Raw genomic sequence first — 144,179 nt, forward strand, 5'->3', positions numbered from 1 at the left:
TCAGCCCTCTAAACCTTTCTGATTCAGTTTAGACAAAGACCGCTTATGTGGCAACAGAAACAGACGCTGGGGAGATGTTTAAAACCTGACATACAAATGAATCATTCATACCAGCAGTCCCTATATATACATGGATACGTACAGGATATAATGCAATGTGTGGCATTACCAGCAGTGTAAACAGTGTATGTGTCCAGATGTTTCATCACTGCAGGAACTAGTTTAGTTCTGGCTCTTCATGATATATGTTGCTTTTGTCAGTAGTATTCTATACAGTATACTAACTTTTTTTCCTATTTTTGCTGTTGTTAAATAGATACTGTGGAGAAAGAGAACAGGAGAATGATATGCAGTAACGCACAAAGGCAGTGAGGCAAATATATGCCCTCTAGCTATAATATGCTCAGTTGTCCCGAATGTAGGCAATTTGCGAAGTTGCATGTATTGATAACTGCAACTATTAAAATGATAAAACTAATTATTATGTAAGGGAGAGAAGCATGCTGTGACTGATTACTTTATTAATAGATCACGTGTATGTTTAAATACAAATTTTTCATGGTAGCAAGTATTCATAGCACTGAACATGTGAGGGATCAGTTTTCAAGTATTGATCAAACTAACTGCAGTAGCAATACTCAGAAATAACGATATTTTGTGGATCAGTTCAGCCAGGCTTGCTGCAGATTATTTTCCTTTTTCATAATTTTGGCCTATCCTTTGTATTGATGTACCTATTGTATTTATCTTTTAATTTTTTTGTTAGGCTAACATTAAATTAAAAAAGTAAAATTGAAATGACAGGTGACATCAGGGCATTTTAAGTATCTCAGCGGTTACAGGAAAAAAAATCCCTTTATTTACATTATTAGTGCTATATATTTATCACTTTTTGAGAGGAATTTCATGAAGTGATACTAATACACCATTTTTCGCACAATGTTACATGTATTTGATATAGACCGTATTATTAAGTCTGTTCTTAGGACTATCTTGAATCGTGCACAACATTCTCTCAAAACCAGCTTAGATTTCAGTGTCAGTGATAATAAATTTGAATCACAAACTTGCTATGTCCTCACAAATTTAATATAAACAATACAACTCTATAATCACTGAATTTAATGCCTCACTTTGTTTTTGCTTAGTAGGAGTTAATGAGAAATAGAAATACAATATTATTGAAATAATTTTAATCACTCGGCATTTTATTACTTTGACTAACTCCAGAAAGAAACTATCTCAAGGCAAATACAACACATATTCATTAATTAAGTCCATAGTATTTTATTTTTCTACTTAGAAACTTTAAAGGCCGTTTTAAGGCTGATACTGAAGGCTGGATTCAGTTTACTTGTGTGTACTGTGAACTATGTAAATGATAAATAAGCATTTATGCTAAAATACGACTAATGCTTTGTGGAATAAGCACTTAGAGAGGATAATACAACTCTTTTGACTACAAGGGCAAAATGAACCACAGCCAGAAAGCAGCAATTAGACTCACTCTGAAGCTCAACATGGAGGCACATATGGCACCAAGTATCATGATTATAAGAGAATCTGTCCTCTGGCTCCACACACAAACTCTAAATATAGCCTCAGTATTTGGGTTTCCACAAGAAATGTTTCTAAATACTGAACCAGGTTCTCTGAATTCTGCGATCTGATTCGAGCTCACTGTCCTGAAGGAGCCCAGACGAATTGGGCTACTCTTCAATTGGATCCCATTAGGCAGAACATAAGACGGTGATTGGATGAGGCTTTGGGATGACATGTTCTCCTTGATTAGCTAATTCCAATCTCAATAACCGTCCAAATCCTGTTAGAGTGGGCAGGGTTAAAGCTGCTCCTCTGTCGAGGAACGCTGTTCACACAGAGAACGATCCTTTGCCCCTGATGACCTACAATTCACTCATCGGCGAAAACTCATTGGACGACGTAAAGCAGCTTGTAAATACCTGGAAATAAAAGCTGAAATGCTAATCTCTTGTCTTATATTCAGCATTTGATGTCAAACCAAAATGTTTTCAGTCTACAGCTAAAAGAAAAAAAGAAATATTTTTGGAGGGGAGTGTATGTCAGAAGATGATAAGAAAATAAACCGGATGTGCTTGAAAAATCTGGAAAAAGGTCATACATGTTTTCTGTTGCTGGCTATAGGCAGTTGTGTTAGTTAGAAAATGCTCTGAATAGTCTCAAATCTTTAATAGTTGAACTTAATGTGTCTATATTAGAAATATCTATAAATTTCAAATCAAAAATCTGTTATGCTGTTACAACTAAAATGCTGTATTTTCAAAAAAATGTAAATATGAGTTTTGGGCCTCAAAAACCCACGATCAGTTCGTCCATAGAGGTACTAAAAGAGGGGTGAGTAAATGACACAGTGCCTTCAGGCTGATCCTGTTACACAAATGTGAAGCAATACTTTGAACTGTTTGTGTGTTTCTGCAGGGGTGGAAGCAACAGCAGCTTCAGAATATTCACCAAACCAGTTGTGGATGCGAATAAGAGCAGGATACAACAATCTGTAAGTACGTTGTGATCACAAGTATCTTTTCCTATAGCGGACATTGTCTGCTTCTGCTTATTGTTCATCAGTTGCATGCTGTAATTTGAGTATTATTTTTAATTTTAGTAATTTAATGTCTGTGCCATGTGTTTGTTCAAGACTGCAATTTTTAGATGTAAAAATGGACGAGTCTATGGCTTGCTCATTATTTGAATACCTGTTTCATTCAGCTGATAACACGCCCTGTAATGATGCTGCTGAATATTAGAGGTTAAAACCTGAACTGATCACTGATTTGTCGGTTTATGGGTGACAGGAAGCACTGCCCTGTGAGTGACTTTTTTCAGACATAATTAACGTCATCTAAGTAACTGCAGTTTGATTCTATGGAGGATTAAAAATGACTTAAATATATAAAAATGTGAAAATATGCATTATTAATTTCATCAGTGAAACTATTTTTAATGAAAAAGGCCATTATTAAATTAATATATTTTATTATTAATGATTTATTTGGGTTCAATCAACTTTTAATGGTAATTCTGTGTATTTCATTTATTTATTTTTCAATTTTTGTACCTGTGATAATTGCGGCTTTGAGCAAGATGAGGACATCCCATCATGTTAACATATGATTAAAAAAATACATAAAAAATTGTAGACATACAAAAAAGCAAATCTACACGTACATAACCAAACACAAATATATAGAAATAATAAAAGTTGATGTATGTCAAAGTAGAAAAAATTCACAGATAATTGTCATTTTTGCTTACCAAATCATTTTGGGTTTTTTTAGTTAAACTATCATTTTTTTGTCCTCTGTGCATGTTTAAGTGTACATAGTGCAGTCAAAACACAATAGTCGATAAAAAAAACAAATGGGAAAGTGAACTTGGAATCGTGTTGTCAGAAGAAGAATGGTACAATGTGTGTAGGGTGCAACACTCAACCACTATGTCTAGGTCCTGGCGGGTGTTCAGTTGGAAAAACATCCTTAGATTCTTCATAACTCCGAAGACAAAAGGGAAATTGGTGCCAGAACAAAACATATGTTGGAGGTTATGTGGGCAGGAGAGGGCAGACCATACACACATATTCTGGAAGTGCCCAAAGTTGAAGGTATACTGGGAAGGAGTGTGGAGAGTTTTAAAGGATGTATTAGGTTATGAGATACCTAGGACATGTTTGGTATTGTACCTGGGGAATTTGACTGAGGAAAACACACTGGGTCAAGACAGATACCTAATTAAGACGCTGTTAGCAGCCAGTAGGAAAACTATAACGAGGAAGTGGCACATAGCTGACCCACCTACAAAGGAGCAATGGTTAAGAGCAGTGGAGGAAATATTTGACATGGGAAGATTCACACACATATTGAGACTACAGGAGGGGAAATGGATAAATTATAAGAGAAAAGCTAATGACACCATTGACTAGTGGACTTCATATGAGATTAGGGAGAGAAAGCATTTATTTGTACAGAAGAGAACCCCCATGTCACACGTTTTGTTTGTATTTTTCTTTATTTTCATGAGTGTCTTGTATCGATACTGTTATGGCCCTGGGCCGCTGGGCTCCTCCTCCATTCTCTTTTTCATTGTGTACAGCTGTGAGCGGCCTGTGAGCAGCCTAGCGTCAACCGTCCTCTTTCCTTGGTTCTGTGGTTGCGCCCACCTGCGGTCCGAGGAGCCTCCGGGTTGGTCTAGGACAAGAGGACTCCTCCTACCCTGCTGGCCAAAGGGAAACTGTCAAAAGACTCCGTCATTCAGTTCAGCGTTGGCAGCTCATGTGTGAAGCCGAGCTGCCCGGTGTTGCATTGTGTTGTGTGGAATTGTGTAACTTGTGGAACTAATTTTCGATCACTGATTTGACTGTTAGTTTAGATAGGGGGTGCCACGGCGTAATATTCGTGGGTTAGGGTAATTGTGTAAATATATGTAAATGAATTTGCTTAACAACTGCTAAACCAGTTCGCTCTTGGTTATGTTTGATTCTTTTTATTTTCTTGTGGCATTTGTTTTTTTTCCTTTTTTTTTAACCCCCATTTTACATTTTAAGTTCCTCTTCCTTTGTTATGCTCATGTACACCTCTGCTTGTAAAAATAAATCCCAGCTTGTCACTCCAATTCCCTGTTAGTTCTATTGTTCTTTCCTTTCATTATTGCCACCCGGCTACCCTAGACGGCCGGGTTGTAACAATACTATTCTTAATGATTGTACCAATGTGTATCCCTATGGAAGCAACATGGTAAACATTTTCTTGAGTGTTAAAAAGTTAAAATTTAATAAAAATTTAAGTGAGAAAAAAAACAATAATTGGCTATACTCGCTAAAGTAGCTACTCAAAAAGTCAGTCAGCATTTTAAAAACTCTACATTTGAGTGTGCTGCTGTGTGAGCTACAATAATGTGAACATTGCAATGCTTAATGGAAATAGAGCCACTGACTGTAGGCAAAAGGTTTCAAAAATAGATAAAGAATTAAATAATTTGGTATCTGAAAGTGCCCATATTAAACAATGCATTTGTAGTGTAAAGCTGAAGATTGACGTTTCTGTACATCTACAAAGTCATGTCAGAAGAAATAGCATAAAATTATTTTAATTATGTAGTACAGAATTGTTTCCTGTTTGCAAAATAATAAGTATAGAATGAAGTGCAGGAACTCAGGATATCTTATTTGTATTTAATTCCATCTGTCAAGTATTTATGTGAATGGAATACTAAATCTGCAGAGCATTCAAACCTGCTCATACCTTTTAAAAAAAGTCACCAGAACAAAGACATTAAGGTAGACGCACTTTATTCCTAAAACAGAAGCTGCACCATCAGTAGCGGCACACAATTATATGTACACATATACACACACAATTACCTAAATCTGTTATATAAAATATATAATCTGACAATGTACCTTTTAATTCCTCTTCAGAGCTCATTGAGTTACTGTGCGAGAGACTCTGGAGCCAAAGCAGACAGAGAGGTAAGTCTCATCCACTCATTGGGTGGGACACAAATGCCCAGGCCAGCTTTTACTTCATTTTTACAGCATGGCAATAGAAAGGTCTGTACCCCTTTGAAAAAATAATATTCTAAAAGCAATCTACAGCAAATTCACTTGAACAGGTTTTTCCGTGTTGTAATTGAGAAAATTACACTTTTTAAACCAATTCCTTTACAGTGAGATGTACACACCCTCTAGGATTTGTAATATATAAAAGATATTAAGCATTAAAAATTCCACATTTAAAAACTTACAATAAATAATATATGCAGGCATTTCATTAAGATAAAATTTCATAGATTGCAATCTACAGTCATTAAAAAGACAATTTATTTCTCCTTTATGAAACGTCCCTTGATCATCCAAAATGCTAAAATGGATTCTTGGCATCTGATTGATTGATTGGAAACTTCCAGTCAGAGTTCTACGTGTTACATCAGGGAGGAGGACGAGGAGGAGGAAGGTGCTTCCTCCACGTTTGCCCTGATGGAGTGTGAGGTCCTTTTGAGTGTCACGGATTCTTCCTTGCAGGAAATCCACAATTTGTCTGAGCTGATCTCTCCAATCTGATCCTAGCAGTTTGATCCCGTTTTAGAGTTCAGAGCATGTTCATGATAAAGTTGTACATCTGGGTGAGCACCACGAAGTGAACAGGCAGACAGGAGCGCCGGTCCTGGGTGGCAGGGTCGCACGTCAGCCAGGAGAGGGCGTTGTATTGCTCTAGAACAAATCTGTCAGGGAGAGATAAGTTAATGCACGTGACGGGTGTAATTAAAGGTCAGTCTTGTGTCGCAACAGCTGCTTCGGTTATGGTTCGTACCTGAGCACATCAGAGGTGTGGTTAGAGTCCAGAGGGTGGGAGTGTTTACTATGCAGAAGCTCGTCTGATTGGACAGAAGACACGTGCAGGTGCAGAGAGGCCTGGGAGATGAAATGACAGATAGCAATGCAAACTAAATCCACGTCTTTAGATTCATTTGTATAGTATAGATGGCTTTCTGGGGGGAACGTGGCAGATTTTTGATAGTTATGAAGCTGCGTCTGATTAGATCATTGGCAAAAAAAATAAGGAAATAAATCTGATGGCTTGTTATGTTTCAGCAGCAATATGAAACACGCCCTTCTAGTGTTTTTACTGCTCTCTGGTTCAAAGTTTCAGCCGGTTTCACTTCTGACACACCACATCCACAAATACTGAAAAGCCCAAGATACACTGTTCAGCCAGTGTAACTGAACTGCATATAGTAAATTTAAAAAAAAAAAGATAGAGTTCTTAAGGTGAACCGCTGTACGATGTACAATTAAGTGCAACATTGCAATTCTCAGTGGAAATGGAGCTATTAACTGCACCAAACTGTTTTAAAAATGCATATACAAATAAATCTTTAAGACATTCCTAAAATTTAACATCAGGCTAAGTAGAATAAAGCTGTGGTGGTGGATTCTGCAAAATCCTGTCCTAAGACCAAGTCAAATAGTAGCTGTGGTTAAGAATAACAGAACAGAATAACAGTTAAGAACTGTGCAACTGGGACTACTCAGCATTTGTAGACGTTTTATAGACAAAACAATTAGCAGATACACAAAAATGCTGATTAATGGCCGTCCTACTTCAATGTGACTGACAGAAAATCTTTACCTTGAGGAAGAGTGGGCACTGGTTCTGGGCTTGAGGGCAGGCCGACCAGAACCAGTCGGGCAGTGGTCCAGCCTTCGCTGTAGAGACAAAGTAACCCAAAGCCATCGGCTGCTGCAGGATGTTCAGAGCCTCCTCGTGGGACTCCATCCGATCTGCACTCTGACCCTGAAAATGAACACAAGATGACATCAATGAACAGAGAATCACTGTATCTGTATCTTACCAGCCACCAGGTCAGTTTTACATTTTTTTTTAATCCTGTTTTGGTACCATGTTTGGCTGAACTGACTTAATTTTTTAGTTATTGTTTTACAAGTTTGATACACTAACCCAATCAAAACAAAAACAATCCAATATCTTGTTCACACTCCTGACCTTTTAATTTAAACTGAAAATTGTATTTCTTCACCAATTTGAATGTAAAAACTCACAAAAAGCAGCTACTGAGTTATTAGTGTGAAAAGTGAAACAGCTTCTTAGTTCTCCATCATAGCAAGTACATAATCTTTAAGATCTTTAACCCTTTACGCTTCAGTGCGTCGTAGGTGTACCACCGGCGGTACACCTACTAATTTGCATAGGAATTTCAAGAATGTCCGACGGCTGCAAACACGATTATACAAACACTACACGCCGATGGAAAGCTTAGATTCTCATGAATCTGCCGGTATAAACCACTTTCAGATGCGATTACTACAGCGGGTGAGAAAAACACATTTGTCCGACAAAAACAAATATTCATCCATCCATTCTCTATACACGGCTTCAACGCACACAGCGCGACTCACATTTCCGGGTTTATTACTACACACAAAAAAAAAGATTCCACAAAAAACGGCCATAATCCAACCTTTTACATCCAGATGACACAAGCCAGTAAACTATTTTGTCCAAAACATGTCCTGAAGTCGTATAAAATCCCCGAATCGGTCGTTTTCAAGGAAATGCACCTCGTGATGCCCGTCCAATATTCCCTGTATTTTTCGTAATTTTTTTTATTTAAAAATAGAATATTAGCGATTTTTTGTACTGAAAACGGCTGGAATTGACTGAAGCTTAAAGGGTTAACTGACTTTTACTGACTACTGTTTAATTACTTAGTTCTTAAAAAAAGGGGAGGAGGGGGTGGGTATACCTTGCTTCCATCTCCCCCCTGGTGGTAGTGGGAGCCAGGAGAGTGAACAGGGGAGGTCGTGGGGGAGTTTGGCAGGATGTTGATGAGGTCTGGATCCACCATGTCGTTGTCAAACAAGTCAAACAGGCCCATTCCATCAGATCCATCTGCAGAGAAGAAAATCAATTGAGCATCTCTGGGTGTTGACCAGGAAGCTATAGAAGTGATGCAGTTCTTTTGGTGGCTTTGTCAGCTACAAACCGTACCAGGATTTATGGGGTTGAAGTTGATGTCGATGGGCTCGGAAGTGTTAGTGTTGACCTGCACCATGGCTGAGGTGGGGAACACCAGGATGTGTGTGCAGGATGTATCCTGAGGTGTGCTCAGCTGCGATGTTTGCATGTTGAGTGTAGTGCTTCGACCAAACACTGAACCTGTTGACACAGAGTCTGTAGAGACAAGATGGAGGGAGGACCATTAGAGGTGGAATCTTTGGAAATGAAGTTAATCTAACTAAATTTTACATGTTGTAACTAAGTTCAAGAAATCCATTTTCTTTTACCTGGCATGATGACAAAGGAACCCTGGGGCTCCATGGCAACCAGACAGGCGCTAAGGATGCTGGGAGTGTCAGCAGCAGAGATGCCACACATCCTGCATGTCTCCTTTAGGCGCTTACTGAGGGACTGTAAGTTCCTCCTGCTCAGCAGAATGCTCCAATCTGGAACAGGAACAACAAATAAGCACATTAATGAATGTGTTCATGTATGGAAACGTGCTACCTGCTCACGTGGAAAGATAAGCGTGCGTACCTCTCAGCTCGCCGTGGCCCATCCTGCCGAGCCGCCCAATGACTACCCTCCATGGCAGTGAAGTCACCTGCACCAGGCCCAGACACCACTCCCACAGCTTCTGCAAACCCAGTCGTCTGGCTGAGCCCTTTTTCCTGCGAGCCCTGCAATAACAGCACATGTAGTTTAACTGTAATAAGCATACATTTATCAATAGCTAAACTATCGATTTGTGGTACTGAGGTAAAATGTGTCTATGAGGGCACGTACCTGTTGGGGACATCGATGCTAATGATGCAGGTCTCCAGCAGTTCTCCGTGTTGGTCGGTGCAGGAGGCCAGCAGCCAGCGCTGGTCATGGGACAGACAGTAGCCGACAAACAGGACGTTGTACTTCTGCGATGCCTCACCAAAAGTCTCCCCGAGCTCCGTCTGCTTGTCTTTCACTGGAGCCAAAATGAAGGGTGGTGTATACAGACGCAGACACTCTGGTCTCTGCACAGAGGACAACACTTGTTAGTTTACTAGAGGAACAACAGTCGGAGAGGAAAATGGTACAATGCCAGACCGTGGTTTCAGATAACGAGAAAGGCAGTTACCTCTGGGTTCTTGAGCGCCATGTCGATGGCAAGACCGGGGCCGAAGCCCGTCAGAGCCTTGAAGTTGGTGGAGTTGGGCAGAGGCCGGCGACACTGAGTGAACACAGAGAAGGCCAGCGACTTCAGGTGCTGGCTGTAGACACGACGCTCCCCACTGTGCACCGGCTGCAGCAGATACTGGCAGGGAACAATCTGACAAGAAAAGAGAAAGCACAAGTATCAGTACATATACAATCAATGACCTCTGATATGTCATTTTAAAGAATTTGTTTGACTTATTTAGTCAAGAGGCAACTAACGTTACTGTGGTCACATTTAAGCCTCAGATGCCATTTATTCTTTGCCAGTTTTTTGGGGGTTAGCGATTGATTTGTGTGTGTTTGGAAAGTTGATGCAAAACTCTGGATGACATCAAATGAAATATCCCTTGATTATCTTAAAGTAATGTCCTGTGAAATGTGAGTAGCACATGGTGGCAAGTTCAGGTTCCAGCAGTGTTGTACTGGTCTGTGTTATTCTTATTAAGGATAATTAACATCAAGTTCTACTTAAATTTTAGAAAAATAATTATTTTTTCATTATTAAGGACATTTCCCTATAGATAGTGGCATGAATGTGACATCAAAAGAGTGCAGCACATAAACATAACCATGTTGTGAATCTCAAAACTGTTACAAAATATGAAATAGTGCACAGGTAATGAATTACTGAAAATATACCGAATTAAACCTGCTATGCTGATATGAGCTGAATTTGAAGGAAAGGCTTTTCCCATAACCAAGTAAGGCGCATATTTGCAGTGACAGGACTGAATGGATATTAAACCCGCTCCATTCTGCCGCTGCTGCTCTAACGAATAACACTGAAACCATTAGCACATTCACGCCTCTCCTGTTTCAGAATCCCCTTTGGCATGTTGATGCAATCTTGTGTCACTGTATCACAGGTGTGGCAGTTACCACCTCCATTAGTGTCTGCTAATGATTCCCCTGCTCCTTCTCACCTCCCTTTGTGCCTGCTGCTAACCTGCTCTGTTGTAGCAGGCAAAACGAGCCCTTTAGTTAAAACTGATGGAGACATTTAGAGAAAGACAACTCACTGTATTAACTTCGCCTCTGCCCAGTATTAATTGCAAACCTAAATCAGAGAAAAAAAAACTGTCAAAACACCATCATACCTGCACTGAGACTGCGTTTCTGATGCGGGCAGGCAGGTAATGGAGCATCTCCATGTAGCAGCGCAGCAGACCCAGCGTGTAGGCGCTGGAGTAGACTTCTCTGTCGCCATCTTCGTAGCTGAATGGATCCACGATGTACACCACTATGGCAGGCGGGTAAGAAACAGCGTGGGACTCTCCATCTGTTGGCTTACCCACTTTGTCTCTCTCCATTGTGCTGTTAAGGAAAGTCAGATAATCACTCACCAGGTCAACAAATTATCTTCATTAAATCTTTAGAAAATGTTAATGCTATTATACACACAGACAGTATGCGAGCTAAGTACTGTGCAACTTAGTTATGTGCAATGCCAGTAAGCAAATCTGGAGAATTTTACAAACAATATAAAGGAGATCAAAGTAGCAGTAACAGATGGTGCTGATAAATGTGTTTTGAAGGTACATTTTTAGCACAACTAAGACATAAGTCTTTACTAATGTGGTATTCACGTCACAAACACACATTTTTGACTATGTAATAGGAAAACTTTCACAGTTGCTTCTTAAACTACATTTTTAAATGTATTATTAACAAGCACATTTGGTCACTGGACAACGATCCAAACAGGTACAACAAATGGAACTGGCATAAGTATAAGAAAAAAAAACAATTTTGCAGTTTCTTCAATCTATATTTAAGTTTTAATATAGTGATCAGTTCTGGAGAGAAACAAAATGACCATTCACATTTAAAAGTCATTACAACTGTTGAGCTTCCACCTCTTTTCTTAGTGTTAAAGTGTTTCTTCATCAATATCATCGTCATTACTAACTGCTTGGCTCTTCTATCCGTCTGTCTCACAGCACTGCGACTACGTGAAATACTTGTCAGTTAGAAACATGCAATGTGTGGCTGATACATCAGGAGCCGGCTCACTTTCTGTCAAGCAGCTGTAGACCACAATGTCTCTCACAGTTTAAAATAATGAAAAACAGCGTTTTGGATGTCATCCGTCCTGTGGTAGTACATGCATGCCAGCTGTGGACAGGCTTGGTTTGAATGTCAAATTACTACTGAGCTATCGATTTCATGAATGTTTTGGGTTTACGGAGCGATGCCTTTGACGGTGGGAATAACTGAGACAGGACAACTGCACATACTTTTCAGGAACAGTGCATTCACAAAATAGATTGAGCAGAAATAAAAAGCAGTGGTAACCTACCTCTCAGGAGTTTCAGTGGGCCCTTGAGGCTGGCTGGCAGATTGTCCGTTTTCTGCCAATCCCCCTGCTCCCTGCGAGTTTGACTGGGGTCCGTTCTGAGACGTGCTGCCTTGCAAGCCTGCTGTCCCGAATGGCGAGTAGGAGCTGGGCTTGGCTGAGGTCAGCCCGCCAATAGTCTGGGAGCCTGAGGAGGAAGAGGGAGGCGTGCTGTTGACATGGGCAGGCTGGGCAGAGCTGGTGCTGGAGCTGGTAGTGTTGGTGCTCTGGAGTCCTGAGGAGGTGCTGGAGGTCTGGGAGGAGGAGGCCGTGGTGGGGCTGCGCTGCGACAACAGAGAGCTATCCAAAGACTGCTCTGACAGGTATGGAGCTAAAATGGGTCACAAAGTAAAACAAAAATGATTATCATTTCTATAAACTGTGTGATGACACTTGCATTGGATTTTATGCAAATAGAGAACACGCTACCTAGATCATAGCGGCACACTTGAGCAAAGAGTTTGAGTTTATTAAAGGCTTCATTGTTTCCATCTCTGGCAGTCATCTTAAGGAACCAGTCGCTAAGAGGCTGCTCTGTCATACTCCTGCCTTCTGTGATGCCGACCTTCAATACGCCCTCTGGGTGACTCTTGCAGATGGGCTTGTGTTGCCCCAGCTGGCAAGCCTGTCGGGGAAAAGGGGAGTGAATGTGAAATTGAAATAGAGTGAATCACTTCTTTCTAACATGAAACTGTTTTTGTAGGCATGTCAGCACAAGCAGGATGTGTCTGATAAATTGCCAGGTGCATACCTCATACATAGCACTCAGGTCTTTGAAAAACGTCTTGGTCCCACGGAGCAGAGCGTCATTTTCTGGGCAGATGACAACATATCCCACATCTCTCTGGGAACCAAAAGGATCCAGAAGAAGCTTCTCCCAGTAGGGCAACCCAAAAGGAGACAGCACCACAAAATCATACTCATAACCAACCAAAAAGGTCGGAATGGGCAGAGGCTCCGGAGATTCATCTGTACCTGTGGTGAGAAGAGAACAAAAGATTCTTTGTCTTCTGCAGTAACAAGCTGATCAACCACCATGATGATCCAAAACCAAAAAACACCTTCCACATACCATATGATCCTCTTCCAGCCATTTTGTGGAACTGCTGCCATGTGAGTGGTCCCTGAACACCCCATGAGCGCACACTCCTCTTCTTCTGAATGGTGTCCTGCAGCACAGGCTGGAGGGACAATAATACCCGCAGGACATCCTGAGAGAATAGCTTGCTCATGTCTGCTGCTAAAAGAGGAAAAACAAGAGAAAGAAGCCTTAAGTTTGCTACATTCGACATAAGGAATGAATAAGGTAAAAACTATGTTGGAATACGAGAATACGTACATTTGCATTTTGGCCACTGATGAAGACAGGTACTTTTCACTAGTGTTTCATCTACTTTGCCTCCCGACATATTGTCCATGAACTGCCTGCCATGCTCCAATGCCATGTAGCAGTCATTATAACAGTCTCTCTCTTCGACCCTCAGGAACGAGCTGGGGGCTGCACTCAGCTTGGGGTACTCCACTCCTGCCATTGGGGCAAACGGGTTGGTGCACTGGTCCTGCAGCAGAAGAATTAGCTCATCTGGAGGCTTCTCCTTCAGGCTACCGGCTTTGTGTGTCGTGGAAGCTCGCAGCTCTTCGAAACACCGCTCTGTGTCCCGGCTGGCGTCTGAGCCTCGTCCCACCACGTCCAGCTCATCCTCCAGAAAGAGCCCGGCTGACTGGCCAAAGCGTCGATTGGCGACGGCGCTGAAGCCACAAGTGCAGGGATACTGGGCCTCGCCGTTATCCTTGAGGTACACGCCTACATCTGCCCCTCGGATGTTCATGTTGCAGACGCACACACAGCAGCTTTCAAAGTTGCAGTCCTTGAAGAGATTCATGACTGACTCAGAAAGAATGAGGGTGACGTAGAGGCTGTGAGCCTCGGGGATGGAGGGTACGGTGGCCGGCTCAACAGAGCTGAGGGGTCGACAGGTGGAGGGCGTGGAGGCAGGAGAGTAAAGGTCTGAGTTGTCGTACTTGAGGGAGCCCTGAACGCTTGACGGGCCGCGGGGGGTCCGTGGAGTGCGTGGTGTTCGAGGCGTGGGCACGGAGAAGCGAGGCGTTGCAGGGGAAGGCAGGATCCCTGTGCCACTGTTGCTGGGAGGAGCACTGCTAGACATGAAGGGCGTGTGAGTCTGAGGGGTGTAGGTCTGGCTGTAGTCTGGCTCCACACTGGGGACGTTACTGTTACAGAGAGACAAACATTGATTAAAACTAATTTCACGTTTTGATTCCTACTCTCAAAAATGACCCATTAAGATAACTCTCAGTTTGGTAAAATCACAGCATGGCTGAACTGTAACTGTGCAGTAAATGGCACGATGATGGTAAATGTTTTTACCTGTCTTTGGTGAGGAGATTGACGCTCGACACTGGGGGTATCAGTTCCATTTTGCCCATAGTCCAGCTCGGTGTGTACATGCAATCGTCTGGTAGTTTGATGGGCAACAAACACTGACTGGGTAGCGTCTTCAGTGGGGCGTACATAGAACAGCCAATGATCGACTGACACGTCTCTGGCTTGTACACAAAGGAGAAGTCCTGAAAGTAGACACACTAGTCACTTAACAATAAAAGACAAATTACAAATAGTAAAAAAAACACAGATGTAGCAGAACCCTCTCACTACTTGTCAGTTGTGCTATGCGCCCTACCTTTATTTCGGATGGCTTCGGGCTGCAGAAACCCTCCTCCACCTCCATCTTGAAGTGGTTGTTCAGCTGGCTGCCGTCCAGCAAGGTGAGCCCCGCCCCTGCTTCCAGACTATCCTTGCTCCCCGAGTTCATGGGAGAGTAACCCTGCTGCTCCAGGGAAGGTGGTGTGGGAAACATCTGGTGCAGGTCTGCGGAGCCTAGACAAATAAGACATTATTACTTCTGCTGAAACAACGTGTGTAAAAGTTATGATTAGAGTAACCGATGCTTAGTCTCCTTACTTATGCAAGGCAGGGCATCCAGTGTGGCTGTTTTAGTTTCTTTACAGCCAAACTTGTCCTCTGTACCAACTCCAGCTCTTTTTGTTCCAGGCTGTGCAACGGGAAAAAACAAAACAATAAATTCAGTACATTGTGTGTTGTGTTTAGGTTTGAGGCCACATCAACATTAGCTCCTGAATATATTAGAGGTGTTAGAAGTGGAGCTTGACTTGAAACTTGGACTTACCGCAAGCTCATCTTCATCTGAATTGAAAATTTTATCCAGGTCACTGTAGGACACAGCCAAGTCGTTCTCGTGGATGAGGCTGGTCGAGGCTGTAGGTTTACTGCCTGATGGACCCTGACCATCTGCACCGCAAAACAAATTGGAGAGAAGATCTCGAATAAGATACATAACTCCAAACACTTCATTGAATTAAATGTGAAACGTAAGGGCTAAATGGACAAAAGGAAGGAGCTCTCACCGTCTGATGAAGATCCACTTCCTTCGTCCGCCTAGGTTAAAAATAAAAATAAAAAAATCACAGGAATTATTATACTGTCCAATTCAGATGATCAAAACTATTCCTACAGTCAACATGTTAAAGGCAACCTGTGGAGTGTTTCTCAACCACAAGTAGCATTATTGTGTATTCATTTCATGCATTGGGTACAGTTTTGTTTGTATTGCACACGAGCACAAAGAATCAACTGTACAGAAAGTAACCTGGTTGTTTGTCTGTCTGACATGACATCCAATTGTTAAATTTGAAGTTACAACTGTAAGAAATGTATTTGGATACTGGCAAGGTTGAAAAATGTTTGGAGATCTTTCAAAACTAGTGCTATATGACAGACTCACATTTTTATTTACCTTTTTCCAGGACCTAAATAGTAAGCGGAATATAAACACGTTTTACTAAAAAAAAAAAAAAAAAAAAAAGCCTTCTCAGAGGTTAACGCTGTCTATAAAATGAGAAATGTAGCTCAAAAAGTGGAGTTCAATAACTGTAGGCATGTTGCGAAGAAAACAAAACTGTCAGTCTGAGAGGGCATGCAATGCTGTAACTACGCTGTGATAAAAGCATAGTTTGATCGGTGCCAACAAAGTAATGAGGGTCAATGTCCAGCACTTAATTTTGGTGGACACACTTTAGTACGCTGTGCAGCAAAGTGAAATAAAGGAAATAAAATGAAGATTAATCTGTGATTGAAAAACTATTACTTTTTAATATAGGCAACTTTTTTCATGTAAACACAAACACTGAACATCCCAGGTTCCTACTTGTACTTTGCCAGGAAATAACAGCAGATTTTAGCAAGGACTGTCATAAACTAGCATCCCCACCTTGTTAGGAACTCACCTTATGTTTCTTGCTTCCCTCCTTCTCATTTCCAGGTTTGTCCTTCTTCTCAGTAAAGCTGAACTCCTCATCTCCCTCTACAAAGGCGTAAGGGTCTGGCTCTTCGCTGTGTTCTCCATCTCCTGAGGTGGAGGCAAGATGGCTGTTTCTTCGCTGGGCGTAAGCCTTGACTAGCTCTTGGGACACCTTCAGGGGCTGCAAGGAGCCTGACATCAACCTGAGAGGAGGAGGCAAGTAGTTAAAAGATGCACAGACATTATTTTAAATTAACAGCACCAGTTGTTTTAATGGATTTCGGGTGAGAAATTAAATACTTACTCAGTGACAGAGACTACAGTTTCTGTTCCACCTCCACCAAAATCCTCTCTTATTTTGTCCACAGGTAGTAGAGGTGTCACGAAGTTGGAGGCCTTCTTCCTGGGCAGGTTGAAATACTTCCAGGGGTTGTGGGTGGAGTCTTCGTTGGGGCTGATGGCTGAACCGACAAAGACGGTGGGCTCCAAGGTTTCATTGTAGGCTGAGGGGAAGGGCAAAGGCATTGGCATGTTCTCCAGCTGAGGCTCCTCAGATGAGCCCTTCTGTGGCATCAGGCAGGGCTCCACCGATGGCGGGTAGAACGGTTGGTGGATGGGCGTGGACGAGTTCTTCATGCCACCTGGAGTCATGTCACTTTCTACGTGGTCGCAGGGATGCGGGCTGAGAGGAGGGGGAGGCGGGGATCCGACAAGGTCCGCAGGAGGGCCGTGAGCGTGCAGCGTGGGGGCTTTGGAGGGCACCGTGTCCACGTGGTGCAGACTGGGGTACGAGCCCTCCTCCTGTGATCTTAGACAAAGCCTCTGGGCCTGTGGCTCCAGCGACTGCTCCTCGCTCACAGAGTTGCGGTGGTGGAAAGGTGTCTGTGGCCTCTTCTGCTGCTTCTCCCCCTTCTCTAGCTTCTCGCCCAGCTTGTGCTTGGGGGCCGGCTGGGCAGGCTGGCCTGATGAAGGCGGGTGTCCTGAGGTGCTGCTGGATCGCTGTTTCTGATTCTTATGCCTGTGAAAAAGCAAATAATGCTTACAGCATACTTTCTTGTAAACAAAAAATCCTGTTCAATGCATTCCACGGAACATACCTTGAGCAATTGCAATTTGGCCTATGACTTGGCTCCACAAAATCCCAGAGTCCAGATTTGTCTGGCTCCTCCTCACAGGTCCCGTTTGTCAAGGTAGTAAACTTCCTCCTGTTAAAAAGAGCAGACATTCTATCCGTCAGCATGAAGGTCCAACTTTGACTAAAAATGCTGATCTTCAGGAAGAGGTGGCGATAAACATACTTGTTCCCTGTTCGGTTTATGTTATACTCCTGCCACACAGACTCAACCATCTGGCTGGCCAGCCTGCGAGGGATTTTACCACCATGAAGAGTGTTGTTGGAGCTGTAGCCATCAGATGCAGACGACAACTTCAGCCACCTCTGGGCAGGCTGATAATCTATAAGGGAAGCCAGTACAAAAATAAACACTAGTGCAATACGCTGCAGAATCCCACAGGCTGGTGAATATATTACTGTTTACTTCTTGTCTACGTGCATCCCCAGGTCTTACCAGTCTGAGCCTCCTCTGGTGACGTTGGAGGAGTGAGAGTAACAGAGGACATGGCAGGATCTCTGTGAGCAGCCTGGCCTTGCTGAGCACCACACAAGCTTCCTGAGGTGTTGGCTGAGCCCTGAGGGACCACAGCAGGGAGGTCCGACAGAGGAAGAAGCACCAGGCAGGAAGGGTAAACCATCCTTACTCCCGCTGCAACCAAACACATTTATTCATTAAAAAAAAACTGCACATTAAGTGCACAGAAATGAACAAACTTAACGATACCAATTTCTCAAGCTGGTGATGACTTGTCATTTGTCAATCAAACTCAGAGTTGTCCATAGACTAAATGAGTGTATGTGTAGAAAAGGCCTCAAAGTATGTTTTACATTATCTGCAATTGAATCACATAAAATATAGATGTGTGATTTAGATCAGATTACTGCTTTAACAAAATATTTTGTTTTATTATATATTATATATAAATAGATTATTTAAAAAAAAAACCTTTTGTAACCATTTACTGATCTCTCATTCACATCTTTATATTTAAAGACAAGACTGTGAAGTTATTTGATTTATTGACCAAAACACAATGATAAGATGAAATCCTGTGGTCTATATTTCAAGAGAAATACAAGTTTCACCAAACTCATCCAAGATTAATTCAACACATTAGTATAATGACAGTTTTAGTGGTTATAATCAGTCACCTGTCACCACATTATTAAAATATTCCAAAGCCTTACCGACAAGAACCTCCACAGCTGCCAGGGAGTCATCCTCCCAGTCTCCATCTTCCATCTTGTCTTCCTGGACCTCCTTGGGATTGGGGCTGATGGGATAAAACTGCCTCCACTCCTCTATGAGCTTCTGCGTAGGGTGGTCTGACATCTTAAAAGCCTGGCCAGTGAGGGTCCCATTCAAGCCATATGGACTCAGGATGACTGTGGGGAAAAGGAGTCACAGTACTCATGTAGGGTAACTTCACTCATACACCCAATATAAATATATATATATATATATATATATATATATATATATATATATATATATATACAAAGTCCTGGACATCTCATTTAACTCATCACTACAATGCAAAACTTTGGTGATCTTACCTTGCAAGGGGCTGGAGCTCTGCTGTGCGAGGCTAAGATGTTCCTCGCTGAGTCGCTGTAGAGGCTGATGCTGAGCGATCTCCACACTCGTACACACATTGCTGTCGCCGTGTACGAAGAAGGTGAAAGCGCAAGAAAGATGCTCGCTGCAAGGTAAGCAAAAGAAGAAAAAACTCATTGCAATGTTCAGAGAGATTAGTCTGCAAGAAAAAAAGCATACTATGAAGTGAAAAAACCCAAAACACTTGACTCAAGCGCCCTAAAGATAACGTAAACCCCCAAAGGCTACTGAGCTTATCAGTGCTCTCTCTATCGCTCACTGTTAAGAAATGACTCAAAAAGAGTGAAGATAATGTTAAAGGCATAGTTCCTCACATATTTGTCTCTGTATCATCCTTTGAGGTAACAGTGATAGTTTCATCAGATAATGGACAGAGACATGTCAGCCTGTCAATAGCTCCAACAGAGGATGCAAGTACAACACACAGCTTCACCAGCCCTTCACATTTTTATCAGACTGTCCCGCAACAGACGGGCCAAAATACGAGTCAAAAATAAGCATGGGAAATCATTATAGCCCTGAAATGTTAAAACAATATCCATCTTTATTTTCTAACAACGTCTGGAAGGCCAGGCGGATAAATACACTAAAATAGTACTTGTTGACATGGTTGCTGTAAAACCACAGCGCACACTCAGCATTTTCCAAAGACTGCTGTGTTTACCAGCCAGAGAGGGCAGGCGACAGCAAGACTGCCAGACTCTTCTGTTCAGAGGTGCTGCCCTGCTGCTTCAACACACACTTGTAGACCTCTTTGCATAAAAACAGAAGCTTAACACCAGTGAGCAATAAATCACCTCCTCTTCTACGCAACAGCCCTTTTTTATATAGCAGCTAAAACTCTCTGAAATCATTGACAAAGTTGCCAGAGGGAACTGAGCCAAAGGGCTGTGCATCAAACACAAGTCATCCTGGATGAGGCACAGCCAAAAAGCTGAGGCTCAAATTAGCTTGTCAGGGAACTCTAGGGTTCCCCAGGAGCCTCATTCAAGAACAGATGCTAAATCTGTGTCACCCCCTGTATGTTCAAGAGGGAAGGAAATGCAGCAGTGCAGAACCCCATCTTGAACCAGACAGATATTTATACGCTGCTGCTGATTCACCTCAAGCTTGTAGAACAACAACAACACAGACAAGTTTTGCCTTGCACATGGAAAAAGTCAAGGTGTAGAATTTAAACAGGACCCTGGAGCTATATCACTATTCGCCTCCACACTAATCTAAAATTTATGCAGCATTATGGCGAATGACTATGATTTCACACTTCCTGCACGTGAAACCGGGCAAAACGGTGTCATACGAATGATGTCATCAGAAAACTGTAATAATCCTGCCATGCTTCATGACATCTAGTATAATTCCAGGAATCTAAATGTTTGCAAAAATAAGGGAAATCTTAGTGACTCAAAGCAACATCAGTTTAGTTATAAATGCTACATCAATACGACCACAGTGTGCCTGTCAGGTAAAAAACAAACAAACAAAAAAACCTTTTACAGGCGCTAAATCAGAGCAGCAGATACAGTATTACAGTCAACACTCTCGTGTCATGGTTACAAAGCTCAAAGAAAGCCTTGTGTGTATTTGCTCAAGCCATTCTCCTTATAAGAAAATGATGTCTCATCCCTAGAAACAGATAGACTCTTCTAACAACACACTGGAAACAATACAACTGCAAGCACCATCACTCTAGCTGACTCCCAAATGGGAATTTTAATGATTAAAGGATGTGAAAGGCCAGAACCTGTTATGCTAACTTTAAGGCACAACGCTCAATAGCAATAAAGACGCCTGCCAAATGAGGCTTACTCCAGTTTGAACACAAATGCATGAAACACCTTGTCATCTGTCTGTAACGTGTCTAGAACCAGCGCTCATCTAACATTCTTACATAAAATGTTGCATGCACGCTTCCGGCACTGCTTCCAACAAATATGTTACGTCTCACAGTACATCCAGCTCTGTGTAAAGAAAACTGCAATAGCCAGCCCCCACATGCTGCAAATCTTGATGAATTCTCCAACAGCAAATACTGACTAATGTTCAGCTCTTCAGCACAAGTACAATTCATGGCACCTTTTTCTGCTGCCATGTTTACCTTTAGCTGTTGTGCTAGTTCTTTTGTGTTACAAAGAAATTGCCTTGAAGTCTGTGTGTAAGCTCTACTTTTAAAATGCAGGTGAAAAGGACCTTCACTATTAGTGACGTTGCTGTAACTAATTTAGCTGAGCTGTTGTCTGTCCTGTTTTCTGAATAGATTTTCTGACTTTCAGTCTTTCCTTTTACTGGACTGATTTTATTATGAAACGTGCAAATGTGGAGATCTACAGTAGTTTCACACAGACCAAAGTGTAATCAGTCAGACTGAACTTTAGTTAGTAACTGAGCAAAGTATCTGTTGTTAAGACCAACAGAGAGCTATGTATAGCATGACTAAGATGTTGTACTGCATAGGTGTATGCAAATCATGGTGATCTGAACTGAACACACCCCAGCTATGAGTTGTGAGCAGACCATTAGTAGAGTGCCAGCTTTAAGTTAAGAATTTATGGTATATCGTGTAAGTTTGCTGTTGCTATTTGGAAGCAGGGCGTACCTTTTATTAATGCTCTTCTCTTCCTTTTGGTATGGCTTAACAAACCACTTGCCAATGCGAACAAAGCCACGGTTCATGAGGCAACGCTCCAACAGATTGTGAATGGCTTTGAACAGGAGCGTTCGACACTCATAGGACAGGCCACTCTCCCACTCACCATCCTCCTCACCTGAAACAAAACAGAGGCATTAAACCACATTGTTTTAACAAGCAAACCTCTCTTCTTCCTGATAAAGCTAACTGCCTCATGTTAAATGTAAACTGTGGTGAGCTAGATTTGTTTGACATATATGCAGAGACTTAGTCTGGTTTGCAAACATTGCACCACAGTAAATACCTCAAGGGACCCATTTGAACATAGGAAAGACATTTGATATCTACATTCATCTTATAAGCCATTCATTTTGAAATGACATGATCCAACTGTGTCACTAATGTGTGTGACTGAAAGTCAAGCATTTTGTGTATACAAAGAGAAAATTATTATGAAAAGTTCTACATTTATCCTGCATCTTCACTCACTACATGCTTCTCTAGTCATTAGTATTGTTTCCAAGAGCCACATTTGACTCCAACTGCAAATTAAGCCTTGCAGCTCTTTTTGAAGCTTAGCTGAGGTTTATAAAAATGTGACTGTCTGTCTCTACAACAAGAAACTTGTGCTGCCGCAAAACACTTGACCTTCCTTGAGACAGAATACCTGGTCAGTGTGTCAGCCCCTAAGGGGATTTTTTTTTCACAGAGATGAATATCAACAAAACAAGAGCGAACTTTCGTTCAAACATTGCAACTGTGTCAGGTGACTCTGATGTACAAGAACTTGCTCTAATGCTACCATACAAGTCTGTGCCTCTGTAGCTAAGTGCCAATGGATTCCACAAGGCTTTAAATACTTTAAAAGACCTGTTAGCCACAAATCAGTTAGGCTTTCATAACTTATTATCATCAGACTTTGTATCATTAAAAATGCATTACAATTCTTTGCCGCAGTTTAGAATGATTGGCCTCATTGTTGAACACTAAACATGTTTAAACATGAGTACAGTTTCTGCAAATGGAACTATTTCACCTGCAATTCCCTGTCAGCACAGCCAGTCTAGAAAGTATCTGCTATTAACATCAACCATTTCATTCTTGAATTGCTTTTTGAGCTGCTGCCCAGAACTGAACTAGCTGTTACGATAGAATGGGAAAACACATGATTTAAAGTAGATGTCCCTGTATTACTACTTTCATCTGTGAATTAAATATACATTTTGGTGTGATAAATTTGAAGATGCTGAGGATTGCAAATCTTGCAGAAAACATGGAGGTGTGGGATGCACTTACTTGAGAGCTCATTGTGGATAAGCTCTGCAAAACTGGGGTCATCCCCCCACCAGAAAAGCCAGAGCTCTCTGCGACCAGGGGTGTGGTGCCTTCTCCACACACTCAGCACATCTGCCGCCAGGCATCGGCTGAAACTACACAAGATAGGGTCCTCCTCAGTCACAGGAAAAAGGATTGGTGAAGAAGTGGGTCCTTGCCACACAAAGCGCCGCCATTTTATTCCAGTCAAATCAGCCTTAAAGAGAAGAAGAAAACAATATGAGAAAGAGCACACAGCATAGCTGCACAGCATTTGACCAATTGTCAGTTGTTGACTGCATAACTGTGTATGTGTTTCTTCCCCTACACCAATACACACAGTAGCCAAAAGCTAAAGATTGCTTTTCTGGACATATAGAAAATCACTTTCAATGAAAAAAAGAGGAGAAATGAGTCGTGTTGACATTGTTGAAAGTTGTGATAAAATGTACTTGTGTGCTGCCCCAATCATGTCTGAATAGATACTTCAGTTAACAACACACACTGCAAGTCAGTTTAACATCAGGTTAGTTGGTCAAATTCATTGCAGTGTTTGACTTCACATCCAATGTTTATTTCATTTAATACTACAGTAATACTTATAACTAGTAAAAAACCGTGTGTTAAACAGGTTTGAAATATTTAGCCTGTTGACCTGACCTGTTACTATCATGTAACTAACGCTAATGCTAGTTGAATATTTGTGTAACCAATGCAGTGTAAACACGCAACCATGCTATATTCACTAAGAAGCCTTTTATATCGTTGCTTTGCAGTATGTGCTGTCTCTGTTATGAAAGTTAGCTAAATCACGAAATGCAAGTTGCAGGCCCCGATGCCTTCACGCCAGTCTGCAACTGACGTTACAAAGCTTGTTGCCTTATTAGCCAAAATGGCTTTCTGGCCTCTCAGTATCACAGCTAACGCTAGCTAGCGCACAGAGTAGACTCTTACCAGGCAGAAGAGGTTGGAGTGGCAGTCCTCCAAACTGGCCCCGTTTGGTACAAAGCACGAACTCATCCTTTCACTGCGTGGTTGTAACGTTAAAGTCCATTGTCTCAATCACCTTCGGGACAATAGCTGATCTGGGTGACTCGCTAGCGAAGCGATGTTCAGTTGTAATTATCCCGTTAAAGCGCTGACCAACTTGCTAGCTACAGCTAGCTACCGCTTGTCAAACACAACTTCTAACCGGCGCTAGCTACCACTAGCCTGGTAGCTAGGCTAAGGTTAGACGGGCAGCCAGATAGCGTCAACTGTAAGCTTCTAGCTATTCGATTCATCAATCCTATTTGAAATGTATTGTCTGATCTCGTTAGCCGCAGCCTTGCTGCTACATTACCTTAACATCAAATAGTCAACGTTAACACAACCTGGACAGACTAACGCTAAATCCAACACCAGAAAAGTTATATGCGCAATAAAAATACAAGTCGGAAAACTAAAAAAAACTTCATCCCAAAAGCTTAGTCCCTGGTGTGCTAATGCTAAAGCCAGCTAGCCGATCTGAAACAATTTCAAAGCAGAGGAACTCTCCCCTCCCCCTGATCTCTGCTAGCCTGCTAGCATACAAGCTAACATACCAGAGCTCCAGCGCTAGCTTGCTAGCTAAATAAAACAATTAGCTACACCGCCCTCCTTTTCTCGAAAACCACCACAGCGCTCCGTCATAGTAAAACTATTCTTAAAACGGACGAAATGCCAAACTGGCGAGACTACTCATCGGCTACTCTTCTCTGGTTGATCCATGGGTCCTGCAGATTTCCATTATTTCAGTTCATGGATTGAATTCTTTAATGGCGGCCAGGAGGACAACTCTGCCTCTCAGCTCCTATTGGCCAATTTGCGGTAATGGGGGCGTCATCCGGCTTCAAGTAGCTCCATGACTTCACAGTTTACAAGATGAAAGCTCCAGTGCATCTGTCACACAGTGGTCACTCCTCAGTGATGTATGTTACTAAACATGTTTCACTGTTAAACATCTGTGGCGTGTGTCAGGTCTGAAGAATACTCAGGAGTCTTTTGGAGGGGGAAATGCGCTTTTATTGCAGAGACAATACATGTTTATAAACATGAATTTTAAAAAGAGAATTTTTTATTGTTTGATTGAACCATTTGCTTTGTGCATTGCATTGTGCTGCAGATATGAAGCAGTAATCTAGGTCAAATTGTACAGACAAAGATGGATACGTCACTGATCCCAGTGGAATTTATTAGGTTAATAATGTGATTCATTCTCAAATGCAATACATGTGCAACTTCTGTGCTCTGCTATTTAACTCTGCAAAACGAGCTGATGGCGCAATTTCAACACTCACACCGCAAAAAAATGTAAAATGCATTCTTTTTTTAGGAGGAGGCTTTTATAACATATCAACTTGATGCAGTCACTTCGTCCTGTCATTTTGTTTGCAGACCACAGGGCGGAGACTGAGCACAGGCCTGATTACTCCTGGAGCGTCCCTCCCAAAGAGGCGGAGCGACGGATGCATCGAGAAAATGTCAACAACATGCCGGAGTCTTCCACAGAAACAGAAACTGAGGAGGGGAAGAGGGACAGACAACAAAGAGATGAAGCAACACGTTCGTCTCGCAACGTCGTGTCTGTAATATCTCAGTTCGCAGATGATAATTTAACCCTTGTGCGGGTAGGAGTCTCCTTTGTTTGGAAGCAGCGATGCATGGGCATGAATGTACAATATGGTCACCTTACTGGCATACTGTACGTGCACACCCTGCAACTGCATTTAATGTTTCACTTGGTGGTGGCCTGTTTATACAATGGGAGAGATGGGGGCACTGAAGACAGAAATATGGGCATTTATTAAAGCATTCATGAGCAACTTCCTCCAAGCTACACTTCAGTCATCACACTGAGCAGATATCCTATCAGCAGTAGTCCCCAGCAGCTTTTGGTGATCCTGTGTCTCTGTCATCTGTCTTTCTCATTGTCAGTCTCCAGAACACTCTCAGCTGGGTTAGTGGTGTCCCAATATACACCGATCGGCCACAACATTAAAATCACTGACAGTTTAAGCGATCATCTCATTACAAAGCAATGTTCTGCTGGGAAACTCTACGTCCTGGTGTTCATAATACTGCTGTAGACCAAACAACAACATTCACACGAGAGTACTGAAAAACATTCTAAAATTCTTGGATTCACCAGGAAACAAGGGGCTTAACTCCAATTTTAACTGTATACTACAAAGCCTTATGTCATTGGCCACAAAAGCTCAAATGTTTGAGGCAGTCAAAGACAAAAGGAGAGGAAAGCTGGTGTACTGTTGCTCCTGGACAATGTGTCCATCCACACAGCATCAGGTAGCAGAAGCTGCTAAATGTGACTTTGAACTGTTGCCCCATGGACCTTATTCACCCGATCTGATTTCTATCTGCTTCTTAAACTTCTGTGGTCACCATTTTCAGAGTGATGATGATGTCATGCATGCTGCTGTGGAGTATCTGGAGGCTCAAAATGTGTCCTCCTTCCACAAAGGGACAGTGAAGCTTGAACATTGGTGTACCAAGTGCATTTAAGTTAAAGGAAGCTATGCTGAAAAATAATTCAAGAGCACTTTTTCTCCAGTGACCTTTTGGTATGATTGAAAACTCTCCTTGCATGTGGCAGCGGCCTTCCCAAGCAGGACAGTCCACTTTACCACAGCGCAAAAACTGCTCAGGATACGCTTTAGGAACACAACAAAGAGCTCTAAAACTTCTAAACTCCAGAAGATGATGATCCATAGAGGCCTCACCATGGGCAGCTGTTGTTCAAGTGGTCCACCACCATCCACCACACCTCCACATGTCAAAGTGTCCTTGGGCAAGACACTGAATGTAAAAAAAAAAAGTTATTGCCTATGGCAGCTCTGTCACCATTGATCTGTGAGTGTGTGTGTGTGTGTGTGTTTGTGAATGGATGAATGAGAGACACATTGTATAGCACTTTGAGTACCACTAAGGTAGAAAAGCCGTACACATGTGCAGACCATTTACCCTGCTACCCCCACGATACAAGAATCCCCTGACCAAACACCACAGGACACCCCCATAAGTCCCACATCTCGGCAGATCAGAGCAGTTTTTGGCAGCATAAGGACAACCTACTCAATATTACTAAGGTGGTTTTAATGTTGTGGTGGATCCACATGTGCAGTCAGATGGCATCATTGTCATTCGGTCAACTGTATTCTTTCTTTTCTCTGACACAGAACATTAGTACTGGACTGGCCATTGCTGGTGTGATTGTAATAGCAAGGAGTATCAAACTGGTAAGAAAGAAGAACACATGCTGGGAAAATAATGACAGTTACATGTTGAATAAATTGCAGATTTAATTAAATATTGCACATTGAAAATTTCAAACCGTAATTCAAATGTGAACATGTACAGAGAATTCCTGTTGAATATTATAACAGTGGACAGATAGGGTGTTAATGAATTGAATTTTCACATATTGTACCCAGATCAGTCATTAAATATTCCATTCTCATTCCACCTCTCCAGATGACCAAATTTCAAACTGCGTGCCAGATCCCTCCTCGTTTTATTGAGAGGAACGTCAGCCTTCGTGGGAAAGTTCATTCCATCACAGAGAGAGGACTCGAAGTGGAGCATGTCCCAATTTATCTGCCAGTTCTCTCTCCATTACTTTCAAAGCACAAGGGTAATGTTGGGGGTTATCTTTTGAGAGAAATCATGAGAGCATGTGCAACATAACGCAAGTAATATATACAATTCAGAGCCAGTGATTTAAAGCTGGGTTGTATTTCAGCACGAACAGTTTCTAAGTGGAGTGTGTCCTTCACAGTCAAAGCTAACGAGGCATCTGGAAGAATCAAACTCCCTCCTGCTGTGTAATAATTTGCAGCAGGTGCACCTTTGTATCCTGTTACACCAAGGATGCTATTGTGGCATTTTTGCTTTATAAAGTCAGAGTCAGATAAATTTCATCATCTTGTCATGACTGAGAGTGAAAGGTAAGCCTGTTAGCTGTTAAATCAAATTATAGTTCTCGCTGAGCAATAAAATCAAGTTGCTCATGCTTTATATAGAGTGCAACATCAGCTACTTCCGTGTGAAGGACTCATGAAGAAACCAGCGTGTGTTTCAGATGCAACCTTTGTCCCATTTGACCTCCAAGCTTCAAAGCTGATTACATCAATTATTTTGGGGTGGGGACAATTTACTGATATTTCATGAATCTTCGTAGTCAAAATTAGTTGTTTACTCTTTCGATATATATATATTCCCTTTAATATCTCACAACTGTTTTGATACTGACTTTGATATTAAGTATCAAAAACTGTCATGCATGGAAAGCCAACATTAAATATATTTCCAGATTTTAAATCGTTGCTTCTGACACCACATAGATACTCAAATATTGGCAATATAATATATACAGAATTATATGCTCAACAGCTCAGAAACGTCTGTGCTTATATAAAAAGTAGTATAGCCAGTTTTTCATTATTCTCGTCAGTTTAACTTCTTGTATGGTTGCTTGTGTTTGTATATCATTCAACATCTGAGAGGTTTTTGGATGAAAGCCTTTGTCGGCCTTTTATTGAACTCAAAGTCCGTCCTCTGCACTGTGCACTGCTATAACATTTGGTTATTAATGAGCTAATAATTTATAGATTATTTTTTAAACTATGTATTCTATTCTTGTAGGTGTTTAGGTCATTTATTTATCACTGCAAAATGTTGTTTATTTAGTACACTGCTGGACCTTGGTACAAATTTACCCGCATATTTTTAGCTTGTCTGAGTTGCAATAAACTGAACTGAACTGAATGTATAAAGCAGCACTTTGCTACTGATACCAAAAGGCTTGAGCGGCATATTGAGACTACTCTGCTATGAAAAACTGTAACACAATAACAAGCTTTACATTGTCAGAAATACACTCTTGCCATACAAATCAAGATGAAGCTACACAGTCTAGCTGTAAGTGGTAATTTACAGTATCATGTATGATAAACACCCGTTCTTTGTCCTCTGCAGATGTGTCCACAGGTCCTTTGCTGGTGCATCTTGCAGGAGTGGAGCTGACACCGGAGGGACGAGTGTGGCTGCAGCAGAATGTGACTCCTGCACAAACTGTGTGGCTCAAACTTATCAGCCGAGAGGACGACACACTGCACTGTCTGGTGTCTCAAAGCAGAGTGAGTATCAGGCAGTGTCTGAAAAATACAGTGAACACAGCATGTCATATTTTATGAAATTCTGTCCATTCTTTTCAAGCTAGGGGGAAAAGTATTTGTTGTTCCAGCACATAGCATCTGCACAAATATGTAAATAATAATAGACAATAGACTGAGAGTTGGGTCATAGACCAGAAATCACAAGTCAATAAGGAGTCACACTTCTGTGATGCATAGAGTTAATGAGATTGCTGATTCTGGCTTATGGGATATTGTCCCACTCTTTCTGATTCGGCAAAGTTTGTCAACAATTTGTTGGACAGGATCATATTGTTGAATCCACACGTCCATCCAGAGTTGTCAAGAATGATTTCTCAGGTGATAAATGGAGGGGTAGTGGACATTCAAGTGCCTGGCCACATCCCTAGGTGACATGCCAGCAACCAGCACTCAGCCAGCAGCCCTTCCTCGTCTTTATCTTGTCATTTGTGGTGTCGTGTCATTTGAATAAAACTGGATTTTTAAAGCTGCCTTTTACAGTCACAGCTTAAAGGCGTGTCTGTGCGCTGGTCACGCTATCTCGTCATTGTCCTTATAGCCACACCTGACTGGGGTGTGGTTCAGCTCAGTGGCTGAGAATTTGTCACCAGTTGAATAGCCCAATGATGTTTGTGCACAACTGGCTAAACTTAATCCTTTTCTAACCACAACAATAGAAATGAGATTTTTAAGCTTTTCTGTGAGTCAGAAAGAATGACATTCACACTGAAATGTTAGTCCACGGCACACTATGTATTACAGTATACATTGGATACATTACTAGCCAAAATTACATGCGTGATAGGTTACTAAGCAAGCATGGTGGTCTGTGTTCTCTGTGTCGGCCCTATGATGGACTGGTGACATGTCAGTGGTGTAACCTGCCTCTTGCCCCATGTCAGCTGTGATAGGCTCCAGCCCCCCATGACTTTGCACAGGAAAAATATGATATATTCATGCAGTTTTAGGACTGTGCTTGTAGGTATGCACTTTTAAGACCCTTGTTTGTCCGAAAAGTGCTACCAACCAAATTGGATGATCACTAAAATGCACATCCTATAGTTTTAAAGGTTTGTTTGTTCCACCCAAAGTGTTCTCTCTAACTAATAAAAATATGGTCATAAAGGTTTATTTCACCCAAAAAACTACTTTCAATCCAAGTACCTATAGTTTTAAAGGCTTATTCTACATAAATAGGACTCTCTAACTAACAAAATATCTCTTTAAAGGTTTATTCCTCCCAAATAGTGCTCTCTAACTAATAAAATATAGTTTTTAAAGTTTATTTCAGACAAAATGCTACTTTTTGTCCAAATACCTATAGTTTTGAAGGTTTCTTCTACCTAAACAGGACTCCTTACCTAAATAAATGTGTTTAAATATTTGTTCCACCCAGAACTGTATATAGTAATATTTTTGCTAGTGTCTGTGGACTAGAAAAGCCAGCTTCCCTTTGGAGTAAACATGGGTCCCAGAAATGCAGCCCTGGAAATGTAGCCTCTACTCCTGCAGACACATGCCACTCAGAGCAAATGAATGAATGATAGCGGCTTGCCCTCTACACAAGTAATTTCCTTGTCGTCACTCATGTCTCCAGCAGGGGTCATTATGGAGCTACTGTTTGAACGAAGAGGTCCTCAGACTCGGCCTGGCTCGCACTGCGCCCATCGCTGGAGTCCTGCCTGACTCTCGCCTCTATTGGCATCTCCACAAACGGCTGCACAAAGCAGAGGTGAAAGCTGAGAGGAAGGGTTGGGGTCTGTGGAAGGAGGACAGCCTATGGGAGAGGACTTCCAAGGCTATTAGGGATAGTGCTTTATTCAGACTGGTGAGGAGGATCTTTAAAAGGACTTGAAATGACTGATTAATCTAAGACAGAATCCTAAAAAAAAAGAGTTGATTGCAAGATCCAAAATACTCAAAAAGTGGCAACATTTTTTATTTAAGGGCATGCATCCCTACTGTTAATGAAGTTTGTGCGCTCATCATATCTTAGCACAACAAGGCATCACAGGAGTTTAGAAATCTTACAAAAATCTGAAAAAATATGTCGTGTCAGATTATTTTTCTTAGACAATGATATCGCAAAAAGCAGAGACTATTTTTTTCCACCCTAAATGCCTTATTACACCTGTTGCAAAGGTTTAGTCTTACTGTGCTGCCCGGTCTCCAGAAGTTAGAAATGATTTACAAAAAAGGTGGTTAAAAGCTTTGTCTCAAATCCTGATACTAATCCCTGAGCTTTCATTACCCATTAAACCACAGCTGAACACAGCCTCGACTGTTGTGTGTCTGTTGTGTGTGTGTGTGCGTGGGACACCCCACTGAACACAAGACAAGGGCAGGGTATGTTAATGGTCTTCCAAATGGAGAGGGGGGTCCACTTGTCCACAGTTGCTATAGAAACACCAAATGTGAAATACAAAGCGAACCACAGGCTAAACCCTATATTGGTGGCCCTCAAACCCCATGGGAGCCTTATATGTAGTGAGTGTGAGGGGGCTTTAAGTACCTATAAAGAGGACCCTTTTAGCTGTAATGTGACTGAGACATTAGAGTATTAAAACACTGGAATAGAAGGAAAACGAAACTAAGTCTGTGGACTTCATTTGATTTCAGAACACTGTTTGGTTTTATTATTATGTAAAAGAAATACGACAGAAATCAACTAACAGCTTATTTTATTCCACCTGCTCCATTTTCCCCCCTCCAGGATGGTGTTTATATGACTGCTCCTGTTATAAAATGACACCGTGTGCCATATAGTTGTTACCCAGCTTCACCCATGCGAAGCAGAGGTGGAGCAGGTCCCCCAATTGAGGCCAAAGTGTGATGTGTCCCGTGGGGGTGCAGGGTGAAGGAAGGGGGGGGATCTCAGTGTAGTGAGAGGTCGTACCGAAGCAGTCAATCCAATGGGCACAAGGAGATTAGTGCAGAGGGGAGGAGGGTCACAGGGGTAGAAGGGGATTTTGGGCCCGAGCACAAAGGCAGGAGAGGAGGAGTCAGAGTGGAAGGGAAAGGGAGTGAGGGACAGCGGGCGAGGAAGGGGGAGATGGGGAGGGGTTGATGAATCAGCTAAGTCTCCCTTTTGTTGTGCAAATGTTACTAGCGACTGTTACTGCCAGAGAGGCCTGTGATTGGTGGGCCGGTTTAAATTGTAAGGTGCATTTCGGGGCTGATGGCTGTTGCTGCCAGACTTTGAACTGTCACCGAGGGAGGAGTGGGAGGAAAACCACGGCCAAGACACAGGCAGCAAGGGGAAGGCAAAGATCAGACAGATTGTGCTGTTCAGTCACAAGCCTTAAATGAGTCAGTTAACTAGTGTAGCTGCACCTTTTATCTATTGTTCTCTGATGACAATTAGATATTTGTGCAATTAATGGTCATTTAATTGGACATATAAATGTATTACATGGTCACTTCATGTACTGTGGTCCAAAAACAGCCTTAAAGTAGCTGTTTATTCATGCAAATAAAAGAAAATCCTTTTTGAATGTCAGAAATTTGTTTGAAAATTAGGGAAGAATCATGGGCCTTGCCATCTTTTAAGTGCTACTATGCACAGAAATGTCTAAAAATTAAAACTACAATGTTTGAAATCACGTAATTAACATTTCATTCAGTTAGAAAAAAAAGATCAAGCCCTGTTACAACAGTAAAAACTGAAAGAAAGTGGTTTTGAATTTTGTAAAAGTATTTCATTACTTTGTTTTCTGATTTTTGTGCTTAACTGTAACTGTTCTCTGGTTTCTGCTGTTCAAAGCAGTCCAGTCCGAAATCCACGCCAGGCTTTCCCAATCCCACCAGTCCCAACACCAGTAGTAGTCATTTGAACAGGCACCACGCTTGATGTAGTGGTGGGTACTTACCCACACCGTGAAGTTGCTGGGACCCTCTCTGCCTGAAACCAAACCACCGGAACTATTACTGATTTATATGAGTGCCATGGAAGTCCAGTGTCTGAAGGACTGCTGCATTATTACTGCTGAGAGTGACTAGATTTTGTGAGGCAGCTGACACCAAAGTTTCCAAATCTGAAGTGAAAGACGTAAGTAAGCTGATGCCTGATGTGACGTTTGACTTCTTTCTTTAATAAACTGCATGACATCTCATCACAAGGTGCATTTTACTAACTTTAAAGACAATTCTTAACTTCACTGTGCACTTTTCCTATTATGGCATTCTGCTCACTGTTTGCTGTCACTTTAAATTTACTGTTGTATACAGTATCCAAGCAGCTGTGCACCTGTTTAACCTGTGTGCCTGGACACAAGCTCTGTTAAACAAGAACTTAAAGACATGCTGATCCTTATCTTTATTGTCCCCATCCTGGTGAGACACAGGCAGTTAGGCTTTAAAGAATTTTATACTTGGATCATTTTGACCTCCACAGAGCAGCCTGAGCTGATGTGATCACTTAGATATATTTATTTGTCCTGCATTTGGCCTTTTTCTGTTGTGATCAATAATTAATCGGTGTGATTGATGAAACATATACTGCTGTGTACAAATTCAGCCACTTTTCGGTGCTTTTTTTGGCCATTGTGCCTCTACAGCAGAGATTTTCAGCAGGGCAGCAGCATAACAAAGGCCTTTATTGCACTCAGCCGGTAGCCATCCCAGAGAGCAGGAGAAGGGGGCACTCCCCCATCTCAGAGCACAGTCCTTGGGGATTTTTTGATTTGATTTGAGTGGCTTGTGTGTGTGTGTGTGTGGCTGGCCGACTGTGAAAGACAAAGAGATTTAAAGAGACAGAGAGGTGGTGTCACTGAATTGCACCCCCAAAACACAAAGGTAATCTCTGGTTGTCCTGCCAAACCTCTCAGAGCTTTATCAACATCTAACACAAGGAGTGTCTTTGTGTGGTGAAGCATGTATGTGAACTGACATCGGTGTATCAACCTAGACTCCACATGCAGGCACTTATAATTAGCAGTTTGCCCTTGTTAATTGATTTTTCTCTTTAAATGAGGCAGGTGTTTGCTTTGCCTGCTGTAAACACACATTGGTTAGCAACTATAACACTGTGTTGCTGCTCCATCACACACCCACGTGCACTGTGAAGGCTGAGTGTGCGTGTGTGTGTGTGCAGGAATGCATTGGCCGTAAAGTGACTCCCTTGTTATTATGTGACTCGAAGTATTGTGAAGAGTGTATCGGCTTGCTGGTGTTGGGTTGTAGGAGTGGAAACACGACTCTTTGTGGGTACTGTGATCCCTCATCAATAATTCTTGGTGGAAAAGAAGGAAGGAGGTGAAAGAGTGAACGGTTTGGGATTGAATTAACTACACTGTGATCGTATGTACAGTATGCATGTGTTGGTAAAAGACCGTTTTGGTAAATAATATTACAAAACGAGGTGTCACTATGCGTTGCTGCATGTCAGAGGCCCAAAACGCTCTCACTTTCTCATATCCATTTGGAAACACTGAAATAGGAAGCTGTCCATGTGCTGGACTCTTCCTCTCAACTTCTCTTGGTTCAGCTGAAAACAGACATTTCTTCCTGTCGATGAGGACACAACACAGAGCAGACAGATATTTTGAGGCTCAAGAAAAGTAGATGTAAAGGATAGGAACAAGGGAAGGGAGTTGAGGGGTGTCTCTGCTTGAAATAGATCCGAGGATTTGACTTGTGACCTTACGAATACTCAATTCGACGTTAAAGCAAGACGACCCCACCACACACACGTGCACACACGGAGGTTAAAATAAGATTGAGCGACTGAGAATTTACCACCTATTTGACGTTCTGGTCCTTAAATCAGAGTTTTATTTGCAAAGGGCAAAGGACATCAGTTTTTCTGAATGTAACTCTGTTGAATCTTTTAGATTAAAATAATAATGTCAGGTTGTACTAGGAAGCCCCACATGATTCCGTTCCCGAAACTTCTTGTCTTTGTTATTTCATTTTCAACATCAGCACTCTCATGATATCTATTTCAGGCCCGATTCTTAACAGGATGCACGGCAGTTCCTTTGTTTACACTGCTTTTGTTTTTACAACCCCAATAATGTAACTACTGTGTCTGTTAACAAGCTCAGACAGCTGCCTTGATCATCCTGGCCCTCTGTAACTCAACGCCGACCCATCAGTAACCTCCAGGTTTGTTCTGTCTCCTTATCAGGTCAAAGGGTCACTGAAACAGGCCTGACTGAGCAACTCAGACTGGACAACTTCCTCCTGTTAAATATCATAAAGGTGTTTGTAGAGATGAAAGAGTGAGCTCATTGATTAATCAGTTAGCAGAAAATTCACTGGCAAAAATTCTGATAGTGACTGAGATTTGAGTATTAACAGCTTTTCCGAATTTAATGTAATTACAAGCAGCAAATATTTGGATTTTAAACTGTTAGACAAAAAAATCCAGTGTAAACATTATATTGGGCTAGAATGGATTTTTTTTGCTATTAGTAGACACGAATGATCAAAAACAGGATCCAAGCTGTAATCATACAATACTTACTACAAAAAAATAAAGTGTGTAGAGGTAAATGATATGTAAAAAAAAATTACAGTTATTTCATATTAGATATTGTAATATAAGTAATTATTTTAGTGGGACTTCTAATGTTAAAGCATTTAGAATATATAGCTATAACACCACAATATTTATTTTTTTAGTTGCATGTTCTGACATTTTATCTTTAACTAAAAAACTGCAGCTCCTATCACCTGAATATCACATTTGTCCATATTGGAGCTTTGATCATATTTTGATTAATTATTCAGACCCACTGGCAAGAAAGGCCATTACAGACCAACAGTAAACTTACAGGCAGAATCATTTAAGTCACAAACATACAATTGAAAAATGTTTCAAAAACCAGAATTTTCATAGAGTTGAAAGGACGTTTGTTCTTCTGTTTCCCATGCGGCCAATGCAGCTTGTTTATTGGTTAAATAGTGAGTCCCTCAGTCTAGCCAACAGCATGCCAGCACTGTTTACTCTGGTCTGATAACCGCTTAACAAGCAATTACAAGCTACTCATTGACTCTACATGTAGGTGGTTTACAGGCTGTCTTCCATTAGCTTCCTTATCATCCCGTCTCGTAGTTAAGGGAGATGTTTAGAGAGTAACATAACTGTGTTGGATATAAGTCCGAGCCTCTTATCTACGTGTGTTTACCAGTTAAAGGAAGGTCTGACGAGAGTTTACACAGGCTGATTGAAGATAAAGCCACAAATTGTTAGAATTTACATGTTCGTGTATATATACACTACTGTTTAAAAGTTTGGAGACACTTGGAATTGTAATTATTTTTGAAAGGAAAGCAGTATTTTTCAATGAAGATGACATTAAATTAATCAGAAATACAGTCTAGACATTGTTCATGACTATTCTAGCTGGAAACGGCTGATTTTTAATGGAATATCTCCATAGGGGTACAGAGGAACATTTCCAGCAACCATCACTCCTGTGTTCTAATGCTACATTGTGTTAGCTGATGGTGTTGAAAGGTTCATTGATGATTTGGAAACCCTTGTGCAATTATGTTAGCACATGAATAAAAGTGTGAGTTTTCATGGAAAACATGAAATTGTCTGGGTGACCCCAAACTTTTGAGCGGCATTGTATTCACACAGGGATCTAAACAACTGATAATCATCCAGTATTTATGACAGCTGGTCACATAAAATAAAACAATACAGCCATTGTACATCTCATTATTCATATCCGGGTAGCGTGCTCTTTGGCATGTATCAGCATGGAGCGACAGATGCTGCTGTCTTTGTGTTTATGTCATGAGAGGGCTAATGTTTAAAGCACTCATCTATGAAGATGTGGCATTCAAACTGCACATATAAACATAGACATGGATTATTATGATAATATTCCGGTTTATTGCGCTTTCCATAATGATTCTGTCAGAATCTCTCTTCTCTTTATCTCCAGGTACATGTAAATGTTGTTTTCAGTTTGTATTCACTGTAGCGAGGTTTGTATGAACCTACAACTTGAAAATATGGTGACCTTACTGAGAGCTCAACACACTGCAACAGAAGAGGAGCTTTTAGAAAAATATTCCAAAGTGAGAAAACACAACCAAATGTGGAAAAGAATTGCAAATAGAGAAAGTACAACTAACTATAGACATGCTGAGATAAACTGGGGGACAAATTTAAGGAAAAAAACTAAAGGAAAAACTAAATATAGTGTCTTAATAAGATGTTGGCCACTGCACACCACCAGATCAGCTTTTGTGCTCCTTTACCCAGCTAGTGTCTGGAACTATTATGGAGGGATAAATGTTATTCTTTCAAGTGATATTTCCTAATGTGGTGTGCTGATGATGGACATGGAGAGGGCTGTCTAACACATTGGTCAAAAATCTCCCAACTGGTTTGAGATATGGTGACTCTGAAGGCCATACCATATGATTTACATCGTTTTTATACTCCGCAAAGCATCTGTTGACCCCATGTGCCTTAATGATGGACCCACTGTCATCCTGTAAGAGACCCTTCCCATCATAATAGAAACTTTTCGTCATTGGATAAAGGTGATCTCTCAGAACAACTTTGAATTCCAGTGGTTTAGGACTATTCCTTCCCTACCATACCAGCAAAATGTCCTCCACAGTATAACAGAGTCAGCAAATCCGCTCAGTGTAGACATCAAATGTTCAGGGTTTTCCTTTATTTGTCACCCAACTCTGCATATGTCTAATATCTGGCTCATCCAAGCACAATATCTGAACAAACAACAAAAAATGTATATTTTCATCAGTCTTCTAACATTCTTAGTTGTGTAACTGACTTTAGGAACTTTGTCGCTTCTTCTCAGGAAATGCCTCCTGTAGTTTGTGCTACTTGCCGTTTTTCCAGTATTTGTAGTGTTTTAAAACTGGTGAATTTTTCTTAGTTTGCTTGTGTTTTGTCTATTTGCCTGTGTTTCCTAAGTTGCAGTGTGATGAGCTCTCAGAGCTGCTGTGCAAAAAAAACGTACTGTGTTTTTATTATCTGAAATTACATGCAAATACTCCACAGTGGCTCATAACCCTCAGCATCTGCATGCCGTTGTTCATTATCACTCCCACTCTTATCTCAATAAACTGAAAACATATGGCACAACCTTACGTACCCTTAGCTGCCTGCATGCTCAATGCATAAACTAAAGCCTTTAAACTACTATGGAATATTTAAAGATCCAAAACTTCAGGCAAGAAACAGAAACAGATTATGAAAGAGCAATAAGAAAATCTGTCAGCAGGTTATCTAAACTGTGCGCTTCAACTATAGGTTAAAATTTCACATTGTAACACGAAGTTTAACCAGGAGGTTAAAATGTGACTACAGCAGACACAAAACCCTTCTTTATTAATGTATAGGTCCATTATATTTGAACTGACAAATTGCACCTCACTTAAGCTTTAATTTTTTACTGTATTATTTTACAAAAACATCTGATTGAAGTTTCAAAGTCCTGCATTCATGCTAATGCTATTTTTCTAACTTTGAAAACAGAATATTTACCTCCTTAGTCAGAGGATAAAGTATATGAGAAGCAATCTAGCGAGATAAATGATTATTTGGATGTGTGTATGCTGTGAGACACCGATATCTATGTAGCTGTCAGATTAGTTAAAAATGTGCTTCACATGCACAACAGACAGGAAAAGTACTAAAATGCTGCATTCATTTGTTTGAGATTCCATTACATCAGTTTGATTTAAATATTCTCTTCAACAAAACCTTTAACTTAGGGGCATCCTCGACCTACTTTAGTCAGCGCCCAAGATAGAGTCATTCTGTCGGTCTGGCAGTGAAATATTTATATTTAAGCTGCTCTCTGTCCCACTAAGTAGACCAACAGACATGAGAGAACAGAGTGTTTTCCCCTGAGCTTTGGACACTCTATAGATGAGACGACTTCTAGAGTTACATGCAGTCAGAAGAGTCATTTTACTGACTCTTACGATGTGAGCATGACTGTGTACACACACGCCACTCAAATATGACAAACACTCATACACTGAGACACAGTTTGCCCACCTAAAGTGTGTGTTTATGTTTATATAAAGTTATTATTAATAAAGGAGTAGTTAATACATTTATTTTCAAAACTGCTGAAACCCAGTTGACAAGATTGCACATGTTTCTAAAGTGATTCTGAAGCTACAACAATCAACCCGTGAACTTAGTTTAGCACACAGAGCAGAAACAAGCGACTGGCTATATGTTGTGTGTTTTAAACAGAAAACAGCCTCTGTTGGCTGCTTGGCAACCTCACAGTGACAACAACGGTCACGGCACGCAGCCCAGAAATGCTTAACTATACAACCCCCTGTAAAGCCTCAATGTGCCATTTTTACACTTAAGATGTTGTGCGAGTTTAAAAGATTCCAGTCCTCATTGTGTGGATTTTGTCATTCTATGATTGATGCAGGTTTTACTTCTTAGCTGTTGGCATATTTTATGGACAGACAAAAAGTCAAGATCAGATATAAGCTGTTTCCCAAGTGGGTTCTTTTAATTTTTTAAAAATAATTTTCATGCAGTTATACTTAGCCAGAGTGGCAGACACAAGATCAGTGTGCTAATCTGTCGTCATTTTAATCAATACACAACATCCAGTAATTGACAAGCGTCTGTTTCCTCCTGTTTTAAGTTGTTTGTCACTATCACAGACGCACAAATTACTAAATGGAATAAGAATTAATTGCACCTGTGTTTACTTTATATCATTTCCGTGTCTGTCTTTGCTGAGCTTTTATAATCTTTGCTGACTCACACATTCTGATGACTCGAGTGTTTGTCGCGGTTTCATATAACCTATCTGCATCACAACCTGACATGCCATTAAAGCTGCTCAAACAATGTCCCCAGTCATCTGCCTCTGCTGCTCAACCCTTGTCTCTAATTTGGACTCTGTTATGAAAACAAACAGTCATTTAGAAGCATTATTCTATAATTAAGCAATAATCCATGAGGGGCCGTCCCTCTGCAGCGAGTTCAGAGCAGCTGAGAGGCGTTGCAGCCACAAGGTGAGGCCCAGTGCGATGACTAAGCCTCGGGTGGCTTTTTGTGCTTTTAACATGAAAATGGTCACATCTTCCATAATTGAAATGCCTTCTAATTAAGAAGACATTACGGCCTAAAATCAAAGCTGTATTTGTCTCACTACCAAAGCCATAGACTTCATTGATTAGCTGAAATATGCACTTCTAAAGCCTGCTTTAAGTGATTTTGGTGTTGTTTTTCTTTGAGCACTTTCACTCCTGTTTTTTTCCCATGCCTTGTTGCAATGGTGATTTTTTGTGCTTTTCTTTCTCTGTATTTCTTGCAAAGTTACCACCCTGCACCGTAGTCAGCAGTTTAGAGCTAAATCAGCAATAAAACAATAATAATACTCATTCATTCAGTATTCTTACATGATTTAGATGGTTTATTCTTGTAAAATAGTGCTAAAACACATTTAAAATGCTGGATTATGCACACACTGACTTGAATAACAGGGTCTCATGTTAGATGAATGAACCTCAGTCCCCACACATCACAGGGCTGGTTTAAAGAGAGGTGACGGCAGGGTCACAGGAAAGTACTTTCACCTCAAAGATACTTGACCCCTGAGCTCCTCGTGCTCAACCAGACCGTCACCTCTCCTCAGGTCAGCCGGCACCAGACGCCCGTAACTGTCCCAGAGGCTCCAGGCCTTTTCCAGATCTGTACATCTTCCTGTGTGTGCGTCAAAGAGAGAATGTGTTTGTAGTAGCACTAAATCACACAAGAAAGACAGACGAGCAACAGGTGGGGAATCACTGAGAACTGGCAGCGGGAGCGGCAGAAATGAAAGGCAATCAGGAGGAAGAAGTGGAAAATTCGGAATCCAGGAATTATGGCGAGGAGAAACGGAAAGGAGATAAATGAGAACACATGTTGAGAGATAAAGTGGACGAGGGAAAAATCAGAGGGAACAAAAAAAGGTGAACAAAGGGAGCTGGCTAGAGAAATGGGAGCTGATCAGAGAAGCTATTCATGGAGAAAAGGTAGACAGCGAGGAGTCTGGATCATGGGTGGCCTGAATGGTCACAAGATGACCCTGAAATCCATTTCTTGTTCCATGCTGATTGTGATCAGTGTACTGATTCTGGAAGAAATCCAACTCACATACTATAAAGAACAATCTCAAAAGAAAAAAAATGACTACTTACCAAACTGAAAATACATTGTTCATGTTGCATCATTTCTTATCTTTGTATAATGTGCAAAAATATCTATTTCAAATTGCTTCTTGGTACAAAAATCTCTAAATTTTGCCTCTACAAATCTCAAAATTTTAGTTTTCTGTCCATATTATAACTTAATCCAGCTCCCTCTAGAAAGAAACCAATTGTTTTGTTTTTTATACCTCTTGTAAACCTTGTTTCTTCTTTTAAATTAAATCTTATCCTGTTTGTTTTGAGATTTATGAGTTGGCTCATATCACAAGACAAGAAGCTCATTTCTTTCTTCTTTTTAATGTTTCATATTGAATAAGATTGCTTTTTCCATTCATTTGATTCCTTAAAAATGTCTAGACAACACTCATCAATTTTCTTCTCCTTCATAGATCATCCAGCTATTTGTCCTCTTGCGTCTCTCCTCGTCTCACCATGAGCTCCTGGGTGGTGAACAGGAAAGGAGAGCCTCAGTACCGACGGCACTTCCTGACAGACAACAGCATCTTTCACGGTAATTAACAAACACACACAATAAGAACATCAGAATGTGTAAAATACAATGTGCAGTATGCTCCCTCTCTCTATAATAACTGTATGTTAATGGAATGGACACTAGAGGGAGACTTATGTCCACTAATGTTCCAGAAACACTCAGACTTTTCATATCAGGCAACACAGATAAGACAGTCTTCTTAATTCATAAAGCCTTCTTACTGTTAACTGTGGCAATTTGAACCTTCTGCAAACCACTGATTCATTCATTCAATCAATCAATCAATCAATCAATCAATCAATCAAAATTTATTTATAGAGCACTTTACAACACTCATGGTGACCAAAGTGCTTTCCAGTTAAAAACAAACAATAAAATAAGAAATAAAAGCAGATTAAAAGAAAGCAACAATAGAACATGTCAGGAAAATAAAATCAGAAAAAAATACGATAAAATAAGACAAAATAGAATAAAATAAAATGTCACCACATTACTGTGTATTAAAAGCCAGTCTGAAAAGATATGTCATACGCCATGCTTTGAGTCAGTGATGGTGATCCATTGTGTGATATGACTGAAAAACTGTCTGTGGAACTTTGTTTAAGCTGGAATTTGTATTTTCTAGTCAATGCAAAAAAAAAATCTGGCATGTATTTCTCCTCAAAAACAGAAAAACCCACACATCTTTATTCTTGATATTTCCATCATCAACCACACACAGGGTTATGTCTGTATTTTTCTTCCACTTAATGTCTGCACTCATCATCTTAAACACCCTGACACTTCAGTGTTTATTTATCATCAGGTAAAATTTTGCAAAAATACTCCCCATTTTGTTTTCTTTCTCCTCAAAGCGGAACTAAATCCAGACGTGTAATTGCATCAGTTTGATCTTGATTTATGAGTCTCGGGATGGCGAGGCTGCGCCACTGACAGACATGGCAAATCTCTGACGGCTTGCTCTGCCTCTGTGGCTGTCACACCTACAGCAGACAGACCATTTAAAGCCTCACCTTGACAATCTGCATGTTACACACCGTATATTGGTGCTTTCTGCTTGTCTGTAGTAGAAAACAGGCTTGACTGCTTCAGTGCTCCTCTGTGGATGATGGATTGACCCGATTGATACACAGAGTAAACACAAGTGTCTGTCTCCCACTCTGACATAAATCAGGATATCATCACATTTATGGGAATTACACCCATTTTCTCCCTGTGTAAATAGATTTCTTGAGGCCAGTTTTGGGTTATTATTGACGTGAAAATGAATAGCCAACTGAGCATGAAATGAGAAAACATCTTAAGTGAGCTTGCACCCATTTTCAAACCATTTCTTACAAGACAACATATTCTGATATTAATCTAGTAGCATGCATTGATTATATCCAAGGTACCATGACATTTATTTTTAGAGGGAGAGAGACAAAAAAATCGAACAAACTGCCTGAAAACTTCAGAGTCTGTTGATCTCTGTCTGTATTTACTCCCTCATGTTCCTGACAGTTTGTCTATTCCTGCCAGTCTGATTTTATTTTTTATAATGAATGGTTCTCTCTTTTCCCTTTTTATCTTCCACATAACTTTGCCTATTTCCCTTTTCCACTCTCTTGTGAATGATGGAGTGGCTGATGGTTTCGGTTTGGGCATAAATCAGTCCAGTGTGAGAAGAAGAGGGTTTTGGAGGGGGAGTGGGCGGCAGAAATTGACTCTGATCAGGCAGGTTTGGGTGACTAGAGGTGAAATCAAAGAGAGAAATCATTTGGCAGCCTCAGGTAACACACAGGGTGCTAATGGACAACACACACACACACACACACACACACACACACAGGCAGCCTTGAACTGTGGGTGACATTGGGTGTGCAGACTTGTCTTTTTGTTCCTTCACACAGCACTAATCGATTTGGTAACCTCTGCTTTCTGACTCTCAGTGTTTGAACACAACTCTGCCTGTGTGTGTGTGTCTGTGTGCACGCGCTTGATCACTCCATAATTGTCTCCTGCAATCCCTAAATGAAATGGCTTTAATGTGGACCAATGAGCAAGACTAATCTGGGAGCTCCAGATTGACTGAACTTTCATTAGGGAAATGACTCAACTCGGATGATACATTCCTGGCTGGACGCACGCAGACAAACACACAAACACGCACAGTTTAAAAGCTAAAAAACCTATTAATGAATGTTTACACGGGACTTGCTCTTGCTCTGTGACTCTCTCTGCGCCTCTCTTGGGACTGGGAGCCCCGGTATGTGCACTGCATCCCTATTATTTCATGAAACCTGTTCCCTGCTGTGTCTCCGAGTGCGCATTATACCCAAAACGGAGGGAGACACAGTCAGCGTAAAGTGGGTCACAGCGTTGGCATCCCTGCGCAATGGTGCGTCTTTTTCCCTCCTCCTGAGATTGTACACCGAGGAATAGCTGTCCACAAGCAAACAAACGGAGGTGGCACGAGTTCATGTTGGTGGGGAATTCAAACTGTCGCCAAACAACTGATCCAAACTGGCGGGCAAAAGCTGATGGAATGTCCAACTCTCCGTGCGCTATCATTTTCACCCCCCTCTCTGCTCATTCCACGCCCGTCTTAAGCTCTTGCTTATTAACATCTACTCTCACTCAGTCTCCATCGAGCGCATGAAAAATCGGCTTATCGTTTCGCCTCTGTATTGCGCTTTGGCTGTGCGCGCAGAGGTGGTGGATGCGAGAGGTTTGGTTGGTTGGTGAATCCGTTCTGCAGACCGCACAGGAGGGCAGGTACTGAGGAGCGCTTTGCTTGTGGCACTTTTTTTTCCTGGACCCCCCGAAAAAGTGACACTTCATCATCATGGCGCGCATCTTGTGAGCGTCTTCTCATCATGGGGAAATGGACTAATCGGGCATTTTTTGATGGCATTTTGGCATTTCAAACCGCACTACTAGGAATTAAAAACATGATGTCCAAAGCGCATGGAGGGATCTTGTGAGACCAATAACTCCAGTCCTAAATGGCAGAGCTTGAAGTTTGCAGAAATCTCAGTTTGGAGAGGGGTAAGTGATCCAATTTTCAGCCTTTTAGATCGTTTGTTTTTTCTTTTTCTTTTTCTTTTTTTTTGCCTCACATGGAGACATTTCTTTGGGTGCTTGCAAACAGGCTGGAGCCCAGTTTCTGTACTGCGCTTGTTGTTGTGGAAAAATGTCATCACCCACGCTGCTGCAAACACTCGAGAAAGGAATCCTAATTGGCGACTGTCAATTTGCACGAGGGATTCATTATGCAATAATTAGTCTAATGTTTAGTGGCATTTGTGGACAGAGAAAGTCAGAAATAATTGCATATTATCACTCAGACGATTTATTTTGATGTGAATTTGCAAACTGCTGAGAGATTTTGATGAAGAGCAGCAGTGGAGCGGCAGGAAACTGTCCCTGGTGCTGAAAATGCCCCTTTGTGCTTGTCACTAGGGGGCAGAAAAGCCTCTTGATTTGTCAATTCTGCCCTCAGTCCATCTGGATGTGCCACATATTTCACAACCCTGCGTCCTCTGCACTGTTCACAGAAAATCTCACCGTCCCTGAGATGTTTATGGGTTTTGTCACTGCGCCGCCTTGGTGTGAAGATGTCTGAGAAACATGACGGAGCGCATAGCATCGCCACATGACTTTGCTCAGCAGCAGAGTTGGACTGGATTGTGGTTGGCATCAGCAGAAAAAGGATCCTCCTGGATCAACCCAGTCTCACATCAAATTGTGACATAGTCACGTTTGTCCACGATGCAAAACGTTACAATCTCACAATTTGGCCCTGAAAATTGTGAGATGCTCACGTTTTTCCCCCCAATTCTTTTCTATTGGTCTGACGAAGGGTCACGTGACTGCTTGCTGCAGGCTTCTCAAAATGAAAACATGGCGGCTATTCCTTTTATTTTCCGTGGAAAATGCATTATTTTAAGATAGTTTGGACAGAAAAAAAACATTTTGATGACATTTTTAGTGAGAAATGTATATAACACTTTCACATTATCCATTCAGTTATTGGAAATGATCTGTGGTTTGGTTTGTTTTTACGCTGAATTTCACTTCACGGCATTAAATTGTGACAGTGTCACATTTTGTACGTTATGCTGGTTGATTAGGACGCTGCCAAAAACGAAAACAAGCGGTGTGCTTATTTTTGTATTGTTGCATTGTGTAATTTTTTGAGTTGTTAAATCATTTATATAACTCTTGGTGATTACTGCTAGTTACTGAGATGTCTTCCCCGGCCTTTCATTAGTTGACGTGCTTCGCTCCCTTGTTAACAAGTTGCATTTCAATGATCCACAAGTCGCTCGTTGTCAATGCAAACAACCGTATTTATTTCCATGAACGTGCTTTTACCACAATCATTTGTTGAGCTCATCCATACACCAGTCAGCGCACAGCGATCTAAAACTTTATTCCTGCCCACAACAAGATCCCCCTGTCTTTCTTTAGCCCGTGGAAGCGTCCATAGCAACCACCATAGCAACGGTGGGAAACGTAACAGTTCCACTCCAAGACGTGAAAGATTCATCGTCATAACAAACCAGAGATCACACACAAGAACTAAACGAATACTGTGAAATTAAAATGTATATTTTTTTGGTGTCGCTGTAATGCCTGAGGCTTTGCTGCTGTCCGCTTTCTGACCGTGGTCGGCAAAACACAGGGGAGAACTCCGTGCAAGAACCTGCTGCACCTTTCTTCTTCGGTGGTGTCTGTGTAAAACAATGTCCAACATGCAAACAGCACACCTAGCGCCATGAAGCACAAAATGCAGGTGTAAATCAATGACATCTTACAATTACAATGTCCTGTCTTTTAACTAATAAAGACACATATATAAAGAACTTTACATCAGTTTGTTTGTTTGTTTGTTTGTTTTATTAAGATCCCCTATCAGCTTTTGCAAAGCAGCAGCTATTCTCCCTGGGGTCTTCATAATTTCATTTGTGACAACACCAAAAAGCAACATGTACACAAAATACATACAAATCAAATTACAAAATACATAAACAATACATACAAAAATACACGTATACAATACAAATAACATACATATACAAAACCTGTCCTAACCAAAAGCATACAACACATAATACTCCCACCTTGAATTATAAAAATAAACTTTTCTTCTTCAAAGACACCATGACCTAACAGTAATAATTAAAGAATAGACATTGCAGTCACTACATTTAAGTTTAAGATTTAATTTAATGAATTATTGTATTTTACAAATTTCTATTCCCAAGCAACCCACTAAATTAATAACTAAAATTTTGTGCTACGTAATGCTCTTTTAGTTTTATTTTAAAGTTTTCAATAGTCCCCATTTTTGAGACAATCCGGATGTTATCGCTCGCTCCCGACAAAAGCATCAGTTTTTTAAAATATTTTGGATTTCGATTAATTAGACAATGAACAAATTGGCGTAATTTCCTGGTGGGTGTGTTTATGCAGCCTATTAAACACTTTTTTCCCCATGAAATAAAGTACAATCCATACATCATGGTCCAGTGTTCATTGTTTGTTTTGTTCACTGACATAGTGCAATAAAGTTTTGTTTTTAAACCATCCAGTACCGTAATGAATATTGAATGAATATGGCATCTCGTTTACATCTCTAATTAAGGAGCAAGAAATTTACTGATGTTGATTTATGATTCAAGACAAGCAGAGGACACACTGTGTGCCCCTTTAATGTCCAAAAGGCCAATTAAGGTCAAAATCTCACAGATTCTTTGACCAATTTGGACCAACCTGCACATGCTTGATATTGGGTCCTAAACCAATACTGGTGTACGTTTTCAGACCACCAGGACCTACAACGGCAAAATAGGAGCAAAAAAGACACTGGAACAGGGGCCTTTGTTAAAATGAATGAGAAACAGTGTGAGAACATCAATCAAAGTGCACCAAAGTGCATAAAGTCATAGAACAGGGTGTGCTGAATGCTCTGGGAGCAAGTCTGCAGTGAAAACACCTTTGAAGGGGTCAAGGGTCAGTAAATCTGAAGACTTCGAATGAAGGAGACATTTTGTGCAACATATCAAGTATCATAAAAGTCATTCCCAGTGGAATTCAAGTCTGATATTGTGTGGGACTATTCAGAGCAGTCACATGAAGCACCGTACTTGTTTTCAAGGGTCTAGCCCCATGGGAACCCGCGTTTTTCAGCAGTGAGGCCTGCTAGTAGTGATGAAGCCTGAGGCCGTCAAACGTGTAAAAATCATTCCTGCTCGGTCATTTTTGGGTCTAGTGACACCAAATCGGACACACTACTACTAGACCACCTCCTGACCTTGCATATTTTTTTTCAGAGAGTTTACTCAAAAGGGGCCCAAGCACGGCCCTGTTTCTTACTCTACGGTTAACCCTTTCATGTCCAAATGCTTCAAAACGGGCTAAAAAGGTCAAAATCTCACACAATCCTTCACCAATTTGGACCAAACTGCACAGGTTCTATATACAGAGGCTAATGTGAACGCTCATGCATCTTTTCAGACCTCCAGGGGCCCTGAAGAAGGAGTGAGGGCCAAAAAAAACACGTTTTTCAATAGTTGTCCCTCTTTTGCTCTCATTTCTCTTCTGTAACACTCAGAGAGCTGAAACCTGGGATGTGGTACCTCTGAAACATCTAAAATCTAAATCCACTGGAACTGTTTTGCTAGCCCCTCCCAAACCGGAAGTAGCTCCAGGAACGACATACAGACTTGTGCTTCAGATCAATTGTTCACCAAGGTCACCTGAATCACCCCTAAAAGTTTCAGCTCATTTGATGCAAAAATTACTAATTTATGGGGCTTCAATGTCCAAAAATGTGACATTATGACCCTGCGCCAGGGGTCACAGGAAGGTCACAGAGACACCAAACCACCACAGTTCAGCTCCAAATATAGCCTAGTACAACATACTAAAAGATCAGCCCCAGGGTCCCAGTAGGAAAATCTGACCAAATGTTCATGTTAGGAAAATCAGGTCTTGTTAGACTCATTGACCCTGAGAGCCTTCTGCCAGTGGAATTAGACCCTCACCCTCATTTTTTACCCGAACGGGACGAAATTTTAACCACAAGTACTGGGGCCCCTTGTGAGTCGGTATACACAATATCAGCCTCCTAGGTCAACAGGGGGCCAAATGGTGCCATGTTGAAGTTTGGAAGTGTGCCCCTTTAATGTCCAAAAGGCCAATTAAGGTCAAAATCTCACAGATTCTTTGACCGATTTGGACCAACCTGCACATGCTTGATATTGGGTCCTACAGAAATACTGCTGTACGGTTTCAGACCACCAGGACCTACAACGGCAAAATAGGAGCAAAAAAGACTGCTGTAAACTTGGACATTTTAAAGCAGGGATCCATAGAGATTTTTGAAGCAGCTTCAAGCAGACGTTTGACAAACTGTAATTTTCTGCATTTCCATGTTGCCTTTATTGTTCATTCAAAGAGTTTGCTGTTTGGTTGCAGCACAATTTCCTTGCAGTCATTGTACAAGTGGAAAAGAATATTCCATCACTGAAAAATCTTTGTTTTATTCATCATAACATCTCAGCATTTAGTCATCATTTTATCATTAATTTTCTTTGGTGCACCTCACTGTGCTGCGCTGACTGACTCTGAAAAGAACACTTTGCCCACACACACAAAACTTATGTCTGTTTGTGTGAAACTTTATTCGTTACCTTTTTTTGGCTACTTTATTGTGTCTTTAGCGTGTTTATGGTTCCTCATATATAAAGAGTATGTATATTTTGTAATAATGAGGAGAGCAATAATGATATTTTTCTCTGTAGATGTTGTGGTATTTGTTGTTGCTGTAGTTGTGTTGCTATGCTGGTGTGTCATTGACTCCCTGAAGTAGTTTCTCGTTGCTCCAGTCGTATTTTAAATCCCCCTGGGCTCATTGTGTTTACTGCAATATAAAGTTGTGTGCCTCTATGAAAACAGCACAACCATGGATAGAAGTATGGAGAACTGAAAAAATGCACTTTGGTTTTTTTTGGCCCTCATTCCTTCTTCAGGGCCCCTGGAGGTCTGAAAAGATGCATGAGCGTTCACATTAGCCTCTGTATATAGAACCTGTGCAGTTTGGTCCAAATTGGTGAAGGATTGTGCGAGATTTTGACCTTTTTAGCCCGTTTTGAAGCATTTGGACATTAAAGGGTTAACCGTAGAGTAAGAAACAGGGCCGTGCTCGGGCCCCTTTTGAGTTAACTCTCTGAAAAAAAATATGCAAGGTCAGGAGGTGGTCTAGTAGTAGTGTGTCCGATTTGGTGTCACTAGACCCAAAAATGACCGAGCAGGAATGATTTTTACACGTTTGACGGCCTCAGGCTTCATCACTACTAGCAGGCCTCACTGCTGAAAAACGCGGGTTCCCATGGGGCTAGACCCTTGAAAACAGATACAGTGCTTCATGTGACTGCTCTGAATAGTCCCACACAATATCAGACTTGAATTCCACTGGGAATGACTTTTATGATACTTGATATGTTGCACAAAATGTCTCCTTCATTCGAAGTCTTCAGATTTACTGACCCTTGACCCCTTCAAAGGTGTTTTCACTGCAGACTTGCTCCCAGAGCATTCAGCACACCCTGTTCTATGACTTTATGCACTTTGGTGCACTTTGATTGATGTTCTCACACTGTTTCTCATTCATTTTAACAAAGGCCCCTGTTCCAGTGTCTTTTTTGCTCCTATTTTGCCGTTGTAGGTCCTAGTGGTCTGAAAACGTACACCAGTATTGGTTTAGGACCCAATATCAAGCATGTGCAGGTTGGTCCAAATTGGTCAAAGAATCTGTGAGATTTTGACCTTAATTGGCCTTTTGGACATTAAAGGGGCACACAGTGTGTCCTCTGCTTGTCTTGAATCATAAATCAACATCAGTAAATTTCTTGCTCCTTAATTAGAGATGTAAACGAGATGCCATATTCATTCAATATTCATTACGGTACTGGATGGTTTAAAAACAAAACTTTATTGCACTATGTCAGTGAACAAAACAAACAATGAACACTGGACCATGATGTATGGATTGTACTTTATTTCATGGGGAAAAAAGTGTTTAATAGGCTGCATAAACACACCCACCAGGAAATTACGCCAATTTGTTCATTGTCTAATTAATCGAAATCCAAAATATTTTAAAAAACTGATGCTTTTGTCGGGAGCGAGCGATAACATCCGGATTGTCTCAAAAATGGGGACTATTGAAAACTTTAAAATAAAACTAAAAGAGTATTACGTAGCACAAAATTTTAGTTATTAATTTAGTGGGTTGCTTGGGAATAGAAATTTGTAAAATACAATAATTCATTAAATTAAATCTTAAACTTAAATGTAGTGACTGTAATGTCACTGTTTATGTGATTTATATTATAGTTGGTTTCTGAGGTGGATTATTCTTTAATTATTACTGTTAGGTCATGATATCTTTGAAGAAGAAAAGTTTATTTTTATAATTCAAGGTGGGAGTATTATGTGTTGTATGCTTTTGGTTAGGACAGGTTTTGTATATGTATGTTATTTGTATTGTATACGTGTATTTTTGTATGTATTGTTTATGTATTTTGTAATTTGATTTGTATGTATTTTGTGTACATGTTGCTTTTTGGTGTTGTCACAAATGAAATTATGAAGACCCCAGGAAGAATAGCTGCTGCTTTGCAAAAGCTAATAGGGGATCTTAATAAAACAAACAAACAAACAAACAAACAAACAAACTGATGTAAAGTTCTTTATATATGTGTCTTTATTAGTTAAAAGACAGGACATTGTAATTGTAAGATGTCATTGATTTACACCTGCATTTTGTGCTTCATGGCGCTAGGTGTGCTGTTTGCATGTTGGACATTGTTTTACACAGACACCACCGAAGAAGAAAGGTGCAGCAGGTTCTGCACGGAGTTCTCCCCTGTGTTTTGCCGACCACGGTCAGAAAGCGGACAGCAGCAAAGCCTCAGGCATTACAGCGACACCAAAAAAATATACATTTTAATTTCACAATATTCATTCAGTTCTTGTGTGTGATCTCTGGTTTGTTATGACGATGAATCTTTCACGTCTTGGAGTGGAACTGTTACGTTTCCCACCGTTGCTATGGTGGTTGCTATGGACGCTTCCACGGGCTAAAGAAAGACAGGGGGATCTTGTTGTGGGCAGGAATAAAGTTTTAGATCGCTGTGCGCTGACTGGTGTATGGATGAGCTCAACAAATGATTGTGGTAAAAGCACGTTCATGGAAATAAATACGGTTGTTTGCATTGACAACGAGCGACTTGTGGATCATTGAAATGCAACTTGTTAACAAGGGAGCGAAGCACGTCAACTAATGAAAGGCCGGGGAAGACATCTCAGTAACTAGCAGTAATCACCAAGAGTTATATAAATGATTTAACAACTCAAAAAAATTACACAATGCAACAATACAAAAATAAACACACCGCTTGTTTTCGTCTGTGGCAGCGTCCTAATCAACCAGCATAACGTACAAAATGTGACACTGTCACAATTTAATGCCGTGAAGTGAAATTCAGCGTAAAAACAAACCAAACCACAGATCATTTCCAATAACTGAATGGATAATGTGAAAGTGTTATATATATTTCTCACTAAAAATGTCATCAAAATGTTTTTTTCTGTCCAAACTATCTTAAAATAATGCATTTTCCACGGAAAATAAAATAGCCGCCATGTTTTCATTTTGAGAAGCCTGCAGCAAGCAGTCACGTGACCCTTCGTCAGACCAATACAAAAGAATTGGGGGGAAAAACGTGAGCATCTCACAATTTTCAGGGCCAAATTGTGAGATTGTAACGTTTTGCATTGTGGACAAACGTGACTATGTCACAATTTGATGTGAGACTGGGTTGCCTGGATCCCAGACAGGGCATGTTGAGCACCACACAATTTGACAGAGGCTTGCGTCGGGCATTGATGGCAAAATTGAAGCCCCAGCAGTCCCTGGGCTGTTAGAGCGACCCTTTTGCTCTCTCTCATACCGTGTCAGAAATATGGAGCATCCTTGGCACTTAAAAAGCAGAATGTGTCGAGCTGTCAGTCTTCACCCCTGCAGTGTCTGGTTTTGTGTGTCTCTTTCTCTGTGTGAACATTAGGGGGCTTTAGGAGCAGGGCGCCTGCTGGCCTCAGTGGACAAAAAAGCCACATTTTGGCAACTCTGGTGCCTGATGAGTTGTGTGGAAAAGCAAGCTCTTGCTGAGAGAGAAAAATAGGGAGAAAATAATGGAGGGAGGAAGGTTTGGAGGAGCATACATGGCTGCTAATCTCCTCCACATGGAGGAAATGGCTTTTCCATGTAAAATGTGTTTTTCCTCGTGTGTCTCTCCTGTACTGATGATGATGAATCTCAGCACGTTCACTCTTTCTTCTCTCTATCCCCTCTTTGTCTTTGCCTCTTCCTTTCTGTAGCTCCGGGGCACAAACAGCAAGCAGACACCAGGAGGGAACACACTCATCCTTTCAGATCTCTGCTTTTTTAAGCAGCTCTTTCTTATTTTCAGTCTGCTTTCCTTTCCATTTCTTTCCTTTTGGTAGGGTATTTTAGGGTATCACCGCAGATTTCAATTTGACCGTCAAACTTAATATAAATTCCAATTGCTTGACAATCTTAGACCATTATATATGGGTGAATTTCACTATAATGCTCAAGTAAGCCCTATAAAAAAGCTTATTTTCTGCTGTTGTATCCAGTTCAGCAATAATCTGTGTCACTGGTTTATGAGTGCTCTTTCCTCCTCCACTTGCTCCTGAAGGGCCATAATTTGCATGACATGAAATTTCACTGATGTTGAGTTACCGTATCTCTCTAAATGCTGACACAGCCACTGGCACATCACATACGACAACGTCCAATGATTTAAAACTGCATCACCTCTCAGTACCTGCCTGTTTTCTAAATTAATAAGTAGCGTTTTCCCCTTATAGACAACCAAAGACAGAATTTAGAAGCACTATGACTAAAATGAAGGCTCCAAAGGAGAAACTTAATCCAAAACAATTGAATTTGCTTGTGAACTTTCTCAGTTTTGTACTTATGGGCGATATCTATCTGCATATCTGCATCATGACTTCACATGGAATAAAAACTGTTAGAGGAATTTAAAAATCCGTTTGTGGGACTTTACAAATATGGAAAATAATACAGGACGATTCGTGAAAAATGAAAAATCTGTCAAAACACAGCTGTAACAGTAATTAGATGATACAGGATGACCTATAATACTACTAATCAGTGTTCTAGTGGCTCATCTTCACAATCTAGCTCTGAAAAACAGACAGACAAGTGCTTCAGACCTCAGACAAGGATTATCAGAGGGAGCAGCTCCAACATTGTGAAAGACATTGCTTAGTGTTAACCTTTATAGATGGCATCCAGGAGGGAAAAAAGTAACCTTTTTACTCCTTGGCACTGAACTGCAAGTTTAAATTTATCTAAAATGCATGAAAAGAAGCCTGATGAAAATTAGGAACATGTTTTTGGTCAGACAAGACCAAGACAAATTCATTCCACTCAGATGGGGTCCATCAAATTTGGCATGAACCTGGTTGGGACTACAATGGTGAATACATAGTCCTGACAGTGAAGCACAGAGGTATCAGGGTGCATGAGTGCAAAAGCTCTCGGGGAGATGACATTTATAGATGGCACATGAAAGCCTGTGGATATATCAAAATACTGACTGACAAGATTCCCAGTCTGCAGAAGTTATGCAGAAGAGGAATATTCCAGCATGATAACCATCCAAAGCACACTGCCAAGAACCACACAAGTGTTTCAAAAAAAGAAAAAAAGAAAAGAAAAAATTGAAAACCATGACCTGGCCAAGTATGCTGCATGACTTGAATTAAAGAGAAAACCGATGCAGTATTTCAAAGCCCCTCTGGCACAGAGTTTGCTGAAAAAAAGTGACAGAACATCTCTGCAGAAATTTGGTATCCTTTGTGCCGCAAAGGATGGAGTCCATCAATAAAAATGAACTTGGACATTTGAAGTATTGATAAAAATACCAGTAATGGAAGTTGCGCTGAGTTTAGTTGGATTAAGTTTCCACTGGCAAATCTGTATTTTTATAACAGTAAATCTAAACTGTATTTTACAAAATAGCAGGTGATACAAATTTGAATCATTTGACATTTAAGTGATGTGCACAGGGTTGTACTGTGTAAAGAAAAAAAAAAAAACAAGCTTCTAAATTCTGCTGGGATTCTTTAGAGCATTACCAGTATAAATCTGCAGCCGGGCAGTTTTGCAAGTGCTTTTACAGTGCTACATTTACCGACACGAGAACACAGAAAGCAAATTATTCATAAATACTGGCTTTTATTTAATTTCCTTTCATCCCCTTTGCAGTTAATGAACTACCCAGAAGCTCAGTTCAAACTGCTGGGCCTCTCTTGTGTCCCGGCATGAAGCACCAGGCAGGCACTTAAAACGTCTCTCTAACATTTCTTATGAAGCCGCTGAGATCAGACAGTTTGCAGCCTGACTCTGCTGCCAGAGATACTGTATCTCAATCCGCTCACAGTCGTCCAGCCTGGCTCTGGGAGGAAGAATGAAGGAGCTTTAACATTGCAGTAACAGTCATCATCAATATATACCGGCTGTGCACATAAACACACACACACTCACACACATGCTCAGTTTTCAGTTCCCGCCTTTGAAGTCAGCGCTGAACTCCACCACTCGGGGAGCCCCCTGTAGCATCTTTGGCGAATGCATTATCATGCTGCAGTTGTCATGTGTTTATTTTTATTCCGGTGCTGCTCCACACTCTGCACCCCGGGGGGACCTGGGAACCCATTTGTAGCATCGGTGACTTGAGAGCTGCCTTGAGCGCTTTTAATTAGGTGAAGTGAGTGACTGTAAGATAAGAGCGTGTGCTTTCCCTCCTTTTAGCTCATGGTTTCCTCATATTTCATAACCTTTTATGCTGCTAATAAGAAAGCTTCCCAAAATATTTCTGACTGCTGCCATACAAGCTTTTTGTAATTAGTTTGCTTTAAAAGGTGTTTACAGTTGAATGCATCCCCCTACATGCCAATAAATAACATTTGCTGTCATTGCGTTGCTGCAGAAAATGCAGCGTCGAAGCTCTAATTGTGAGAAAACACAGTCAGTGATTTATTGTCATTTTCACGAACATGGAGCACCCATTAATAAGTGTCGCTTACAATTTTATGCATGGATTTCTTAATGTTTTTCATGTGACATGCAGCTTATATAGGCTTATGTTTAGACAGGAATTACAGGGAAACACACCAAACATGAAACTGATAGAGAAAAACACGGTGTTTTTGTCAAACATGTACAATTGAGACATGCAAACAATGAGTCAATTTGCTGATTCCAAGCATTCAGTTTGGTTCAGATTTGTCACTTTCATAACCTTTGTTTGCACAATTGTTCAAATTCATTTCAGCAAAAATGCCTGTAAGCGCACAAATAGTCGCTATTTCTGCTCCAAAGTTCAGCACTGATTCAGACTTTTCACAATCTAGTAATATTGTTCATTTTGCCGCAAGTCCTCTGACACATTCGTACAAAACTATCCATACAAGTGCTGCACACAAGGATAATAGCTCAGCAGTCTGCTGTTCACAACCGAGTTATCAGATTCTGATACTATTTGTGAGGCGTTCGCTGTCTTTTAATAAGTTTTTAACAAGAGAATAATATACAATGACTCACAACAGAGCAGACAGTGGTGCTGTTCAGTGGCTACTGTGACAATAGTGATTCAGTACAGTCAGTTCATTCTGAATCGTTTTTGTTAAAGATTTGTGTGTGCATGTAGTGAACCCTTCCAGAAGAAAAGCTGTCTATTTTTCTTTCCATATGGTGTCTTGTAAGGACTCGAGAATGATTTTATTGTATTTTTCCAAGAAGGAAGTAGTTTACATGGTTGAACTTCACCAAATCTTAATCATAGAGGTGGCATTTTTTGTTTTTCTATTCTTTAAAATAGCAACATGAATTTCTGATAGACAATGTTGCTCTGAAAATGGGATCACTAGATCATGAAAGACTCATATGGCTCCCTTTAGAGGCCAAAAACAACTGTTTTAGTTGAATTTTTCTATGATTCTGTATGTAAGAGCCTGGTTTCTCAAGAGCCAGATGTTACATAAAGGTATAAATTAGGGCACCAAGTAATGATAATTTAGTCTGTCAGTTAATCTGTAAATTATTTTTTCAAATGATGAATTACTTGTTTGGCAAAAATCCACATGAATTCACTTCACTGTCGTACAGGAGGAAAGAAACCAGACGGTATTCTGATTTATGAAGCTGGTATCAGACAATTTAGACTTTCTTTATTTGACCACTAATTGAATAATCGCTGCAGTTGCGGTAAAATCGTGCTTCCACTTTGACCAATGATGTTTCTGTATGTTTGGTTCAGTGCCTTGTTTAAGAAGTTAAGTGAATATTTTTTATAGATTTTGACAACATATGTTGGGTTGTGGGCTCAGCTCGCCTCACACCTTGAAGATCTCCGGTTCGAGTCCCTGTCTTCCTAATGTTTCTCTGTGGAGTTTGCATGATCACCACTGGCTTTCTCCCACAGTCCAAAAACATGCTGAGGTTAACTGGTGATTCTGAATTATCTGTAGGTGAACCTTGCCTTCACTCTGAGTCGGCTGGGATAGACCCCTGTGACCTTACAGAGGATTAAGTGTCGTAGATAACGGATGGATTTTTAACATGAACTAATTATTGAATAATAATTATGATTTTTTTCCTAACTATACTCATGATTATTGCTTAGTGATGAATATTAATATTCTAAATATCATACAATTAAAATCTTTGCTTTCCCTGGAAGTTTTGTACCAGATTTTTTTCTTGGCCAGGTGCAGTGACGTCCTGGTTGCCAGGCAACATCACAGTGACCACAACAGCTTCTGAAGCTTGTTTATAAGTTCAAACATGGATATACAAAATGGGTACTGAAAAATGTGAATTAGAGATATTTACAAGTGCTGGAAGCCAAATTAAACATTTGGACAGAGCTTGTGTTTCCTTCTGTTTCCAGTTTGTCTGCTCATCTAAGGTAACCGTGTGTTGACTTCATAGTTAATGTACACACATAAAAGCATTATATACTGTTTGTCCTCTAATTTTTGGTTAGAAGAAACAATATTGCGATTACTCCTTTAATGAAGAAGCATTTTGATCTGACACACGTCTTGGTCAGGCTTTGTCAGCGGAGTAATGAGCACAACAAAGGTGTTCGCCAAGGTGGAAAATTTGTTTGCATGTATTATCTCTATTCTGGTTTTAATTCAGAACATTGGCAAACATGTCATAGCAACGGGGGCCGCGTGCTTCTTTGTGTGTGTGGTCTGCATGTTATCTCTGTATTCATGAAGGTCTCCGCTGTGTTTCCTTCCAATGACACATCAGGTGGATTATGGACTCCAGCTGTCCCACAGGTACCAATGTGAGAGTCTGTCTATCTGCGTTAGCGCCGACTGACGACAGATTCGAGTTGTTTACCTGCTCGCCACCTAGAACAAGCAAGGAACGGCTCCAGGCCTTGAACAGAAACAAGAGGGAGGACAACATGAATCAATAAGATGTCACAGTATTATTTATCCATTATGTAGGATTATTAAGCTTGAAAAACTATGACCACCCAGCAGTCTCTTCGTTGGCTGTGTTATTGGTGGAGTGGGCGATGGAATTCGGATATTCTTAAAGAAATATGCTCAGTTACTGTCACACATGTGCTTCATCCCACCGTGGTGTGGCCTGATTTCCCCACACACTTATCCAGAAGTCATCATCTGTCACACAGCGGCACGCCTGACTAATTTAATTTCATGAGCTGTTAAATGTCCTGAGAGAAACGGTGACAAAACTCCAGATTCAGAAGAATATACAATGGGATTACCTGAGGTATCATTGGAGTTTATCATCTCTGTTGTACCGCAGTTCAGTCATATTAAAAATCATGCTGCCTGATGATCTAATCTGACTCCTGATGTTGTCAGATGAACAGATTTAAAACAAATTTAATGATAACTAACAAAGCAGAGACAGATAGACATGTTTATTTTCTAAATTTTGCAGCTGTAAAATCAGATGAACACTGAATATATGATGACTGCAGGCACATTACTGTCAGGAATCACTGCTTTTTTTTTTATTGTAAGTGACTCTTTACTGACAGTCCCCTTCATACTTGTAGTTTTGCATTCTGAGCCCACATCACTCCCAAACAATTCCCAAAGCATGCCGCAGGTTTTTAAACTGAATGTTCGCACCTCTCCCTTCATTTCACTGCAGAATGAAAATAAACTGGCATGAGACTTGCATCCCTGTTGAGATCCATTTCCGTCAAAGTGACATTCTTCTCTTCCTTATTTGATTTTTTTTCTCCCCAAAGTTACATCACTGCTGTGGAGCAGAGACTTTAACACTCTTCCTTTGTTGTGGCTCCAGGTAGTGGGGTAAATTTGACATTGAGGATCACAAAAAGAGAGAAAGTGGACGTATTTACCGTACTCCTCATTCACTCCAGTGATTCTCAGTAGCTGATGCACAGACAACAGATGTTTTCAAAAGCCATATCTTCTTGAAATCTCCAGAAATGACGGATAATGGTTCAATGACAGTTGACGGCAAATTAAATGAATCAAGTGGCTGCATTGAAGGTGCATAAAATCTTCATGAGAAGACATGCTTGAGCTTTATCGGGTAAAACATGTGACTTAGAACGTGCCTGTTGGATATTCAAACACCTTCACCCTTTTCCAGCATTGGAATTGCAGATTCTGTCTCCAGCAGTAAACTAACAATCTGTCAAGCACGGCGCTGTCACACTGCGATTGTCTATGCATGCAGGATTTGTTTCATGCTTTTTAAAATCCATTTTTCAAGGAGATGCTGACCAGAAGTGTGTGCAATTACCTCTGTATTTGAACAATTATTTCATCCGAGCTCCTCTTTATGACTTGCCATGATTTTCTGAGTGCGTCTGTTCTGAGAAACTGCGAGCACTTGTGCCTTGAGAAGTGTTCAGGGTGCAGAGTTGCAGAGATTTTGTGTCATTTGAGCTGCCACTTGAGGACTGATCTGCATCAGAACAGGAGGAAAGAAAACAGCTCCAACACAGGCTGGAATATTTTACAAAAGGAAAAAAAAACATCAGAAACAGGCACACCAAAGCCTTCCCAGATTATCCGTCCAATGATATTCTTCAGCTATTCATCTTTTTGGTGCGAATGAGCCGGCACATAATTGGTTCTCCCTTTTTTGTGACACGTTGATCCTTAAAAAATGGGGTCTGATCAAGTAGATGACAAATTTCAGTTGCGGGCGCTGAGGTCTTCACCCTCAGGAGGTAAAAGCTTGCATGAAATAGCAACTTATTCAGAGCAAGATGGACAGATGTGCTTTATCTGGCTTTGCCTTTAGCACACTCACCCACACGCACACACACATATCCCACTCGCCATTAGATTTTACTTTCAGGAGTGCATTATCATGAATGTTATGTCATCATTCTTATCCCTGTATTTCATTGGTTGACCTTAATGAACCCAGCTGATATGCAGAGACACACATCTGCTGCACTATTTTACTCCTCTGCTCTTCATAATGACTGGAAAAAAAACCACACAACAATACCAGAGCTGGATCTAAATCAGTGTTTCAGGATATCGTGTTGGCAGCTGCACTGACACAGCAGCACATGTTCTGAGACCTGCGAAATATCACAGAGAGAGGTGGATGGGAAGAGCAGGAGGTGGGAACAGGGAGCAGGCGACCAAGGAAAAGGTGTAGATGTGTGTTTGCGGAGGCGATCAGATGAGGCTACAGATTAGAAGACAGTGTATAGGAAGATGAACAGCAGGAGTTTTGGCTGTGCTTCCTTGTTGTCTGACGTCAGTCCGTCACATCTGATGTGAGGTAGAAGTGATTTTTCAGAGCTACAGGTGTAGCTGCTGCGTTCTGGGACTGAACTGAGTTGGACTCTTGCTGGCTTCCAATATTTTTGCAGAGGAAATGGAGGAAATTTATTGCTCGCTTTTGGGTCCCACGGCTTTATCTGCTCATAAAGTGAGATCCACCTTTATTTACGGTCCTGTTGAGAAGTCTGCTGCGATAACTGTGGCAACCCTCCTGGCGCGTAACATTTACCATATTGGAGGCACCTTGGCTGTTCCACAGAAATGCAGACTTACACAGTTTGGTAAGTTGATGTGTATGTGTGTGGTTGTGTTTGTGTTATTTTGTGTAGTAGATTAAAGCAAACGAATACAGGTGAGGGCATTTTTTTTCTGCTTTTCCCACAATGTCCACTTATATTGACAAATGCTGTTGAAAAATTCTGCTCCTCATGTATTCATTAGTGTGCAGGTTGTCTATGAATGTCTATATGTGGACAAACATATTGCATATTGAACATATTGCATGCTGGTGCTATTCATAGCACAGCAACAGAGCAGGAGCTCATGTTTATGTGTTGGAATATCCCCAGGATGATCAAATTGCTCACTTGCTCCTACCATAACTTTGAACCTACAGAGGGTTTGTCTTAATGAGCTGTTGCTCATTACATGCAAGGGGAGACTGGTCTGGTGATTTCTGTGTATTTTGTCTCTCACAGTTATGTGTAAATGTCATTCATTTTGTCCTGTGGATGGCCAGTCAACCAAAACTGAATCCCATCTTGATTAAACACCCGTACACAGAACTTACCTTCAGGTCATGAAAGCTAACAGGCAGAACACCAAACAACCCATTCAGGTAGCTTTTATTTTGGTTCCACAGCTGTGCTGGTTTCATTTTGGACTGGCTAGGATAGCTGGTGGTGCCTTATGTCACATGAATAGTGCATGAAGGACCAGGCAGATGCTGGTGAATATGAATTTATGTAGTTATGAATAAATTATGATAAATCTTTGGACTCTTGTCCATTCCAGTCATCACCGTTGGAAAACTTTACAGAGATCTCACATAAAGCCATTGAACAATCAAAATATTAGCCCTTACTGATTGCACACATACAGAAAAAAGCCTCAGAGAAATCTAATATCAGTTTGTGGTTAAAAATGACAGTTAGGATTGAAAATGATGAGTGAAAACTGCTGTGGTCGCTAATGTCATACCGGGTGTTCTCTGTGTTTGCCATCCTGGGCCTTATTGTATGAATCTAAGTGAGGACAGGCTTTGTTCATCAGCTTATCACAGAGGCGTCTTCATCACCTACCCCATTAAAATATGTTTGAATTGCCTTAGCCTCTGTGGCAAGACAAAGCTTTGATCTGTTCTCTGCTCTGCGCCGACAGAGAGGATGAGGTTTTTTTTAAGTACACATCGTAGATGCACGAATATAAATACAAACACACAGCCAAATGAAGTGCACTGACTGTGTCAAAAAGTAGAGGTTGGGCTTAGAAAAAGTATAGTCTGCCTATTTTTCTGTTTTCCTGCCTAAGTAAAAATTGTCTTTTTCGTACTTGGGTGGAGCTAACATGTGCGATTGTCTTTTTAGATAGATAATTTTCTGAGAGGCTGCAGAGAGAGACAGAAAGCAAAAGACGTGTGGGGATAACTTGCATATAAATGCCAAGTGGGGTTAAGAAGGCACTGACTTCATTTTCTTCTCAGACGTCCGCAAGATATATACTGGAACTGTACATTTACAGTGTCATGGTCAGATGCTTTCGGCAGTGATACTCGAAGGGGAAATGGGACAAGAGATGAGCGTCGAGGTGCTCAGGGCGATGACCGTTTGATTCAACCATCACTGGTCTTCTGAGAGCTGCTTACATTAGTTCTCATCTATGATTACAAGCCAGCTTCCCGTCTCTTGGGCAGAAATTAATCCTCAGGCTTTCCTGCTTTCTGCTTTTCAGCTTATAGCCTAACTAAGTTTGACTCCTTGTGGTGCTTATCAAGCTGACGGAGAGTAAAGTGACTGCAGAATGCCTGCAGAAAGGTCAAGGAAGAGCACGGATGGATGGAGAAGTGGAGGGTAAACATGGAAGGAGAAGCAACAAGGGAGGAAGTGGATTTTGTTTTAAGTTCTGCTGCAACACAAACAGGTGATGGATTGATCCTTGTACATGTCAGTTGTCTCTTTCCTGAGAGCTGCTTTGTGTTGGCTGTTGAGCAGGATGTAAAAAAAAAAGCAAAAAAAACCCCTGACGACTCTATTCCTTTTTAGTTGTTTCTTGTGAAATATATCTGACTGCCTTTTGGGAAAAAAACACTTTTACATATTGATACTCAAAGGGAATAGTGGCAGGATGGGCATGTACTTTCTAGTAATAGTGAATAGCATGAATTCACTTTGGGACTGATGTGATGTTACATATCTAAAGGCTTGGAGGAGTGTTGCTGGAAGCTGATCTCATCTGAGTCATGGATTTTCCATCCTCAGTAAGCCTCAATAGAACACGTCTGTTCACAAGAGCAGAGACTGTGGCAGTGATCAATACGACAGGAAACCCACACATGACAGTGACACTGGTTTCCATTGTTAATGAAGCTGAGGATTTCACAAGTGGCCATGAGGGATAAATAATTCAACACGGCCTATTTCCTTGTTTTTGATTAATTCTTTTTCCCACAGTCTCTCCGTGTCTTCGGCGTCCTCTTATTTTCCGCTGCTCTGAAGGATTCCAACGACACTATAAAGTACTGCCTCGTACATTATGAACAGATAGGACTTTGTGTTAATCCCTGCAATGACAGAAATTATTGAATATCTTGTATGGAAAATGGCAAAACAGTAAACAGAAGCTATAGTATAATACAACATACTGGGACCATTACCTTTTAATATTCATGTTGTGGCTGACTCCTAGAGAGTGTAATGACTCACTGGGCTTCAGATTTGATCTATTCTGCACTAATCCATGTGCAATAGTAATAATGATTAAATAAAGTCAACAATTTAGCATCTCTCCCTGAATCACTCTGACCTGCAAGCAACGGACGGCACACACGGGTACACAATATTCTTATATTGCCAGTGAACTGAAAAACAGTACACAATGTGAACAAGGTTTCTTGTAGAGATGAACACAGATGGAAATATTACTTCATTCTGCAGCTTTTGTCTGCTGTGTTGTGTTCTTTAACATCTTTTTGCTCATTAGTTTGGTTTAGTAGCCCACAACTTTTTCAGTTCTGGTTATTTTTTTACTGCTCTCACCAACCTTAAATCCAGATTTTTCAGCAGAAAATCTGTGATATATTCACTTTCTTGCTATGTATGTACACCTTTTGTCCTAGTGGATGGACACAGTAGAACTTTTAGTAGTAAGAGCCAGATATTTCTCTCAAGAGTTGGTGGAAACCCAAAAAAGAACCAAAACAAGAGAAAGCACTGGACTAATATTCATCAGGTGGACAAAAACAGGACTTCAAATGAAAGTTAATGTCACTTTGTGTCTGCTGTTTGCTCACAGAATTGCTATATAAACTTTAATAATGGGGAAATATCTCCGTGTTGAATTTTTAATTTACTCTGTTTTAAATGATCAACCCAAGTCGTTTAATTTTACATAAATTTGTAGCTACAGCTGCATTATTTGCCCCTGTGTCATATCAGATGTGCACATCAGTAATCCCTTTACATACGATAAATTTAAGCACAGAAGCCGTGGTATGTTATAAACTATGAACTTTGCTTTCCATTACTCTTATATCACGAGATATATCACTCTAGAGTAGATCTATTTCTATTTCCAGTGATTTGGTGGAAACCACCTAAAATAGCAGTGATAGCTGGACTCCAGCTCTGTGTATTTGCACAACACTTCACCAGATTCCCACATACTCCATTGTGCTTTTAACATGACAGATTGTGTGACCATTAGTGCGTTTATGAATTTCCTGCATCTTGTGAGGCGATACGCAGGTCTTGGATTCGTATGCTTAATGCTTGACTGTGTGTTTGTGTCTAATAATGTTCCTAGAGTGAGCGTCTATGCTTGGAAAAACTCATCAAATATCAAAAGCAAAATTTGTGCCATCGCTAAGCCTATCCCCAGGACGGAGAGCCTGTTAACATGCACTCTGCTGAGTGTAGGCTCTGTCAAGTGTGCTTAAACACGTATGTGTTTTAGAGCCACGAGAGGTTTGACTTTCGCTGTCTTTGGCGGTAATCATCCATGTCATCATCAGAATGAGCATTGCCATGTTTTTGTGTGTGTTTGCTTCTGTGTGTCTTTGTAAAGAAAATAAAAGAATAAGACCAGGAAAGTCCCACATATTGGGAACATTTTGTATTTTCTCATTTTCCAAGGGACTAATACACTAGCAGCTTCTAAACTTTGAGTCTTTAGGTTTCCTCAAAAACAAAATTTTGATTGAATGCAGAATTTAAATACAAGTGTCGGTGTTTGTACAATCAATCGTGGATACATGTATGTACACCTAACATTTCAGCCATGTCATTTTGCAATAAATAATAAGTAACTGAATGCAGTCGTCTCTGCAGAATAAATGTTCTTTATTGATCCATAATGTTGAAAATGTGCCATAGGAACCGTGAGCAGACCTTAATGCTATTAGTTAGCCTGTAGTTAACGGATGTGCTCACATGCAAACCATCATATGTGTGCTGTTTTTCTTTCACTCTCTGTCTGCTGTCTTAAACTGTACATAATCCACATGGCTTTGCAGAATTAGTGCTTGGAGTAACACTTTGTCTTGATATGTTTTAAAGACATGTTCATGCGTGATCACGTTGTGTTTTAAAAGGCCACTCCTCTGAGAGTACATTTTAAGATCAGTTTATTTGTCTGAAGATATTCTGTGTTATAAAATGGGAGCTCTGATTTTGAAAAGACATGGGCATTTATTAAACAGAGAGGGTCTAATAAAGAGATGGTATTAAGATGCATCATGGGAAATGTAGGATCCAACTAAATATATTCTGGTCTGTGTTTATCTTCCTCTTGTGTCTACCCCAAATTTATTAAAGTGCAGTATTAAATCAGTTAAGTACCCCTATGATAAAATTATATGTTGTTTTGTCATGGAAAATGTGTGATTACTCCAGAACATTGAACACTTGCCATATTATCCTCAGTTATCAAGAGATATACATGCTCTCTCTCTCACCGTCATCTACAGAAGATGGTTGAAAAATGTTGTAAGTCTTTAGCTATAAAGAAGAACTGGGATTAAACAAGCAGCTTGCTGGTATTATTTTTTTTCAGCCTTAGCAAATGAAAGATTCTGTCCTCCAGCCTGTGGATTCAACTCAACACTTGTTCTGACACCTGATGTGTCCTTAAGAAAATCGCTGAACTCAAAGAAACTCTAAAGATAAAGGCTGTGAAGATGACAGTTTGGTTGTGGCACTTTTTGCTGCTATCACAGAATATGTCAGATCTTCCTTCATATGTAGCTGTTGCAGTTCACTGTCTACATTGTGAGGTATAACTACAGAAATTGTGGATAATGGTTGCTCTTATCAGGCTTAACCTTTGCGAAATTAATGAAGCAAATTGGTGACTTGAAAATTTTGCAGTTTACTCTTCAACCAGATGCATTTCTGTTCTCTTGCCGTCATAAGTTAATATTAAACTAAGTTAATGTGTGAAAAATGTCATGGGATGGACTTCTGTTGCTTTGTGTGTGTGAAAGAACGGCTGAGATATTGTTCTGTGGCCAGTAACATTTTAGCGATTGCATGACATTTTTGACTATAAGCTCATCATTCACTGCAAACGCAACGCATGGGCTGTTCTGATGCATGCTGACATAGATATCCTGCGTGCATACATGAATGCACGCACTACACACACACACACACAGCCAAATATACACACTTGTACGCGCACATACACACACGCACTCCACTAATGAGGATGGAAATCTCGCTGTCTCTCTGATGTCATCTCTGTCTGCATCTCTGCCACCAGCTGTCACACAAAGTAAAAAGTTTGAAGTTTTATCTTTTATCCTCTCTCGGCGCTGGACAGTGCTAGGCAGTCAAGCAATCAAACACAAAGTCACTTCTCACCATCATTTCGCTGCCTCTGTTCTCCTCTTCAGAACACTCAACCATTATTTTACCCCTCTCTCTCCCTTCGCATTTCTGTTCATTTCAAGTGTCTTTAACTGAACCTTTGCCTATAGATAACTGCCAGAAAGCTGGGTTTTCTTCCTCCCAGTATACAAATACATGCTGTAGCATGACAGCGTGTTGCAGCGTTAAGCAGTGAGCCGCCATCAGCTTGTGCTCAAAGACAAAATGTTAAGCAGGTTTGTAATCAGTATGTGGGAGTGTCATGATGAAGCTGATGAGCAGAGATGTTCATAAATGCCACAGCATTTAAAGTAGCCATAATGCAGCGAGAACCAACATCTCGCAAACCCAGCATTGAAGTCACACAAATTTACCTCCCAAACAAACAAAACAGCGACAAAATATGCAAAAAACCCCACTATTATCCAGACAGTAAACACTTGTGGTTCGTGCTGTTCACAGTGAGGTCACGGTGGATAATCCAGAGTAGCTGGAACACCGATTCTGCAAAGATACTTTAAATGTATTTTTTAAAATACTGTGAGCACCAGATACGAAAATGCATTAACCTCTATTGCACTGATGAATTGGTAGAAATCTCAGAGATCTATCTTAACGCTTAAATCAGCACGTTAAATCAAAATTAATTGCAGAGGTAAGTAACAAATCCGGCAACCTTAAATGCACCTCAGTCACAGCTTCCACCTCCTTCAGTAAGATGCATTGCTTTTTCTCAAACCGCCTGCAGGCCCTATACAGAGAGATACACATTAGATGAGTCTCCTTCTATGAGATCTCTTTATTTCTCTGAGTTGCTCTCAGGATCAGGTCAGTGGGTAACACAAAAGCAGCTCTGTATGTCACACAGTAGCATCTCTGTTGCAGCTTGGACTCTGACCCGCATCAGCTGCTGGCGGCACTAACTGTGCAGCACTTTATCTTCCCTGATAGCATGCGAATAAAGCCAGACACCTGTTCATTTTGTGTCTTAATGTAGTGCTTCACTGACCTCAAGGTTTGTGTTTTTATCTGCAGTGGAGCGATGCATGAGTGTGATGCAGTCCGGGACGCAGATGGTGAAGCTGAAGGCAGGATCCAAAGGGCTGGTGAGACTCTTCTACCTGGATGAGCATCGCTCTTGTATCCGCTGGAAGCCCTCACGCAAGAGCGAGAAGGCCAAGAGTGAGTACAAACATACACATCTGCATTTACACACATATACAAGAACACACTTTCTTTTTGTTCTATCACTGTCCTGGTTTCTCTCATAAGCTGCTGCAATTTATCCATTCATTGTGACATCCTAGAAGGGGGGATTCTGTTGTATCACTGGTTTTGTTTTCACATCAAGCAGTTGCAATGTAAAAACCTCCAGCCTGAACAACCACATACATAGGTTATTTATCTCCACCCTCTAAATATAACGCATAGGGGTGATTCATGAATAAGCCTCCCTACTGGTGGCAGGAAATAAAGCTCAGATATTTTTCTGCCTCTGTTTTGTTTAGGTTTAGACACAAGAACAACTTAGGAAATGATCATGGTTTTGGTTAACAAAGATAGCCATTTTTTAAAAATGGCAATATATTAAACACATAGCATTGACATTTGGTTTAAACAAGGCATTAATAAAATTTTTTGTTAAAGTCCAATGTTTTGTTGGCCTGTCCATCGACACCTCCTCTCTGAATGCACTTTGCGGCTCTTCTATAGCCTCTGGAGGGCGCTGTCATAATGAAACATAACTATGGGTTGTATTAAGCTGATAGTACAAGTGACTGAATTGTAATCATATCACCGTTATTTATATAGCGCATTAACAATGGTAAACTTTCACCCCAAAGTGTTTTCCAACATAGAAAGAAAGATTAACTTGATAAAATAAGATATGATTTGATAAGATATGATAAATAAACTTTATTGATCCCTCATTGGGAAATTTACATGTGACAGCAGCTAGATACAACTGAGGCATGGTAGAAGCAGGACAAGAAAATCCAGAATACATATTCACTTGACTAATGTAAAATAAATGGTTATCTTACAGTATTACATACGGTACAAATTTACCTGACCAATTAAAAAAATAAGAAAAATGCCACAATATCTGTGGATTTTCTGAAATCTTAACAGATCAGGATATCAATTAAAAGGTTGAAACTCAAATTTTCAGCGAAACGCTCATTAATAATGTATTAATTTGCTTTCCCACATCATATTAGCAACTACAACATACTCTTTATGGTTATGCTGAGATGTTGGCAGCACAAAGGGAAAGATCCTGGTTTTGGTTTTACACAGAAAAAGTCTGCATTGACTTGAAACACAATGTATCAGCATCTAAATAAACTAAAATCTTTTCCTAACAGTAACCACAGTGCTTTGGAAGTCTACACCTAAGCAAATACGGAAATCTGGTTATGAATTCTGCTCTCTGGAGTCAAACTCCTGCTCTGTATTCTTAATTGAATGACCACTCAGTTGTTCCCCTGCTGCATATTGTTCTGTTTCCACAACTCAACAATTAACTTTAGCTAATGCAATGCTATAACCACTACAAAAACCCAACTGACAATCAACCACAACGATTTTTTAAAACCGATATTATAGCATTAATGTTAGTTTTACTTTTACGGCACGTATCATGTCTCAAAATGCTTCCCAGATTCATACTCTTTCCTCTTTCCTCCTATTTTTCCTGGAATGTCTGGTGAAGTTTTATAATCTGACTTCGCCACACTGCTCTGGCTCTGATGGGATTATCATTATATATTTCACGGCCCCCTCAAATCATCCTCGTCCTCCTTTTATTTTTACTGGTTTTCTGTGTTAACCCACTGAAGCGGACCTGTCTGTGGACTTGTTCTTACATGTGTATAAATGACAACGTGTGTGTGTGTCTCTCTGTGAGGATTAGATAAGCCTTCTATCTTTTTTTTTTTTGTTTTTTGAGTGCGCGTGTGTACGTGTGCGTCTGAGTAGGATCAAAACAAGGCTGCCATATTGTTGCGTTCAGTCATAGCGGTATTTCTGAGATGAGATTATGTAAGAGGATGTGAGAGTAATGGGGAAATGGACATGGATAATTTTGGGATGGATTATGACAAAATGTATTTCGGAGTAGCTATGCGGCTAATTAATTGAGTAAATTCATCATATTCATCCTTTTACCAATCAATTAAACATAAAAGTGTTTCTCAAAGCAAAAAAATGTGTATTGTTTACTGAGAAAAACACATTGCACTGATGAGGGTCATTAATGAATAATTTTAATTGAATGAGACACATTTGACAGCATTTTAACCGATCAGACTGTCAGACATGAGGGGGGAAAGGCAATAAGTTGAAGAGCAAATGTGTAAATTCAGAAGAGGGCTTAGTTTACTGCAGGGTGTTTCTCTTCTCAAACAAAGACAGAGAATCAAAGATAGCTGAGTTCATACTCCAATCTCATTAGACCGTGAGACTGTCTGAAGCCTACAGGAGTTGCTCACTCTGTGTTTTTTCACATGATAGAGGAAAGCAGAGAAAATGAGAACCTCACATAATTTTGGTTATCTTTCAAAAAAGCTATGTAAATTTTTGCTATTATCCCTGATTTATATTTTACATTTATTCTGCCTTCTTCGCCTCTCTGTCAGTGGGAGCTCTTGATTACAATATTAAAGGAAGAGGCTACATATATGTATATCTAACTGGTAAAGACATCAGGACATTGATTTCCTAAACCAGCTGCCAAATCAGAAGCATCTGTACATTTTCAGCCATGAATAAATGCATATTTGCTGCTTTAGTACTTACAGCAAACTGACAGCGTATGTAGGATCGGGCTGCACGGTACTTGACTTTCAGGATTGACACTCTGATTATGCATATATGCAATAAGGCAAATTAATACAAACACATCATGCTACAGCTTCTTTTTTTGCTTCTTGATACAAAAACAAAACGTGCGCTGCTCTCATTTTCCATGACTAATCTACACTAGAAGTCTGTCTGATAGAACATCATTTACGCTAATTTAAAGGTTCTTGGATATACATAGTTGTTAGCCTAGCCGCGCTAGACAACCCATGGCAACGAATTTAATTCTCTGCCAGGGTGGGTCTAGTTACCCTCGGTAAGCCTCGAGGTTGGATGCTCCTTAAACTGGCCGACGAATCACCATGAAGTGTAGAGTCAGAAGGCGGGCATAACTAAGTGACGACAGAGGTGCGACGATTCTGACAGAAACAACCGGAAACAACTAGCCTAGCCACGCTAGACAACCCACGGCAACGAATTTAATTCTCTGCCAGCGTCGACAACAAAAACGACAACAGTCGTTGAGCTCCATTAGCACCGACTCTGAATAATCTTTCTGTTATGTCTGTAATATACTTGAGCTTCACCCATTGACTGTATAAATAAGGCTTTATCCAACTACTGTATCCTCTGATTTCTGGCGCTATAGGAACTACGTCAGCCTATTCCTTGCGCTGATTGGTTGTATACCTACCCAATTGCTGCAGAGTGATTTGAAAGACAACCTTTTAGCCCGCCTCCCTCCCTGTCGAGAGTTCCTAGACCCTTGTGTCTTCAGAGCTGGGTCTAGTGCGGCTAGGCTACAGAGTTGTTGGTTTTTAAGAAAATTTTATTTTCGAGTTTGTTTGTGGGCTTGTTGACGTGAAGGCTCCTCTTGTGTGCGCTGAAATGAGCAAAGAACAGAAGAGGAACAATGAAAAGGGGGGAAAAAATGCTGCAAAAATAAAATGCAGTGGTGGCTTTCCACAATAAATCAACACAATTGACTGCGATTTTAACATTTAAAATGCCCTCTGCTCAGAAAACATGGGAAAACCAAACACTTTTTGATCGCGCATCTGTCTGAACCAAGTGGAGACTAGAGGCTTCTCTGTGCACTGCTGCCAAGCTAGCTTTTACTGCAGTATGCATGGGAGATGTTCAGAGAACATTGACGTTCTAGTGATGAGCAGATGTTCAGCAACTGAAGCATTTTCAGCTTATTTTTTCTATATTGTGCGTCTAGAAGATATGTTGTATTCTAGTGGAGAAGAGTCTGCCAGCAACGTGGCACAGCATGGAAGAAAAAGCAGTGTTTTATATATGTAAATGTAAGAATATTTTGTCTCTAAAATGGGTAATTACAGTGTTGATCAAAATAATTCTGAACATTATTCTGGCCATAATAATGCAGCCCTTGTCAATGGTTTGGAAATATTTTTGCTAAAGAATGGATGTTTCCCAAAAACAGGCACTCTCGCAGCAGTGTCTTGCAATTTTTTTTGCCACTGAAAAAGGCAGCACAGCAATTTTTGAGCCTTTTGAATGAACATCACAAAGCTCTGTATGCTGACAGCAAAACCAGATGTGAATGCCATCCAAAGCAGAAAATTACTGTGGATGTGTTGTACCACAGGAGAAAGGTTCCACAGCAAAAAGGCGTTTTTCAATTTTTCAAATTATTTTCTATGCAGATGCAGTCCTGTTGAAAATCACCACAGTCCCTCTAAATTAAATATATTCATGCAATGTTTACTGTATTTATTCATGCACATTCATGAAATTTGGTGAAATTATGCATCTCAACAAAACAACATAGTGTAATGTCAGTGCGCATGAGTGTAATAATGATGGATCATGTTGGTGCAACAGTGAATTTCATGGATTTGCTTTAGGTGGTTAATGGTAAAAAAGCATTTTACTCTGCTACTCGGATACATTTATCGTTGAATTTAGTCTTTTTAAAAGCTTTACAATACGAGTAGTCTTGAGATGTAAATGTGTGAAATAGAGTTTGAAATGATTTCTACATGTGTATGTTATTTTACGATCTTAATACTCATGATTGAATTGTTTGTTTCTCCATCTATATCTGTCCTCACTCTGTCAGTCACCATTGATTCACTGTACAAGGTGACTGAGGGCGGTCAGTCAGACATCTTCCACCGGCATGCAGATGGCAGCTTCGACCCGGCCTGCTGCTTCACGGTTTACCATGGAAACCACATGGAGTCCCTCGACCTAGTGACATCAAATGCAGAAGAAGCCAGAACCTGGATCACTGGCCTCCGTTACCTGATGGCTGGGATCAGCGACGAGGACTCGCTGGCCAAACGGCAGCGAACACACGACCAATATCCTTTAAAAAAATAAGATCACTGCTGGCAGATGGCTTGTCATGAACATCTCAATTATCTAGATATTCTTTTGTTTTTGCTTTTTTTTTTACCTCAGAGGGAAGCACTAAATCTTTTAAAACAACACTGCACTCACTTGAGCTCATTCCCAAACATATTTGATTCTGCTGAAGCTGTCAAGTAAGAAATATTTCTTTTCATACATCTTTGTCAGGTGTTTGTGCACATTCAGAAGTTAAAAAGTAGCATATCTCCTTAAAATTATACTCAAGCTGAAAAAACTTGAAATTATCCAGACAGATTTCATTTACAAACACACGTGAAACACGCCTGTTTTTCCTTAATGTGTGTGTGAGACGTGGATGAAGCAGACGTTTGAGGAGGCTGATAAAAATGGAGACGGTCTCCTGAACATCGACGAGATCTACCAACTTCTTCACAAGCTGAATGTCAATCTGCCTCGCAGGAAGGTCAAGCAGATGTTTCAGGTAAGAATGTAAAGTCACAACAGTTCATTCGCTGCTGGATTATGACTTTATACGTTACAGTCAATGCAATCTTAACATAATATTGTGGGAGACTGAAAACTTGCATCTAAACAGAGAAAACATAAAGATAGAAATTCAAACATACATTCACAATTCCACGTCTTACAGACAGTATGAAATCAAAATAATTAGGTTTAATATTACACACTCTCAATAAATAAACAAGCTTTTCTTCCTACATTCTTTAATATCACTAACATCATCTCACTGTTGCATTTTTTTATTCTCATGTGCGTGCATGTGATTCAAATAAATGTGCAAGAAATATTTCGTATGTTCATATGCAAGAGAGACACTTTTAGAGGAAATGGATGAAGTGTAAAAAGAGGACTGCTTCAATTTTTTAAATAGCAGTCACATTGAGTAATGTCACAAATCCACGGACCATATCTACTTAAATCTTCTGGGCTTTCTAATGGGAGTTATTGTGTGCTGAAACACGGTGCAATGCTGGAAACAATTAATGTTCAATGTCTTGCTTTCTTGTTTGATCTACTGAACACAAACTTCTCTGTGCTCTACCAAACTTGACGGACTGTAAACAACCATCTTAACTGAAAAATGGATGCTAATGAAGTGTTGATGGTTTAAAAAAATGTTTTAACTTATCTTTTACTTTGAATTTGGCTTTAAATTGAACAGTTTTCCATTGAAACTGAGCACTTTTTGAGGCAGGTGTGTTTGAAAAAACGGACAAAGAAATTAAATCTCAAATGCATGCTCACGAAGCAGAGTTTGAGCCAAGAAATGGTTGCTCCCTTGTCAAAAATAAAAACAATATTCTCATTATTGCCTTCAAAGTAGTCAGATACAGGGTCAGGGAATTACAAAGTCAAAGGAGGCAAAACAGGGATGGGAATACAAGGCAACAAAGGAAGTCCAGCAAGATAGTGATGCAGAATATATGCAGTTCGGTACACTGGCGCTATGGGCTAATGGGGGAGCAGGTGCCTGCACAGAAGAGTAATCAGGTGATGGATTGAGGTGAGAAACACAGTAAAGGAAACTGAATGGAGGTTAATGATGCATTTCCAAACAGGGAAACTATAGTTGTATGGTCAGACGGTGATGTGTCTCATGAAACAATGCATAGAAATAGATTTCAGAAGAGGGCAGCACATTTTCATTACTTCAGAAAACGCTGTAAAATCTTCTTTTTTACTTGAGAAACTCTATGAAATCGGCTTAATCAGTAATGAGAAGGCGTGAGCCAAAAGATTCTGAGAGATCATGTTTCATCTATTCTAGGAGAATGCATTTGGCCCACATCTTCAAACAGATTTTCACCCAATTTCTGTTCACCATAATATCTAATATGTTCAGGTTTGATACAATGACTATAGAGAGAAGCGACAATACTTTTGTGCTTCAGTGTTACATCATGTACATCAAGTCCATCCAGTTCTGTCCAGAGGCATTTCATTGATACTGTGACCCGGTTTGGAAATCCAAAATGAACTGAGAAGTTTCAGACTAATTTGCATTTGTCCAATGATGCCAGGTTAAGAAAGTGTTGCTTGATCAGACACAATAACTGCTTTTACTTTGATTCAAGTAGTCCGTTCTGAATGTTGCAGGCACTTTTTAAATCAAAAACAGTAACTCAAATACAGAATTTGCATGTGAAACACTTAAAACTACTCCAACTTTACTGGAAAATGAACTCATTGCGGCAACCTGCAAACTAAAAAGCAAAGAAAATAGGTTTTCAGGGCCTTTAAGCTTCTAAATGAGTCTTGTATGAACCTGCTGACCACTGTAATTCCTAATTTCAGCCTAGAGTGACCTCAATACTTTTATTATTTCTTTAAATGAAACTTGCTTTCATGATAAAAATACCCATACAAAGTGATGCCCTGAAGCCTCCTCTTCTCCATCCCTATTAGTTCACAGCTCACAGTGAGTTTCAGACTGTTTCCATCCCCTCATTATGGACTAAATTGTAATTTTACACCATAACACAGTTCACTCTTTGGGGTCAGATTAAACAGAATATTTCATCAATTTATCTTTTTCCCGCTTTGCACTATTAGACAGCAGCGTTGCCACCTGAACAGCTTGTGCGGCTGCTTAAAATACACAGAATCCATTTGCTTTCCGTCCACGCATTCCAAGTCCATCCCAGGGATTCCTCCTGCTGGTTGTGTGTAGATTGTGTCTGTGATCGAGTCCCCAATATCCTCAGTGAACTCATTATGGGAGTGTGATGGAGGCATTAGCCGGTATTATTAGATTGAATGTGGAGCTGAGTGGGACCCCGTGAGATCCAGGTAATATGAGATGCTCGGTCCCAGCGAGCAGACGGAAACAGAGTGAGCGATGCTATGTGTGTGTCCTCTGGCAACATCTGGTGAGATATGAGATCAGGAAAAGAAAGATTGTTTGTAGGGGTAATGTCTTTGTGACATCAAGGTACAATGTCTGCTCTTTATGGTATGAACCTGTGGAAGAAGGAGACACATGACAAGAGATGGAGAAAAAAGGTGCAGCTGTGCACATCTGCACACCTGACAGGTCTATACATCTTCTAATTTTAGATTATGCAAATGGCCTTATATATTGATGAGGCTTAAAAATGGCTCATCGTTTACTCTAAATGTTGATTTTGGACATATTTTACGGTCAGAGAATGAGACTGATTTCCATGTTATTTTTTACAAATCATTCATTCTATCATTTCATTTGTAATGATATTTTTCAGGAACAGCATGTTAATCACATCACTGTAAACGTGCAATGAGCTTATGTTATCTTTATTAAAAAATGCCAAAATTGCACTGTTTATCAGACACATAAACTTTCTTCTTCTGTTCTTTTGTTCCATCAGAAGACCAAATCCAAACTCAAAATTGTGACATTTAATCTAAAACGCTTTGCTATTCATATCCCAATTTTTAAAAATACCACAAATACAGTTTGCGCAAAACAGATTCAATGTAAAATAAAAAAATTCTGCACCAATTGACGCAACTGAAAAAACATTTGCGACTTATCTCAGACCAACAGTCATGTGACAAAAATTCAAAGAGTTTTCTGCAGAACTGCAGGTTGTTTTTATATACAACAGACTGGAAAGAAGTATGTACATAAATAGAAAATGTATGTAGTAAGACTAGTGTGTGGACACTTTTTTTTTTCCATTTTCTAAAATAGATAATGAAAGAAATTCAATTTGAGTTTTGTCTTTTTAGTGAGTTATAACATAACTTTGTCAGGCTGCATAGAAGACATTTTTCTAATTTTCTTTCTTCTAGTCATGGTCGCATTTCTGTAGCAGTGCTGTGCAGTACTTTATACTTTGTAAAATGGCTAGAAATTGTCTGGGGTACTTAGGGCCAAATTAATCATTTAAACAGCAATAAAACTGCAGCATTTCAAAGATAGTTCAGGATAGAGCAAAGGAAAACACGGTAAGAGGCTCAAAAAGATAGATGCAAACTGCATGCAACGTAAAACATGTACAATGCAAACAACTGATGCAAGACACTACTGTACAGACAGCCAGTTAAAGCAGAACAATATGAAATCCAATTACATTACAGATGACAAAGATACCGCTAGAGGGGACACAGTCTGACAAACACAGAAATGAGAGGCAGACAAGACAAGTGTGCAGGCAGCATCAGGGTTTGATGACAGGTCTTGTTGCCTTTTAACTAAGTTTTCAGACCAACAATGCAAAAAAAAAAAAAAAAAATCACTGAACCATATATTTACCAGAAGTGTATGATAAAAAGGGGAAGCTCTTACTGTATTGTGAAGAATAAAAATATCCTTTGAGAGCCTGCATTGTGCTGCATTTTTCTGAAATAAAGATGTGGTAAACAGACGAGGTGCTCGTCTGTTAAAGACTTTATATGTCAACCAAACATAGTGAAATTTAATGAGATTTTTCCAGTTTATAATAAGCATCATGTTTTAGTGATAATTGCTTTTCAGTCTATTTTTCAGGAGCTTGAGAGCTTGTTTGTATACAGATTGTACATGCATTATTATTGTACTATTGGTGAGACACCAAGTTATTAAACAGTATGCTACATGTGAAAGAATCATACCAGGGAGGTAATTCTTAGCAGCTTCAGATTCCATGTATCTTCAAATAAATCTATAAATTAAGTTTAATTTAGTTTCTTTTAAACACCTTGTTCAATGATTTGCCCCCTGAAAACTCACCGATGTATGTCGAAGTTGAATATTTAGGGCTTTTTTTCATAAAAATAACCCCGTTTTGCCTTAAATGTAACTGTACGACTTCCCTACTTTTCTCACCAAATTCTCCTTCCCATGCACAGCAACTTGAGCACAGCAGCTCACCTGTAAACCTGCTCAAATACTCTAAAACTGCTCTACACAACGGCAGGTTAGGATTTAGGAATAATTCAGCTATGCATGTTTAGACAGGAAATCGATTCAGAAGAAGATAAATGATTCAGAAAGCTCCACTCTGCAAGTGGACAGGATTGGTTCCTTTTTGTTATTTGTTGCGTATGAAACTCTGAAAGTCTGAATTTGTATTAATCAGACTGTTATCATCACTAGCCTACAGTTTCACAGTGGAAATGTTCAGCTATAGGTATCGACTGCTTGTTTTGCTTTTGTATATCGTGTAAAAACACCATATTTGCATGTTAACAAAGTGAAAAACACGATTTTCTGTGAGGGAGAAGTGATTCCTAAATGACTCTGATGCATTTATACATGGAAACAAATTATGGCTATAGCTTCTCACCTGAAAACTGAGTTCATGTGTTACAGTGTTGGTCTAAAAATCTAAACAAAAAAGCTTCAGCTGTTTCATCAGTAACCTCTTCCTTCCTCACTCTCGCAGGAGGCAGACACAGACGATCATCAGGGCACGCTGACCTACGAGGAGTTTTCCGTCTTCTACAAGATGATGTCTCTGAGACGCGACCTCTTCCTGCTGATGATGGCGTACAGCGACAGGAAGGACCACCTGACGGCGGAGGAGCTGGCCAACTTCCTGCGCAACGAGCAGAAGGTGAGCGGCGACGCTAAAGTCCCAGAATAGAGGCGATCGAACTGTCAGCCAGGGGTGTTTAACGCGCTTTATGATCCGGTGTCCAGACCACTTTCTCTCCAATCAGACTCTCTAATTTGACAGCCAGCCACAGAAAAAAAGACTGATTGTTCACCCTCTTCTTACTCCAACGTGTAACTCTTTCTGTCTCAGCTGTCTGCCCAAAGGAATCTGCTCCACTAAGTCAGTCTTTCACCGAAAATTGGTTTGTCATGGGAGCCCTTCCCTTGTTTTATGGTATATAGTTTTCCTTTGCTCTTCCTTTACTTTTTTTTTAGTCTTTGACACAGTTTTTCCACTCTTACACTGCAGTGGTGTAATTTTTCATCATCTTCACATACACTGTGCGTGAGATTAACGCTCTTCTCTGATTGAGCTGAGTGTTTGAGGTGGCTGACGGTTTACCATCAAAAGTGGAAAATCATTCTGAATTTACCTTCTTAATCATGGTCAGTGTTATTTATTACTAGTTATTGGACTTCAAAACATCTGAACGTGTATTTTGTGCATCTTCTGTCCACACAGATGGCCAACGTTACTTCAGAGTACGTCGCAGAAATCATTGACAAGTTCGAAGTATCTGAAGAGAATAAACAACAAGGCATTATGGGGATTGAAGGTAATGGTCACACTGTATTTTTGCTTTTCCTTTTTTAAATCTTGCACTTGGTGTGTCTTTTAGCTTTCCTCCCTCTGTTTGCAATGGTCCACTATCACTCACATTTTGACGTTTTTATTTGCATCCTCTTAAATTCAAAACCAGCTATTGATATTGTTTAAAATGTGGCACATGACTGACATTCTGGGCAGTGTGAAAAACAAACACTTGGTGCTCACACTGTTGTAAAGGTTGGATAATAAGTTGAATGAATTAATGAATAAATAAAGTTTTAATTATTAGTTCATGCACTTAATAATACCCTCTTTACACGGCCATAAGAAACACGACAAATCATGTCAGATCTTCATTATCTTTATTTACTTTCCAAAATATTTACTGTTAATGCTGAAGAAATCAGAACAAATGCTGTTTTTTTAACATTTACCATGACTTCCACTGCTAATAATAAAACACTTGACGATAAACGGTTGAAAAGACAAAGGAGTGACTGAAATGTTATTTCGCGTAACGCCACATGCAACTGAAGGGTGACCTTAAAGGAGGAGAGAAGGAGCGAGGATGTAGGAGGTTAGCTGGAGTGTGAAAATTGGGAAATCAGAATGAGGGCGGTGGGAAAGAGAAAATGAGAGTGTGACAGAAACGAGCGGAGTGAATATGGGAAGCGCAGATGAGTGGGGGGAGGAGGAGGGGCAAGACTAATGTGGCCGTCTGAGGCATGAAGCCTGACATTGTGCGTATCTGGCTGACCAGACCGGTATGCCTCATGTCTTCCCTGCAGGCCTGAACTGTGTGTGTTTACACGTCCACTGTGCACAGATGTGACAGCACACGTAATGTAAAAAGGGATTTACATTAACATCTTTTAACAGCGTGAGGAGGAGGACCTGCTGTGTTTGGTCTCTTTATGTATGGCTGCATATAGTAGCCAGTATGTTGGTATTCGTGTCTCACGGTGTGCTGTTAAAATCTGAACTGAGCCATAACACACCATGCTGAGGCTGCGCATTCAGTTTGATCCCAGACTTCCCAAAGCAAAACTCTTTCTTGTATTTGCATCACATCTTCTTCCCAATCTCACTCTCCATGTTTTTTCTTTACCTCACCCACAGCCTACCTCTCCACATCTTTTTCTTTTCCCTCTTGTGCTTTCCTGCTTACTTCCCATTTCTCCTGCTCTTGATATTCCTGTCTCATTTTCTATCTCTCCTCGCTGGATGAAAGGATGCTTTCTTCCAGCTCACTCCTCTTCACACCGCACCACCCAAAGTCCAGCTGTGTGGTTTCTCAAAACTCACAACTCTGGTTTGAAAACGCGGTGCTGCAGTTTTGCATGTGCTGGTATTTGTATTTTCCTAGAGATCAGGCTGCTGATGGAGAGATATTGTAGATGTGACTGTTAGAAGCCGTGCATGACATAATCCGGTGGCTGGTACTTGGAAATGGAAAAGCCGCAGTGATACGATGTTCTCTCTATTTTAGGGAATTTAAAAATAGGCAACGGGTTGCTGTAAATCTAATGCAGGAGAGACGCATGATCCGTTCATTAGAAGCATTATTTAAAATTGGTTGCAGATATTTAAGTTCCATTTTTTTCCCCTGTATGCAGCATTTTAGTGGTGCTAGATGAAGAGTCAGGAATTTCAGCAGAATTCATCCTCTGGGCAAAATTGATATCTGTATGCAATTTGTGCACTATCTTTGAAGATACTTGATTTAAAACCAAACAAATCAACCTATATGAAACATCAGAGGACACATAAAATCATTCTTCACAGGGGAATTGTTACGTATGGCTGGCTGCTGCCTCTCTCCCTGCTCTCTCTGATCTCCCTCCTCCCTTTACCTGTGCAACTGCAGCACACCTGAGTGCTGTTAGCACTTAGGAAGGAGGAGGGTATTTAGGGAGGCAGGAGAGAGGGGCAGGCAGAGCTGAGGCATGAGCACCACAAAGACACACGTCCTCCTTGGACAAACATGTGAGGGTTTTTTGTATTTGTGCAACTTTTCCTTTCATGATTAACAATGAGTTCTTCTCTTTTCAGGTATTTGATTCATCTCCCCCCCATGCATGTTTAGATTGCTGAGTTTTGCTGTTTTAGTTTGGCTGTAATTGCTGGTAGCCTTATTGTCGCTGTTTTCCTTTCGTAGCAGTTATTTTTGGTTAGGCAGTTTAGTTAGGGATGGTGACTGGTCCGAGGGCCCATTGGCGGATTAGCCACGTTCACCACCCCTCTTTTGTTTCTTTTGGCCAGCAGCTACAGCCCTTTTCCTCATAAATAAAGCTGTTTTATTTTCCCTTCACCCACTCACCCGCCATGTCTGCGTCCAGTTTATATGTTGCCGGTCTCTTTGATTGTTTGAGCCTTAATTTGTTAATTTTAAAGAGGCTGTAACAGGAATAATGAACATCTGCACAAAAATTCACAGCTATCCATCTGATACTTCTTGAGATTTTATTGCCTGACAACCAAACCAAAACATGGAGCCATGGCTAAAAATGTCTCTTATGAAAACTTTTTATATACAACAAACAAACAAGAAAGCCAACAAAACATAATTGAAACTAAGCTGAAATTTCCAATGCACTGATGCCTATGTAAAGAAATTAGGAATCCTGGGTTTCATAATGATTTCTTTCCCTAAATTTCTATCTACCTTTAGGTTTCACAAGTTTAATGCGCAGCCCGACGTGTGACGTCTTCAACCCTTTGCACCACGAGGTGAATCAGGACATGGAGCAGCCTTTGTCTAACTACTTCATTGCCTCGTCTCACAACACCTACCTGACTGGAGACCAGTTGCTCTCTCACTCCAAGACTGATATGTACGCCTGGGTGCTGCAGTCCGGCTGCCGCTGTGTGGAAGGTACACGCACATTCACATTTGAATGCTTCATTTTTTTCCACTGAAGACATTTTCTTAGCTTGTAGAAAGAATAAGGAATAGCACAATTGTAAATAATAGTTTTAAGCTCCTGGTATTGTGCCTGCAGTCTCCCTTTTTATGCTGTCATGACTTACTGGGACACTTTGGCAGAAAAGTGCCAGCATTCATGCTATTAGTAACACCTGCTTTCTTACCAGGACTAATCAATATGTCTGCTGTGAAAATGGACCATTGTAATTGGATGAGATAGCTTTTTTCCACTGCTCACCCTGAATCAAATGTTATTACTCTGTTTTGAGCTACAAATGGAATGAAACAATCACTTCTATGGATTGTTTTTTATTTTTGGATGGAATTTTACACCTAACCTAAGACCTCCAAACTAATGTGTTGCACTTTAATTTGGTAAGAAAATGTAAATCAGACCCACAGATGCATCAGAACAAAAAGAAAATGCAGTATGGTACAATCTATACATGTCTTTTATTTACACTATTTTGGGTTGCAGAATGAATTAACACCAGTAAGACTGAGGACAAAAGCTCAAATACGCAGTTAACAGAAGATAGAAAGCAAACAAATGCACCTGGATGTTGTGCTTTTAGTGGAGAAAAAAAACACATTTTCCACATCGATGATTCATTTCTTCTGTTTTTCCTGCAGTGGACTGTTGGGATGGTCCCGATGGAGAGCCGATGGTCCAACACGGCTACACTCTGACCTCCAAGATACCGTTCAGATCTGTCATAGAGACCATCAATAAATATGCCTTCATAAATAACCAGTGAGTCAAAGCTCCCTATTGTATCTTTGTGTGTGACTGCATATGAGTCTTTTCATGGAAACTAGACACTTCCACCATCCCAAAGGTATCGCAGTGAGAGAAAAGCAGCCTCGGCCTGCCAAATAGAAATGACATTTTACTTATTTTTCTGTCAGTTTACTCACTGATCTAAATCTGACTGATACATAATTTGGCTTCCGTGAAGCAAAATAAAATCTCTTGCTTCAGGAAAACAGCACACGGTACGATCCCATTATTGATTGTATATTGTCCTCTTCTGCTTAATTGTGTTGCTTTATTGCTTAGTATGGGATGAGATGTACTCGTGATAGCATCAACCCACTTGTGCAGCCCTTTTCACACTAATTGAAAAAGCAACAGAACCACTGTTTGTTTCCCCCAAAAATATTCTCAATCTACTGTTTCTCACATTGTTATAATTAAATATTGATAGATTTGATGGGAGCGGGAGAGGTTTAACAACAAAGTGGCAAAAATTAGACAACCAGGTTTGTGTTTTTAAGAGAGCACCGTGAATCCTGGCAATAATTAGCACCTATTACTGAGCCATCTGCTCGGCAGCGTTTCCTCGGCTCCCCGAGGAGCCACTGTTGTCTCTGCTGGGTCCAACAGAACCAAAACAAAGTGCTGAATGATGCAGTTTCCTGCTGCCACATTGGCTCATTTTGACATCTATTGCAGCTTCTTGTGATAGCAGCGGCTGTGTTATAAAACCATTTATTTTCCTCAAATACAGACGGTACTGGAGTGGAATCAATTTTAGTGATTAAACTGGAAGTGGGACTAAATCTGGCAGCTTGTTTGCCACTAAAATCTGAATATATCTGTTCTGTAACTACTTCTTTCTAGTTATTTACTCTTGCAAACTGTAAGACACTGTTGCAGGTAATCTGTAATTGTTACATTGTCATTGTTACTAATTTAAAAGGATATTTTGAAACTTTTGAAAATACACTTAGTGACCTTCTTGCTGACAGTTAGATGAAGATATTACTTTCATAAGTGTCTAGAAAATATGAAGCTACATCAACTGCTGGTGATCTTAGCTCAGCACAAACCCCGAGGAGCATAAAAACTGTCAGCATCATGCTTTGGTTTTCCCATAATGTGGTAATTAGCGAGATTTACAGACCCAGGAGACTCTTTCCTTCATAAATTGTGGATATTTATATTGGTGTCTGTGGAATTTTAGCATGATTCATCAAGTACTTTCCAAGATTATTGTTTTTTTTTTTTGCTTTTAATTGTCCAAAGACCCACTTTCAACATTTTTTTGTGTGTTAAAACTGGAGGCAACCTTAGAATCACAATATCTCTGGATCTACTACAGACAAAACCCTGAATTATTATTACACATCATGCCACTTATTCAGAATCTGCAATATTGGACAAGTAGATCAAACAGTCTCTGATTACAGGTTCCTTCGTATAGTAAAAAAAAACTTTATGAAAAGTCCCATATTTGATGACACTTTAACAAAGCAATTAATAATGCAGAAGTCCACTATATTTTCCAAATCCCCTGTGGTTGTATCTCACAGTATAATCAATTATAATAAAATGCTTGATCACAAAAATGAGAGAAAATGTTAATTTCGCTGAAATGTCACAACTGCTAGAGCAAGCATGACAACTTGTTCGACAAAAACAAAAGTGTTACTCGATAGCCTAGTACAAGTAGGAGAGAGCTCGATAGTTTCAAAGTTTTTCAAATTCTTTTTAAATGTTTAGTTTTAATTTTTTGAAGTGACAGTAACTGTTTCAAGTTGTAGCTCTCTATATATCTCACAGAAATAATAAGGAAATAAGAGTTTGTCCCATCGGCGTATAAATTTAACTACCCAAACCATAAGTGTGAAAAAATTAAGTCAGGAAGAAAATCAAAGTAAACTTTTTTTCTGTCTTAGCTAGAATCAGTGTATGTTCAAATTGCGTGGACAGACAAAGAGTGTGTCTCAGCAGACATGCAGCCTGGCAGTGTCAAGTGAAAGAAACAGGGAAAAAAAGAACAATTCAATTTTGAAATCTATTTTTCAAGCAAAAAACCCAAACATTTCCTTTTCCACCCTCATCAGTGTGTGCTTTTGCGCTCTCTTCAAGTCAGTACTTCTGATTTTGAACTGTTGTCCAGTGATTTAATGATGCCACTGCAGCCTTTAGGTAACTGTAAGAGACATTCCTCAGAACATTTTATTGACTAAACAATTTCCTTTTATTACACCTTTAATTCAACTAAAAACCACATTCAGTGTTTCCTCCTGAAATAAAAAAATCCTTACGCTCGCTAATTGTTCCAGCGCATTCTCATTAACTGGCACCTTATTAATTAGTAATCTGTAATAACGCTGACAGCGAGAGCAGATTAATAAACTGAACTTCCTGTGCATTCTTGTTTCCTCTCTTGTCTCTCTAGTTGCTGTTCTCACCTTTTTACATTCAGCTAATATTTTATCATCAGTGCCACCTGTTAATATGATTAATGGTCCCTGAGCGATATTGAAGTGGAGTCTCGGCTCACACAAACACAAACACACACACATTACACAGCTCATTGAGCCGCCTCACTGGTTCACCTGAGAGGAGCTGCTGGACGTTTATGAAATAGAATAACTGTGGATGTCGCTCTCTCTTTTTGTCTTTTGGCAGCGGACTGTGTGTGTGCATGTGTGAAGGTGTGTGTGTTTGTGTGCAGATGTGTGTGTTTTGGGGATCAGAGTTGGAAGTGAGAGCTGGGCGGTAGTCCCCTGAGGCAGAGCTGTCAGTCTGACAAACCTGACATTTGAGCTGTGCTGCTGTGTGGCCACAAGTCATTTCACCGTTTCTAAATGACAACACAAACTCTCTCTCTCTCTGTCTCTCTCTCACACACACATACACACACACACACGCAATACCGCAAAACCAAAGAGGTGTATCTTTATCATTTACCTCCTCCCTGTGGTATGAGAAGTGGACTTTGAAATGTGATTCATGTCAGCAGATCGGTCTCACTTCAGTCCACTGGCTGCCTTTAAGGCACATTTTCAGAGTGTTGACAGGGTTTTTTTTTGGTCATATATAGGAAACTGAGCATGTTGCTTCTTTTTTTTCCCTTTAGGTATCCAGTCATTCTCTCCATAGAGAACCACTGCAACATCCAGCAGCAGAAGAAGATTGCGCAGTACCTCCGAGAAATCTTCGGAGACAAGCTGGACGTAGCAGATGTTCTGAGCAGAGACTCCAAAACATTGCCCAGTCCCCAGAGCCTGCTGGGAAAGATCCTCATTAAAGTAAGAATAAATCAGCGGCTGGATGGATTGATGGAGGATGTGCTGACGGTCCGTGTTTTTAAATGAGTAACTAACTCGCTGAGTTAAAATATAACTGGTCACTTAATGTACTTGTGAATGAAAGCATCAGCATCAGCCAGCCTCCTCATTTCCTTCCTCCCACTGCAGCAAAGAAGGAAGAGCGCTCATTATCTGCACATATTTTGCTTCATGTGTATTGTTGCCGAGGACCGGAAAGAAAAAAGGCACCACGAGGCCGCTAATTATTTCCCATAAACAGATGAAGAGAAGGAAGAGGAGTAAGAGAGGACAAAACTAGGTCACTTGTTTTAATCATAGATGTGAAAAGAAAAGAGAGAAGGATGGCCTGGTGGCAATATGATACCTAAGTGATAGATTGTTGGTTTTATGGTTTTGTGACACACTTAGAAGCATAAACACAACCTGCAGGGTGACTCATTGGGGCCTGTCAACTTATAAAATTTTTTAAAATTACTACTAGTGGCAACAATTCTGCAATTAGCTGTGATGAATCGATGGATGTTTAAAGGCACATTTACGTTTTGTGAAAAAGATCCGCTGCTACTCAGCAAAGTTTTTCAGAATCATGATGAATGCTTCCATACCGTTTCTGAGCCTCATCTTAGACCAAAAGAAAGATTTCATGAACATTCCTATTTAGTCTCGGAGCAAGCCTAATTTATGTCTGAGAAACTGAAGCTAGATGTCTCATATTCCTAGTTTAAACAGCAAAATTGAACATTTCTGTTTATAGAATTTGAAAAGCCTAAGATCTTTACTTATGAGAATGGCTCAATATGACAATTAGCAGAATGCAGATTTTCATTAACTTAAAATAAAGCCACCCAAATTGGCCGACATATTCAGTCCTTAAAAACCCCCTAACTAACTCTCAAACTATGCTGGATTGCAGACTGCTGCACTCTTTTCTCTTTCTCTCTTTTTTGTTTGCTAATTTTAGTGCTTTTTACTTTGGCATGCATGTAGAAGGACTGTCCAAGGACAAAGCAGTATTGGCTGTTTGTTTAAATCACAGAGAGTTAACTTAGTCAGCCAGTGTAGGTTTCTTCTATCCATAATATCCTTTAAACGTTCAAAGCTCAGTTTGTGGCCAAGGAATGAGATCCACTTTAAACCTTTATGCATTGCTTGCTGAAATAAGAGCAAATATTGAATCCTCTGAACTCCAAGCAGTTTCTGGATGTTTCTGTGCTCCTATTACATATTTGCTCTCTGTGGGTTCATGGGTTCTGCACTATTAAGTCCTGCACCTGTACAGGAACAGTACAGCCATGGGTAGGAGAAGAGAGAACTCAAAAATGTCTTCTGTACAGTATAACACTGTTATGATGCCAAAAATGACATTAAAAAAATATTTTACAAACATGGAAACAGTCAGGCATCTACGTGTGCCCCCAGGTGTTACCAATAATGCCGATAAAAATGGTGGTTCTACATCCTATAGAGTTCTTCACTTACATTTTTTTAAAATTTGTTTTCATACTCGTATAAACACAGCCTGCAGTTCAGCCCAGTTCAGCTGAATAGTCTGAATTTTTGTCAAGTCACTGTTGGTTGCAGCTGAGCCACTAATGGCTGCATGTTTGTGCCTAGAAGTGTGGATTTTTTTTTTTTTTTTTTTTTTTTGCTTTTTCCAGAATCTGGTTACTGCAAAGGATTAACTTTTGAAATTTTTTAAATACTGACATTATTTTGATAAAATGTCATGATTTTAAGCCTAGATTTGGTTAAGTTCTCACACACAATTCAAGATTGTCAGAAAGTTGAAAATCTGATGATTGTCTCTGTTCCTATGGTTTAGCTTGTGATGAATAGCGTAATTTTGATACTTTTTATTTAAAACATACCATGCCTTTCAAAGCTGCTGTTGGGTTTTGATGTTCAGACAGTTAAAGATAAAAACTGGTTGATTTTACGGTTATTCTAAAATTTCTACAATTTAAGGTTAATATCAATGTATCTTCACATCCTAAGTCTCAACCAAGTAGTTTTAGTTGATTAAATGGCACCAAACCTTTTGAAAATTATTGACAAAGAACCTGTTTTGTCCTTCAGCCATGAGGACTTAAAGTACATCAGCCATTTGATGATTTTAATGCTCAGAAAACAATGATTTAAAGTTTTCAGTCAGTGTGTGTGGCATGCCTGTACACAATATCAAAGTTTATCTGAAAGCATGACCATGTCCAGCCTCATAACCTTATCTCCTTAACCGGCTGTTCCCAAGAGGCAGGAGAGGTGTTCAGCTAGATGATCTGTGAAATATGACTGATATGATCATTCTCAGAAAGAAACTACCTTTTAAAGAAATATCAGTTTTCACTTTGACATGTTCAGAACAAAGATCCTTATCCAGCAGTCGGAAATGTTCATACAAAAAAGCAGAGACAGACAGACAGTGCTTCGAGATGAGCGAAAGCTTTCAGCATTTATTGGATTTCGTAAGAACCAGTTAAAATTGACTTTATCTGTAAAGTGAAGAAAGTCTGCATTGTTCCCTGAGAGACGGAGCCCTGACTTTGTCCCCTCCTTCGTCAGATGGCAGAAAGTGAAAGAGCATTATTGATTTTCTATAAAGGCCCTTTACTTCCCCGTCTCGTTCCTCCCCCTCTCTGACCTCGTTTCAGAGCCTTTCACTTCCTTCTTTACCCCAGTGGAGCAGGAGACCAGAGAGTCATGAGATAATAAAGAGAAAATGCCATGAAGCCTTTTGACAGTCGCAGACAGACAGAAGGGGGACGGGCGACTTGTGGCAGCCGCTGAAGTGAGGGCGGTGATGTCAGACAGCAAGAGACTTGTTGTACTGCAACAAGAGTCTGCCGCTGATATTGCAGGCTCAGAAAATCTCGACTCCCACTCACACCTTCAGAATGGCTCACTAATGGGCTTCCACTTCGGGGAGCTTCTTCGAGAATCTGCAGCTGATTGTACACTGTGTGCATAAGTGTGTGATTTAGCTGTAACGGCTTTGTGGTAAAGGAGTGACATGAAGAAAGAGGTTACTTAATATCAGCCTGTGCATTTTTATATGTACAGATTGAATTGTGCTGTGCTATTCTGGGATCACCTCAGAAGTGCAACATGTGTGGGCGTTTATAAAAAGCATGAGCGAGGCATAGTGCTGCACTTAAGGCACATGCATGGGTCAAATGTATGTTTTTCGCTCTCCTCCCATCTCTTTGTCTGTTTTTGTCTCCATCCAGGGGAAGCGTCTGCCTGCATATCTGTCTGCGGATGCCGAGGAAGGGGAGGTGTCTGATGACGACAGTGCTGATGAAATCGAGGACGACTTCAAGCTCAAGAGCAGCAATGTAAGATGAAAGGATGCAGCTATATTTTGATTGATTTAATTGATTTTTTCTTTACAAAACACTTAAGAAAGACATTAATAGCCTCATGTCTAACCTTAACGTATAGTCCATCAAAACAGAAACGATCTGTTGTATTGGATACAATGCCATCCGTCTCAGCTGCCAGGCATCTTCTATAAATCCCACCAAAATAAAAGTCTCCACTTAAAAAATAACAACTTAACAAATCAACCAAATCGGGATTTGTTCCAACTGGATCAACAACTGTGTACATAGGAGAATGAAATACAAAAAGAAATCCAAGATCACAAAAAAACAAACAAACAAGATACTTACTAATGCACACAAGTATGACAGTAAATATGACACAGAGATGCATGATCCCTCAAGCACCACCTGAAAGCAGCCATGTTCCCTGACATTATTAAAGTCTTTCTCTCTTATTTTCAGTTCTCAGACTTGAGTCCATCTGTGGAGTTCACCTTCTGAACCCCAAAGCAGTTTCTGAGTGTTTCCTTGCTGTGGGCTTATATTCATTGCACCTCCATGTCCAACCATGACTAGAAGTAGAGAGATCCCAAAAATTCCTTTTGTGCAAAATAAAAAAGATGAAAGTCCATAGGTTGTTATAAAGGAGAAAACAAAAATTGAATTTATTTGATTATTTATTTTACAAAAAATTGAAACACTCTTGAATCAACAAGTGCCCACAAGTGTTGTCAATATTGGGGAAAAAATGGTGTCTCTGCTTCTATAGATGTTTTACTACTCACATTTTTAATTAGTTTCTGTAACTGTCTCCTATATTCTGTGCGAACACAGCCTGCAGTTCAGCCAGAAATGTTGTCATGTGACTCTTGGTCATAGCTGAGACAGTAATGACCTCATGGTTGAAGCCATTACGTAGAATTTTTATTTTATTTCATTTTTTGACAGAATCTAGTTAGAGCAAGGGCAGCTTTCACCCTAAGTCAGCTGGGATAGGCTCTAGCCCCCCGTGACACTAATGAGGATTAAGCACTGTCCATCCAACTATAGTCGATGGCTAGTTAGGGCAAACTGTTTATTTTTATGTTGTTTTTTTTAGTGAGACACGTATCTTAAAGTGATTTCAATGTAAAAAAAAAAATTAAAAAAAAAATTTGAGTTTAGATTTACCTAAATGTCCTGACTGAATAGTGTGCCACACAGTTCAATTATTGTTAAAAAGGTAAAAAAATATTCCATTTCTTTCTCTTTTGTGTTTTTTTGGCTCTGATAAATGATGCTGTTTAGATGATTTTTCAAAGATGTTATGCTTTAAACAGACTGGTGGTTGGTAGAGTTCAGAAGGTTAATGTCTATTTTATTTCAATTTGTCTAATTAACTAGCCCCGTAGTCACACACTTAGGCATAAAGGCAGCTGCAGTTCAGGAAAACCTTTTAAATTTCACTCAGGAAAAACCGTTATAATACACCAGTCATTCACTTGTCACAGAGACCCCATATATCCGTTTTCTATGTGCACGATACTTGAGCAGCATTCACTTAAATAATCTGAATGAATATATTTATGTTGTAAAACGTTTGAACAGTCTTGTGACTGACAAATTAAATGGCACTGCTTTTAGTAATTTCTCTCTAAAAAGAGTTTTTCCATAAAAAGAAAGATCAATTACCTTTTAGAGAAGTTTTTAAAATGACATTTACTCCTCCCTCCTCCTCCATCTTTGGAAGCACATATTTCTCATTCTGAAAGTGTAAATGTTAGATTACAAGATGTCTTACATCACCAAAAGTCAATTTTCAGTGTTTGTGCAATACAGGTTTCGAGTTTACACATCAGCTTTTACTCCACAGCAAAGGTCAAAACAGCAAAAATACAGACTTCAGACTTCTTCTGCATCTCTTTGTGCTTCTCTGTCAGCTCTTGAAGTTCAACTTTTCAGTTCAAAAAATAAGACAGCAGGAACATCCTGTCAAAAAAACCAAACTGGACTGAATCAAACGTCGTGCCCCGCAAACATTCACCATAAACAGAAGTTAGATAATGGGATCTTAATGACGTTGTTGTGCTCGACGTAATGACTTCAGTTATTGGACAGTAATGTTTGCGCTTCTAAAGTTTTAATGATCATCATTGCAGTGATGTTTTGAAGTAATCAATGCTTAATGGTGCAGATATTCATTTTACGTGAATGCAAGCGCAGAAAAGCGTTTGAACTTGCTGTTTATTTAAACAGATAAAGTGCCCTGCAACATGTGAAACAACCCAGAGAACATCATATCTGACGGTTTATGCAGATCACTCCTGAGCTTTTCCACGTGCCACTTTTCTGGTCATTCCTAATTATCTTTGTTTATTTGGAGGTACAGTAAAGCCAGGGTCCTCCATACTATATTTAAATCAGGAAAACACTCACGTTATTTTCCAGATGGTTTCGTTGTGTAACCGAATATGGCGTCATTCTTCCACATTTAGCTGGAGGCTTGAAGCCGCAGATGCCACTTCAGATGATCATTGCAATTTAAAAGGAGTGGTGGCAGGTTTCCACTGATGAGAGGCTTTGTGTTGAGCTCATTAAAACAGTGCGTTTTCACAGCACTCACCAGTGACATTGCACCAGTAGTGTGATATCACTTTTGTGCAGAAGTGATGCATGGACTTTGGAAAAGAAAGTGACTTGTATAGTGATAATTCACACTCACTGTTTATTGTGTCAGATTCAAGTAAAGTTTTCATACTGAAGGCCTTGTATTACTCACTGACACATTCACATTCAGTAGGCAGCAGATTTTTCACAAGGGGAAGATGTAAAGGCATTATTACAACACTTGTACAAAAATGGTGCAACCGGACGTGTTGAGGAAAATTTCAGCAATTGTTAAAGCTTAAAATCAACAGAAGCACTTTGCTGATCATTGGCGAATTTAATGTTGTTTAAAGTATGGAGAATAACAGAGTCTGTCCAGATTGTCAGAGGGAATACGTGAGTGTAGCAGCCTCTTTTTTTGCATGCAGAAAACTCCGGAATTTCTCTATAGTGGTCAGATGTACAAAACTGGTTCTGGATGGTATTTTCCATACCATATAAGACAAGCTATGTCCTATTTTAAGGAAATAAAGGCCTCCTAGAAATCAAAATGCAGTTTTCTGGAAGGACTCGAAGCATTCACCTCTGACCCCTATTCTTAGATTCTTATATAACACACTCACATGCTTAGCTTCTGCGTCAAATTGTTTAACTGCAAACATTAATGCACAAGAATAAACATTCAATTAAATAAATAAGTTGCATGTGAATGATAAGTGCTTTCACAGTAGCTAAAGAAAGCAGCAGCAAGTACAGACCTGCAGATGTAGAGATGATTTCATTGTTTTAATCTAAGTGTTAGATATATGTGTAGTAAGTGAGTGAACAACAGCGATGATTTTGCAGGTTTGGAATATACAGTTTTAAATAATAAACACAAACTTGTGCTGACAGATGACACTTCAGAGTTACTGAAGTCGATCTTCTGGGTCTGCAGTTAAAATTACATTAGTTTTCTCACATGTTGGTAGGACACGTTTATCATCTCATACTTCTGCATATCATATCTCCTGCTGCAGTTACTTCCCGTTCTTGCCGATAGGTGGCACTGGTTGCTCTGTAACTGCAGGTTTGATTTCTTGCATTTTGGCACTCAGTTGGTTGACATTGCCTGACCCTGCCTCCAGGTGCTTTGCATCAGTGATAATGTGTTTTTGTCTCCTAAAAAGAACTACTCGCCCCTATCTTGACATAAAAGTGCCCGCTTTCTTCTCTCTGTGCACTCAGGGCAATGGCCATCACCAGGTGGAGTCTCACATCAGAAAGAAACTGGACTCTCTTTTGAAGGAGTCTCAGATCGGAGACAAGGAAGACACTGACAGCTTCAGCATCAGAGCTCTGCTGCGAGCGACACATCAGGGCCTTCAGAAGAACCTGCGGCAGGTAAAGCCTAAAGGCAACATGTGGAGCTGCATGTGGAGCATCGTAATGCTCCTCAAGAGATGAAGTTGAGAAAACCAAAGAAGAGGGGGATAAAACTAGGCCATGGTATTAGTCACGGAGGGAGAATAAAGTGGCTGCACTCCTCTCAGGTCAAACACACCCACTGAACAGATGAAAACCGAGCAGCACCCCTGTAAGCCACCCTGAAGGGACTGCTGTGCTTCCACCTGCACAAGCAACGTTTCATCCAAAGCATGTCAAAACACTCTGAAAGTGATGAGAAACTAAATGTCTGCAGTGTTACTTAATATTTAATTTCCCTGCCTGCCTCTTGTGCTATTTTTAGAAGCTTCAGTTTCCTGACAGCCATTTTAACGTGGTGGGTGTTGTACATCGGGGTTTCCTATTCTCTTTACTCTTCTTCTGCTTTGCTGGTGATCCCCTTCACCTCATTCTGTCTCCAAAGCTTTTCTTTCTCTATGTGTTCCTTGCTGTACTTTTGCTGTTTCTCTGTTTTCCTTATTTCACACCCACTCTCCTCTTCAGCGGCGCTACGCTTTATTGGCTGTTGTCTGTTTCAGCTCCTCCAGCTCCTGAGCTTTGGGGTTTAAGTGACTCAGTGGGTGCTAATGTGGTCGTTATTAGATTCCCACCAAATGATTCCCCCGCACATGAATGTAAACAAGCACACACAAACACAAATAGGAAAAAATCTCTGAATGTGTTCTTTTCTTGTGTGATTTTTCTACAGAGCTCCAAAGGGGTTCTGAAGAAATCCCAAAGCAGATCCTTCATCACGACGCTCAAACAGAAGGTAAGACAGCATGGAAAAAGAGGTCGCTGCGATTTTGCTCGATTCTTGATGTATTTGTGTTGGGTCTCAAATGGCAAATTCAAATTATCTCAGCTTGAGGTTAGGCAGGAATCAAATATTTTCCAACTTTTCTTTCTTACAACAACATTTTAACTTTAGGATGGTCTCTTTTTCAGTACACCTTTATTTAACAGTATCCAACTTAGATTTATGTGAGCCTTTTCTGGATCATCAGACTTGCCTCAAGCAACCAAAGCTGTCTTCACACTACAAGGAATATTAGGTGAGTCTGCACTGAATGGCTAAAGTCATTGATTCCCTTGTCAGAACAAGAAAATCAATGATTTCGTTCAGTCAGACTGAACTCACCAACTCTGGCCTTGGCTGCTCAATCAGCCTAGTAAAACCCCAACTTGTTATTTTTACACTTTGGCTTTCGTATGGTTAAGCAAACTAGATATAACTTGCTAATTGTGAGCTTTAGAGGTGCTGATAGGGATGTTTTTTAGGCTAGCTGGTTTCCCCGGCTGCCAGCTTTACGCTGAGTCATGATTTGATTTCCTTTACATTCATTGCACAGATAAGAGAGATACAGTAAAATTCACCTACTTGAATACGCCATTCAAGATTGAATTTGGCCTTATTTCTATAAAGGCACATGCAAATAATGCAATTCACCCTTAAATTAATGCACTTAAGTTCAATACAACAGCATATAATAGCCTCAAAAATCACCACAAACTTCAGTCGACTCATGTTAAAAACAAAAATTAAGTAAGATAATATTCATGAAGGAAGGACTGATTTCAGAGCTTTTGTTTAGATTGCACTACGTTTCCTCACATATAGCTTATAAAATGTCTTTTTTTCGCTGGTTTAAACACCACAGACAGTTTAATATGTCTCTATAGCATCACTTATTGGAAGCAAAACAGAAACAATCAGTGCAGACATTTAAGTGAAATCTTTCATAGAATCACACATAAAAAATTCTAATGCAAAGCACACTTTACAGGTTGTCTCCAGTCTGTGGCAGGTAGTGTGGTCATAATAAAGTGCCACATGTACACTGCGTGTCCAACTAAAAGGTTGCCACTTGGATTTAACTGAGCAAATAGATAAAAGCCTTCCATTGAATAATTACTGCAGTGATGAATATGTTTCAGTTGCAACAACTTATTTAACCCTAGCTGATGCAGTGAGGAGCTTCTCACTTCTTAAACAACCATGTTGGAATACATATCCTGTGGTCATGGAAAGGATGTTAATCAGTTTCAGAAGGGTCACATTATTGGCTTTCATCATGCAAAGAAAACAACTAATGAGATTTCTGAAATGCTTTGGACGGTTTGGAATAATGCTTTGGACGGTTAAGAACCGTCCAAAGCATTATTAAAACCTCAAGGATGGTGGTTTATCATCATCTTCGAGGAACAAATGTGGTCAGAAAAAACTCTGAGATGATCATAGGAAATCAGCAGTAGAGCTCATGGGTATGTTTAATAGTGATGTAAGAGCATTTCCACATGCACAATGCGAAGGGAACAAAACAGCTGTAGCTCTAAGAAAACCACTCATCAGCAAGCTAATCAGAAAAAAAGCTCCAATTTGCTGGGTAACATAAACATTGGGCTCTGGAGCACTGAAAATAAAGTCATGTGGTCTGATGAATCCAGATTTACCCTGTTCCAAATGGATGCATCAGGGTAGGAACAGAGACAGATGAAGTGATGCACTCATCATGCCCAGTACCTACAAGGCTGTGGGGGTTAGGGTTATGATCTGGGGTTGGTCAGGTTCACCAACGTTATGTTCCCAAAGAATGAGGTCAGCTGACTACCTGAATATACTGAATGTGCAGGTCTTTCCGTCAGTGAAGTTTTTCTTCCCTGATGGCACGGACGTGTTTCAAGATGACGATACCAGGATTCATGGGGCTCACATTGTGAATGAGTGGGTCAGGGAGCATGAGACATCATTTTCACACATGGATTGTCCTCCACAGAGTCCAGACCCCAGCCCCAATATAATCTTTGGGATGTGGTGGAGAAGACTTTGCAAAGCAGTCTGACTCTCCCATCACCAATATAAAATTGCAGACATTGCAGAAGCTTATCAAAACGATGCCATGGCGAATGCGTGTCGTTCTCAGAGCTAAAAGCGGTCCAATGAAATATTAGAGGGAGCAATTTTTTTTGGACAGGCAGTGTATATTTTAGCTTCACACAGCAGATCAGTGCAGTGAATCCATGCACTATGCATGTGAGTTACATACACACTCATCTGAAGCATGTACTGCATCTCTAAAGTATGTCTGTCCTTCAAAAAGCTGCTAATGCTATCAACACAAAGAAAAATGTTTTTAGCTAAATCGAAAAAGATGTTTTCTAGTCCTTCAGAGTTTCTTTTGAGATGCAGTCAACATCATTCCACTGCATCGGTCATCTAATGCGATTTTACAGACAATCTCTCAGCATTCACTCATTTGGTTGAAATTTCTTCCTGTATCAATTCTCTTCTTTTTTTTACCTTACTCTTTCAACTCCCCACTCACTTCTCCTCTTCATTCTTTTAAGCCTCCCTCTTTACATATTATGCACCCTCCCATGTGCATTTGTGTGTGTATATATATATGTATATATACATATATATACACACACACACGTATATATATACCCTATATATACGGTATAGACACTGCTCAAAAAAATTAAAGGAACACTTTGAAAATACTTCATATTTCAATACGGGGGGAAAACAAACTGGATATTAGCATTGATATGGACTGGATAATGTGTTAGGAATGAAAAGTGCCACATTGTTTGATGGGAATGAAAATTATCAACCCTCCAGGAGGGCTAAATTCAAGACACCCCAAAATCAAAGTGAAAAACTGATGTGGCAGGCTAGTCCATCTTTCTGAAATTCGTTGGCAGCAACTCAAAATGGTATTCAGTAGTTTGTATGGCCTCCATGTGCTTGTATGCATGACTGATGATGCCGGGACAAGCTCTGAATGAGACGACAGATGGTGTCCTGGGGTATCGCCTCCCAGAACCGGACCAGGGCATCGCTGAGCTCCTGGACAGTCTGAGGAGCAACCTGATGGTGTCGGATGGAACAAAACATAATGTTCCAAAGGTGTTCTATTGGATTCAGGTCAGGTGAGCATGGGGGCCAGCTAATGGTATCAGTTCCTTCATCCTCCAGAAACTGCATGAGTTCTCTTACCACATAAGACTGGGCATTGTCGTGCACCAGAAGGAATCCAGGACCACTGCACCAATGTAGGGTCTGACAATGGGTCAAAGGATTTCATCCTGATACCTAATGGCAGTCAGAATGCCATTGTCCAGCCTGTAGAGGTCTGTGCGTCCCTCCATGGATATGCCTCCCCACACCATCACTGACCCACCACCAAACCAGTCATGCTGAACAATGTTACAGGCAGCATAACATTCTCCACGGCTTCTCCAGACCCTTTCATGCCTGCCACATGTGCTCAGGGTGAACCTGCTCTCATCTGTGAAAAGCACATGGCACCAGTGGTGGACTTGCAAATTCTTGTGTTGCCAGCCGAGCTCCATGGTGCTGGTTAGCGAGCACAGGGGCACTAGAGGACGCTGGGCCCTCAGACCACTCTCATTACATCTCTTTCTGATTGTTTGATCAGAGACATTCACACCAGTGGTCTGCTGAAGGTCATTTTGTGGAGCTATTGCAGTGCTCATCCTGTTCCTCCTTGCACAAAGGAGCAGATAGCTGTCCTGCTGATTGGTTGAGGACCTTCTACAGTCCTGTCCAGCTCTCCCAGACTAACTGCCTGTCTCCTGGAATCTCCTCCATGCACTTGAGAATGTGCTGGGAGACACAGCAAACCTTCTTGCAATGGCACGAATTGATGTTTCATCCTGGAGGAGTTGGACTGTCTGTGGAACCTCTGTAGGGTCCAGGTATCGCCTCATGCTACCAGAAGTGACACTTACCCTAGCCAAATCCAAAACTAGTGAAAAACAGTCAGAAAACATTAGGAAGGAAAAAAATGTCAGTGGCCTTCACCTGTAAACTCATTCCTGTTTTGGGGGTTGTCTCATTGTTACCCCTCTAGTGCATCTGTTGTTAATTTTATGAACACCAAAGCAGCTGAAACCGACTAAAAAGCCCCTCAGTTACTTACTTGACCAGATCAGTATCCCACATGTTTCACTGATTTGATGCAATACTTAGATTAAAAAGTGATCCTTTAATTTTTTTGAGCAGTGTATATACATGTGTGTGTGCATGGCTGCATATAATCTGCTGGCACGCAGCCTAAAGCTTGTAATTACTGTAGCCCTCATCCTCTTGTCAGCTCCACTTTAGTCCTAATAGAGATGTTGCTTCTCTCTCAGCAATAAAAAGTACATACTTCATCAAATACACTCTTGCTGTAATTACATAGGCTGCACCTAAAACACCCACCAACAATCTAAAAACACATGCTAGTACAGCAGCAGCTCTCTACGAATCCCCCAGCAGACAAAATTTGCACAATTTGCCAAAGACACACGGGCGGTGTGTAGGTGGAATGACATATGATGTATGTTTAACACATTTTATAGGATTTCAGCTGAATGCAAGGATATAGTAAATATTACTCCTTCTAACGTGTTTTTTAAAAAATATTTCCTGTATGTGTCCACTGTTCAGAGACATTCCAAATCCAGACTGTCATGCCAAAGTGTGGAAAAGGAGGACGACAGTCAGGAGAGATCTGGGAGGGAAGCCGGAGGACAGTTCAACAGGTGACCTTTGACCTGCTGCACTACAACACCGACAATTCCTGTGAGGTTTGATGGTTGCTGAGTGCTGGGGGCAATAAAAACATCCAGGGCATCAGTGGTGCAGTGCAACCAGTACAGCTTTTCCAGCAATCATATATCATGTGTTAGTGTGGGGGAGAGAATTCCAGCAAATGTCGGTCAAACGACAATGTTTGTCCCTGGCAAAAAAATGGTCATATTTAGATGCCAAAAACTGCCAAGTGGTTATGAAGCAGACGGCCAAATGGTGATGATTGTACAGTGACTAATGATCCAGCCAGAGAGGAAATACTCTACGTATAATTGATATGAAGGAGCGAATGCATGTCTTTTTTTTTGTTTCTTTTATTTTTTTCAATGCAACAATAGTTATCCCTTTGAACCCCAAGCAGTTTCTGGGTGCTTTCTTCTCCTGTCACATTTTTACTCACTGTAGCCTCATTTTTTTCACTGCCAAATAAAGTCCTGCACCTCTTTGGAAACAGCACATCTATTGCTAGAAGTCAGGAGAATGACATAGTTATAATGCCAAATATACCAATTTTAAATTTAGATTTTGTTAATGTATCCCACAGACTGCCACATCGCTGGTGAGTAGTTCAGGGATTGTTGGAATCTGGCAATTCTTTGTGTTTATACAGCTTCTGGCTCTGATAATCACTGTCATTTTGTCAGTATTTTTATTGACAACAGGCCTTTGAAACCCATTTTCGGGTTTTGGGGTTTAGAGGGTTAGCTAACATTTTATTTAATGATGAAATGGTCGCAACCATGCCGATCAGATGGCAACACAATGTGAGTTCCGTACTGTAAATAAGTTTGCTGTCACCCGATGCCCATTTTTTAAACATATTAAAAACAAAGCATGTCTAAGTTACTTATATGTACCTAAATGTAAATTATGTTCACGTTTTAATGTCTAATAATGGTCCCTTTGCCCCTTGAATATAATATGTGTTTCTTTTATGCAATGGCTGGTTAGCTCAGTAGCTTAGCATGCAGTGTTAGAAATGTTTGGTTCCTGGGTGTGACTTATTCAGAACATCATTTGCATTATTGCTGCCTTTTGCTAGATTTTTTTATTACATTATTTTTTCATACAAAGAGTGTACACAAAAAGAAAAAATCCAGGAGCCTCCCTTTTGTTAGAAATCGGTACGACTTTCTTGTTGGAGCTATTATCCAACCGCAATGGGCTGCCTTGATGGGATGTTCAGCAATGGTTATTCAACCTCTGAGTGTGTGTTGGGAATGAAAGCTTGAAGCTTCCACTGAAAGAAAAGGAAAGAAGAGAATCGTGACTGGTTTTGATTCCTTCTCCTTTCATGTAAACTCTCAGATGAAAAATGCACAACCGTCATTGTCCATTTTTCGCAGATTCCAAAGCTATGTTCACTCTGTATTCAATTTTCAAAAAAGTTTTTGTGTAGAAAGTAATTTCACTGACTTTTCACATGATCAAAAAAAAAAAAAAAAGGACCAAAAATCTGGGACAAATGAAACAGAGCTATGAAAACTTCACAGGTGGTGTCATCACACAGTTCAAGGGTCTCCTTGTTGGGTTTAGCAAATTATAGACATTTTACCCAAATTAAGGCTACTTGTTAGGGATTTCCTTTTTTAATGTGAATTAAAAAAGGCATGACATGAAAACCATTCTCCTGTCACCAGAAGTTTAGAGTTTGGTCATTTTTTTCGTAAAAGAATGAACATAGTCTGCTTCACATAAAATTCCTGCATTCACACTTTACTTTTCAGATTACTTACTTGATATTCTAGCATTCACTTATGTGCTTGTATCCTTATATCCTAATTACTTACAGTCTTACTTCCGTTCAGACACATTGACTCAGTTTAACATGTAAGCAGCACTTTAATGTAGTAATTGATTGAACTGGAGATGATTTTAACAGCGTTATATGCCTGTAGGCAGTGAAACCTATAACAATGCACCATATTTTAACAACTTATCATATGCTTTTCTCATATTCTGAGAAGGAAGTAGCAACTAAAGTTGTAATATGAATGCGGTGGAGTAAAATGTGCAGTAATTCCATTTGAAATTAACATAAATATTTGACTTCACTATCCCTTGAACTGCACTTCTGCGTCTTTCCTCACCCATCATTATGGAGTCATGAAATATGTTGCAATAGATTGACATAAAAGTCACATGAATTATTATTATTGTTGGGACAGAAGTCTCTGCAAATCTAATATGTATTTTGTTTAGAATCTAATGTGAAAGCGGCTCAAAGCAAAATCTAATATGCTAGAATAAATATGTTTTTCAGGTTTTGCTTTAAAAAAAAAGAAGCAAACTGAGTCTATTTTTTTCTGCAGTTTGAACATAGCCCAATTCTCTTTCACATGCATCTTTTGTCCACCTTTGTGTCTTTCTGTGTGAGTGAACGTTGAGCAAGAAGTATGGAAATTCACCTTTGTTTTCCTCCCTCAGCTGCTGTCTGCATATGAGGCCTTTGTCTTTCTTTGTTCCTCCCGTCTCTGTTCCTGGTTGCATATTCATATATGCATGTCCTCGGGAACTGTCACAATACAAATTCCTGCAAGCATGCGTCTGAGCGGCTATGTGACTGACTATCTCTGTGTGTGCACGACTGTGTAGTTATATGTGTGCACGAATGTGTGTGAGTCTTGCTGCGCTGCATGTGATTTGGTCCCTATTAAGCTTTTTGCCTTTGATGCTCTTTCCTGTGGTTTGCAAGCTGCTTCTGATGGACAATCCTCTCTCTCCTGCTATGTTTTCCCTCTGTAAATGCATTAATGGGTACACAAGTGTATGCATGTCTTACTTCATATTCTTTTTGCTTCACTTGCCTCTTGTGTCTTTACGCAATCTCACTTTCTTACATTTATCTTTGGTCCTCTGGCGATTGTTTTAGGGGTGGAAGGAAGAGGAAGACAATGAAGCTGAGTAGAGATCTGTCAAACCTGGTGGTGTTCACCAACTCTGTTGCCTCGCAAGAGTGTCTAAATGAAGGTGAAGCACCAAAGATTTGACACCTGAACACACACAAGCCAACAGGTACACTGCAATCTTTACCTCGAAGTAATTTTCTCATGCCTAACCCATGTTTCTCTTCAGGTACTCCAGGTGACGTCCTGTCATTCAGTGAGACCAGAGCACAATCTCTGGTCAATCACAGAACCGAGCAGTTCCTGGCTTTTAACCAGAGGCAGCTGTCACGGATCTATCCTTCAGCTTATCGCATTGACTCTTCCAATTTCAACCCCCAGTTCTATTGGAATGTGGGGTGTCAACTGGGTAAGACAGCAGTGTGACACCTAAAGGTTTTCACCCATGTGGATGTTATCTATAAATAAAAACACACCGAATGCCTTCTGTTTAACCACATACCTGCTGTTACACATTTATTGGCACAATACTACATGCATGCACGCATACAGACCGTGGCCTTCACATGACACTCATCGCTCTGCACGTTACATTGTGTAGTTTTGCCGATGGTCATCTGAGTAATGAATGTGAACAGCTGTGTGGGATGTGTGTGTGTGTAGTTTGCATGCTGCGTATGAGTGAATGTGAGTTTATTTGTAGGGCTGTAGTCAGAACAGGAATTTGCGAGGATTAGTGAGAAATGCAAAAGCAAATTAAAATAAAATGAGGGAAAAGAAATAAGACAAACATTTTTATCTATGCAGAAATGAACAGCATAAGGAAATCCAAATCTGGGAATTCTCGGTCTGTACCTGCCAATGTGTTTTTATTTTTATTAAATGCAAATGTCAGAGTGGTCTTATAATTTCTAAGGAATCATATTTTCATAATAGAAGCAGTTACGAAGGACCTTGGTAACAGTCACGTCAATTAATGTCGTATTTGGGTAGAAGTTAAGTGATATTTTGCAACTTCTATGTAATTCCAATTTTTCAGTGGCTCTCAACTACCAGACAGAAGGGAGGATGATGCAGCTCAACAGAGCCAAGTTCATGGTGAATGGAGGTATTGGTTACGTCCTCAAGCCTCCGCCAATGTGTAAAGGTATGTGGAAAGGAACAAACAGAAATCATTGTTTGTTCATACTAATAGAAACTGCTGTGCAAATTATTTATTTTGAGTGGATCTATCAAATATGAATAATTTATGGCCTCAGGTGTTGCATTACAGTAGAAAAGGAGACTCCCTAAATGCATACAGGGAATTTTAAATGTAAGAGACAGAAACCAAAATGATATTTTCAGTTAGTATTAAATGCAAGTAGACACAAGACATGTCGCTGGTGCACAAACATTTTTTTGCTTCATGTTACATATTTTCTGTTGTTCAAAAATAATATTTCTTCTCTTTAGGATCTCTGCTATGTTTTGCTTTTATTATTGTGAGTTTAAAGTGTGTTTTGTCTTCACCACATGAAGTTATTTCCATTCCCATTATTTTACAGTGCTGCTACAGTATGGTTTGCTTTAACATTAGAGATCCAATTAGGGAGTTTCAGCAACTGCACAGCAGAGCAGAGACATGGCAACATTTTTTATATTTAGTTTGCAATTCTGAACCAAACATAGAAAAACGTGCTGTATACGAGCAACAATGAGGACAGCGGTGTAGGTTTTAGGATTGACTGGTGACATTAATCACATTTGTGGCTTTGCTGTCTTCCCTTCCCTCCAGGCACCTTCAACCCATTCAGTGATGATCCACTTCCAGCTTACCCCAAGAAGCAGCTCATTCTCAAGATCATTAGTGGGCAGCAGCTACCCAAACCACCAGACTCCATGCTGGGGGACCGTGGAGAGGTGACAGAACACAAAAACCAATGCATTGTGCTCTCCACCTGCCATTCTCTCTCTCTGTCTCACACACATTTGCACTATTTCGCTAGCCTAGCCGCGCTAGACCCATGTTTCTGAAGGCACAAGGGTCTAGGGCCGCTCGAGAGGGAGGGAGGCGGGCTAAAAGGTTGTCTTTCAAATCACTCTGCAGCAATTGGGTAGGTATACAACCAATCAGTGCAACGAATAGGCTAACGTAGTTCCGAGAGCGCCGGTGGATTGTGGCTAAGTCCCATTAGCTTCCCAACCAGCGGAGCCAACTGGTATATTAAGGATTTGCCATATCCCGTCGGCATAAGTCCAAATACGTCTTTCTTCTCAATGAAACACTTCAGTGCCGTCCTTTGTTTATCTTTCAAGTTGAATTTTAGCTTCAAATCTTTAAGGGCTGTGGCCAAAGCCAAGTCGAAAGATAACTGTTTATTGTGCGCCGGTTGTTTCTGTCAGAATCGTCGCGCCTCGGTCACTTCGTTACGCCCGCTTTCTGACTCTACACTTCATGGTGATTGGTCCGGCCAGTTTTAGGAGAATCCAGCCTCGAGCCTTATGGAGGGTAACTAGACCCACCCTGGCAGAGAATTAAATTCGTTGCTGTGGGTTGTCTAGCACGGCTAGGCTACTATTTCGCTTGAACACTATCAATCAATCAATCAATCAATCAATCAATCAATCAATCAATCAATCAATCAATCTTTATTTATAAAGCTCTTTTCATGCCAGGGAGCAGCTCAAAGTGCTTTACATAAAAACAATACAACAATTAAAAGCACTTAATACAAGAGACATAAAAACAAACACACGCACACACATACACATACACATGCACATAAACACACACTCACACAAACTCGGGAGATACACACAACACTAAGAGATATCCAGCTTGCTTTCAGCGTAAATACAACCGGTGTGATAAAGTAAGATATAACTCATTTTGTTTCCTCTTCTTCTCTGTCAGATTATCGATCCATTCGTTGAAGTGGAGATCATTGGTTTGCCAGTTGACTGCTGCAAGGAACAAACACGAGTTGTTGACGACAATGGTTAGACACACAAGGATTGACTAGAATTATGCCACAACAACACATGACTGTGCATTCACTGAATAATCTTTTCACATGACCATCTGTGCCATTTTCTGAATGATTTGAGATTTATAATCCTTTCATATGATGATACTACCAACTTCTACTTTACTTTGTATCCTCTGACCACATGCCTAATGTATGCATATTACACTATACATACTATATTACACAGTGTTTGTATGTTACACAAATAAAAGCAAATATAGTCAGAGGTCCTCTCACCTCAGCAAGCTTGTAATAATTATTCCCTCACGTTCCTTAATAAACAGAGCAGAGATGAAACAACGCTATTGTCACAGATGCTGCATTTTACTCAGGGTGGCGGAGCACTGGTGGGATCAAAAGTCAGACTAATTAATTAGAGGCACATAGGAGGCCGAATGGAGCGATCTGCTGTTGTCACCCCCTGAATGTGTCTCCACAGATGAGGGATCAGTGGGAGGGAAAAAGCTGGGAAAAGGCTCTGGAGCCCTGAAAGCTCAACAGTATTATAAGATTAGTGTGCAGATCATTGATCCCTGAAATATGTCATTTGACACACCACCACTACCAACTCCATCTTGTTTTTTGGAAGTCTTGCAGGGTGTGTGTTCTTCAATAAGAGACTGATGAAATTGATATTAATTACATTGTGCATATATGTGTTATTTTCAGGTTTTAACCCAGTTTGGGAGGAGACACTGTCTTTTACACTTCACATGGCCGAGGTGGCTCTTGTGCGTTTCCTTGTCTGGGACCACGATCCGATTGGACGGGACTTTATCGGACAACGGACTGTTGCCTTCAGCAGCCTGATGCCTGGTTCGTGCACAATTCCTGCATTTTGAGCTTTCTCTGAGAAAAGGAGCTTTTTGTGTTGAATGACGTAAACTTAAGAGGGGACACAGTGTGTCACTGCCAGTTAGAGTCTCTACAGAATTGCTATTAAACACAAGTAGACTATGGCTAGGGGGCACATTATTTTGTGTTTTGTGAACCATGCATTGATTGATTTGTATAGTAAAAGACTCATGGCTTGGCAGGCTTTTTTAATTTACATCCATCAGAGTTGTCCTTCAACTCGTGATGCCCTCTCCTGAGGCAGCTACTACACAATCACCACTCTGTTGACAGCTGTCTTTCTTCGACCCACTCTGTAGCTCACGTGGTTTCTCTCTCCATCTCTAACAACAGGTTATAGACATGTTTACTTGGAGGGACTGACAGAGGCTTCCATCTTTGTGCATGTGTCAGTGCATGATGTCTATGGAAAGGTAAGTTCTCTGTAGTCCTGGGGTTTACAATAGTGTCCCCCTGTTGGCTTCCTTTGTCAACTGAGAGTACATTTTTTGAGGTTCACAGGAAAAATGTGTTTCAATCAAAACACATCAGACTGTTGAAGCTATATTCCTTGAATCCTTTGTTTTTCTAGTGGAGCCCTCTAGTCCTGAACCCCAGCTTTACCATAATGCACTTTCTAGGATCTAACAAGGTATACTGATGCCCCAGGCTCTGTGCGGTGCTGCATGAAAAAGCAATGCATGATGCAAATGTGCAGTTTGCATTCAGTCATGTCTTCAATGACTTGTTTGTGTGTCACATTAAATCACTGAGTCAGACGGTTTGCTAACAAGGTTAGCTTTTATTATGAGCTCTTTTTTTTCCTGTCAACTGTTGTTGTCCCATTGTCAACAAAAATGGAATAATTTGCAATGAAAGCATGTCTGCACAATCAATCAACAGCTTCTTGTTTCATTTGCTGTGTTCACTTAAGGAGTAAGGGTGCCATCTATAGGCAATGCATATAAAAGCATGCAGTTGTTGCATTTGCTGCAAATCAGCTTCAATACATGACCCATCTTTTCATTGTTTACAATGAAAAGATGAAAACTATCACTTTGACTTTAAACTTGCGTTCATTCTATGTCTTAGATGCATTCTCACTGGCAATGTGCTTCTGAGATTTCCTCTCAGCTTTGCTGATATCTTTCCCCCTCTTCTTATTTTCTTCTTATTTGCTTCTTCCTGTCCTCAGGGTCACCAGCTGCGAGGTATCCGGGGTTTCTTTAACCGTTCTTCCAAGTCCTCTGTGGATACAAACGCCAGTGGTCTTCGGAAACGCTCCATCAGTGATCACCTCCTGCGGCGCACAGCCAGCGCCCCGGCAAAAGGACGGAAGAAGACCAAAATGGTGCTATCGGAGTCGGTGGCTTCGATTTCAGACCAAAAGAGCATCACAGGTGCAGGGCCAGGAGGAGAGGGTGTGTCGGGGAAGGAAGGAGGGGCGGAGAGGCGTCTCCAGCCCCGAGCCCCACTTATCCACAGACCTATCTCCATGCCCTTAGACAGGCTTCTGCAAGGGCAGCTGTCCCTATGCTCTCCAGACAAGGAACAGCATGATATGGGTGTGGACACTGCCATTGGTGGGTATTTTCTTAGAAATGCATTATAGAATATTGCATATTACGCCCAAATTGCATCCATTGTAGTTTAATTAAAATCTGAAATCTGTAAGATTCATGATATGTTATCCAATATTCACACAATTCAATCATGTGACAATAATAGTTGAGTCACTAGTTGGAATAGTGATGCTGTTTTATTTTACTTCATTTTTTGGATCTATGACTAAAGTGCTACATTTTTGTGATACAATGCTTAGAGTTGACATGTCTTGAAGCAGTATTTTGTCTTAAATTGCTTTGCACATTAATTATTGTAAGATGTCTTGATTCTCTCCCTTGCTTGACGTCCTGCTACAACTATCTAAAACTCATGTACAGTAACCATATGAACTGACAGACTGCAGCGTACTCTCCATGATACCTTAACGTGCCTTCTCTGTCCCATCTTCATTTGTTGTGTTTCTTTGTAGTAGAGAACTGACTAGGATATTCCTGCAGGTAATCTAAAATACCTATTGTATGAAAGGTTGCATCGTTCAAAAACATACCAGTATTGCGTCCACCCAGTGTATTTTGTTCAAAAGTGGTCTGAGAAATATATTGCTGTGTCATTTGATCCCGTTTGACCAAACCAATCCCATTTGACCATCTCTTTCCTAATCTGATATTTGCAAACATAGATTCTTTCTTTTTGTAAACTTCCACAGCCCCATTCTCCAGCTTCCCTTTCACAGTTGTACTTGGTGATCCATTTGTCTGTGTATTGCTATTGCCTTGTATTGGCTGGACTGTTAATTGTTGTCATTTATTGTTTGTTGACTTGGTGTTCTACATCAAATAGAGTTTATTAAACTGTCTTTAATAACTGTTCTATGCAATTATCTGTGTCGACAGGAGGCTGCCTCTTCGATAGGCCGAGATCTTCCTCTGTGGACCTTCTCATCGAATCATCATTCTCCATTGAATCAAGCCTCTCTCCCCCTTCTAAGACTAAAAAAAGTAAAGATTTTGACCAATCAGAGGAGGCTTCTTATCTAGTTATTGGTGGTGGAGAAGTACAAAAGGAAGAAGACTATGCCAATTTCCAATCAGAAGTCACCAAATCAAAGATCATCTCCACAGGGGTAGAGAAAAGTGGCTTTGTCTCACCCTCAAAGAATAACCCAATGAGAACAGATAAACCAGAAACTTCCTCAAACAGTACAACATTCACAGTTGCACCATCGGTATCCTCCACTTCCTCTTCCTCTGTCCCCTCCTCTGTGACTCCTCTTTCTCTTATCAGTATGGACTGTGATCTGAAGAGTCCCAGCTCTGTGCATGACAGCACCATCTCCAGACTCATTGATGCTGTGTCCTTAGGCAATGAGCAAGACACCTGTGGTTCTATTTCTGCTCTGATCGGTCAGTTTGAAAGTACTGTTGACCAAATCAACTTCTCAACATTATCTCACAAGAACACCCCTTCCCGTCAATCAATCTTCAGGCCAACCACCCCTAAAGCACTGGAAGGGTTAAGCTCTCCTCTGAAGACAGCATCTCCTAATAAGAAAAACCTGATAAGTCCCCAAAAAGTTGCTCAAAAAACAAATGTATATCGGGAAATCTCATCACCCCATAAGATTTTCCAAGCAGATCTGCCTGCTCCACACCTCATCTCCAGCCCAGAAACTGCTGAGCTTGAGGAGGTCTACACCATTCTGGATGAGGAGGTGCTGCTACCTGTATCAGTGTACAACCTGAACAAACAGACCATGCATGTTCAGGCAGACACTATTGGCAGCACACCCTCAAGCAGTTTGGGATCTTCTCCAACAAAGGCGGCTCAAGGTTTAGGGAAAGGACGCAATATGGGCTGGGATGATGTGGACAGAAAAAGGGGGGAAATTGAGGAGATAGAGGAAAGAGTATATGAAGAGGTGAGTGATCTACCACCACAGGTACCTGACATAGAACGGAGTACTTCTAAAGGGTATATGAGCTCCTCTGCAAACAATGAGTGTTTCAGGTTTGTACATGATTCAGCTGGAGGTGTTGTTACCGAAGTGGAGCTAAATGTCGATGAGGATCCACTGGAGATGATGCTGAATTCGCCAAGAAATGGCAGCCAATGGGAGGGCCTTATAAGTCCAACCAAACGGTATGCTATTTATGAAAACCATGAATCCACTCCTAGGTACTCCCATCAAAAACAACAGTACCCATCACATTCTTCTCATGTAGCTTTTTCACAGTGTCATTCCCCATTGAATCAACCATCTTATCAGCTGTCCAGTCATCATCAGGACAACTTCCAGAATCCACTCCACCATAGACTTGCCAACTCCAGACCCTCCAACCATAGTCCACTGCGTCAGAACAGCTACCCTGTACCTCAGAGCAATTCTGAGGCTTTTAACAACAGTAGAGACTTTAGCAGGTCCTACACACAACAGAAGAGCTATAGTGGCACCCAGATCCCAAATAAGTCTCACCAAGACAGGGCAGGGTATAAACAGACGGAGAGGGAACAAGTAGATGGTTTCAAGAATGGTTTTTCCTCTTTTGAAAGCCTCCCTGGTCAATCTACTGTATCTACAAACATGTATAGGGACAGAGGCCTATATTCTCCCTCTTCAGACTGTGAAGCAGTTTACAGCCACCTGGACTTTGACTGTAATATGCCCTCATCAGAGTCTTCAGCTCCTCGAAACCCCCAAAACCAAACAAAATCACATGGTGTGAAACAGTCATGGAACCAAAACGTTCCCCTCACTATTACTAGGCAACAGCCACAGACTGAAACCAGAGTTTCATTGTACTCAAATTCAGGGCCTTTATCAGCTCCATCCCAATCTGCCACAATAGACTCCACAGCCCCCAGCCCATGCAAATCCAAATCCCTGGGAGATCTGACCTCTGAGGACATATCGTGCAACTTTCAGAGCAAATACAACATTATTAGTCGCAGTTTCATCACTCCTCATATGAGGAGGCAAAAGAAGGTGGGCACCATGGGGGGAGTAACTTTCCAATCGCAGTCCTGTGATCCACTTACAGAACAGCTACGTAAGCTGGTTAGTCTGGAGGGGGATGATAGTGACAGAGATCGATCCCAGTCTCCCCACTTGCATCAGGAAGCAAAATCCCCAGTGTCTCAGTCACAGGCAACAAGTATAACCCCTGTTGTTCCCGGGGATACAGATGATTCCCCTCCACTCCTAACCCGTCGACTATCCTCTCGGAGCCAAAGCCGAGTGCGTCACATCAACAGCCGTGCCCGTGAAAGACAGCAAGAAGCTCTAAAATCTCAGGCAGGGGTTACAATCAATAGTACTGGTGCAGTGGTATTAAGGAATAAACCAGCCTCACAGAATCCACTGACAAACAGACACTCTACAGGTTCTTACATAGCAGGTTACCTTGGCCAACTGGAGGACAGGGGACTTCCTGAAGGAGCCTGTACATCCTTACGTTATGGAAATGGAGACCATTATGGTGATCTGTACTATACTGACGATTCAGTTCCATCTGCAAATACCACAGTGTCGGAGCCTGAGGTCTACTTTCTGCTCAGGCTGTAGCTCTGACCATAACCCAACATGAAATTAAAATAGTGATTCTTTATTGAGTTAAATTATACCAAAAGTCAGAGGATCAAGGAAAGAAATATTTTCGCCATTTTTTGCTGCCATTTTCTTTTACCAAGAGGTTTTTTTTGTTTTAAAACAAATGTTATTCTGGGCTATTTCTAGAAAATAGATATAGTCTGTACAATGTAAGTGAAGCATCACATATAATCCATGGTTGGATCTGACAGCATGAATTTCCTGTATGAAATGTCCACTATTCAATAGTGAATGGTCTCTCTAGTCGGCTGTGTGTCTATATTCTGCTTAATGTGTAAATGTAGTTGGGAACTTTGAGTCCCTCCAAATGGCTTCCTAGACTGATTGTACAGATACTTGTTATCTTGTCCCTGTGATGTACTGTCGAAACTACGTACACTGATTATGAAGCAAAAATTAAAAAAGGAAAAGAGAATTGGCTTTGAAGCAGAGAGGGAATATCTTTCTTTGTATCATTTGAATGTGTAGTATAATCAGACAACTACTTTTAATAGATGGGATATTATTATTTCAAGTATCAAATTTAAGTCTTCCTTCTCTTTTCAGTGGTATTTCTTTGTGTTGTGTGTAAATATTCCCGACATAAGTTTTCATCTGAGATGAGTTTTAGTTGAGAACAAATTCTATCTGTACATTTATGTTTGTGCATGTTACATGTGAACATGTCAAGCATGACTATGCACCACTTTATACAATAGATGTTGCATTGCCCAACCACGTTTGCACAGAACAAATAGTTGTATTGGATACAACAGAGGACATAGGCTTGTTTGTATTGGGTGCAATACACTACATAAACTTCTGTGCTTGGACTTGCTCTCTGTGACCTATAGAATTTGAAAATGTGACTGAAAATTTAAGAAAAATTTGGAGTTTAAAGTTTTTTATTTTTATAATTGCTTTGATACAGACTGCAAAAATAATCTCTTGTTGGTTCCGGTTATTTTATTTTGTATAACTTAATGGACTGATCAAAGAGAGTGACAACTATACAGGGCCAGCCTGAGGAGGGGAGGGCAGCAGAATTGAAAAGTTTTTTTTTTTAAATTATTGTTTCAGTGATACACCATCCTTCTTTCTTTGTATTGTTGCTCATTGGAAAACTGTGAGCATTTTCCTACCAATGCAATAAAATACGGAAATATTTGATTTCACTAAAATGTGTATTTATTTCCTCTTTTATGCAATATACTAGTAAAAGATAATTAATCCCAAAAGAAAAATCTATTTACTGTAAGTCACAAACAGCCCCACCTTTCCCCATATCCCAACTTAAACATAATGGGATGTAATTGCTCATGAAATGACTATGTAATGGAGCTGACAAACGGCACACCTGTCGCTCTGCGTATACAATTCCCCAACTTGATTCCAATCTAGCCCTTTCATGCATGAATTATTTGAAAAACATAAAAGAAAATGCTTTTTCAAAGCATTGTAGTCCTTGCAAAAAAAGAATTAAAATGTTTTAAATTGGGTTTCTTGTCTATTATTTTGAACGAGATATAAATCTACACAAGCTATCTATTGAAGTGGATACCAAACATTAATTTAAAGTGCACTTAGAGGCAAAATATTAAATGTGAATCAGGTAACAAAATTAAACTAATTGATATCATTGCAATTACATTTTGTATTGCAAGTTAAATGCATGCTTAAGTATGCAAATGAGATATCTCAATAAAATATGTACATTTGTATGTAAATCTGATGATTAGATGAAGTCAGGTTCAAAATTCTTGTATCATTTTGCTGACATATTAGAACAAAATATTTTTATGAGAGGGTTTAGATATTTTTTTCAAGTCAGGAAATTCTGTCAAAATCCAAAAGATAATCCATGTTTATAGGAATAAAATGTCTTTTAAATTATATATGAACATACCCCACTTTGAAAACAGAAGTAGGAATAAAACCACAATGTTTGTTGTGTGTCAGTGCTGCTGGAGTGGAGATCTCTGTCTCACAGCATTAAAAACAAAGACTTCCTGCTTTAGGTTTTTTTTTTGGAAGCTATTACATACAGGGGCAGATTTTACCTGATTTAAACATTGTTGCCATAGGGGGAAAAAACAGTTGCTAAATGAAAACTTGCTGTAGTAAATACTGTGAAATGGTCATCAGATTCACTACAAAAGTGTTTGGTTGAGTGGAATATTATTTCTAATGGATGCATCCATGTTATGTATATAGTTTTTCATGTATATTTTACATATACATTTTATACATAAACAAGGCAGGTGACAACTTTACTTTCTTAACTGTCTGTATAAAATAGCTGCTACTTAAGATTTAAAGGTGTGCAGAGTTAATTTAGGTGTTCACAATTACTTTCCAGATGGGGAAAACGGACTTCAAAAACTTCTATATCTTGATAAGTTCGATTTTTATTTTAAATTCCAGGACTATGTTTTTAAGTTACACATACCTATGACTAAATATGTTGTGCCATTGTACAATCACTGTGATCAGTTGTAATGCACAATGCACACAAATAAATGTTAAACTGAGTCATAGTGTTGTTGAAATTGCACTTACTTTAATCTCTGGTTGTTTCTAATATAGTTTTTAAAAGGACAGTTCATTACATATAAAGATTTTTCGAATATACTTGTTCTCCTTTGCACTAAAACGTCTCAAAAACTTAGACTTATTGCTACTTCTCAGTAATTATGCTAGAAGTTTACTGGTCCGGCCCCTTTGAGATCAAATTAGGCCGTATGCGGCCCCTGGACCAAAATGAGTTTGACACCCCTGATTTGGAACTACCAATATTATGTTTTAGATAACACAGCAAAATTAAATGTAGAATTATTTATTCACTTCGTGGGATGGTGAAGCTTGCATAAAGGTGGTATTATGTTCCACTTTAGGCTTACAGAGGTAGGTTGATATGAACAGGCGACATTTTTTTTTCTAAATTATGTTCAAAATTCAGTGGTACGGATGCCACCATTCTCTTGTGCAGTCAATGTAATGCCATCATGTATTAACTCATTCCTCAATCAATATTTTTGTATTGACTTATTTCATGCAATCCTCTCACAACACCTTCTGACCCGCAGGTTAAGAGTCTGTGTCATACAAAAAACTACACACACGTACACATCCATGCGAATCACCAGAGAGCACTGATCTGTTTTTCCACCATCGCCCTTGGGAGGAGTAATTTTTGTGTTGTCCGGATGCCTGGGTCAACAATTTCACCTCCCTGCCAAAGACTTTACACCTGTTATAAATCATCACATCAAGATGATCATGCAGAGAGGGAGGGCTGTATGTGTTAGCCAAGATACTGCTTTTAGTCTTTAGCGTGTCATAGGAGATTTTTAACCAAGTGAAATGGTTTCTTTTTGACATGATACTGTGATATTAAGACATGTGGAATTTATTGGGATTTGTCTTTGGTAAGTAGAACTTTTGAATGCTGTTTTAATGTGCTCCAGTGTTGATTTCATTGCGTTAAATACTGAGAACAGCTGCATCCATGTCTTTGCTCCTCTGCCTCCTCACTCCCTCAGCCCTCTCCCGGCTGCTTTTCTGTGTAGTGGGCAGAGCGATGGGACTGGAGGGGCTTCAGCTGACAGGATGCTCCCGCTGGGGTGCACCGGGCAACAGGAGCCTCTTCCAGGATGGAGATGTGATTATCGGTGGGCTTTTTAGTCTCCATTACATACCTTCGGCTGTGGAGCAGGACTTCACCAAGCTCCCACACTATAAACCTTGCACTGGGTAAAACTTAATCACAAAATTTGTTGTGTTTTTTTAAAAAAAGATGTATTGTGTTTGTCAAATGACGTTCTGATGTCGTATTGTGACTGTCACCATTCTCCTCCTGCAGTTTAGATCTACAGTCGTTAAAATATATGTACGCTATGGCCTTTGCGGTGGAGGAAATCAACCGTAACAGCAGCTTGCTACCAGGACTGAAGCTGGGTTACCGTATACTTGATAACTGTGGCCGATACCCCTGGGCTCTGCAAAGTGCACTGTCACTGGTCGGAGGAGACGCACACAGCTGCAGCACAACAGCCTCTCCGCTTCATTCTGCAACTTATGAGGAACCTTTAGAGACAGCTGGTTTGATTTGATATCATTTAGTATGCAGTTGGCATTTGTTATGTCCAGGAAAACAACAACAGCTGATATTATTTGTTTAATCCTCAGGTGGTCATGCCGTTCCTTTGCTCATTGGTGCTGCTTCGTCGACAACAGCCATAATGCTGTCCAGGATACTGAGGCCTCTCTCTGTACCACTTGTGAGTTTCATGACTATGTGACATCTGATGAGAATTTTTCATACAGGCTACCTGCTGATCTGACTTTTTAAGCATTTTAGGGAAGTAAAAAAAATTGTATTAGTGATGTGAAAACTGTCAGAATAATTCTTGTGTCTTTTCCTCAGATCAGCTTCTTGGCCAGCTGCCCCTGTCTTAGTGACGGATCCAAGTTTCCTAACTTCTTCAGAACGATCCCCAGTGATGTTTATCAAGCTCGAGCCATGGCACAGCTAACTATACGCCTTCACTGGACGTGGGTTGGAGCTGTGCATGCAAATAATGATTATGGTCAACTTGCGATACAGGTGTATGTTTTGTTTTTGTACTGGAATTCACTGATTAAGTCTAATACAAATAGCATATATGCATGACCATATTTGTTGTTTTAACTTCCGTGCTTCAGGTATTTCAGGAAGAGATTCAGGGGAAAGGTGTATGCTTGGAGTTTATAGAGCCTGTCCACAGACAAACTATTGTGAGAGACGCCAAACGTGCAGCGCTCACCATCCAAGCTGCGACTGCAAGGGTGATTCTGGTCTTTGCTTGGTATACAGATATAAAGAAAGTATTTCTGGAACTGGCCAAGAGAAATGTGAGCAACATGCATCGAAACTTATATTTCATATATTTTGTAAAAACAAGACAGCAGCTGTTTTTCTTGTCTTGTTCGTTTACTTGATTTCCTCTCACTGTAGGTGACTGACAGACAGTTTTTGGCCAGTGAAGCTTGGAGCACAAGCGATGACCTTCTCCAGGATCTTACTGTCTCTAAGGTGGCAAGTGGGGTTCTTGGTGTGGCCATCCGAAGTTCAGCAATACCTGGTTTTGAAAATTATCTCAGACGTTTGCACCCGATTTATCATCCTGATGATGAATTCTTGAGAGAATTCTGGGAAAAAGAGTTTGCATGCAGTCTCGTGGACAAATTTCCACATTCCCCTTCATCATCTTCAGCTTCTCTACCTCTCTGCAGCGGGATGGAGTCCTTAGAGGGTATGCAGCATCCCTTTGTGGACACGTCTCAGCTCAGAGTGGCATATAATGTGTATCTTGCAGTTTATGCTGCAGCTCACGCCCTGCACAGCCTCCTCTCCTGCCCCAAAAGGGACAGCCCTCCTGGAAGCAACATCTCCACTTGCTCCTCTCCAAAACACATCAAAACGATAGAGGTAAATTATCAGTGAGTCATCTTAGCAACAAGATAGTTGCTAAATGTTGTGATAATTTCAAGGTTGTAACAGCAGAGTTTTTTTAAACAGTTTGTTCAACATTTTGTGTTTTCAGCTAATGCAGCACTTAAACAAAGTGAACATCACCACACCGCACGGAGAAATGTTTTATTTCCAAGGAGCTGACTTTCCACCAAGTTACGACCTTGTCAATTGGCAGAAAACCCCTGAGGGGACACTCAGACTGGTTTTGATTGGTCGTGTGAATGGGTTTGATCTCTACCTGAACGAGTCAGCTATTCAGTGGAGCACAGGATCCAATCAGGTAGTCAGATGAAGTCTCAAGGCTGCTAAGAAATTTGCTGCTGAAAAATAATGTTGAGTCAGGAGGTTGTCATTGGCTTATGCCTTTTTGTGCAGGTGCCTGTTTCAGTGTGCAGTGAAAGATGTCCCCCAGGTACTCGGGTGGCAAACAGGAAAAGAGAACCTGTCTGCTGTTTTGACTGCATCCCGTGTGCTGATGGGGAAATTAGCGATAAAACTGGTAACTAAATGTGAGGATTATCTATCCGAGTTCACCGTTAGACGTGAATCAGTTTGCTTTTCTTCTTCACTGACTCTAGGTTCTCTTCACTGTGAGCGATGTCCAGTTGAGTTCTGGTCCAATGTTGATAGAACTGCCTGCATCCCTCGCCAGCTGGACTACCTTTCCTTCAATGAAACTTTGGGCATTACTTTAACTACAGCAGCTGTGTCTGGTGCCATTGTGACAACAGCTGTGTTTGTGGTTTTTCTGTATTACCGTCAAACACCTTTGGTGAGAAGCCAGCTTAATGTAACAGGGTGTTTGTGGTTTGCATTCTTTCTTTCATGTTTCTTTCTGTCATTATTTTGCCACATCAAGGTACGAGCCAATAATTCAGAGCTGAGCTTCCTGCTTCTCCTGTCACTCAAGCTCTGCTTCCTGTGCTCACTGGTGTTCATCGGTCGTCCATCAGTCTGGTCGTGTCGGTTCCAGCAGGCTGCATTTGGGATCAGCTTTGTACTTTGTGTTTCCTGCCTCTTGGTAAAAACCATTGTGGTTCTGGCTGTTTTCCGCTCAGCTCGACCTGGAGCCGAAGGTTTGATGAAGTGGTTTGGTCCGGGCCAACAGAGAGGAAGTATCTGCTTCTTTACATGTGTACAGGTAAGGATACAAAGTTTTGATTAAAAAAGAGAACATCTGATATTGCTACACAGTTTGTGAATTAATTTTATTGTATGAATCAGGAACCAACAATAGTGCTGACTGGTTGCAGCTGCAGCAAAGGAGTAACTAGCAATATTTTATTTTGCAACCTGATTGCTACAACAAAACCACAATGGAAAAATGTTGTCATTTTATTATATACCTACATGAGCATTACCTTAAATTAAATAACTTGGAGGTGTGTTTGCGTTTTATGCAGGTTGTCATCTGTGCCATTTGGCTGTCCCTCAGCCCCCCAATGCCTCAACGTGATCTGGGTTTCAGAGGGTCAAAGGTCACTGTGGAGTGCGCCATGGAATCTGTGGCGGGTTTCTCTCTGGTTCTGGGCTACATCGGCCTGCTGGCCTGCACCTGCCTCCTCTTGGCCTTTCTTGCTCGGAAACTCCCAGATAATTTCAATGAAGCCAAACTGATCACCTTCAGCATGCTGATTTTCTGTGCAGTCTGGGTGACCTTTGTGCCTGCTTATGTCAGCTCTCCTGGGAAATATGTTGTCGCTGTGGAAATTTTTGCAATTCTTGCCTCCAGTTATGGTTTACTGCTCTGCATTTTTGCCCCAAAATGTTTTATTATTCTTTTGAGGCCTGAGAAAAACACAAAGAAACACTTGATGGCAAGATAGTTTTTCTGGCTTCAGTTCAAACGTGACTCTTTACCATCTTCATCAGCTCTAGACAATTCCAACTCCTCTATGTAATACTTTCAGCAGCTATTGTACAAGACACAAGTTGCCCAGCCAGGCCCTGTACCACACATAGTTACAGCTTTTATTACTGACTGAATAATTAAGAGCATTTCTGCTGTTGTTAGATTTTAAATGCTACCATAATACCATCCTCTGAAGAAAACGTGCATTTAAATGTAATGCTGCTATTCAAATTGTACTTTACATCATTGTGGATAGTTTTTTCCCCCTGTCTCTCAGCTAAATATAACTATGCCAGTTTCTCTGAAAACATCCATCCATTCTCTATACACCGCTTTATCCTCATTAGGGTCGCGGGGGGTGCTGGAGCCTATCCTAGCTCACTCGGGCGAAGACAGGGGACACCCTGAACAGGTGGCCAGTCTGTCGCAGGGCTACATATACAGACAAACAATCACACACACATTCACACCTATGGGCAATTTAGAGTAACCAATTAACCTCAGCGTATTTTTGGACTGTGGGAGGAAGCCGGAGTACCCGGAGAAAACCCACACATGCACAGGGAGAACATGCAAACTCCATGCAGAAAGATCCCAGGCCCATTCTCTGAAAACAAAATTTTGAAAATCATGTAAATGTCCTCCATATAATGCTTTTTGAATAAATTCAAAGTAAATACTAAATGTGTCTTATACTTTTTTATACTAACTTTTGTCTGTAAGAATTGTAGCTGAAATAACTAACTGTAAACTTTGGCTTCAAAATGAAATAACAGTTATTCATCCATCAGCCGGGGTCACAAGGGAATGAACCCCACCCCAGCTAACACTGGGTGAGATCTTTGGATAGGTCACCAGTCAGTCACAGACATTCATTCATTCATGCTCACATTTACACCTGTTAACCAGTAATCCTAAACTCTGCTGTTAAGAATGTGAGAGAAAACCTGCACAGAGAGAACACTGAAGCTCAAATTGCAGCCATTTATATAATAAATACAGTGAGGCAACAGTTCTAATCACATTAACCTACAATATACAATGTAACATTCAATAAATCAGGAGACATTAGATACACTTATTGCTCCAAAGATATGATGATATGTGATCTCAGGGGCACATAACATGAATATCTTTATCATGCTTAAACTGGCCAGCAGAGGGAAATGTTACGCCATGTAATGATTCTCTGATGCTTCCTTCTGCTTCTCTCAAACAGGTCAAATCTGCAAATAGCTGCTGCAGCTGTATAACATCTCACTCCGTATTTTTCTTTAATGTAGCAATGTAGATTAACTTCTTTATGGGCTATGTACAGTAAACGCATTAATACTCTTTAACCGAAAAAGGATATTTTCTGCCCAATTCATAGACTGTATGGTCCAAATGCAAAATACTACTCAACTGCTTACAGTGAGGCAAAATGAGTTGTGAAATTGTTGCGTACAGCCAGTCAAGCTTACAATATGCAAGAAGGAACAATTACTACATGATACTATTGTTATATGTTTAATACTTAGATACTTAAAATACCTTATTATAGTATGTCATCAAAATTTGATCAAAAATGTCATAGTATAGTATGTCATCAAAATTTGATCAAAAATGTCATAGTATAGTATGTCATCAAAATTTGATCAAAAATGTCATAGTATAGTACGTCATCAAATCAATTTTCATGCCAGTATGTGTCACCTACAGGCATGAAAATTGGTAGACAAAAATTTCTACATTTCTGTTTTTTTCTGGGGCTGCTCTGCGGCGTAGTGGTTAGCACTTTCGCCTTGCAGCAAGAGGCCAGCCGCGTATACCTGTAGCAGAGAATTTAGAGAGTCAGATGCCGTCCGCCAAGCGTGGGATCGAAACCAGTTCAAATCACATCATGATCAACGTTTGTGTTCAACATTTACGGTAATTACTGTGTGTACAAATGCTGAATTGATTTGAGTAAAACCATTTAAGCACTATTAATCTGTAACTGCACAAAGTCATGCAAAAATATTTGCACCTCAAAATAAATAAGGCATATGAAGGTATATATTGTGCTTAAATTATGTCATAACTACTGCCAAGTAATTCTGTTCCCGTATAATTCAATAATCATGATATGAATGAGGTTTAAAGAAGAAAATACAGGTTAATTCATGCTTAAAATAGTGCACAAAATGTGCCATCATTGCTTTCCATTTATAAATTAGGGTGCTTTTGTAAACAAACAGTCAAATTGAATATGTAATAAAATTCTTTTGCAACATTCTGTTGTTTATTTACTGAGTCACACCAGTGTTGAGTCTTAACATTTTTGGTATTATAGCCATCCCACTCTTTGTGTATAATTTTTAATAAGTTTATTGATCAATAACATGATTTATCATTTAAACAGCGCTCAGACTCTATGTTAAAAATGGTAAAGTTTTATGTTTCCCACAGAAATTACTGAAATCTAAGCAAAGGTACCGATTTTACAAAGATACTCATAACTACATAAAATGCTACTTAATTGCAGTACAGAGAGTAAATATAATGTGTTTTTTATAATCCTGCTCACTTTTAAGAATACATTGAAAACATATGTAATTATGCATTTTGTACACTGGTGTAATTTTACGATTGCAATATACTGTAAAATATTATTGTGGAATATTATCTATCGTTGCAGGTTATCCACATGTTGAGCAGAGATCTGTGAATTGTTTCAAGTCAACTGGTGGCCCGACCCTTCCTGAGGATGAAAGTAAAGGACAACCAAGGCTGTTGAAACATGCTTAAAAAAAGACACTGAGCTGAAGAATGACAGTCATTATTACCATCTGCTGTGCTGCCTTCCCACCACTGTGGCTGACATTTAACATGTTTTCAAGTATTCTGTTTATTAAATTGTTCTCATTTAAAATAACATTCTGCTGTGTGATAATTTAATAGATTCTCACAACAATATTAGATCTCTTGTTAAAAAAAACTGCTGAAACTCTGAATAAACTTTATCATAATAATAAACTTTATTTATACAGCACTTTTCAAAACAGGGTTACAAAATAGATAAAAATAAAAGATTAACAAGAGCAAAAAGAAATCTGAGGAATGCTATTTGATGATAATTGATAATAAATCCATCCATCCATCCATCCTCTATACACTGCTTTATCCTCATTAGGGTCGCGGGGTTGATAATAAATGGTAATTGATAAGTGCTGGAAATGGAAAAAATCAAGAGTATAAAGAGTTAAAATGACGAAATGGTCAAAAAAATAAAAGCATAAAAGTAGCTGAATGCTGAGTCACACTAAAAAGTTATTAGTGATATTATTATTAAATTGATGGGCCCTCCTGAAGGACACAAGCATCTTTCCAGGAAAAATGATGACCCCTTTCTTCATTTTCCTACGTACACAGTAAAGCACAAGCATGCAGTAAAGTTATAAACAAGAAAACAAGTAAATTGGGACAAATTCCGAAAGTGGCAGAGTATTTTTTTTGCCAAGGCCTGATTATTATATGCAGGGGTCTACAATTAGAAAGCATAACATACAGCTAAAACACAATACAAATATGACATTTATTCTGTAAGAGCATATCAAAATTAACGTGTGGTTTGCAAAGTTTGTTTACACTCTTAGACACAGGAAAATATTTTTGCTGTCCCAAAATCAATAATACCAGGGGTGGAAAGAGTACAAAAGCTATTGTGGTTATGTAAAAGTATGGTTATTGTTATGCTTTTATTCTGTGTAAAAAGACAACTTGGCTCTACATAAAGCCACACAAGTAATGGTAAGGCTTTCTTTATAAAAGTTTCCCTACAGTACTGAGAATATTTAAACTTTTCTGTGTTTTAAATAGTTTAATTTAAATACTTAAATACATTTAATTCAAAATTAAGTATTATATGGTAAAAATAATAATAATAATAATAATATCTGGCCCAAAAAATACCACAGGGTAGTAGTTTGTCCTGTTACAGTAAATTTAATCACATTATTTCAAATATTCCATTTGAAGACATAAAATTGCATATCCACTTACAAAAATAATGCCCTGATAGATACTGCCTCAGTAAAACTGTAAATGTATTTTTTACACTCAATGTGTTTAATTTACTGTAAATTACACAAAAATTGAGATCATTTCTTAAGATTAATCAGATATTGAGTATCAACGTGTGTTGTTTCATATCAAGTATTGTTTCAGCATTGAGTCTCTCAAATATAAATCTAATATTAAAGCTTAACTCATTTGGTCATTTGGTAACACTAGTTCAGGGAAAATATTGCTCAGTTAAACTATTATTTTTTCACATTTTTAAGATGGCAAATGTCATTGAGTACAATATCCATCCCCCTAGTAAAAGTCACATTTCTCTTTTAAAAACTGTTACAAATCTTACAAAATACATACAAAAACCCGACACAATTACAGTAACTTAAAGTCATGTAGATCAATTCCAGTCATGCTCAGAGTTAAAATCAACAGACTACACGATTGCATGCTGCAGACTGGCAATCATACAGTAAGAAGCGGGGGCTTTTAAGTAACCTTGCCAGCAAGTTGATTTCTCGCGATATTTGTGAGTTCACAAATCTCTCAAGAAACCATCTTGCTCCGCTCCCGCATTCACTGTTCGTACAGAGCCAAGTTGGCACGGACCAATCACGCAGCAGTATTCGTGTGTGGGGCGGGATATCCGGGTGTGAAGACGACACCAAGTGCCAGTAGATCAAAACAAACATGGCAACGGAGGACAACGATCGTGTAGATGCTGCTATTAAGTCAGTTTTAGCTGAATCTCCTATCGCTTCTTTGAAGGAAGAACAACGAGAGGAGCTTTGCGCATTTCTGGATGGTAAAGATGTTTGTGCTTTTTTACCTACGGGTTTTGGTAAGAGTTTAATCTACCAATTGGCTCCGCTCGTTGTGAAGATCCCGCGATTGGCTAAAAACAAACCTGTCAGAGGCGGGACATACTGTTGCATTGTCCAATCCGTGCCTCTTTCCTCCGAACGGATTTATATGGAGCAGTCCCAGATTGATATTGTGGAGTACTATCAAGTACTACACAATTATTGATCTGGCTATTGCCAGGTTAGCTTTTAAGCGCTACCAAAAAGGGTGAAACAGCGCCCCCCAAATCTCCATAGTGGCCAAAAATATATTACATCCGTACTGTAAGGAACTACCATAGAGAATGAATGGGAAAAGTTAAGGAAGTTAAGCGCGAAAGGTCACTGGGTGGAAACATGAATATTAAATGCTCCCAAAATTTAACGAAAAACGTCATTGTACAGTATGGCATGAAAATGTGATGAAAAACGTCATAGTATAGTATGACGTCCAAAATGTCACCAAAAACGACATAGTATAGTATGACGTCCAAAATGTCACCAAAAACGACATTGTATAGTATGTCATCAAAAATGTCACCAAAAACGTCATAGTATAGTATAGAGTTTTTGCAGACATATCTCTTGCATAAAAATGATCTGTATTCGAGGACGAGAATGGTTGCTAACTGCCCATGTCATTCAACTGAACACCTATCCCACATCCTTCCTTAAAGGAATAAAGATGGCTGTAAGGCAAGTGTTGTCCTACTTCACTGTATACAAATACAGTTCTTGAGTAGGGCCTTTCTGCACAATAAAGTGGTAAATAATTTCTTCTTTGAAGGTAGTCTCTCCTTTGCCACAGTCAAGTTTCTGTCCATTCTTGAACCAGTTTTGGAATGAGGAATTCAGGTTGCATGTAAATTTCATTTGAATTTGTTGCATAAATCCTTGCACTTTATGCACCCACACTATCTTTGCATAGTAGCTGTTGTTCTAAAGAGTGTACTTCCATTTTGATTGACGCCAAGAAATTATAGATTGTGCTTTCTTCATTGATAATAATATGTTAGCAACGGCTAAAAATGTCAGCTGGGGCTGCTACAGCACTTTCACATCCTTTCACATTCATCATGCAGAGGTTAACTAGAAGTAGTATGTTAATGTAATTTTCCCCCAAAGCCTATGCCATGTTCAATTTTATTTCTTGTGATTTGAGTCTGAATAACATTCACTTAGACTGCTTCCTCCTTCGGCAGGGATGATTGCTGACAGAGTCTAATCTCAGCATCAGTGCTGTCACAGTTATTGGAACTCCTTTCAGTTCACAACAGGAATGGTAATGTCACAGAGCGATATAGAAGGCAAAGCATTCGGTGTTGCTCACATAAAATGTGATTCATTACAACCTCTCTCCATCCTCTTCTTTGAGTCTTTATTTCAGCTCATGTTCTGACTTCTGTTATGCAGATACAGGGTCAGTAAGTGTGGAAATGTATTAAAATATCTATAAATTCTTTATTACCATTTGATAGACTGCCATTTTCAATCCGTTTCAACAGCTGATTTACACTACAGAATTATAATACTTACTTTAAAAAAATAAAACATTTTAAAGTTTTTTGGCCTGGAAAATGTTGCTTATGATTAAAACAAACAAACAAACAAACAACCCCCTCCAGCAAACATGCTTTATAGCCTCTGCTTATTCTCTGTGCCGCCATGTTGTTAGTGTATAATGAGATATAATTGCTTATAAAATGAACAATGATGGAAACAAGGAACAGCACACCTGCAGCTCACTGGTTCCTCCTACCTTTACTTCTTGTAACTAAATTTGATGCAACTTATTATTGAATTTTATGATCAGTGTTTGGAGTGTACAACTTGGTTTGCATTCCGGATCTACTATGTGTCCACTTTTTTTTAAGTTTGATGAAAAAACATGTAGCTTTACCTATCAATCAAATCCAAACATACAGCCAAATATTCTAATATGAGTGGCCCTTGCAAATAAAATAAATGCTTAGGTAGGTTATCTGTGAGTCCTTTCAGCTGACTGGAGAAATGTTAAAATTCCCAAAGGTCACAATAAACCTACATCTTACTGTGTACATACAAGTCAACAAGAAGCTGAGACACAATCTGCGCAAAAAGAACTAACAGTTTATTAAACCTAACTAACTATAATGGGTAAAGTGTATGCAGCATGTATGCATGATCAGGAGAGGATTGGTTATAAACCACTGTTATTGGCCTCATGCCCTTCTCTAAGCCTGTCTCTCAGAGGCCAATCAATTCCAAGCTCTCCCAGTATCTGTGGCAATCCAGAACAGATGGAAAATGAAGGTTGTCAGCTGGTAGAAAAGGTGGGAAATGAGGGGTAAGACCTAGTTGCTGAGAAGCAGCAGGTTTTTCACTTTCAGCTAAGCTGGGAGGGCAGATGGTGACAACTCACAGCACTGTGGCCTCTTTGAGGAGCAACATCTGGCTGTCTCAGTCAGAGGTGTAAATGTAGACATGACCTGTCTGCCTTGGCTGTCATTGCTGACTTCTGCTATGTTTGGACACCGTGCAAATAAGATGCATCAGCAGGCTGAACATATCTTCAGTTGTGCTCTCAAAATGTGAGGGGTGCATCAGCAAAGCCATGAACACAGGCAGAAACGCTGCAGCCACCCTCAGATTACCCAGCATTCAGGTCAGTGCCTCATCTAAGACAACCTTGGGACAATCCACTGGGTGGTTTTCACCATGATTCTTGGGTTATTATCTCCAATTTCTTCCAGACCAGCAGCAATTTACCACATTTGCAATGATGGTGGATTATGTGCCCAGCGAAGTTCTGTTTGCAGAATTTTCCACTCTCCAGGCTACAGAGCAACTCAGTCAATACCATCATTAATCTGGTTTCTCTTTAAGTTATTTCCTAATTACCCTAAAGGACTGAAAACTCACTATAATTTTGTAATTAGCTTCCTTTGGTCCTTTTAAAAGGGGACCGAAGGAGAATAAAAAAGACAGCTTGTTTTCTTGAGATTCCCACTTAATCAAAACAAAGCACACACACACACACACACACACACACACACACACACACACACACACACACACACACACACACACACACACACACACACACACACACACACACATATATATATATATGTAACAACAACCATAGGGAAAAATTTGGGTATCACAATGGATATTTTTAAAAGAAAGACTATTCAGCATCACAAAAGCAACTTTGTGCAAAAATTCAATGCTAAAGTGTATCTTACTAGAAATTTCCTATTTCAGTTTGTTTGCAAAAAATGTCACATTCTTTAAGTATATTTGTAAAATATCTTAATAGTGGACCTTCTACTGAAACAACAGAGTGACTCAGGAGCTAAAAGGAGGCCCAGGTTTACTTTGATTTCTGAGAGGCTTCTAAACCTTGCAAATAATCCTCTTGGGATATCTATGGACACAAACCCCCCCAGGGACATAGTTTCTGTATCATACACACTATCTCCCTCATTATTTTTCTGCCCTCACCTTTGTGAGAAATTATTTGGTGTTGTGTCATCTTGTTTACGTTAATTCCACCATGGGTTTCACAGCTATTATAAATTCTCAGAACAACATGTTGTGCAGAGCAGGAGGGGGGGTATGTCATAGTATAGCTGTCTCACAGTCAACACTATCAGCTATACATGTAATATGCATTTTGTTGTTAAATTTGCTTTACAGGTTGATGCCTCAAATAATAACTTTTTTCTTTTTGCAAAGAGAGAGAATTGATATAATTTAACCTTTTAATATCAGGGACTGTTTACTGATTTATGTATGTATGCCATGCCAGTGAGAAGTTATCTAATATGTTGAATGTATTTCAAGTGTCCAGAGCAGCTTCATCCATGTCTTGGTTCTCGTGGCTCTTCACTCTGTCGTCCTGCTCTGCTCCATCTGTCCTCCTTGTGGGGCTTGTTGGCAGACAGCTAGGGCTCAGGGTGGGGCTGCAGGTGGTTCACACTGTGACTTGTTCTCAGTGGGGTGCACCGAGTGACAAACGTTTATTCAAGGATGGGGATGTAATCATCGGTGGGCTCTTTAGTCTTCGTTACAGTCCTCCTGCTATTGACCATGATTTCACTCAGCAGCCACACTACAAACCTTGCTCTGGGTAAAACTCTTAAAGTGTGCTGTTCACTGTTGTTACTGTACATATTCACATGTGTGACCAGCAAAGGTGCATTATGAACTTCCTCTTTTGTATTATAAATGCAGTTAGATATTATGTTTTGTACACATGCACCTGCAATTTCTCCTCTGTTCTCTTTAATTTTCTTGAAGATAAATTGCTCATGTAATGTCAGAATATGATTTTTGAGTTTTTACAGGTTGTTACAGATTAAACGGTTCCCACTCACTTGATATTTTCCTCTCATTCCCTCTCTCCTGTCAGTTTGCAAAATCTCCCACTACAGTACATCTATGCCATGGTGTTTGCACTGGAGGAAATCAATCATAGCACTGCCTTGCTACCAGGTGTGAAGCTGGGATACCACATTCATGATAGCTGCGCTCTGCCCCCTTGGGCTATACATGCAGCGCTGTCACTGGTTGGAGGAGACAGTAGCAGCTGTGATACAGCAGCCCTGCCTGCTGGATCTGAAGAGGAAATCAGAAAAAAAGGTACTAAATCTGAGTTTGCATTGAACTGATGTGACAGCATCCTTTTTGATTAATATGAAGCGGACAAAGTTGCATAAATCCTGCAATACTGTGTTTAGTACAGTATCATACAGTAACAAGCACTATTTCTTTTGAATGATTTCATTTTACTCTATATTGTAATCTCACAGGTGGTCAGCCAATTCCTTTGATCATTGGTGGTTCCTCCTCTATTACAGCCAAGATACTTTCCAGAATCCTGGGGCCACTCTCTGTACCTTTAGTGAGTTCCATTCAAATCAAAAATATGTGGTCAGTTTGAAAATTTAAGGAAAAAAAATCTTTAAATTGGCATAACCGATAATGTTTTTATTCACCCTTTCTGATGAACCATGGTCACATCATGCTTTTTCTTCAGCTTTTATAACTGCAGGAATACATTCATTGTTGGAAGTAAAAGTGATTTATTTACAGTGAACTATAGCAAAACAGATGTAGAGTAAAATGCATAATTCTTAGGTGAAAATGTGATCACAGCACTCCTTAATATGCAGAAGATTTCAGATGATTTACTGTTCATGTGTATATTTTTGTTTCTTAGATGAGCTACACAGCCAGCTGCCCATGTCTGAGTGACAGGCGTCAGTTTCCAAACTTCTTCAGAACCATGGCCAGTGACATTTACCAGGCACGGGCTGTTGCCCAGCTTGCAATACGCTTTAACTGGACATGGATTGGAGCTGTGATTGCAAACAATGATTATGGCCACATGGCAGTGAAGGTAGTTTCAACAGAAATGCTATAACACAAGAAAACCTGGATTTAAGTATCTGTCACACATATAATCTTTTTCTTCTTTTCCACTGCACATTTCAGGTATTTCAGGAGGAGATTCAGGACACAGTGGTCTGTCTGGCATTTGTAGAGACACTCCAAAGGGAAAATATTGTGAGTGACGCCAGACGAGCAGCACTCACAATCAAGGCCTCGACTGCGAAAGTGATTTTGATCTTCACTTGGTATACAGATGTGAGACAGCTGTTTCTGCAACTTGACAAGCTAAATGTGAGAAAATGAAATAACGCTGTCTATTCATGCCCTGAATGCAATGCAAAACTGCGACATTTAACACTGAAGCTTTTTAAAAATGATTTAGACTGTGTCCTTTTTGATATCACCAGGTGACTGACAGACAGTTTCTGGCCAGTGAGGCTTGGAGCACCAGCAGTGATCTTTTCCAAAATCTAGTCTCAAGTAAAGTGGCAAGTGGAGCTCTTGGAGTTGCAATTAGAAGTTCAGCTATACCTGGATTTGAAAATTTTCTCAGAAATTTGGACCCGTCTCATCGTCCCAATGATGAGTTCTTAAGAGAATTTTGGGAAAAGGAGTTTGGCTGTAGTCCTGGGATTGCATCTCTTCCATTTCATGCAAACAGGCTGCTTCAAAAAGCTTCTCTTCCTCTTTGCAATGGCACAGAAAGCCTGGAGAATGTGCAGAATCTCTTTACTGACACCTCCCAGCTAAGGGTGACATACAATGTCTACCTTGCTGTTTATGCTGCAGTTCATGCCCTACACAGTCTCCTCTCCTGCCATGACAGTGACAGCATCTCCACCAACATCTCCACTTGCAACTTTCCAAAAAGCATCAAACCCATAGAGGTAAATACAACCATGTCTAATTCAAGACTTCCATGAGGTGGATAGACTTTTAAAGTCTATGCTTGCAATGTTATGTTCAATAACATTAAACAGTTACACTCAATATGTAAAAATCAAACAACAAGTAGAATAATTACTTTTTCAACATTTTGATGCTTTCAGCTAATGCAGCATCTGAACAAAGTGAACTTCACCACACCACAAGGTGAACCATTTTACTTCCAAGGGGCCGACATTCCTGCAAAGTATGACCTTGTCAACTGGCAGAAAACCCCTGAGGGGACACTTAAACTTGTTTTGATTGGTCGTGTGGATGGCTTTGACTTCCATCTTAATGAGTCAGCTATTCAGTGGAGCACAGGATCCAATCAGGTGGTTAAAAAGGAAAAATCTTGATTTAGACCAACACCAAACTTTCTGTTGAATGAAATATTCAGTGTGATTTTGTTGCTCAGGTGCCTGTTTCAGTGTGCAGTGAAAGATGTCCCCCAGGTACTCGGGTGGCAAACAGGAAAGGGGAACCTGTCTGTTGCTTTGACTGCATCACGTGTGCTGATGGAGAGATTAGCAATACAACTGGTGAGGAAAATATAATGTATGGTTTCATGTAGTCGGTACTGCAATAGCAGCACAATCTTAATATACAGAAACTCTAGTTTTGTATAGTACTGTCTGGTAATCTACCTTCTTCCTACTTCCACAGTGTTTGTGTCTTCTTCTTCTTCTTCTCACAGGTTCTCTTCACTGTGAGCGATGTCCACCTGAGTTCTGGTCCAATGCTGATAGAACTGCCTGCATTGCTCGTCAGCTGGACTTCCTCTCCTTTAATGAAACTTTGGGTATTACTCTCACTGCAGTAGCTGTTTCTGGTGTCACAGTGACAACAGCTGTGTTTGTTGTGTTCCTTCACCACCGTCAAACACCTGTGGTAAGAGCCCAGATCACTGTCATACAGTACACCTCACATTTTTGAGAAAACCTTTTGATTGCTTCATATCTATGTTTTACTCCGGTAAAATCAAATGACACATATCTGTTGTCAACCTTATGTTCCTAATGTGTTTGTACTTTAAACACATACGTTTCTAATTCTCATGTTAAGGTGCGAGCCAACAACTCAGAGCTGAGCTTCCTGCTTCTTCTTTCGCTCAAGCTCTGCTTCCTGTGCTCACTGGTGTTCATCGGTCGTCCAGCAGTCTGGTCTTGTCGGTTCCAACAGGCTGCATTTGGGATCAGCTTTGTACTTTGCATTTCCTGCCTCCAAGTCAAGACCATCGTGGTTTTGGCAGCGTTCCGCTCAGCCCGACCCGGTGCTGAAGCCTTGATGAAATGGTTTGGCCCGGCCCAACAGAGAGGAAGTGTCTGCCTCTTTACCTGTGTGCAGGTCAGCTTTTTTTTGATGACAAAATAGTTTCTTATTATGACATCTAAATACATTATCATGATTAACATTACATGTCCAATGTTTTATGTTTCATCAAGGTTATCATCTGTATCATTTGGCTATCAGTCAGCCCTCCGGTGCCTAAACCTGACCTGGATGCCCCAGGCTTAAAGGTCACCCTGAAGTGTACCATGGCCTCTGTCGTGGGTTTCTCTTTGGTTCTGGGCTACATCGGCCTGCTGGCCTGCACCAGTCTCCTCCTGGCCTTTCTTGCCAGGAAACTTCCAGACAACTTCAACGAGGCCAAACTGATCACCTTCAGCATGTTGATTTTCTGTGCTGTCTGGGTGGCTTTTGTACCTGCTTATGTTAGCTCTCCTGGAAAATATGCCATTGCCGTAGAGATTTTTGCCATCCTGGCTTCTAGCTATGGTTTGCTTTTCTGTATCTTTGCTCCAAAGTGTTTCATTATTCTTTTGAGACCTGAGAAAAACACCAAGAAACACATGATGGCCAGATAGCAAAAAAGTCATCATGCATGCCAACAAGTCCTCAAATTCATACAACCACATCGGTTGTAGGTAACGTGCACCAGAATACGACCCATGAGAGCGTATTTATGTTAGCGCCCATACGGGGAAAAGGAACGCATTACGGGATTTAATTCGAGAAACGGCTTTTCCCTCGCAAAACGACTTTTTCCTCACTTTCCCAGCACAGGTTTAAGGTTAGGGTTAGGGTTAGGGTGAGGGAAAGGGATAGTGTTAAGATAAAAGTTTGTTCATGGTGACGTTTCACCTGCGACACCGGAGTGTCGATATTTACTCAACCACCAGAGGTCGCATAGTCAAAACGTAACACTCGGTCGTAATACGGGCGTGTACAGACGACCTATGTGGTCGTTTTTGGTTTGAGGACAGGCTGTGCATGCTGTGACTTGACTGGAAGTCATCAAGTCAAATTATGATTTCATTATAAGCGTGAGTGCATTTTTTTTTTTTATACAGTACACTGGCATAGCAAAATAATATTTTATATTTAATTCGCCTGAAGTATGTCAGTGATGAAATTCTACTCCTGTCTGCTAGATATTCTTTTAATTGTGTGGAGGTTTTAATGAATTAAGAAAATAATTATTCAAAAATTTCTCTGCTTTTCCAGCTAATCACATTTGAGCATGCTTTACCTTAATATTTACAACAATTTCTCATGTAATAAACCTTACTTAAAATGAAAATACTAATAACCAGAATCAAAACAATTTTCAGCGTTGTAATTCTCATCTGTGTAGTGTGTGTGTGGGAAAACAAGACCAGATACCATGGAAATGTGTTGCTTCATAAAGGAGTTATGAAATCTGAGGAGAGTTTCAAAATAATTACCATTTCTTTATATCTAACAAGTGATCCAGATCCTGTGCTTAACCTCATTTGTTGTCTTTGCTACTTGCAATAAACCCTTTTCTTACATAAAAGTATACATGTGCTTAGTGTCTGCTTCAGGATTCTCTGACCAGCTGTGACAAATGCAGAACGAATGTTCTGACCCCACAAATATTAATTATGCATTGTATTATATATATATATATATATATATATATATATATGTATGCATACACGTTTATATCCACAGTACAAAAGATCCACGGAAAGTATTCAGACCCCTTGAAATTTTTCACTCTGTGTCATTGCAGCCATTTGCCAAAATGAAAAAAGTTCATTTTATTTCTCATTAATGTACACAACATCATGACCACTGATAGGTGAAATGAATAACGTTGATCATCTTGTTGTAATGCAATGTTCTGCTCTGAAACCTTGAGTCCTGACATACATGTGGAGGTACTACCTCATGAGGCTCATCAAGAGAATCCCAAGATTGTCCAAAGCAGTAATCAAAGCAACCCATCTCACCTCCTCTAATCCATGTCACTCCTCTCCCATCTACCTCATACCATCTTTCTCTATCACTTCTCCAAACCCGTCTCACTCCCTCTCTCGTTACCTACCTCACACGACCTCACCCCATCACCTTTGTCCCCACAGCCATCAGGCACTGAAACACCTTGGTTAAGGCTGGGGCTCATGACCTCAACTGTTGGCTGCTGCACTTCAGTAATGCAACTGTACAATAAACCAATAATCCTATACTCTTCAACCCTCCTTTATGCTTATTGTTATCATTAGTTATATTTTTAGTGTACCTTTTTGTATTTTTCTAAAACTCTTTAACCTTTTCTTCTTTTTGTGTAAATATCAGCAATTTTGCACCTTCATGTAAATAACAACCATTTCTGGCACCCTATTAATATTTCTTCAAGCAGCATGATTTGAGATGTCTGTGAGTCCACATCATCAACAGACAGGCTAAAATACATGTGTTTAATAGTGCTGAAAGACCCCAAATTGTCTGCATAATTTATTCAGAGAATATAATTTACAATTAACAAAACAACAAAAAGTTATATAGTCACATTGTTCACTTGGTATCCTAAATTCATTGTAAGTATTATGATACATACAATATCTTAAAACTTGCAAGATTTAAGTATATTTATCTGACATCAGCTCTATTTCCTGAATAATTTACCATTGTATTACTATGAACCAGTTTATCTGCATGTACTTCCGTACTGCAAAGAGAAAAAAATAGTTATGACCCAAGGCCACGACCCATGATTGCTTTCTTTGTGTTCCTCTCTGGTCTCAGCAGGATTATGTAACATTTGGGTCCAAACAGTGCCAGCAGGAGGCCAAAACTGGAGGCCAGGATGGCAAATATTTCCACTGCATCTGCATGTTTTCCTGGTGAGCTGATATAAGCCGGAACAAAGGCCACCCACACAGCACAGAAGAGCAGCATGCTGAAAGTGATGAGCTTGGCCTCATTAAAACTGTCAGGAAGATTTCTCGCCATGAATGCAATCAGAAAACTGAGGATGGCCAACAAGCCAATGTAGCTCAATAACACCACAAAACCAACGGTGGACCCTACTACACACTCATAAACTATCTTGTCATTGTGGTACTGAGTGTTTTTATGTGGAGCTGGTGAGGAAGAGAGAAGCCAGGCAGTACAGATCGCTGCTTGAATCGATGTAAGAACCAGAACTGTTCCTCTCTGCTGCAAAACACCAAACCACTTGAGACTGGCTTCACCTCCTGGCTTGGAGGCCTTGAACACAGCCAGAACCACCATGGTCTTCACCAGGATGCATGATACACAAAGCACAAAGCTGATCCCAAATGCTGCATGTCTTAGTTGGCATGTCCACAGTCTGGGTCGTCCAATGAACAGCAGCGAACACAGGAAGCATAGTTTAAGGGACAGCAATAGCTGGAAACTCAGTTCTGAATTGTTAGCGCGTACTATCGGTGTTTTGTGATAATACACGAAGATTCCCAAAACAACAGCACAGATCAATGTGCCCAGCAATGAGGTGGCTGTCAAACAGATACCCAGAGGATCATGGTAGGAGAGGAACTCTGTCTTCTTTGGAACACATTGGTCACGCTGGGGGCTGGACCAGAAGTCCTCTGGACAAATGATGCACTCCATGGAGTCTGCAAAAAAGAGGAAGATAGTGAGATACATTCTGTATGCAGTTAACTCAAAGTCAAATAAAAACACTGAAACATGACCCACTTGTATTATTACTGATCTTTCCCTCAGAACAAGGGATGCAGTCAAAACAGCACTCAGGTTTCCCCTTCTTTCTCACCATTCGTGTACCTGGAGGACAGCTCTCACTGCACACTGATCGAGGTGGCTAAGGGCAGGAAACCTGTTATTTTACATTGATGAGTTACACTTAGCACGAAAATCAAGAATCTGAATACTCAGAGGCAACCTTTCTGGGCTGAAAGTTCCAGAAGATTTTGTCTTCATCAAGTGTGAGTTCTTCCCCATTGGAGGATCTCTTGACCTCACCCACATTCTGAACTTTAATTTGTCCATCAGGGAGCCACAACCAGTTCATGATGTCATATATTGGCAGGGCATCACCATTCTCATCAAATGACACTTGATCACCAAATGATGTGGTGAAATTGACCATTTCCAAGTAATGAACAAGCTGTCAACATAAGGAACAGAGGGAAACCAAAGAAGACATATAAAAGATTATTCTACTCTCAATACCAACAATTCTGCACAATATTCAACAATCAAACCACATACTATGCCAAAGAACATATGAAAACACAAATTTCCATATCACTAAAAATACAGCAATTGCTCTCCCTGACATGATAATACTAATGCACCACTTTCACAAAGCAATGGGGAATTTCTTTTGATGCACATAGCAACTTCTTGGCGCATTTTACAGTGAACATTATAGCTTTGTATTTAAACTGACAGGCTAATGCTACTTGGTAAGAAATGCTAGGGCACAGGAATCAGGTAAAAAAGCAGAGTGCAAACTGATATCACACCTGCCAGGGCTCCATTGTTTGTAAACTGCCACAGCTGTTTCCACTGAAAGGCCCTCTCCCTGGTGTGCACTGCAGCATGTCACCAAGGGCGTATGCCAGAGCATACACAGCCTTGTACACATTATACTCAGGCCTGAGGTTGGAAAGGTCCAAGAACTCTGTCTCCACACTCTCCAGATCTTCTTCTCCAGTGCATATTGCTCCCCCACTTTCCACCCAGCCTGCTGGAGGTGGAGCGAATCTACACTGAAATGTGTGTTCCCAAAACTGGTTAACCTGAAATGTATCAAAAATTGATGTTAAAGTTGAAAAAATGTTATTCTTACAAAAAAGGGTAAACTTCTCACCATGCTGTTCCCATAGCTGTTGCTGTGGTTGTGCAGACTGGGATGTATTTGTAACAGGAATTTCCTGAGTCCTGGGATTTCTCCGCGACGGATGGCGATGCCCAGTGTGCCACCCAAGTATGGCATGAGCTGAGGGGTCTGGAGCACAGGAGCCGCTGTCCAGGCTTCACTGGCCATCCACTGCAGGCCTGTTACATTCTGCCTCATCACCTGGTAACATTTATTTCTTCATATCACTGAAGTTCGTCTTTGAATTATAATGTTCACATGGCTTATGTTTTATTCATGCAATGCACGTTTTAGACAGCAAAGAGATACATGGCTTTAAAACTGGGGAACAGTACAATTAGTCTGAGGAATATTGCATAAAAACTCCATTAGTGGATAACTTATTCTTGGGTTTGCATGCTTACATGTGTGACACTGAGGTACAGCTTTCAACATGACAAATAAAACATACATTTGTAGAAATATATGACGTTATAGAGAAATTATATTTCAAGACCAACCTCCTTCATGAGTTTAATCATGTGACCCTCATGTGCAAACACAATGACCACACGAGCTGTGGATTTCTTCATCACATCCACAATTCTCCTCAGTTCAGCTGGGTCAGTGCCCAAAGGCAAAACTTCTAAGTAAGCCAGACACCCTTCACCAGACAGACTCAGGTCAGACTGGAAGGATCGGGCAGCATGGAGTCCGTAGTCATCATCACTGACCAGCAGACCTGCCCAAGTCCAGTCAAAGTGTTTTAGAATCTGAATCATAGCACGAACCTGAGTGAATACAGATTGAAGAGACAGGTGTTTTACAAATTATAATGTGAAACAGGAAAAATGCTTCATTTGTGCATCTTAATTTTGCTGATATATTTTTACCTGAAAAGCATCACTTGGGATTGTCCTAAAGAAGGACGGAAACTTTTGCCGGTTGCTCAGGCAGGAACATGTGGAAAAATAGCTCACCTGTGGAAGACACAGACTACATATCCTAATACTCTCCAAGTCTTTACTGTTGCTTCCAGCTTTGTTAAAGTTGACTGATTTGTGTCTACAACTTACAATAACATGCAAATAAATCAGATTGATACAAGTAAGTGACATGGAGGAAAACTTACCATAGGTACTCTGTACAAACCTAAGACAGCAGAGATGGCAATAGAACGTGTCGAGGAAGAATCACCCACAATTCCCAGCACTGGAGGGCTTCCTGAACATGTCTCATTTAAAATAATTTGCTCTTCTTGGCCGCTGGCTAATGTTAATGCTGCTCGAAATCCAACTCCAAGTTTGCTACAGCTGTCGTACAGACTGTATCCCAGAGTCACATTATGTAACATGTTGGTGTTTCTGTTGATCTCCTCAACAGCATAGGCCATGGTCTGGGCCTGCCTAAACCCTATAACATCAAAACTAACAAAAAATACAACATGAGACATGCAAACAATTAGAAGTTGCAAAGTTATAGATTGTGTAAAGCATAGAACCAGCCGAACAGCAACAACCAAGGTGAAATCCAACAGAAAAAATCAAGACGATTGAGCAAAAATGCTTAAAATGGCATAAATGACAGAAAGCATCATTATCAAATACACATTCTAGTATTTGCATTGGCACTGACTTTCCATAGTTTCTGGTCTTTGCTGTTTCCTCAACAGACTCACCCATGGCAGGTAGGCTGTTGTGGCTCTGAGGTAAAAGACTGGTCAGGAAAGACAGAGAAGAAGTGGATTTCAAACAGTCCACCAAGAACTACATCTCCAGCCTTGTGCATCCCATTCAGATCAAACCGTCCCTGTAACCGACAGGAGGACGATGCAGTAGAAGAAAAGCAGGAACACAACAATATCAAAAGCAAGCTGGTGTGTAAAAAGGGCCACATGACTTCACTTGAGTGAGCCCAGTCGCTACATTTCTTGCTTTGTCACCCTCTTTTATTAACTAGCATTATTGTTTAATCTTGTACACCGCCCACCAGGGCAGAAGAAGAAGAAGTAGGGGCAGGGCCTAAATTAGGTTTCATTTGAGAGTAACATTGTATGAAAAAAGAATTAACATAAAAAATAAATAACATCTCACCAGGGCCATGGCAGCAACTTCTAATTGTATACGGCAAATAGCTCTGTAGTTTAAAACCTGAGCAAGCACAAATGTGTAGGTATATGTATGTATGTATCAGAAACACCAAACTGTGCTGAATATAATCCCAAATTTGTGTGTGAGAAACATAAATTCCATGAAATTATCACCAAATCTACAAATCTACAGTGAGTATATGGAGTTCACCACCACAAATTACCAGGATTAAATTAAATTTCCACTAGATGGTAGCAGCTTACAAAGACCGGTGGTGATTGCACTATTTGTTTGATTGATTATCTGTTGTATCTTCCTGACATCCATAGACACCTGGCAGCTACTAGTTTGTCCAATATGCAATGTTTCCCCTATTTATTTATTTTTTTTAAATTTAGATCGTTTGTCACTTTTGGACACACCTGTCAACACTCCTCCATAGAACCTCTGTCAATTATTCCAGACCAGGCTGTCAGCCAATTAGCCCCGCCCCCTGGCTTCGCAAAACTTTAACAGTCTACAAAAAATTCAAAATTGATTTACTTTAAGATCGGCCACCTGATCTCTCATTTGACCATGAAAACTTATGACAAAAATTATATACAGTCTATGCATCGTACTCTGTTTGGCTCCACCCTTGCTGATGACCACTTTCGGTCTCAGAAAATGAAAAAAACGGACCTTTTGTCGATTCTGTCTCTGACTGATTTTATTTTCTTGTTATTGTAAATATTAAATGAAAATCAAAGCTTTTTTAAAATTTCATTAGCAAATTTTGTTATATTGTGAATATCAAATTTTCAAAAAAAAGTGCAATAATTATTCTTTATTCATGAGCATTAGATATCTGTGAACACTAATTTGCTTGATATTTGATATTGCAAAAAAGGACATTGTGATGTTGTAAAGAACAGTGATGGAGATGAGCCCTTTAACTGATGTTTTCATATTTGTGAAATTTAAGTTGTGATGGACCTGTTTCCTTACAGAGGAAAAAGACATGATAGTGTTATTAGAAAGTGCAACACCTTTTACTTTATTTTATTTTATTTTTTTTAACTTTAATATTTTTATTTCTTATTTTATTTCATTTTTAAGCTTTGGATATCCTTGAAAACTTATTTGAACAGAATATAGATTCTGATATTGTTGTTAAGAATAATGTTGGAGATGTGCACTGATGTTGGAATAAATCCTCATTGTGAAGCAACCCTTACTTTCACTGAATTGGAAATATTTTAGAAAAACACACTGAATTACAAGACAAGGCTAGAATTACATGATTTTAATAGCAATAGGTTGTGATCTAAAGTGGGCCGGTCTGAGGCATGAAAGTCCAGGGCTGAAATTGAGTCCCACTCCGGACCTGGTGCAACGGGTCATGACTTGATCACTCCTCGACCCATGATTACTTGCTTTGTGTTCCTCTCTGGTCTCAGCAGGATTATGTAACATTTGGGTCCAAACAGGGCCACCAGGAGGCCAAAACTGGAGGCCAGGATGGCAAATACCTCTACTACATCTGCATGTTTTCCTGGTGAGCTGATATAAGCCGGAACAAAGGCCACCCACACAGCACAGAAGAGCAGCATGCTGAAAGTGATGAGCTTGGCCTCATTAAAACTGTCAGGAAGATTTCTCGCCATGAATGCAATCAGAAAACTGAGGATAGCCAACAAGCCAATGTAGCTCAATAACACCACAAAACCAACAGTGGACCCTACTACACACTCATAAACTATCTTGTCATTGTGGTACTGAGTGTTTTTATGTGGAGCTGGTGAGGAAGAGAGAAGCCAGGCAGTACAGATCGCTGCTTGAATCGATGTAAGAACCAGAACTGTTCCTCTCTGCTGCAAAACACCAAACCACTTGAGACTGGCTTCACCTCCTGGCTTGGAGGCCTTGAACACAGCCAGAACCACCATGGTCTTCACCAGGATACAAGACACACAAAGCACAAAGCTGATCCCAAATGCTGCATGTCTTAGTTGGCATGTCCACAGTCTGGGTCGTCCAATGAACAGCAGCGAACACAGGAAGCATAGTTTAAGGGACAGCAATAGCTGGAAACTCAGTTCTGAATTGTTGGCGCGTACTATCGGTGTTTTGCGATAATACACGAAGATTCCCAAAACAACAGCACAGATCAATGTGCCCAGCAATGAGGTGGCTGTCAAACAGATACCCAGAGGATCATGGTAGGAGAGGAACTCTGTCTTCTTTTGAACACATTGGTCACGCTGGGGGCTGGACCAGAAGTCCTCTGGACAAATGATGCACTCCATGGAGTCTGCAAAAAAGAGGAAGATAATGAGATACATTCTGTATGCAGTTAACTCAAAGTCAAATAAAAACACTGAAACATGACCCACTTGTATTATTACTGATCTTTCCCTCAGAACAAGGGATGCAGTCAAAACAGCACTCAGGTTTCCCCTTCTTTCTCACCATTCGTGTACCTGGAGGACAGCTCTCACTGCACACTGATCGAGGTGGCTAAGGGCAGGAAACCTGTTATTTTACATTGATGAGTTACACTTAGCATGAAAGTAGAGAATCTGAATACTCAGAGGCAACCTTTCTGGGCTGAAAGTTCCAGAAGATTTTGTCTTCATCAAGTGTGAGTTCTTCCCCTTTGGAGGCTGACCTCTTGACCTCACCCACATTCTGAACTTTAATTTGTCCATCAGGGAGCCACAACCAGTTCATGATGTCATATATTGGCAGGGCATCACCATTCTCATCAAATGACACTTGATCACCAAATGATGTGGTGAAGTTGACCATTTCCAAGTAATGAACAAGCTGTCAACATAAGGAACAGAGGGAAACCAAAAAAGACACATAAAAGATTATTCTACTCTCAATACCAACAATTCTGCACAATATTCAACAATCAAACCACATACTATGCCAAAGAACATATGAAAACACAGATTTGCACATCACTAATAATACAGCAATTGCTCTCCCTGACATGATAATACTTTCACAAAGGAATGGGGAATTTCTTTTAAAGCACATAGCAACTTCTTGGCACATTTTACAGTGTGCCAAGTATTGTATTTAAACTGACAGGCTAATGCTACTTGGCAAGAAATGCTCGGGCACAGGAATCAGGTAAAAAAGCAGAGTAGAAACTGATATCACACCTGCCAGGGCTCCATTGTTTGTAAACTGCCACAGCTGTTTCCACTGAAAGGCCCTCTCCCTGGTGTGCACTGCAGCATGTCATTAAGGGCGTATGCCAGAGCATACACAGCCTTGTAGACATTATACTCAGGCCTGAGGTTGGAAAGGTCCAAGAACTCTGTCTCCACAGTCTCCAGATCTTCTTCTCCAGTGCATATTGCTCCCTCACTTTCCACCCAGCCTGCTGGAGGTGGAGCGAATCTACACAGAAATGTGTGTTCCCAAAACTGGTTAACCTGAAATGTATCAAAAATTGCATGTTAGAGTTGAAAACATGTTATTCTTACAAAAAAGGGTAAACTTCTCACCATGCTGTTCCCATAGCTGTTGCTGTGGTTGTGCAGACTGGGATGTATTTGTAACAGGAATTTCCTGAGTCCTGGGATTTCTCCACGACGGATGGCGATGCCCAGTGTGCCACTCAAGTATGGCATGAGCTGAGGGGTCTGGAGCACAGGAGCTGCTGTCCAGGCTTCACTGGCCATCCACTGCAGGCCTGTCACTTTCTGCCTCACCACCTGCAGAACCATATTGTGGCAAATACTTACATATTATAACGTTCACATGGCTGATGTTTTTTCACGCAATAGATACACAGTAAAGAGATACATATCTTTAAAACTGGGGATCAGTACAATTAGTCAGATTTTCGCATGGAAACAACATTAATGGATTACTATTTATGTTTATATGCTTACATGTGTGACATTGTCAGATGCATCTTTCAATATGACAAATAAAACACGAATTTGTAGAAATATGTAAAATTATAGTGAAATTATATTTCAAGACCAACCTCCTTCATGAGTTTAATCATGTGACCCTCATTTGCAAACACAATGACCACGCGAGCTGTGGATTTCTTCATCACATCCACAATTCTCCTCAGTTCAGCTGGGTCAGTGCCCAAAGGCAAAACTTCTAAGTAAGCCAGACACCCTTCACCAGACAGACTCAGGTCAGACTGGAAGGATTGTGCAGCATGGAGTCCGTAGTCATCATCACTGACCAGCAGACCTGCCCAAGTCCAGTCAAAGTGTTTTAGAATCTGAATCATAGCACGAACCTGAGTGAATACAGATTGAAGAGACAGGTGTTGTACAAATTATAATGTGAAACAGGAAATGTTAAAAATGCTAATGTTAAAAATGCTTCATTTTTGCATCTTAATTTTGCTGATATATTTTTACCTGAAAAGCATCACTTGGGATTGTCCTAAAGAAGGACGGAAACTTTTGCCGGTTGCTCAGGCAGGAACATGTGGAAAAATAGCTCACCTGTGGAAGACACAGACTACATATCCTAATACTCTCCAAGTCTTTACTGTTGCTTCCAGCTTTGTTAAAGTTGACTGATTTGTGTCTACAACTTACAATAACATGCAAATAAATCAGATTGATACAAGTAAGTGATGTGGAGGAAAACTTACCGTAGGTACTCTGTACAAACCTAAGACAGCAGAGATGGCAATAGAACGTGTCGAGGAAGAATCACCCACAATTCCCAGCACTGGAGGGCTTCCTGCACACGTCTCATCTAAAATAATTTGCTCTTCTTGGCCGCTGGCTAATGTTAATGCTGCTCGAAATCCAACTCCAAGTTTGCTACAGCTGTCGTACAGACTGTATCCCAGAGTCACATTACGTAACAGGTTGGTGTTTCTGTTGATCTCCTCAACAGCATAGGCCATGGTCTGGGCCTGCCTAAACCCTATAACATCAAAACTAACAAAAAATGCAACATGACACATGCAAACAATTAGAAGTTGCAAAGTTATAGATTGTGTAAAGCATAGAACCAGCCGAACAGCAACAACCAAGGTGAAATCCAACAGAAAAATCAAGACGATTGAGCAAAAATGCTTAAAATGGCATAAATGACAGAAAGCATCATTATCAAATACACATTCTAGTATTTGCATTGGCACTGACTTTCCATAGTTTCTGGTCTTTGCTGTTTCCTCAACAGACTCACCCATGGCAGGTAGGCTGTTGTGGCTCTGAGGTAAAAGACTGGTCAGGAAAGACAGAGAAGAAGTGGATTTCAAACAGTCCACCAAGAACTACATCTCCAGCCTTGTGCATCCCATTCAGATCAAACCGTCCCTGTAACCGACAGGAGGACGATGCAGTAGAAGAAAAGCAGGAACACAACAATATCAAAAGCAAGCTGGTGTGTAAAAAGGGCCACATGACTTCACTTGAGTGAGCCCAGTTGCTACATTTCTTGCTTTGTCACCCTCTTTTATTAACTAGCATTATTGTTTAATCTTGTACACCGCCCACCAGGGCAGAAGAAGAAGAAGTAGGGGCAGGGCCTAAATTAGGTTTCATTTGAGAGTAACATTGTATGAAAAAAGAATTAACATAAAAAATAAATAACATCTCACCAGGGCCATGGCAGCAACTTCTAATTGTATACGGCAAATAGCTCTGTAGTTTAAAACCTGAGCAAGCACAAATGTGTAGGTATATGTATGTATGTATCAGAAACACCAAACTGTGCTGAATATAATCCCAAATTTGTGTGTGAGAAACATAAATTCCATGAAATTATCACCAAATCTACAAATGTACAGTGAGTATATGGAGTTCACCACCACAAATTACCAGGATTAAATTAAATGTCCACTAGATGGTAGCAGCTTACAAAGACTGGTGGTGATTGCACTATTTGTTTGATTGATGATCTGTTGCATCTTCCTGACATCCATAGACACCTGGCAGCTACTAGTTTGTCCAATATGCAATGTTTCCCCTATTTATTTATTTTTTTAAAATTTAGATCGTTTGTCACTTTTGGACACACCTGTCAACACTCCTCCATAGAACCTCTGTCAATTATTCCAGACCAGACTGTCAGCCAATTAGCCCCGCCCCCTGGCTTCGCAAAACTTTAACACTCTACAAAAAATTCAAAATTGATTTATTTTAAGATCGGCCACCTGATCTCTCATTTGACCATGAAAACTTATGACAAAAATTATATACAGTCTATGCATCGTACTCTGTTTGGCTCCACCCTTGCTGATGACCACTTTCGGTCTCAGAAAATGAAAAAAACGGACCTTTTTCGATTCTGTCTCTGACTGATTTTATTTTCTTGTTATTGTAAATGTGACATGCCCAAAAATAGAGCGACCATTTTTGTGTTT

General features: G+C 40.3%; 6 protein-coding genes across 10 annotated transcripts; 3 read left to right on the forward strand and 3 right to left on the reverse strand.

Moving 5' to 3' along the window:
- Positions 1-5,303: 5,303 nt before the first annotated feature.
- Positions 5,304-24,926, reverse strand: LOC110962635 (mediator of RNA polymerase II transcription subunit 13-like). Its single transcript, XM_022210627.2, has 30 exons — positions 24,045-24,926; positions 23,073-23,307; positions 21,744-21,912; positions 19,087-19,232; positions 18,718-18,915; positions 17,984-18,178; positions 17,714-17,870; positions 17,513-17,620; positions 16,720-17,433; positions 16,402-16,618; positions 15,523-15,553; positions 15,285-15,406; positions 15,059-15,149; positions 14,778-14,974; positions 14,465-14,664; positions 13,418-14,307; positions 13,151-13,318; positions 12,830-13,053; positions 12,508-12,703; positions 12,043-12,409; positions 10,841-11,057; positions 9,664-9,855; positions 9,336-9,559; positions 9,087-9,229; positions 8,837-8,995; positions 8,541-8,723; positions 8,296-8,441; positions 7,161-7,325; positions 6,342-6,442; positions 5,304-6,252 (listed from the first exon to the last, which is right to left on the reverse strand). Exons 1-30 carry the CDS (start codon positions 24,108-24,110, stop codon positions 6,120-6,122), a joined length of 6,354 nt encoding a protein of 2,117 aa, XP_022066319.1. The 5' UTR covers positions 24,111-24,926; the 3' UTR covers positions 5,304-6,119.
- Positions 24,927-25,456: 530 nt separating this feature from the next.
- Positions 25,457-31,555, forward strand: c18h3orf33 (c18h3orf33 homolog (H. sapiens)). 2 transcript variants are annotated; one of them, XM_022210640.2, is made up of 5 exons: positions 25,457-25,738; positions 27,305-27,364; positions 27,600-27,759; positions 29,103-29,263; positions 30,882-31,555. In XM_022210640.2, exons 1-5 carry the CDS (start codon positions 25,472-25,474, stop codon positions 31,134-31,136), a joined length of 903 nt encoding a protein of 300 aa, XP_022066332.2. In that variant the 5' UTR covers positions 25,457-25,471; the 3' UTR covers positions 31,137-31,555. The 2 variants fall into 2 exon arrangements, with proteins under 2 accessions (XP_022066332.2, XP_022066331.1); XM_022210639.2 differs by having other exon boundaries at positions 25,545-25,738; positions 30,879-31,555.
- A 1,551-nt stretch (positions 31,556-33,106) lies between these two features.
- plch1 (phospholipase C, eta 1) lies at positions 33,107-112,245 on the forward strand. Of its 2 annotated transcripts, XM_051957661.1 has the most exons (24): positions 33,108-33,329; positions 41,836-41,957; positions 68,003-68,149; positions 72,861-73,104; positions 73,466-73,595; positions 78,484-78,654; positions 79,219-79,312; positions 81,977-82,180; positions 82,865-82,985; positions 86,104-86,275; positions 89,521-89,628; positions 93,430-93,585; positions 94,337-94,399; positions 99,089-99,183; positions 102,105-102,202; positions 102,308-102,487; positions 103,118-103,225; positions 103,856-103,980; positions 104,975-105,059; positions 105,759-105,905; positions 106,278-106,357; positions 106,516-106,575; positions 107,119-107,506; positions 108,383-112,245. In XM_051957661.1, the coding sequence occupies exons 2-24, from the start codon at positions 41,879-41,881 to the stop codon at positions 111,049-111,051; spliced, it is 5,724 nt and encodes a 1,907-aa protein (XP_051813621.1). In that variant the 5' UTR covers positions 33,108-33,329; positions 41,836-41,878; the 3' UTR covers positions 111,052-112,245. The 2 variants fall into 2 exon arrangements, with proteins under 2 accessions (XP_051813622.1, XP_051813621.1); XM_051957662.1 differs by lacking the exon at positions 106,516-106,575 and having other exon boundaries at positions 33,107-33,329.
- Positions 112,246-114,827: 2,582 nt separating this feature from the next.
- LOC110970200 (extracellular calcium-sensing receptor-like) lies at positions 114,828-119,126 on the forward strand. Of its 3 annotated transcripts, XM_051957663.1 has the most exons (5): positions 114,828-115,355; positions 115,502-115,681; positions 115,780-115,968; positions 116,072-116,545; positions 116,661-117,051. In XM_051957663.1, the coding sequence occupies exons 1-5, from the start codon at positions 115,317-115,319 to the stop codon at positions 116,880-116,882; spliced, it is 1,104 nt and encodes a 367-aa protein (XP_051813623.1). In that variant the 5' UTR covers positions 114,828-115,316; the 3' UTR covers positions 116,883-117,051. The 3 variants fall into 3 exon arrangements, with proteins under 3 accessions (XP_051813623.1, XP_051813624.1, XP_051813625.1); XM_051957664.1 differs by lacking the exons at positions 114,828-115,355; positions 115,502-115,681; positions 115,780-115,968; positions 116,072-116,545 and adding an exon at positions 117,994-119,126 and having other exon boundaries at positions 116,761-116,870; positions 116,966-117,731; XM_051957665.1 differs by lacking the exons at positions 114,828-115,355; positions 115,502-115,681; positions 115,780-115,968; positions 116,072-116,545 and adding exons at positions 117,450-117,731; positions 117,994-119,126 and having other exon boundaries at positions 116,879-117,362.
- A 14,997-nt stretch (positions 119,127-134,123) lies between these two features.
- Positions 134,124-136,964, reverse strand: LOC127536884 (extracellular calcium-sensing receptor-like). Its single transcript, XM_051958286.1, has 6 exons — positions 136,634-136,964; positions 136,262-136,531; positions 135,732-135,962; positions 134,702-134,738; positions 134,428-134,532; positions 134,124-134,143 (listed from the first exon to the last, which is right to left on the reverse strand). The coding sequence occupies exons 1-6, from the start codon at positions 136,856-136,858 to the stop codon at positions 134,124-134,126; spliced, it is 888 nt and encodes a 295-aa protein (XP_051814246.1). The 5' UTR covers positions 136,859-136,964.
- A 2,019-nt stretch (positions 136,965-138,983) lies between these two features.
- Positions 138,984-143,490, reverse strand: LOC127536773 (extracellular calcium-sensing receptor-like). The gene is made up of 9 exons (XM_051958002.1): positions 143,000-143,490; positions 142,455-142,749; positions 142,216-142,302; positions 141,822-142,091; positions 141,334-141,543; positions 140,986-141,261; positions 140,411-140,638; positions 140,206-140,329; positions 138,984-140,123 (listed from the first exon to the last, which is right to left on the reverse strand). Exons 1-9 carry the CDS (start codon positions 143,215-143,217, stop codon positions 139,210-139,212), a joined length of 2,622 nt encoding a protein of 873 aa, XP_051813962.1. The 5' UTR covers positions 143,218-143,490; the 3' UTR covers positions 138,984-139,209.
- Positions 143,491-144,179: the final 689 nt, after the last annotated feature.

This window comes from Acanthochromis polyacanthus, chromosome 13 (assembly GCF_021347895.1).
Source record: "Acanthochromis polyacanthus isolate Apoly-LR-REF ecotype Palm Island chromosome 13, KAUST_Apoly_ChrSc, whole genome shotgun sequence".
NCBI lineage: Eukaryota > Metazoa > Chordata > Actinopteri > Pomacentridae > Acanthochromis > Acanthochromis polyacanthus.

What these genes read in the sequence shown, in the direction of transcription:
- LOC127536884 (XM_051958286.1), bottom strand. Translation starts at nt 136,858, where the DNA reads ATGTCACTTACTTGTATCAATCTGATTTATTTGCATGTTATTGTAAGT. An exon ending in TCCCAAGTGATGCTTTTCAG is followed by an intron (nt 136,532 to 136,633) that starts GTAAAAATATAT and finishes GTATTCACTCAG; the next exon opens with GTTCGTGCTATGATTCAGAT. An exon ending in TGATTAAACTCATGAAGGAG is followed by an intron (nt 135,963 to 136,261) that starts GTTGGTCTTGAA and finishes AAATGTTACCAG; the next exon opens with GTGATGAGGCAGAATGTAAC.
- LOC110962635 (XM_022210627.2), bottom strand. Translation starts at nt 24,110, where the DNA reads ATGAGTTCGTGCTTTGTACCAAACGGGGCCAGTTTGGAGGACTGCCAC. An exon ending in AGTGTGCCGCTATGATCTAG is followed by an intron (nt 12,410 to 12,507) that starts GTAGCGTGTTCT and finishes GACCCATTTTAG; the next exon opens with CTCCATACCTGTCAGAGCAG. An exon ending in TTCCTTTGTCATCATGCCAG is followed by an intron (nt 8,724 to 8,836) that starts GTAAAAGAAAAT and finishes TTGTCTCTACAG; the next exon opens with ACTCTGTGTCAACAGGTTCA.
- LOC110970200 (XM_051957663.1), top strand. Translation starts at nt 115,317, where the DNA reads ATGCTGTCCAGGATACTGAGGCCTCTCTCTGTACCACTT. An exon ending in TGGAACTGGCCAAGAGAAAT is followed by an intron (nt 115,969 to 116,071) that starts GTGAGCAACATG and finishes CTCTCACTGTAG; the next exon opens with GTGACTGACAGACAGTTTTT. An exon ending in AACACATCAAAACGATAGAG is followed by an intron (nt 116,546 to 116,660) that starts GTAAATTATCAG and finishes TTGTGTTTTCAG; the next exon opens with CTAATGCAGCACTTAAACAA.
- c18h3orf33 (XM_022210640.2), top strand. Translation starts at nt 25,472, where the DNA reads ATGCAGTCACTTCGTCCTGTCATTTTGTTTGCAGACCACAGGGCGGAG. An exon ending in TAGCAAGGAGTATCAAACTG is followed by an intron (nt 27,365 to 27,599) that starts GTAAGAAAGAAG and finishes CCACCTCTCCAG; the next exon opens with ATGACCAAATTTCAAACTGC. An exon ending in GTCTGGTGTCTCAAAGCAGA is followed by an intron (nt 29,264 to 30,881) that starts GTGAGTATCAGG and finishes TGTCTCCAGCAG; the next exon opens with GGGTCATTATGGAGCTACTG.
- LOC127536773 (XM_051958002.1), bottom strand. Translation starts at nt 143,217, where the DNA reads ATGTGGCCCTTTTTACACACCAGCTTGCTTTTGATATTGTTGTGTTCC. An exon ending in TCCCAAGTGATGCTTTTCAG is followed by an intron (nt 142,092 to 142,215) that starts GTAAAAATATAT and finishes GTATTCACTCAG; the next exon opens with GTTCGTGCTATGATTCAGAT. An exon ending in TGATTAAACTCATGAAGGAG is followed by an intron (nt 141,544 to 141,821) that starts GTTGGTCTTGAA and finishes ATGGTTCTGCAG; the next exon opens with GTGGTGAGGCAGAAAGTGAC.
- plch1 (XM_051957661.1), top strand. Translation starts at nt 41,879, where the DNA reads ATGAGCTCCTGGGTGGTGAACAGGAAAGGAGAGCCTCAGTACCGACGG. An exon ending in TCACGACGCTCAAACAGAAG is followed by an intron (nt 94,400 to 99,088) that starts GTAAGACAGCAT and finishes TCCACTGTTCAG; the next exon opens with AGACATTCCAAATCCAGACT. An exon ending in CTTCAGCAGCCTGATGCCTG is followed by an intron (nt 105,906 to 106,277) that starts GTTCGTGCACAA and finishes CTCTAACAACAG; the next exon opens with GTTATAGACATGTTTACTTG.